This window comes from Drosophila mauritiana, chromosome 2R (genome assembly GCF_004382145.1).
Source record: "Drosophila mauritiana strain mau12 chromosome 2R, ASM438214v1, whole genome shotgun sequence".
Lineage (NCBI taxonomy): Eukaryota > Metazoa > Arthropoda > Insecta > Diptera > Drosophilidae > Drosophila > Drosophila mauritiana.
In genome coordinates, this window is record NC_046668.1 from 18,674,369 (window position 1) to 18,796,264 (window position 121,896).

Here is a 121,896-nt window from a genome sequence, read left to right on the forward strand (position 1 = left end):
ATGCCCAAAGGACGGATAGCTAATCGACATTTCATTTCATAGTCAGGGTTTAAAAAATTATAAGAAACTCGCCCATATGTAAAAACATCTTGTCTAGTTTCGCGAATGTGACAGTTACAATATTGGAAAACTTCTACGTTTCTGCACTTCTAAAGAAGAATTTGTTTGTGGCAAAATAAAATAAATAAGTGTGCCAGCTATCTGGACCAGGACTTTCACTTAGCCAACTGCCCAACTTCCATTGCCTTTCATTTTCTGACAGTCATGCTTATTTATGGTCCCGCATCTTGAGGAGGATCCCATTCAATGTGACTAGATTTTTAAGCCGTGGCAATTTATGGGCCGACTGTGTGCCGATTAGCCAAATATCGAGATTAGGCCTAAATCAGCATCGACAGCCAATCCAATTTCGTGGGCCACGCGAAAAGGCTTATGGACTTGCTAAATATTTCGCTGGCGGTTCGTTGACTTTTCCGGGCAGTGGGCCAAAATGTAAGGAAAACAGAAATTGAAATAACACCAAAGATAACTGCGTAGCTGCCAAAAAAGTGTGAAAACCGCAGCAGCAAACTGACAAAATGACTCTGCGACCGACGAACTATCACGACCGACTGTTTTGGCCCAGTCTGGTCTGCTATGTGGTTGTTGCGGTCGGTGTGGCAACAAAGGCGCATGTGGCAATTGATTTATTCAAATGAAATCACAACAAGAAAAGCAATCCCAGGGAGGTGTGGTCAGGTAACTTATGCACTTAGGCCAAAACAAACATTAGGCCGGCTAGCCGCACAACTTGTTCAGTATATTGTATTGGGGTTTCCCAGAAGAAAAGTTTAGCTTATATTGCCGAGACTCATTTGAGTGGGATTATTTGGTCATGCATGGGGTTTTTCTTACAAAAGAATATAAATTGTTTTATTAATTTGTTGTTTTTTCTTTCAGACCAGTTGAATTAAATTAATTCTTACCATAATTTCATTAATATTATAAGTTGCCCCGAACAACAATCAGCTAAAATCACTTAATTTTAATTAAACAGCATTTTTATTTAAATATATTTTATTTTATTTTAAAACAAATATTTGTATAACACTTAATACTATTATCTAGGCTTTTAATTTTCACGCACTTTATTGCAATCCACTCCAGCCCGCCAGCAGTTCGTTCCATCCCCTGGCGTCCACCTGCTCATCTATCCAGCTGCGGAAGACAGCCACGTTGGTGTACACTCCTGGAAAGTTGGGATTTGCGCAGCCCAGGCCCCAGGAAACGATGCCGTATAGCCGGGCCGGTCCTTCCTCCGCTGGGTAACCCACCAGTGGTCCGCCGGAGTCGCCCTGGCAACTATCCCGACCTGGACGCGCGGCACAGATCATCCGCCGGGTTATGGGCAAAACCTGGCTATAGGCACGCCGGCACTGATTCGATTCCACCAGATCCACGTCTACGAAACGGAGTTGCGGAGACACTGCAACCTCACCGCTAACTGCACTCTCCTCGGCCTGGAAACCCCAACCGCTGACCAGGAGACGGGTGTCCGCGGTGGGCGGGTCCGCTAATGCGGCCAGTGGCACTGGCTGCAGGTGCTCGGTGAAATTGAGCCGGCCATTCAAGATGAGCAACGCCAGGTCGTTGTCGTGGCTCTGGGGATTATAGTCGCCGTGGGCGATGACTCGCCGCAGGCTGAGCACATGGCCCCCACTCTCATGCTCGCTGGATCCCACTCGCACTGTGTAATCTGCACTGCTCCAGGGATCCTCGAAGCAATGGGCCGCTGTCAGCACGGTGTCGGTGCCAATGATGGCTCCACCGCATATGTGCCGGCCGTGCAACTGGACGGATACTTGATAGGGAAATTCTTGAATGGTGGTCACCTCGCCGCCCACAATCCGCCCATCGCCGGGAGTGGGCGTGGCTCCGGCATATGCCACGAGTGCCATTAGCCACCATAAAAGTCCCGTTGAGTACATGGCACCGTCTGACTGAATGAATGGCACTTCCGCGTCTTGGCTTTATATCACCGGCAGTGGGTCGCAACTTATCGGCTTGTCAACAGACTGTGTGATTAAATGTGTTTGCCATTCGCCAATTTGGGTAATATTCACCTACCTTATCTCTACTTCCTATTTGATTATTCACCGAGGTGTTATATACGCGCTATCTGACTTTGACCCAATAACCTTGGCATTTGTTGATGTAGCGAAATGTGACTGGCAAATGGGGCTTTTTCTTGTGTATTTTACATATATAATGCTTGTACGATATATTTATTGATAAAGAAGATTTTTAAAAGATAAAATAACACATATTAGCACTGAAAATGTAGCCCTAAATAACATCAGAGAAAAAGATAAAAGTGACTTCTTGTAACAATTTGTATTTCACACACTCTGTGGATTAAAGTTAGTTTCGGCAGGGGAAAACGAAACCCAATTAGATTGCCTGCATAATGTTCAATTACACAGGTCTCCACATATAGTCCTTGGAAGGAGGCACACAAATCCTTCGTTTTGGCCTGGATAAGGAGTCATATTTCACAGCTGCCCGGCCAAGGGAGGGGGAGTGGAAAAGTTGATTCAGATTCAATGAATATGTTAACAACTTGGGCAGCCAGGCCAGATCCCAGGCGAGACATGTGTATCCGCATTATTTGCATAGAGTCAGTCAGTCTACTATTTCATTATGAGATAAAACAACCTGCTGCTGGACTTGCTGCAACTTATTAGTTTAGACAAAAATGAATTGCATAAATATTCTGAGGACCATTCTCAGCTTCGGAGATAGTGCAGAGGACGAGATACATTTTACACAATCAGATGAGGAGGGGCCAGGAAAGTCAAAGTGTCAGTGCGGGTAGGCACTAATTGTTTCATTTTGCCTGCCCGGCAGTAAACAATGGCAGAAGCCACAAATATATGCTTATTCCAGTGCACATACACATGTAGTTTACATTTTAACAAAATTCAATTTGCTGCTGCTGACACACGGTGGAGTGGGACTTTCTGCTGCTGCACATGCTAATTGCCTGTCCAGCAATTAATTAAACATGGCAGGAGTTAATAAAATGCAGGGCAAAGGATTCGTATGTATTTCTTGCTTTATACATAATTCAGACGATTTAACAAGTAAGTTGAATAATTGTCCTGCATGTAACGCTGAACTTTTTGCGGCTGCATTTTTTTTCCGCTACTATATAAAGTTAAACAAAAAACGAACTATTGGAAATGGAATGTTAAGTGGTTATATGTTAACTATTAACACTGTTATTCATTATAAGTTAGATAATGAGTAGTGAACTTTATTCTGGGTTTTTGTCATAACTGGTTGAGCAATATTGTGTTTTTCGATTTTTTCGTTTGTGATGCTTTAATATAAACATCCAATTAATATAACTACGAACATAGATTGGAAACAACTATAATAAAGTAAAAATACGTGTTTCCCTATCTTAAGAGCACACATTTTATAGGTATCGTTTTATAGGTTTTATATGGGTTAACATTTTATTTAGCTTGTGCACAAGCTTTGCGATTTGTAACTTTTTCATACATCCAAATGATGTATAAGTAATCTTACCTCGATTGCGGCTGGTCTTTGTTCTTCCGTGGCATTTTATTGTCGAAATTGTTCGAGTTAATTGCTTGTAATTGAGAATTCTCTCAGAAAATTCGTCACATAACTCTCGTCAGGGCATAAATCTCGTGATGTGGAGGGGGATGGCTGAGGTGGGGTTAATTGCAGGGTAAAGAACATCAACTACCCACAAAAAACGCAAAAGGCGATGCGGGTATGGGGCAAGAAAAAACAAGGAAAACGCTTTGCCGCAAACTCCTTGCTTCCTCCTCGCACATAAATTATGCAGTCAATTTTTTTGACTTTATTATAAAATGCGTGTTTATTATGCCATAAAAGCGAGAGCGAAGCGTGGGTCCCGAAAAAGTGTTGAAAAGTGTGGTAAAGTGTCAGTATTAAGCGCGAAATTAATTACAAACGCTTACTTGAGTTAAATATTTGAACGAAGCCTTAGCACGACAGCAGCGCAAAGAAAAGTAGCCCGGAGCCAAGTCAAGTAGTGAATTCGACCGGACAGGGCTCTTTTTACTTTAGCCAAGAGCTGCCGGTAAGACGAGCCACTTTATCAGCCGAAACTCCGCTCCACTCCACACCACTTCAGTTTACTTCGTCCGTCTTCCAAAATATACTACACGGATATTTTTCCCGCTTTTTTCGACCCCATTTTCTGGGCTCATTCGTTCCTCTTTCTTTTTTTTTTTGATTCTCCCTTAAGCGCAAGTTGAACATTTCATTTGTCATCCTTTTTGCTGGCGCTACTGCTTCAGCTTTTACCTGGCTTCCTCTGCTTTTCAGTGCGACATCATCTCTCTTCCTCCCACGCATATGTTGCGCCAAAGTTTTTGACTGATTGCCGGGGACAGCAGCAGCAGCAGCAGCCGTAGCAACAGCAACAACAGCAGCAGCAACATCGAAGAAATTCTAAAAAATGTATGCCAACGGCAGCGTCGGTGGCATTGCTAACGGTAAAGTGTTGCAAATAGCTTTTTTGCGTTTTTGAATAATTTATAAGAGGTGTTTACTCATGAAACCAAGTGACTAAGTGTGCCCAGAGTCGCTTGTGAGGCGAAAGTGTGGCTGTCGGTCAGCACTGATGGCCTGGCAAATGAAACACGATAATTTACTTAGGTGCAATGCGGTTGTTCGCAAGCGACAACTTGAGTAATTGCTGCGAACGATTTGACTGGGCGTCGTTGAAAGGGAAAGGAAAGAAAGCTTTTACCAACAATCCGCATAACTTATTCATACAATCTGCTGCAAAGTCCTCCAAATAACCACCTACGTACGACAGCCATTTGCTAATTGTGCTCATTATCTGCTAAATGTGCGCAAATTTATGTGACGCACGCAGTTGCCTCACCAACTGATTTGATTACCCGTACGTGTAGCGGAAAGTGCAAGGCCAAAACCAGGTGGAGGTGCCAGCCAAAATTGAGACGGTCTACCTGAACCCACAGAAAAAAATAAAATTCAAAAAACAGGAGCAAGGTAAAACTCATAAAACATGTAAAATGCCAGGAAAAAAATTCCGCTCCCTCTTATATTTTCCCTGCTGAAGGAGCTCATTAAAAATTCCTAGAGCGTTCTATTAAATGTTCATGTTTTGCATAAAAGTAATGTTGCCCAAAAAATAAAGTCGACTGGCTACAATGAGATGAGCTCCATTTGTTGTGGAGTATGGGTATTTTACACACCATACAGTTCCGAGTATGTTCTGTGGCTTGTAAATTCAATTGATTTGGTAATGAGGAAGAATTTAATTAACCCATCTCATGGCATCAAATTCCACGGAGCTGTAAAGTGCGTAAATACTTCGAATAAATACTTATTTCTAAATTTTGGTTATTGCTAGCTTTAGGACCATTGTATACTTTGGAAGATAGTCACATATGTTTCGTCGGTCCAATCAAACCAATAATTTGTCAGCAGGAACAACAGCAATGACAAAGATAAACTGCAATATAAACATATAAATCAAATCACAAAAGCCACAAAAATAGCCAAAATCGTTGGGAGGCGAGGTATTTCGAGTAACTCAACGACTAAGCAGGAAATGCCATTGAAAAACACGTAATCACATAGAACACACACATTCCGGCTATTGGGGGAGAAATCATAGAATTTCATTTCAATGGTTATCATATTTGTGAAGTTTTTTTCTATTTGGGTTCGTAGAGGGTCGAACGGTGGTCAGCGCATACAAATGCAAAACGGAAATGACATGAGGGATAAATCAGGAAATTGCTAAACATCAAATAAAGCTGATACAGCTATGTAAGTATATTGATGTAGGGAATCGTGTCGTATCGAATCGAATTGAATCGCTTGGCTTCATGTTCGCAGGACAAACGTCAACGGCGATGTCAACAATTCAAAATCATTGCAGTGATGACGATGCAAACAGCTGTGCTGTGCAACGAAAAATTCAATTTTGCAATATGACATCCGGCGGCTGGCAGACCACCAGCTCGTCAGCTCGCCAGCACCACACGGCGTATACTTAACGCAGCAACGCTTCAGTCAACAGGGCCGGTAGCGATTGACATGCCCTCCATTCGCCATTGTTCGCCGGCTTTTTAACTGCTAATGTTACGGCTGCTGCCGACTGCTTACGGCTGCTGCCTGCTGGTAACTGGATCTTGAATCCTGCCTCCCGGTTCCTGCATCCTGGTCATCTGCAACGCTGCAGTTTTCTGTCAAACAAGAACTGTGCATGCTTTGCGGCCAGGGCACTGCGCTGTAGTAGTTCGAGCTTGTGGCGTTAGAGTCAACAGCGAAGCTTTTGGCCCTGGCCAGTTTTGACCAGGAGCAATTTGAAATTTGATAACGCAGATGAATGAAATACCACGTTCCGGGACGGATTTCTATTGTCCTTGCTATGAACTCGCGAGCTGCAACCACATTTAGCGGTAAGTTAGGTGGACTGTATGTCCTTATATCGTTTTGAAATTATGTTAATTCCTTTTTCAAAATGTTCTCAGAACATTATATGAATTTATTAAAGTAATCTCTTGCACCCTGCGTAGATCATTTGTCACAGGAACGGGTTGCAAAACCCAAACGTGGCGCTCTTTACTCGCTTTTTATTTAGTCGCCACCTTCAAGAGCGAACAACTCTCGTTGCAGCAGAAAAATCAGTAAATGGCACTCGAGTTGTGGCGCTTTGGAAACTTCAAGTGAGGCACGGCACAAATTGTTAGGTATCCTAGGCCCCCGCCTGCCGCCCTCTCTCTCGCTCTCTCCCACAGCGCGTTGTCAGGCTGCGGCTGGGGAGGGAGGGAGACGACGGGTGGGTGGAGGGGAAGTGGAAAATTGTGCGAGTAAGCAGCGCAAATTTAATTACACTTAATTAAGTGCAAAAAATTCGTACAATGCTATTAAAATGTGCTTCAAAATGGCTTTGGTTTTATGTAGTCGTATATGTGTGCTATAGCAGTGTGCGTGTGTGTGTGTGCAAAGTAGTTTGCGAGTGCGGCTGTGTGAGTGAACGAGTGAAAATGTAGTTTGCATTTATTAGAACATTTTTGCGGAAGAGCCATAAAAATGCTTTGCTCTACATTAACTTCTTTTTTTTTTGGGCTGAAAACGATAAAGTTGTGGAAGCCCTAAAGAAACCAAGTACATTTAAATGCTTTTGAAAATGTACCACAGTGAATTAGGATATGTATTTAATGAACAAATAATGTTCATTCGTGTTATGAAAAACAACACATATTTATAATTCATTGGATTAAATAATTTTTGTATTACTTTAAATACTAAAAATGTTGTAAATTGTTTTTATACTCGCCACCTTTAAAACATTACCTTACTAAAATAAATATAGATTTTTCTTTCCTTTAACAAACTACTAATCTTATTTCCTCTTTTTGAGCAATTGTGGCGGAAAGTCCTTTCCTGTTTTGTAGTAAACGATGGTCTAGCACGCTGAATTACCTTTTCGAGGGCATTTAAATGGATAGCAGATAGCCCGAAACAATAAGAGGCATTAAAATTTTTATTGTTCTTTCCATGGCGGTGGCTTTATGACTTATTTCCCCCCCGACGCTGTTACACATAATTTCTGGCCGCTCCAAGAAAATATACATATATTTCTCTTATTTATGAGTGGCTGGCGCTGTCCGTTCGCCGTTGTTGTTGGTTATTTTGGGTTTAGCGCGTTGACAGCATGTGGCTGGAACGGCGGCTACTTAGCATCATCGCAGGATGCTGAATCCTTATTATCCTGCCACTTTCCAGTTGACGGTCTTATGCCTCCACCACAATCGTCTCGAGTTTTTCTGGGCTTGGACTGTTTTTGCTCTTGGCTCTTGGCTCTGACTGCTGTTGTTATAAGCCGCTTTTAGCCGCTGCTCTGACAATCCGCGTCTGCTGCTACTTATTTTGATTAAATTTACATAATTTTCTGTACCCCAATCAGCTCGTATTTTCCTTTTTTAGTTGCCTTGCTGTATTTATATCCGTTACTCGTGGAGTCGTCATAATATTGATTTGACAAAAACTATTTTTGAAAAATTTTTGGATAGTTTTTCAAATTCTTATTAATCGTGTAAATTTCTGTATATCCCAGAACGGGTTACGGGTGAGTAACGGGTATATTTGTTAAGCTGCAATTGGTCCTTTTTCGCTGACCCATTAATGCATTTCGCTCGCCAGTGATATTTGCTCAATCTTTATGTTAACTCGATTGCCAATATCGTGTGCAAATATTTCAACAGCTTTTCAGCACGAAAAAAGGGGACTTTGTTACTATTCGCAGTCAGTGCCACGCCTTCCAGCGCCCAACGCCCACCTAAAACCACTGACATACCGACAGACAAAAGCGCCAGTTGAGTGTATAATTTGCGCTTTGTCTGACTGTCAACACTTTTAACCCATTTTTGTTGGTTGTACATTTTGGCTATGCAGATGGATCGAGTACAGTGGAGATAAAGTGAATGAACTTTATCGCTCTGAAAATGGAAATAGAGTAAGTTCGAAATGTGTTGCCCACTTTTTAAGGATCACTATATCCTTGCAAATAGTTACTAGGGTAAATTAGCTTTTTCCTGAATTAATTTATAATTTATGAATAATATATATAATATAATCTTGAATATTTATTCTTTTTTTTAGTAACTAACGCACTTATTAATGCCTCACTGTAGCCAGTGCATCTGCGAGTACTTTTTTATTCATTTGCTCTTCAGACTAAGACTCCGTCCCACTCTTTCATCTTCCCCACTCTGTCTCCTACCGTTTTTTATCCATTCTATATCCATCTAGCACTTGAAGGCCCACAATTGCACTGCGTCGAGCATTAACAGTTTTTCCAGCAGTTCTGAGCTTTGCTTGGTCTGTTGGCTGTTGAAATAATATTTGCGATCATAATGGATTTTGGCAATTTGAATATTATTACACACGCACACATAGGGGATTACATAATACAGGGACTTTCGCAAGGGCAGGCAGTCAAATTTTTCGTTCAAAGTTAACAAACAATTTTCTTAAGTAGTCAACGCTCGGGGTAGTTTAGATTTTGCATACTCGCATGTGTATGCAGATGAGTTTGCAAGAGAACTTCATTTGCTGCTGGGGAAATTGATAAAAATTTGACTAGTACTCAAAGGCTGGGCGAAAATCCGCCCAATGACCGGGTTAATAATGAAGTGCGTTTTGCCAAAAGTTGAATTGCAAAAGGCGGGGCGGGGCAGTGAGCAGAAGAAGCAGCAAGATCACACAAAATAATAATGCCGATGGGCAAACAGTGTGTGGCATATTAGCTGGAGTTTGCCACAAACCCAACATGGCTCGCTTTGCCAACCAGCCAAACAACCAAACCGACAGACAACCAACAACCAACAGGCAACAACCAGCCGAGCAAATGCAAACATCGGTCGCATTATCATTGCCGGGCAAATGACGTACAGAGATTAAATATTTACCCGACTCTGTGTCCGGGCACAACATGCAACACTGGAGAACGAGTATCATCCGCCCCGTTGGCTGGTGTGCCGGCATTGCGCATACGACATGTAGCCCTTGCTCAAATATTAAAAAATAAGCAGCTAGCAGAGCGGACTCCTCCTGCCTTTGCGTTCCTTTCGACAGATCCAGCTCCATCTAAAGCACCAGCTCACTGCCAACTATGGCACATAATATTCAGTGCGTTTATACATCCATTTCCTGGCCCAAGGCTGCCGCACAGACAAACCAAGCGACCAAAAAGCCAACAAACACTGTTGACAGCAGCAAAAGTAATAAAACTTTAGGCGTTGACTGACTGCCTGAACTGAACTGAACTCAACTGACTGAATGAGTGATGGACTGGCGGAGTGACTGACTAACTGACTAAGGGACTGAGTCAATTTTTTCGGAGTCTCTGGCAGTGAAATTCCATTTGTGACCTTCAAAAGGTTGCACATAGATATTTGCATTGTCGTATTTATTCAGCCCTGGCAGCGAGTCAACACAGAAAAATATTAATGAGCTTCAAAAAGGAATCAAGGCTTCAATCCTTTACAGGAACAGGTTTGGTACACCAAATACCGCCAAGAAAACCCAATATATATATATATATATATATCACTAATGTCTTAAGTCCCAACTCGGAAATATTACAACTTTGTTTTAGCCCCTTCTCGACATTTTTCATTTCCAATATTTCGCTGTTGCGGCCGCGGAAATTGACAGGAATAAAGCAAAACTGTATGGGGAAAATTTGAAAATCCGCTTTTGTGTGGAAGGGGATTCCGTGGAAATGGACATGCTATGCATGCTGAAGCTCTGTCGCATTTATTACCAGCCACGCCCCCTGTCAATGTGCGGAGGCGGTGGTGGGGGAAGCTATACACATACTCCTACGAACATCCGACTGCCGTTTGTCGCTGCGTATTGGTACGTGCCGAATGGCAACTGGAAAACTTTTTTAATTTAAAAAAATTCTGTGTTCTTTCGCAGCTAGTCCAAACCAAGACGAAGGACGGAACTAACTGATTTTGGAGGGGAACGACGCATGCGTTGCATTTGATACGCGTCCAAAGTCTGGACCAAAAAAAAAAAAACAAAATAAAAAACATATATAAAACGGCAAAAGACAAAAAGGAAGCACCGAGCCCGGCGTTAAAAAATGCGTTTTGCCGCGAGCTGTAAAGTTAATTTACAAACGAAACATTCGAACCGGCTTTCGGGCCTGGGGGTGTCCATAGAATCGGGTCGTGTTCGAGCTCCATTCCTGGCTCGGCTCTGGCCTGGGCTGAGATCCTGAAATCCGGAGTCCGGGCATCCGGGCATCCGGATGGCAACCACAGCGGCGACGGCTGCGGCATAATAAATGCGAACATAACTCTGATTCTCCCAATGCTTAACGTCGCAGCCAGCCTTTATTGTATTTGACCTTCCCGCAGAGCGAGAGTGGGAAAAATGCGTGTGCAGCATAGTGTAGTCAGCTGAGGCAGCTGCCACCGGGCACAGTGGTTCCAATGCATATGAAAACTGTGAACAAACTTTTCGATACTTTCTGGATAATTGCTTAAAGGCGACAAAATACTATTACTGCATTTTATTTATATCATAGATTTAAAGTAAATTTATTTTTCTTTTTTAGGGACTTTCTCACTTAAAATTGTTAACTTCAACCAGTTACATATTATTATGAGAAATAGCAAAATAATACTTGATTCTACTTTATAAAACAAATCTTCATTTAAATAGGCACATAATATATATTTGCTTAAAGACATTCATAAAATTTAATTCAGTGCCGAAAATGTATGTTGTCCTATAAAATCTGATGCTCTCCAAGATAAAGACTGATGAAATGGGGACTCATAAATTTAAATAATACGGCCTAGTCTTTTACGAGGCAAGCTCCACTGTGGGAATCGCCGGCGAATGTTATTGAAAAGAGCTTCTCATATTTCAAAGGGACAATCACGCGTTTGACAGCCGCGAGCTGTCAATGCTGCGCTCGGCCATTCGCTCGACTACATACTATATATATATATCTCTGGCCGATCGGGCTGTTGGCCAGATACTGGGATGCTGGCATGCAGGACCTGCTGGCGCTTTTATTATTATAAGCCATGCTGTGCATATTATATTACCCCACAAAAACTGTTAGCACATGCTTCGGGCCATGCAGGCGGGATTGGAACGGAGATGGGGGAATTGGAGGGCAGGAGACCGGCGGAGTCTGGTCCAATTGTCACTTATAAATTGACATTTAAAATGTTTTGGTGCGACTGGAAAGTGGTTGCTGATAACCAAGCGTATAATCGAGGGATGGCACTTTGATGGGGGGCTGCAAATTAGAATGAGGAGGCTTCGATTGGTTATTGGACAAATATCGAACAGTGCGGTTTATCAAGGGGCAGTTAGAATGGGCTAATTATTTTAAATTGACCATCACGTAAATGAAGCTCATTAATCAGCCGCCCAATCTGACAGACCGCTGAGCAAACAAGCGATATTTGCGTCGTGTTTGTTTTTGGATTTAATATCATTAAACAATGAAAGTGCGTGTGTGTGGAACGTTTAAAAATCAAACAGGCCATGTGCGTGACTTTACCACTTCAATTATTTATAATTGCATAATGTTTACTCTGTTAAATGCAGTGCACCCTGGCTGCCGTTCTTAATTTTAATTGAAACTTTTAATTGCATTTATTTTCAACATAAAAAAGGGCCAACGCTCAGCCCTCAGCCCTCTCAACTTTTGGCCGCAACAACAAAAACTGCAAAAATAATGAAATCTTTCAATCTTTTCCACTTTGCATCTGTGTAGGGCAATTAAATGCATAACAAAGACTTATTGCAACATTGCAACATGTGTGTGTGTGCCTTTTTTTGTTTAAACAATGCCCATGCCATCAGCCATCAGAGCAGGCTCATGTCTTGGCCAGGCAGATAAACACTTTCTGTTGGCAATTTCGTTATGCAACAATTTGCCGGCCAAAGGAAAAGAAAATGCAGCATAATGAAACAATATTTACCTTCGTTAGCACTCAAAATAGTTTTCAATTTTCTTATGCTATGTATTTTGCCATTCCGCTTTCTGGCATTGCAATTTCGTAGCCAACGAACCGTGTGGCTGGTAAAACGTACAACTTAAACTTAAATTTTAACAAAATTTGCGCAGCAAGAGCAAAAAACCGATGCGAAATATGGCAGAACTATATGCAAATTATGCTGCAAGACGGGATCATTGGATGTTGAAAGCAGGGAGAAGGAGACACTTTGAGTGCGAGGGGCGGCCAGCCACTCAACTTGGCAGTCAAATTTTCTTAACAAGCTTTTGGCCTAATCAAATAGCAGCCCGCAAAACCCTTTTCCTTTTGCTTTTCTTTTTCCATGCTGCCCCGAAGACATCTTTGTCCTCCTAGAGACGCTTGACAGGCAATTGTCTTATGTGGTGGCATGCAAATTTTTTGTACCCCTAACCTGCCCCCTCTATGTAGTACATACATACATATCCTGTCCCTCTTGGTTGTCTGCGTGACTGCCAGCAAAATTGGGAGAAATTAAAACTATAAACTATCTTTTGCGGAGGGCCTTGTCGTGGGGTTATTGCCTTTATAATGGAGCCGAGCCGCCTATGCATATGCATAAATGGTAAGATACTTTCGCACAATCTTGGGCAAACATTTGTGTTTCGTGCTCGTGGGCTAGAGTTCATTGATGTGGCAGCTCTTTAAGTCCTTGAATTACTCGAAACTTTTTAAATTTTCAAGTTTTCTCGAAAGTTGTTAGCGTACTTTGAAGCTTATGAGCTTGAAAGGAAATTATTTGATGTACTTTGAAAAACTCTCTTTGGTTAGAATGCGTGAGTTGAATTGCAATCTATTTTAGTTTCCTAAAATACCAAGTAGTTAGGCTTGAAAGCGCCTAAGATATGTGTTGCAATACCTAGCCCCACCTTGAGCCCATCGAAAGTCGAAATTGGGAGTGAAAATGCCGCCCGAACAGCATAATTTTCAATATCACTCACTCCTGTTCAACAGCCACGCACAAAGGGCGAAAACTGTTCCGTTGAAAGTTTTTCACAGATCTACGTCGTCGACATCGTGAAAACTCCCCATATACACATTCCAAATTACGTATTGCTTGTAAAAGGCAAGAAGTTTTTCATAACTTTTCATAAGTTACGCTTATTTATACGAGACCACAATTTTGTACTTTGCATTTTCTTTATTTCTTTCCGCATTTGAGCTCGTCTCTCCTTTTGGCATTTCCATCATCCTTTCCCCCTTCGGTTTCACTGCTTTTTTTTTTCGGAGGAGGAAATTGAAACTTTGCTACTATTTTGCATAATTTTCTTATGCAGAGCAATCCGTAGAGAGGGAGTAGCCGGGGGTGCCGGGGGCAAGTCGGAGTGCATACAATTGAAGTTGAAGGGGGCAGGGAGAGCCGAAAAAGGACGAAGGCTGCGGAGAGACACAAGAAAGGATGATGTCGACGCCTTGCCAACAGGAAATGTCGCTGCGGTTGTGTGGCAAAGCCAACTAAATTTAGTATTTACTTACCACATCCTTTGCGGCTGCTCGTCCTTCTGCTTCTTCTTCTTCTTCTTTTGCCGCCTCATGTCCCTTCCCATGCCCCCGAGCATTTGCATATGTACAATAAGGACATTTATATCCATCGGATAGCTCAGTCAATCCTCGTCATTTCTGCAGTTCGCCTACGGATACTCGCACATTGGTCATTCACCTTGCCAAATTCCAGAGTCACTTAGCAGCAGGCTGTTGTTGGTAATTACTTTTGGCACTTGTCTGGCGCCTGTAAAACACTAGCAGACCACAAATGTGTCGCTGGCAGGGATTTGGGAATGCGAAAGTCCTGGGAAATGCACTCGCTGAGTGTCTGCCAAAAATGCACTCACGCAGATGAGTTACTGTCCCTTCTTTCGATCATTTGATGTTTTCCAGACCACCCTTCCTTCCATCCAACAAACGGAAGACAAATGTCGAAGGAAAAACCGGACGTGAATTAATTACAAGCTCAAGGCGCTAGAATCTGCTTACAAATCAGCGCTCATAAGTCAATATGCCAAATGCCAGAAATGCCAAAATATTCCCCACTCCCAACGATAAAGTATTTATGGAGTTGAGTCCACTAGCCCGAGCAACTACTACTCTAATACGAAACTAACGAATACGTAAGGAAAAACCAAGCCACCCGGCAACTGATGGGATATAGGATATTTCTCTCTGTGTGCTCTGGAATTAATTGAAAGGCTTTTTGTTTATTTTGGTTTGTTTTTGTTTGGCCTACGTTCGGCTTGGCTTGGTAGTGATAAATTAATGTGTCGATTGTATGTCGAGGATTAAAAGTATTCCGGTTGGGGGAACCTGTGTGGGATTTTTTTCATTGGGCTTGGACTCAGTTCTGCCGGATTATGCGCATGTTTACAAGGTTTTGGTTATTTATTATTTCTGGACATCTTGTTCTGTGGGCCAATCCAAGTTTTGGGTCTCTTTCGAATATCCAGTTTGTTCGGCTTGGCAGGTTTATTAGTTATGCAGTTCTGCGTTCGACTTTGCTGAATTATTAATAAATGCGCAGTGTGTGGGTAAGTCGGAAATTTATTCGAAAAAAATATGCTGCAATAACAAAAGGCCTAAAAATGTTCAAAAACAAATAGAATGATTTAAGAAGCATTCCGCCACATTTTCCACCAATCGCATTAGACCAAATACCCATCCAATCTGAAACTGTGTGTTTGGTGCGCTTGTTGGCTTGAAACAAATTAAATAATTGGCATGACAACAGCAATCGACATACAATACAATATATCGCTACGTAGATGTGTGTCTACGCCGTACATATCTAGACAAATTCGTATAGTTTAAGGGCGTGGCAGCCGGTAAAGTGAAGAGCAACCACCCACCACCACCCACCGCTCAAGGCACTCGAGTCATTGACAACAATTTCATTAGACGTGAAGCTTTGTGTCCATGTCCATGTCCTTGTCCCGGCCATTGTCATCAATGGAAATGTTGTCCTTGCCATTCCCACAGTATCTCCGCACTTCTCGACCTCCTGCCCCACCACGTCGCGCCATCTCATGGATGGGGCATTACAATCAAAACTACTTAACTTACCACGATTACATGTTATCGCAAATTAATTGTCCGACATTTCGTTTTACTAACAACATGCGTCAAAGTTGCTGGACAGTCGAGAGCTGAATGGCATTTGGCCTGATTCCACCTTGATTGAAATAATGACTCTAGATATCTAGTGGCTATCGATTGGATACAGTTCGCATGGGTTTAAAGATCTAAAAACGTGATGTTAAGATAATAGATAATGTTATTTCCTCCAGCTTGACCGTATCGTATTGCCAAACTGATAGTTGAGACTGAGTTTGTATCTCAACCCGAACTAATTAAAATCTTACGCTGTCGTGGAGCCGCAAGGAATGCCGCTCGCCTTTTTCCACCTTGTTTTTCGCTCTCGAGAGGGCCAACTTCTGGGCATGCAAAGTGTAAACCGCCTGGCTTAATGCATAATTACACACGAACGGTGTTCATTAAGTAAACGCGCCAAATGTTGTGGCGGCGGGCCAGGTGCGAGAATCACAAATAGCTGCCCTCCCTCGATGGAGGCCCATTTAAATGGGATATGGGAAATGGAAATGGGTGGTGGGCACACCTGTATCCTTGGAGTTCCGGCATCCTGCATCCTGCATTCTACTGCCGACATCCGACATCGTCGTCGTCAAGTGCGTTTGATTTGCCGCTCGAGTTAGTTTGCACATGCTGCACTTGTTTATAAGTTCTCTAATTAATTTTTAAGTGCCAGTGCTAACTGCCTGAAGGACACGACTGCAGCCAGAGTCCTTAGCCGCACATCCGTACGTATATGTCTGTGTGTACATATAAGCCCCTCGGAACTGTTGAGCTGCCAAGGTTTCCCTTCGGCAGTCAGCTGTGGCTAAATGCTTAAAAATTATGTACATGTGATTTGCTGGTCATAATGAAATTAGTCCTCTTTGTTCTACGAATTTTCCTGCCGAAGTTCAGTCAACGGTGAGTTGAGAGTGCACAACAGGACTAAAAAAGTTTAACTGGCTTTAATGGCGTTATTATCGTAAGTGAACAACTAGCACATTAAATCATTTATGAACAATTGCGATATTAAAGTTTCTGTTCCCAAAATTTTATTTCATATATTTAAATAGCAATTTGTATGTATTTTTGAAAGAAAAAGTTGGTATATGAATGCAATAAATAATATATAATAAGAGCAATCATTCAAACAATGTCAACTATTTTAGTGTTATACAGATAGATTCAACTAGCACCTAAAGTTATTCATGAATATTTGCGCTTTGTGTTAATTAATAAAATTTAGATTTTATCAAAAGGAGGACAAGGCAGAAACTGAGACAACAAAGCCGGAGTGAATCGGTGCCAGATGTGCCTGATGTGAGTGTCCTTGTTGCTGCGGCCGTGTTATCTAGATGTTGTGTTTGTTATTAAGAAATAATCTACTTGTAAAATCTTAATTAAAGTTATTATAAATATGTATGAACAAGACGAGCGGCGGGCGGAAGAGGGAGCAATGGCTCATGTGTACGCGAGTGTATATTTGCCGTATATTTGTTTGTCTGTCTCGCTGTCTGTTGTGTTTGTTTGCCTTCTTTCTCTTGGCCCGGCTATATGGCTATATGGCTGTATATATATGCCCTTGGCTCTACTTTCGACGTTAAATTGCGCAGCTGTTTGCTTTTCACTTTATATGTATGTACAATCCGCCTGAACCCCCATTTCGCGACCCACCATCGTATCGTTGGGAAAAAAGAAAAGCGCGTGGATGTGAGCAAGTGGCATCAAAAGTATTTGCGCTTTATTATGACAACTGACATTAGTTTGTTTGATATTTGTGTTGCTGCAGGAACAGATGGGGGACTCACCTCCCCGCCTCAGTCCGCCTTTCATGTGATAAGATTTAATTGAGTTGGCAAAAAAAAGAAGAAATACGAGTTTGGATCAGGGATCGGTGCTGCCTGCGGGAATTGTGGGAAAAGTCAAGTGTGCAGATTCCTCTTCAGTTTGTTTATTTTCCTTGCTCTCTCGCACACACTGGCACTCCTCTAACCACTCTCGGTTTTCAATAATCTCGATGAGTTCTTGTGCTTTTGAAGTCCCTAACCCCAAAGGATAATGCTCCACAACGAGTGCGGTATATGCGTGTTAATGCGACTTAATCAGCCCAAAATACACAACTAATCAACTGCAGTGGATCAGAATGCGAATGCGGATCAGAATCAGTTGAAACTAAGTCGCTGTCGCTTTGCATGCGAATTGAAAAAGTTTGCTGCGCACAAATTTTTAATGAAATCAATTAAAAAAGCTGTCAGCTGACTGTAAGTTTATATTAGGAAATGATAGAAAAAAACGTCGCGAGAAAGGCGAGAGTCCAACGCCAAGGAATATGCTTAAGTGTTGAGTTACGCTAAATGGATTTCCAACCGGAGTGGAGGATGCGGATGCGGATGCTGATGGAGATGGTGATGGCGATGGTGAAAATATGTAAACTACTCCCGGCTAAACTGTCATGGAAAAGGACTGCCGGGAAAAGGACTCTGACACAGGCCAAGGAAAACCCGAGAAATGCCATGAAATTCGATTAGCAACATGCCATTAAGAGTGAGGTGGCGAAGGATCCAGCTAGAGAGACAAGGACAGAGATAGAGCAGCAGTTAAGCATTTTAAAATTTATAAGATGCCAAAAAGTTGGACTGTAAGTTTTTGCTGAATTAATTAGGAAAGATGGTACGGCGAGGAAACAGCGCGCCAGGATTCGGGATACTAACAATAAGTGATTTATGGTAGCGACAGGAATGCGAGTTAATTTCCACGAATTAATAGACAGCGCCTAATGGGCCAAAGCCCACATATATACATATGTATTATGCGTATAATTCCCATATTTACCCATTTCTGTTAATGATTTCCACAAAATTAATTAAATGCTGCAACATCTTCTGCCATCTCTTGCCACTTGTGTCAAGAGTCAACGAGATGTGCCACACACAAGCGAAATAGGCAAACGCAAACATGTGAGCAACTGCCGCCTTTGATCTGCTCCCATTTAGCCAGTAATATTTACAAGTAATTGCTCTCTGTCAGCCAGCCAGGCATTTCAAATATGTTATTATCTAATGTCTACACATGTAAATAGGCAAAGTTTTCATTTATCGCTGGGGAGATTGGCAATGCGGGAATGGGGGAAACTCGCCAAATACTCGTAGTTGTAATTAAAGTTTTACACATCCAACTTTTCGGCAGCGGCAGCGTGTTTCGGCTTTAGATTGCCTCCACCTCGGCATCATCATCATCGCCATCGCCTCCCACTTTTGCAGCCCCGATGGCAATGCAAAGTTTTTTCCAAACATTTCTATAATAATGCGCCCATAGACTCCAACACACACAAGCTCTACTCACGCATCAGGATCGCTTTTCGGGAGGAAGGACGCACCGAAAAGTTTTCGCTTATCGCTGCGGCAAAATGTTAATATTTGCCGAAACGCTGGGTAAAAACTCACAAAACACTGCGCTGCGAGTCTATGTGTAAATATAAACCACATAAAATGGTAATTATAAAACTAAGAGAGAAATTGTCATGGAAAGCCCTCCGCTATCTGTAATAGATTTGCCAGCGTCGATGTGCAACGGGGCGTATGATTATTGTTGTAGTAATTGCGAAGCGAAATCTCGCTTTCTATTTGCCATTGTTCTAATGGTCTTTCATCTTTCCCACGAAAGTAGCGTTTTAGCATATTTTTGGGGCATTGACGTCGAATTCTGCAGCTTAATTTAATTGGACCAACCTGGCTGAGTGTCTCCGGGTACTTTTTTAAAGCCATCGCCCAGGGCTAAGCGTTTGTTTTTATGTTTAATTTTATATGCATGCATGTTTGAGGAGCATGAAAAGCAAGCAACCAAGTTCATTTTACATTTCAAAAGAGCCTTTTGTTATCCTGAACACACACACACACACAGACACACACATCCTAGCTTTTCTCCGCCTCTCTTCAGCGTTTGTTTTTATGCATTTCTTTATGCTTTTTAGCATTTCCATTTATTGTTGTTTTTAATATTCTTTTGTTGAGGATTAAGTATTTATTATCATACGCACCAAGTATTTCCGACAAAAACAAATAAATGTAATACCAACTCGGGGAGCGAGGCAGTTGCAAGATGGACGCATATGTGTGCGTGTGGGCAATAGTTTTTCCTGCACTTTAGCTGACTGGCATAAGTAGTACTCTCTCTCTCTCACTCTCTGGCTGTTTGTGTATGCGTATATGGCTGAGTGCTTGCTCTTCCACCCACCACGCCCACTTTTGGGGTTGGCAAGGCAACTGTCGTAAGCATTTTCTTGCTGCTCCCTCCGCTTGCAATTTTCCTTGTTGCCCGCTCTAAAATATGTTTTATTATCGTGTAACTGGCTTGTTGTATTTTTTACATTCGTATGTGTTTGCCTTTGTGAATTGCGGTTCTATTGCCTTGAATATGTTCGAGTGTGTGGGCTTCGGAGTCTGTTTGAGTGCGTGTGTTTTTGTACTTATGGCGAAGACGCTTAGGCATTCCACTCGAAAGCTGATTAGGTTTGCAAAATAAATTTTAATGATTGTTTCGCAGTAATAAGAAACACAGATTTTATAACTAAAATGAACCTGACACTAAAGACTGACTACTAGCTACTACTTTTAAGGCTTACAAAACTTATTGTTATTGCTTATGGCTTTTAATTAACTTTTGACTTTATTAAATTATTTGGTGTTTTTCTTACAAATCGGGAGGTTTTATTTTTTCCACTTTAATAATGCAATTTCGGTAACATGATAAAAGACTGGCGCCAGCCGATCGTCACTTAATTTGCATATGCGAATATTGCGTATACGCCCTGTCGTGCAGCTGGCGCTGATGGAGGCGATGCGCTGACGAACCTGCCGAGGGGTCAATGTATCGGAAAATTGCACGGAGTCAATGTAAAAAAAGGGAATAAAAAGGAATCTTGTCATAAAACATAAAAAACAGATACATTAAGGTCGAGTGCCATTGTTTCTGTTGGCCGCTGCTTATTTGTGCCCGACGGCGACCAAATAATTTTACAATACTGACACATTTTATGTTTATTAAATCAGTGCCACGGCCATGGACGCACTGGTCACCGGGTGGAGGAGCATTCGGGGCCGGCAGCAAAGGCCGTGGGCTTCAGGCTCCGGAGCGGACCCCAATTTGTGCATGCTTCATTTGATTAAACATTTATGCTCAATAGCCGATGCGATGAGGTTGTGCTGAGAGTGGTGCTGTGTGTATGAAATCATTCCATATGATTTACCCGACAGTTCATCGGTCAAGAGGGTGAGTGGGTGCAGTGCAGCGCATGTGTTACAGGCAAATCTAGTGACCCGAAAATTAATTGATTGGAAAATAATGTTTCGTGCATATATTGATTCATGTTCTTTCCCACATGCGACCAGAAAGCATATATATAGTCGGCCTTCGGTTGTCCACTCCTGATTTCTAATACATATTGTTTTTCGAACCGTGTCTGCAATTGTGCTGAGGTCAATGGGTCGGTGTGGGTCGGTTGTTGCTTTCAATTTGGTTTCCGGTCAGTCCACTTTAGTATTTATCTACTTTGGCTTTTTGCTCATCATTATGCTGCTTCTCCACGCCGGTTGGCTTGAGTGTGTTAGTAGATTTTATGCAAAATCCATATTCAATTTGGCAGCTGAACATCTGTGCAAATATCAAATATTGACTACAAATACGAGCTCTGGACTTTCCATGGCCATCCTCCTTTCTATTACGAATCTGAATCTGAGCCGGACTGATGGACGATTCGGACTGGTGCTGTTGCTTTTACATTAAATTGCAATTAAATGGGAACTTATTTGCACTTGGCAAGTGTGTGTTTTTTGTGTATTTCAAACACTCTCCAGTGATGATTATTAAAATTGAACTTGTGTGCTGCATAATTGCTGACTTTTGTAGTGTTTGCTAGAGCTTCAAGTTATGAAGTTGCTGGTATTCTGCATTATTATTAAGTATTCTAGTCCCAAAGGACCTGCATCAACATTTTTGGGGGTGTACAAGTCGAAAATACAAGCAAAGTAACTCAAAGTAATCAAAGTTTTTGAATGTAATGTTAACACTTTCGTGTTACTTACCAGACGAAAGCTTTCTGTTACTGTTAACTGGAAGCTGTGCTGCTCTTTGCTGGCTGAAAAAGTCTCTCTTAAGCTGTAAAGTTGCGAGGCTGAGAACGGTTTAAAAATGCAAGATACAAATTGTACGGAAAAATGATTTAGGATTAATTTGGTCAAAAGAAATGCTTTGGTAACAATTTTCAGTTTCCATCAAAATATATTTTATAAATTATTATGATAAAGGAGCATCATATGTAACAAATATTTAACACAATCAGAAAAGATAACCATTTTTGGCAAGATCTGGTAAAATGGTAACATGACTATAGTATTCCGCAGTTAGATAGGAATATGTGTGTCCAATTGACACACGTGTGCGATGACCAGCAGACATGACCTTAATTTGGATTTATGGCGCCCATTGTTTTTCCCGAGTCACAATTGTGATTCAAGAAAATCATCCGGCCAGCTTAATGCGATATGTTTATTAGGTGGGTGGACATGTGGCATCATGGCCGTTTGGGGGCCTTGGCCCAATAGTCCTGCCACATGGCGCACGGCAAATGGCTAGCCAAACTCAATTTTGCTCACAGGGAATGAAGGGATTTTAATTTATAATTAAGTTAAGTTGCCAATAGGCGGACGCAGAGTGGCACTCGCCATTCGTGGAACAAAGCCCCGGCTCATAATTGAAACCATGTCGAGTGAAAAGGGGTAAAAGGTTCAAGTGGCATCCACGAGAAAAGGCCGCCAATAAAGTAATTAGGCGCTTAGTGTCCGAAAAATTTGCTACATCAAAGGGCGGGGCCATCTCCATCTCCATCTCTAATGCCCTAAACCTCTATTCGCCCCCCCACAAAATTGTGACATTTCAGTCGCTTTTGTGACAACTTTTTGTGGGGGGCGAAACATTTTTGATGGCCCCCTCGTCTGCGCAGGATGCCATGGATTTTTCGTCAGCTTAATATTCAATTATTGCGAGCTAACCTTCAAAGTTGATTCTCATATTTGCGCCTTAAAGTTGTTTTTCGCGATTTTAATTGATTTCCTTCCTGATGCCAGGCTCTCATTCTTTATTCACACCTCCTCCATATCGACTTCCACTTATTCGATATAATTTGGGGATCTAACAAGGCACAAACTCGTTGTTTATTCCCCATCAAGCGATACCCGAACAAAAAGATCAAAGATAAATTTCCAATTTTTTTACTTTCTTTCATTCTTTTTTTTGCTGTGGTGTGTAAGCGTGTGTTTCGTGCCTCATCAAACGCTTCAGAAATTTACTGACAAAATGCCACCGTCAGTTTTTCGGGAAAGCGATGCGAAGATGGAGTCATATGAAAAGCTTTTGCCATTATACTGCGCTCATTGTTGCTTTGTGGCTGTTGTTATTATTGTTGACTCTACTGTTATTGTAACGCCGCATAGACGGCACTTTCGCCATGTTTTCCCCATCATCTTGGCGCTCCTGGCCGCCTTCCATCGCTAGAATTTTCCTCTTTTCCCCATTTTCTTTTTTGGCTCTCGTTTCTGCGCTGACAGCTTTTGTTGGGCCGCAGCAAACACTTCAGCGCTCACAATGCGACCAGCAAATGAACGTGCAGCGGGATCCGATATAAAAAAAAGAGGACATATATATGTATGTATATCCTTGACTCTACGCTGGCCACTCAATAGCGACCACTTGACAACTTTTGCCCGACAACGGAGCGGGATCAATGGCAACAGCAATCGTCGTACCGCCAAAGACTGACTTTCTGACCGACTGACTGAGTGACTGAGTGATGCCGCCTGCAATTAATTTTTGCCCGGCCAGAATGATGACAATTATTTTTTCTGGCTGTATTATTTGCTTTGAAGTTCGGCTCAAAGGAACCGGCCACTAATTAGTTGCGACAATTCGAGCCCCAATAAATATGCTACGCTTGCTTTGATTTCCCTGAAATGCGGCATTTTTTCGGGGATTATGTGAATCAAGACTTTTTGACGAATCGACGATTGCCACTGAAAATAATTAAAAATAAAAAATACACTGTAATATGTCATATTTAGGAAATGTAGACTCTACTATTAAAATTGGGAACCAAAAAATATCTAAAATAATATCTATAATTCTTAATAATAAGGAAGACATTTTTTTAATGGGCACACTCTAATTTGCATTCCACATAATGATATCATTCTCCAGACACAGACATTTGTTTTTTATCTCTTAGCTAATTAGTTTTATATATTTATGAATTTGGCCAAGTAATTTGTCATGGAGTGTTCGTATGCCTTAAAGTCTCGATCTCGTTGCGACTGGAATTGCATAGTCCAGCGAGCAATTTGTTTTGCCCGCCATCGATTGTCCGGCACTTCTGGGTCCTTAGTCCTTTGTACTTAGTCCTTATGGACGAGACTGTTGGAGATGCCAAGGACCTTCTGCAACGAAATATAAATTCCTGCCCACTCAAGCGTACACATTTAATGTAATTTCATAAAAAGCCATTTTTTGTTGCCTGCTAGATATATGTGCGTATATATATGTAGATATATATATAAGAGCATATATATAGGTTCGTCAGAGTATGTATTGTTTATCAGTGTCCGTCCAGTTGCCGCGTCAGGACCCGAATTTGTGTTTGAATTTATGACAGTTGCTTTGGCTCGGACGCCCAACACCTCGACAGTTGAACTGGAAAAGTGTCGCCAGTTCGACGACGCTGGGCAATGAGACAATCCGTGGAAGGAGTACACTTTAAAGCAGTACATCGGCATATCGCCTTGAATTTTCCACAATTTCTAACATCTTCCTTCGACGCCTCATGGGTGTGTCGCCCCTTGTGTTTTTTTTTCTGGCACTTTGTTGCTGATAAGACTGTGACTTTTGCTTGGCTAGTTTTTTAAGTTAGTCGTGTTGCCGAGCATATTGTTTTTTCCAGCTTTTTATGGCGCTCGAACCCACTCGCAGCACAAACAGTCACATAAAATTTCTGACACTTTGGCTTTGTCTCAGCACAGTTATCAGAGATTGTCTTGGCCGGGTTGGTTGTTTCAGTTCTGCCATAACTATTCGCCCAAAGGCAACGGTAAGCCGGAGCTTAAAAGATGCTTCCTATACTCAAAGATTTAAACTGTGAAGCATTTCGAGGTAACAACGAAATCCAGTAATCTAAAATCACTTTAAAAAAATGTGCCATAGGCTACGACTGTCGTCTTAATCAAACTGAAAAATGACTTTTAAAGTGGTTTCAAATCACCAGAAATGTCGCAGAATATTAAATTCCCTTGCATCGGATTTTTTTTTAACATATTTTTTGTATATGCCACTTCCTCGCCACGCACAGTCACATATTTATGGTTTCAGCTTAAATTACTCGCATTATCTACGCACTTTGGCATCAAATCTACTTGTGTGTATCCATGGAAATATTCCGACGCACAAATGTCAGGCGAATTTCTGGGATTGGGTCTATTGACCCCAGACGACAAATTGCAAGGAAACCGTGAAATAAGTTGGAAACATATGGAGGAACCGGACTAACTTTGTGTCTTATTAATATATGAATGGCCACAGTCGGAACTCGTTCGAATGAACACGCTGTGGCAATGCCACAGAGTGGTTCCATATGACGGGAGTTCCCTGTGGACCAAAGCCCCAAGACTTCGACCCGGAGAGATTTATTAGTTGGGCGTTAATCCCTGGCGGCCTAATACATCATTTCAATTTGTTGCAAGTCGTGTTTATCTGTTGTAGTTTCGGGCTGGGATGCGAGTGTGGATGCGGGCTTCAGTTGTGGGAGAAACTTTGCGCCCGCCCTGGAAACTATTTCACTTATTTACTTTCATAACTTGCAAATTGTCAACTTATTGCTGGCTTCGGGCTAAGATACAGGAACCGAGAGACAAGATGCGAAACAACTGACGGAGAAATTCCTCTTAAAGTGGTGGAAAAGTTTATTTTCTCCCTGCTCAGCGGGTAAGTGGCTTATTATGGCGCCCCCACCGAAATACTTTCCCTGCAACATGATTGCCTTTACTCTCTTTGTGTGTGTATATAATTTAATTACCTAAAAAGTCCCCAACAATGGCTGTGATTTATTCGGTTACTTGTGTGAAGTCTGAATGGGAATATGTGGCCGGAACTGTATGAGCCAAAATAAAAAAAATATAAATTTAAGCGAAACAATGACATAGCTATTAAATATTAAATCTGGATTAAGCTAATTAACCCTCCTTAATAAAAAATATAATTCAAATTGCTTGTTCTGGCTTCTCTCCGAAGGACGAACTCCTTTAACAAGGACTTCATTTTAAAGACCAATTCCATAAATTAAAAATTCAATTCCTATAATTTTCTATGTGTAAAATGTATGACTAACCAAGTTGGGTGGACTATACTTACCACTTTTTGTTTGACAAGATGAAAGTCCTTGCGCTCAATGTCCTTTAATCAAGTCAATTAGTGTAGCAATGTAATAATAACTGTTGTTCAACTGCCGCAAAATACAAATGAGACCACAAAACCGACGTTGATGTCTGTGGGTTGGGGGCAAATTTGCATTTGCTGTTGTCGGGGAGTTGGGGCCAAGTATTTGCATATTATTTGGCTCTGTCCTCTCGAAAGTCCGAGCCACACGTGTCGTATCCTCCGATCTGCTGTGCTCTTTGGCCCCGTTTCCCCCGAAATCCCATGGTTCCGTGGCTTTGGCTCCTTTCCTGTATTACTTTTTCGGCATTTCGGTTGCTCTTGTTTTCGCTTTTAATTTCCTCCGCCGTGTGCTGCTTATGACTGCCAAAAACCAGCGAGGTAACGAAAGATACTGCTAACTGGAACTGAGGGGGTGGTTGTGGGTTAGTTGGGGTGGCTATGGGTGGCTAGGGGTGCTTTTTTGGTGTCCTTGTGGGTGGCTGGGCGAACACTTTCGATCTCTGTCTGTGGCAGTTGTATGATTAATGTGTTTACACAGGCCACGAGCTTTGCGGTCTGTGTTGATTCGAAAGGGTTAAAAGGCGTAAACAAACCATAGGGTCCCGCCCCCTACTCACACATGCACATGTCAATGTACATGTGTATGTAAATGTTGTGTTATTTATTTATTTATTATGCCATCCGTTGCTGAAATTGACTCCACAAAAGAAGTCAAACGATGCGTTGTAAAAATGTTTTGCTGTCTTACTTATTTCCTGCTGGCTTTTATCAACATTTTAATTAGCCAAAAAGGAAAAGAAAAACAAATTCCATGCGCTTTCTCCTCGCTTTCACCGCACTTTACTCAACCGACTGGCTAACCTATACATATACAAACATACATACGTGTTGGTGTGTCCTCGCCATTTGACTTCATTTCGGTGGCAAGGTTGTGTCGCATAATCTGCTGGCGCTGTGTGCTAAGTGGCTCGGATTGAAATTTACGATGGCTCCCCGCAAAAATAGTAATACAAACAAATGTCTGCGAAATGGCGAAAAAGGTGAGAGGTCAGGGTATCGTGAAAGGGAAAATGTATTGAAACTAGCATACCTTTTGGCACTGGTGACTTTAAATGGCGCTTTTATTATTTTTTATTCGATGGAAAAACAAGTTACTCACTCAGTTAGTAAGTAAGTGAAACACCTTTATATAATTCAAAATGTTTAGAAGCTACGATTAGTTCAGGCGTTGATTTGACGTGCCTGGCTTAATACTCTCGCATAGTTTTACTTACCTTTCCGTTTTTCGAAAAAGGTTTAATTATTCAAGAGCCCATGGTAGGTTGGATTGGCTCTCGGTCCCTTTCCTGGCAGGTGCCAATATTAAATAGTTTAAATGAGCAGCCACCAGGTGGGGATCCCCCCAAAAAGGGGAGGGGGCATTGTGGCTGGTGGGCTCGGCGGACGGAGGACAAGGCTGACTTTATGGCCGTGTGATAAGCAGGCAAAGACCCTTTTTGATTTGGTTTTGGATTTGCGGTTGCCGTTGGAGCAGCTCCATTTGCCTTCAGCTCGTTAGTTATGCACAGAGCAGGGACGGAGGGGGGGCTGAACTGGGACCTGAGGTTTATTTAAAAGGCCAGTGCCACATGTTTGAGGTTTCGTTTCTGTGGGGTAGTGTGTGCGTGTGTGGGTGTGGGTGTGTGTGTGCTGCTTGGTTTTAATATGACACCTTGGCCGATGGTAATTTATCACCTCTGCGCCGGGGACATATGCTCCCCGAACGGCACTGGTTGTGCTTTTAAAACACTGAGGGGACTAATCCCCAGAACTGACGGAAATGTGGGTCCAACTGATGCTGGCCTACAGATAATTAGAGCCCGAGCCCAGAGAAGATTTATGCATGCGTGTAAACGGCTTAAAGTGCCACATAAAATAATGCCAAAAGAAATAGTCAACAAAAAAATAGGTGGCAGGCAAATTAAATGCAAACAGGTTAAGCGTCTAATTAAATCAGAGGAAACCAAAGGAAGGCTCAGCAATGTCACAGATTTGACATAACCCATCAATCTGAGCCCGAGGTCTTGACCCATTTGTTAATTAAGTTTAGCCAACTGGATGTGTCAGAATGGCCACACCTTCATCAAACGGCCAAAGCTGACATATTAAAATTAAAAAGGCTTTGTGGTTAAAGCTGCTCTAATCTATTATTCTGCCAGGCTGGATGGGAAACATTTGATTTCTACTCGTGCAATTGCATTTAAAATATTTGTGCATGCATATTTACCCAACACTCGAGGAAAAACAACAGAAATTCAAGTGCTCTGCAAGCAGATTTTCTCTTTTTGAGTTTTCTTTTCCGTTTTGCCCAAATCTCGAACCAAATCAATGCAAATTCTAATGGCACTCATGTGGCTTCGAGTTTTGGCGGTGGATGCTGCACTACAATCGTGGGGATTTCGGTAGCAAGTTCCTGGCATTATCGGAAATCTGTTAACAGGAAAGCACCGCAACGCATCGCATCGCATGTATCTGGTCGAAATTATAAACGAATTTGTAGCTATACTACTTGCGGGGGGAATCGGAATCCCTCCAGCTACTGGATTCACTTGATATGCGCGGCATGTAGGAAGTTGCTTTGCCGGCTTTTGGTTTTTGTCATCATCATCATCGTCGTCGTCGAGAGATCAAAGGGCCCTGACAAGAGGCTCGCAGGCCCGAAAACCTATTTGCCACGTCTGCTCTAATGAGCCATAAAAATGTTGCCTAAACGGTTGCGACTTTGGCAACTTCTAAGCGCATTGCTAAGGTGACAATGCTGCTGGAATTATGCGGAGAACCAGAGGAGGTGGCTCTTGGCACTGTCATAGCTACCGTCTCAGATATCAACTCTAGACATAGCGAACGGAATATATTCAAAAACTTCAGTTGGTGAATTCAATTCAACTTTGCTTTTTATGCCACACTGCGTTGCAGGAAATTTTTGGGGCTGTACCTTTCTGCAACGTGAATGTTGTAAGTCAAGAATTGGATAAAGTATTTGAGCATACTCCTCTGGTGAGCTTACAAAGCCTTTTGGAAACAATAAGCCCTTGGAGCATAGACTTTAAAACCCACTTTTTGAAGAACTTCTTTGAAGAGAGGGTAACTAAATGGTCGACTGCCTGCTTGCGCCGCCCAGCTTTTTTGCTTTATCCAAGTTTGCTTTGCCAAACTTTTGTTATCGACTGTCGCAGCAGCGGCAGTGGAAATAAAAAAGAAATATTATAAAGTAAAACATTATGTTAATACAACACTTTGTTTTGCTGTACTCCGTATCTTTGCACCCCGCCACCGCACCGCACAAACTCGAATAAGTTTTTGGCATATTCGACTGGCGGACTGGCGACTCGGTGGCGTCAGGGCGACAATAAATCAAAGTTTATAATATTAATTTTAAATTCAAAATACGCGGTGAATAACTTTAAGGTCCTGCTGCCGCCGAAGCTTGGCAAATTAAACAACAAACTTTTGCCAACTTTTTCCCGGACGAAATACTAAAAAACGTAACCCCAGCAACTGTTTTATTATTAACTTAATTTGCTGGTGTGCCACAAAGCGGCCAACTTATTCGCAGAAAATATGAAAACAAAATAAATAAAATCAAATAGCTGTTATAAAAAAAAAATGGCAGAGCGGGCGAAACTTGTTTGCTCTCAAGTCGGAAAATTTTTATTAGCCGCCCCCAAAGTTTGCCAGAGCCACTAAAAAATAAAAAAAATTAAACCGGGAAAAAAACCGAACCAAAAGAATCAATCCCTACGGCCAAGTCAGGAATTCTGAGTATTTTATTTATCAACTCACGCAGCAAGGAAACCAAAAAAAAAAAAGAAGCAAACGCAAAAGGCGGGTTGGCAAAGGGAAACGGAAAACTGCAACCTGAACAATTTTCAGAGTTTCAATTCAACTTATGAAACAGCTCGCGGCCATATCGATTTCACGCTTGACGCTAAGAAAATTAACTTTGCCGGAGCGCAGAACTCCTCGAAAAACCAACAGCTGTAGGGGTAGTAGATACTTCGATGCGTATGACACCGGGCAGTGTGAGAAGGGCGGAAAACCGGGGGAAAACTGGGAAAACTCAGCGCGGTGTGTGGGCGGCCGGCTCGGCCCCAGAAGTCACTGCGATTCCTAAGCCCTGCACGTACTGCGGGTCCAAATATTGTAAGTGATTTGGTAAAGTTCTCCTCCCGCCCAACAAAAAAAAAGAAAAGTAAAAAGAAACCGAGCTCACACACGGCAAGGTGTACGCTGTACACAACGTGCTTGTAATGTCGATTCAGTGCGCCTAATTTGCTACACTCAGGACCGAAAAAAGGGCTCAGAGGTCGGAGGTCGGTCGGTGGGAGGTGCATGGGCAATTTTCATAATTCACTCGGCCTCCAGTCAGACTTTGAACTTCACTTGAAAACTGGTCATTAGCCATACGCATTCCCAGCACTTTTCAAATGTCATTTGCCGCATTGTGAGCCGCGCCACGCCTCGTTTTTGTGGCCCCAACTTCATTAGTCGCATGGCATGGGTCACAGGTCACAGGTCGCCCAGAGAGATAGAGATGGAGCGTGATGGAAGGGGTGGGCGGTAGGAGGGGCTGTGCAATTACTGCAAAAGTTTCGGCAAACAACTTTCTGACTTTGCGCGTAAAATTCAATGAAAATGCCATTATTTGAGCCAGCTTTTTCGGCTTTTCGCCGGACGGACGGACAACAATGAGCTACAAGCGTGGACCACAACGGATTGTCGCCAGAGGTGGACATCAAATGTGCGAATAATGTTTAGGGGAGCACGGAGCCAAATTCAGCGGGACAGCATTATCGCTGTGTTTCCGATTTTCCAAATGGGGGCGTGAGTGTAATGGCAACCGATTGCAGCGGCAGGATTGGTCGCCAGAACGACGCGGTCGCTGAAATATAGAGTTCTGCATCATTTCATTTCCAAATTTCAGATTGAGCTTTAAGTTTCGAATACAGAAGAAGTTTGTAAAATGTTTTGTAAACATTTTGTAATTAAAAACTTGGCAAATATGTCAACCCATTTTGCTTAAACACTGTAGCTATAATTAAAACAAATTTGAAATTATTAAAATGGTTATTTATATCATTCATATAAGTAATATATGTTTATAAGAAACAGCAGAATATTATATTACTGTTTGATACCTTAACTATTAGCCTTGTTAAATCTTGGGTCATCAGGCGGTGTCACATCCCCCTGATTTGTAAAACTCATTTCGATGATTTGAAATTAGCTTAAAAACCACATTTATATACCGGAGCTAACACTTTTTCCTACCTGCTGCAGTTGCAACGTCTCTGTTTCTTTTCTCTTGCAGCTGCAGCACTCAGTGAGTTAGGAGCTCCATTTGGAAAAGGAACCATATCAAGTGCCTGAAAAGGATGTGTCAAAGAAGCAAATTGTATTATATGAAAATTGGGAAAAACCAAATGAACAGCAGCAACAGAAAGATTGAGCTTTAAGTTTCGAATACAGAAGAAGTTTGTAAAATGTTTTGTAAACATTTTGTAATTAAAAACTTGGCAAATATGTCAACCCATTTTGCTTAAACACTGTAGCTATAATTAAAACAAATTTGAAATTATTAAAATGGTTATTTATATCATTCATATAAGTAATATATGTTTATAAGAAACAGCAGAATATTATATTACTGTTTGATACCTTAACTATTAGCCTTGTTAAATCTTGGGTCATCAGGCGGTGTCACATCCCCCTGATTTGTAAAACTCATTTCGATGATGCCGTGCAGATGGGATCTTAATTCGCCAATCTCAGTTGTCCATTCGCATTTTCGGCCAATTACATTTGGCCACTTCTTTGTTGCAACAGCAAGGGCGCTGCAGGGGCACAAAGCCAAACATGTGGCGATAAGGGGGCGAAAGCCGAACCGTAGGCCACCGATTGTGTCCCATTGCTATCAGCTGGAAAATTATACGAAAGTGGCAGGAGAATGGCGTTTGGTTATCGGTGTCGTTGCAGTGGTTTCTGGATAAGTATTCGCCACGTGGCGCGGATGAAAATGAAACCCATAGTCAGTGCAGTTAATTTATCTTAATTAGCTGCTGTCTGCACTAAATTACTGCAATTAACTGGGGCCACTCGATTACTTTTGTTAGCCGGGTCGCAGACTAAACGAGTTAATTGCATTTGCTGTCTGTCGCCAGCTTATTAAAATCAAATCGATATCTTACGTGGCTGTCAAACTTCCAGATAACTTAATTAAAAGTGCCACTGCACTACACCCCAAAACAAAGCTGCGAAGTTGAGAAAAATGCGAGCGGGTCTGGAGGATTTATTCGCTTGGCACACATCAGGTCACAGCGAGCACCGGAAATGACGACTGAGAATGACTGAGAAGATACTGAGATACTGAGATACAAATTCCATGTTTGGCCTTAGCTGTGTTGCAGCAGTCAGCATGTGGCTTGGCTCTCATTAATTCCATACAGCCAAGACCCCTGGCGTGCATTCGTGCTTCAAAAGTCGCATAAATCACAGGCGAAACTAGGGCCATAATTTAAAGAGTTCAGCCCCGGAGTTTCCCGAAGCCACATCGAACTGCATGTGGGTATGTTGGGTGGGCCCAAATGAAATGGAGCACGTAGATCGACTTTTGCACCACAGTTCTTCAATATTTTATGCAATTTACTGCACGAATGCAATCAAAAACAATTTTCGCAGCTTAAAAACCACATTTATATACCGGAGCCAACACTTTTTCCTACCTGCTGCAGTTGCAACGTCTCTGTTTCTTTTCTCTTCCAGCTGCAGCACTCAGTGAGTTAGGAGGTCCATTTGGAAAAGGAACCATATCAAGTGCCTGAAAAGGATGGGTCAAAGAAGCAAATTGTATTATATGAAAATTGGGAAAAACCAAATGAACAGCAGCAACAGAAAGATTGCATTGAGAAGGACTCGAAGCGCACTGAATTATGGAAAGGGTTTTCCAATCGTTTCACATGAAACTAATTTCTTAAAGTTTGTTCTTAAAGTTGCTTGTTTTAAATCATAACATAATTTGGACAATCATGATAATTGCGTTTAAAATCGGATAGAGAACTCTAAATGCCAAAGATCCTGTTTTAATTTCTCACTCCTGTTTCGCACTTGGTGTATATATCTGGCCACGTGCGATTTCCATGCGTATTGCTGTGTCTGTTTTTCCTGCTAAACATTGTCAACACAGATTTGCATGGGTTTTCCTCGGTGGGGTGGCCAAAGGGGCAAGGGGGCGTGGCCAGGACGGGCCTGGACGGGCTATCAAGCGAGCAATGCGAGCACCACGTTGACAGTGTTATTAGTTGGAGTCTGTCCGAGTGCGCTGAAAGGGATTTGGCTCTGCCCAATTTTTGTGTGCTTTCTTTTGCGGCTGCATTAAATATTCATGCTGGCCAAATACGGTTCTGTTTTTGTGTTTTTTGTTTTTTCGTTTTTCCTGTGTGCTTTATCAAAACATAATAAACAAATTTGCATGCTGGGCGACAATGTTTTTTATTACTGCCGCTACACGCCGTCGGTTTTGCTCTTGCCTTGCTCGCCGAACTTTTTGATTAAATGTACAAATGGACACATTTCTGCTGTCGGCGGTTATTTCCCGAATTTAAAGTTGCATTTCATGCTTGAGTGCAGGCGCTTTCTACGACAGTTGTTGCTAACCACACTGAAATTACATTTTACGGAGCGAGGCACGGAGTCAAGAAAGTTAATTTGTGAGCAGAGAAAACAGTGTCTCACCATTTCAATTCATCATCAGTGGAAGTTAAATTTGCGGTTTTAGAAGGCAGAACTCATGTTTTGTTGCGAATGCAATTAAAATTGCTGAAAGATCAGTTCTATTGAAATGATTGAATATTTCATCTAATACACCCCTTTCATTAGACAGCTGAGATCGCAGTGTACACATACATACATGTTTAGACAACCGCTTATTGTTGTCTCCGCTTGTTTCACACTCGCAATAATCATACGCCCTGTTGTCCGCCTGAGCCATTCGCCATTCCCCTGCTTATGTGAGCTTTTCAATTTGTTTTTGTTTTCTGCTTCGCATACATACAGTGTCCCATATAAATGGCAAGTTTAGCCGGAGCTGCCAAAGCCATTTGAGCTAAATTTTATATATCTTGCCATTGTAACGGTTATCGCAAGCGCTGGCGGAGCGGGAGACTTTCCCCTTTTTCCTTGCCACTTTCATCAGCAGCAGCAGAAGGACTTTTCTAGCTGCTCTAGATGCTGACTACTACAGTTGGCCTCAATAACAACACTTGTCGTAATATCATTTTTATGCTCAGGGTGGGGTCGCTCTGGGGCCAAATCGTTTTTATGACACGCACCAGGCGCTGGCTGAACCGGAGCTACATATGTACGTATATATATAATACATGTATATGGCTGATGCTGACGCCGGGAACTCTCGGTGTGTGAGAGATAAAGAATTGATTTTATAGCGTCAAACATGCGATTATGAGGAACAGGGTAAGGGTGAAGGGCATGGGACGCGGGTCAAAGGGTGCCACCTAGAATGAGCGGGTGTCAGGGCAATAAAAACTTCGCACAGCTCTTTCACTCGCCCCTCGATGCCGTCCTGCTCCCGAAAAACTATTCCAATCTAGCATCTAGCATTCGGCTTTAGTGCTGAGCCATGGAAAAATATATTATTAATAACCGAACGCACGCACACACACACAAACAAGCCAACATAAACACTTTGCGCACTTTTGTCACTGCTGCCTTTTCCGGGCGGCAATAAAATTATATTTATGACAAGTGGACTGGTGGAGTGGCAGTGGTAGTGGCTGCTGGGTCGGCTGCTGAGATGAGCAATAGATGGTGGGACCGTTTTACATAAATCAAGCAAATGGAGAGGCTCCGTGGGGCTGTGACTAATTACCAGCCGTCGCCCGCCCACCCACTGCAACCCACTCTTGTCCTGGAGGAGTTGGCAAAGCCAATTAAAAGTTATGCCTGGCTTGCACCTGAATTACAATTCGGAAATTATAGAAAAACACGGCACACAGGCAGTGCCAGTTCTCTGCAGAACACTTTATTAAAATAAGTCGCAATATTTCGATTTTCTAGGATCAGAGGTTTACCTGGATACAAATGAATAGATTTTGGGTAAGGTTTAAAGTGACTTCTGATTGCTAGCATAAGCTTTAGACTGAGCTACTTACTAAACCTCTGCATGCATATTCACCGACTTAAAGTCCTGTTCAAGTGCTTCTAGCATGCATCGCCATCCAGCTCAAATTTTCGCTTATCTATATGAAACTTTAATTATAATCGCGCGAAACTCGCGAAGGGACCTGGGGATATTTGACCGAGCAGCGACAGCTGCCCGCGGGTGAGACGAGCGACAAATGACAGATTAGCGCAAATATTTATTTTAATGTGAGGATGCGATGGCCATCAGCCGGAGCTTGGTGTCAGGGGACTTAGGACGCAGGATTCAGGAGCCAGGAACCAGGAACCAGGGCTATTATGCTTAAGCTGCGCACTTGAATACCCCGGGAAATCGACTCTGTGTGTGTGTAGTAGGCAGAGAGAGAGCGAGCTGGGGATAAACACGGCCCTTATTGCCCATTAAACGCAAAGTCATAATGAGCGTCGGTGGCGGAAATGGGTTAAAACAACTATTACTATGTGGAACGTGGTGTTTCGAGCTTGTTGTTTGCCCGTAGTTTATGCAATAAAAATATACGTGGTTGGAAACTGCGTTTATCAGTGGTGCGGATGACTCTTCATATTGATAGTTTTTACTCTATACAGCGAAAAAGTAATAACCGATGGAGGGCATGAATAAAAGAGTGGCTTGCAAGGGCCCACTTCCAGCCAATCTCCTGCTTATTAATAGCGTTTCACAATCAGAGGTCTTCATTTATTAGCCGCATTAATGAAAAGGCTCCACTCGAAACTAATTATAGCACACCAGCCAAGGCGACTGCACCTCGGATGGCAAAGTGGACAGGCATAATAAATGACATATTTACATGTTAATATGAAAGCAGCCGCAAGGTTCGCCGGACGAAATGGCCGACTTAATTATCGGATCAGCATCTTGGCTGCTGTGTGAGTGTCTATGTGGGCCGCCGAGCAAAGGAACTTATCAAGGCTTAATTTTCCGAGGATGCTGGGGATGCTGGGGATGGTTGTCCAAATCTCGGCAGCAAAAGTTAAGTAGCCAAGGCAAACAGAAACTGCTTACGAAACAAAAAGTCAAGCACGCAGATGAAAGCGGAAGTCCCACTCCGACTATGACTTTGTCTTTGGAATCTCCGAGTCCTGTGTTGCTTTTCCTGCTGTTGGTGTTGCTTTGTGTATAATTTTTGGCAAAACTTTTCGCCTAAGTCACTTTCCTTCGCCATGCAGGAGGAATCGAGCCCGGGAATTAATTATACATGCAGGTCACGTAAATATGATTGTCATGCCAGCAGCCAGCCGGCTGGAACGATGGGCAAATCGCTGGGAACGAAGTCAGATTGAGATTGACCAGGACGACAAGTTGGTTGCCATTGCCTTGGCATCGGACCGATCTTGATAAACTTAAGGACTTAAGCGGCTTGCATGCTCTGCTTACGGCTTTGCCTTCTGCAGTAAGCGGTGATTGTAGCCGAGTCCAAAAACTTTCCTGCCAAATCCCCCGAAAACTAAAAGTATTTAGCTAATAAATTATACAAAAATTGAAACAAATTCCTTAAGCATTTTGAGTGGCTGAGTGGCGGTGTGAGTGCTTGTGGGTGGTCAAGGCTGTCCGAGATGGCTCTCAAATTAATATTTAATTGTTTCAGCCCCACCATAGGCATCTCCATGTGCGTGTATTTGTGCAAGTATGCAGGAAATGAAGGACTTTCCCTGCCATGCAGGCAAATTACAAGGCTCCAATGGGAGCATAGGGATTTTGGTCGGAAATTGCAACAACTGCAGCCGTTATTAGAACAGAGCTGGCTAAGGGCCTAGGGTAACAACCGACACGCTACCGACAACAGCAACTGCAATTAGTGCAGCCTGCATGCAACAAATGCAACATTCCCAATGAGCGCCGGAGAAGAGATATTTTTGAAGCAAACCAAGTGCTGCGTTAGTTTGAAGTTTTCCAGAAAACTTTAAGTTTTCAAAGGCCTAGTAAAGATACTAAGCTCTTTTAGAATGAAGAAAAAATGAGGGCACACATTAAATTTCCTTAATATACTAACTGCGTAAGACACCAGCACATCACAAACCAAACGTATTCCAATTACATTTCATTCTAATAGACATTAAAAAAAGTATCATTATGTTTGCCACTTTTTGAGCAAATTTTAATTTCCTGCTAAACAAACAAGCAAACAAACGGCAAACGGGACTGGAACTGGGGGAAACTCAGGCAGAAACTTTTCGTGTGAGTGACTTAACTGGCGCCAAACGTGGGACCAAGGAATGGGAACCGCAGCGAACGACGCCCAAGGAATTCAAATAAAGTTCATGTCCTTGTCAGGGGGCGAAAAGGTGGTGAAGGGCAGGAGGCGGGGTTGAGTAGCAGTCACGTTATAATTGATAGACAGTTGCAGGACGTGTGCGAGTTGACAGGCTTTCCACCTCCCTGCTTACGGACTTTTTTATGCTTTATTTTTATAAACTTAGTCCGGAGCGGGTGGGTCGTCGAGCTGACTGCTTTGTTAATATCTACGCAAACACAAATGAGCGTGCGTAAAAAATTCAATTATGGCCCCTTGGGCAGAGGGAGCGGCATTCAGCAGTCAAAAGGCAGGCCGAGGAATTAAATAAACTCGCAGGTAAGCGTGCCACATAAAAAGGCAGGGGAGTTCACAATGACAGTTATGCGGTATCCTGTGGCAAATGCTCCGCATTAAGCACAGCCAGGACACACTTGATGTGTGCCTCGCCACCCAAGAGGGGTGATCTCGTATTTTTCCATCAAACCACTGCCGCCTCAACAGCTAACCGAGCCATACTTGCGGTCTGGGTCCTGGTCCTTTAAGGACATCTGCACTTTATTTGTTTAATTAATGCCGCCTTGTAAATTGCAAAGTGCGAGAGCGAGTTGTCTGTTTGTTATAGGCAAATAGACACTTGACATAAACACAGCTGAGCTGCAAACTTGATTAAATGTTGCGGGGACGGCTGCTAGCCTGCTGGCTGTCAAAATGCGTGCAACCAAAGGACTTCTGCGCTGTCCTGACCGGAATGACAGTTGCTCCTTGACGTTGACTCAACCACTCGCTGTCAGCTGGCAAACAAGTGGAAAGGTGCAAAGATGGCAGGTGCAGCGTGATTAGGCTGCGGTTGTTTGGCCCAGGATCTTAATTAGAAGTGCGAGTACTCGCGGGACAGCCAGTTGGCAAGGCAATCTGCAATCTGAATGCTTTACTACGCCCACCGCAACCTACATAACTTCTGAAAAACTTTACTTAAACGCAATTATGCAGTTATATGCAGTTGCCTTGGTACTTCCTTCCCGCAGTTATTTAATGGCAATGAAGTCGGCATTTTATTTAGCCCGTTTAACTATATTTCAGCGTTTTGCATTAAAACGATTTCAGTACCACTGAAATCTGCACACTCACTGCGGAAAGTAGGCAGCCTGAGCCCCATTCTGCCGTCTTATGGTTCGTCTTAATGGGTAATTACACAGCAGAGCAGCCGTTAAATGAGCCGGCTTCATGTGTGTGGAATGGAGTGTGTCTCAAATTGCACTTAACTCGAACCTGAAAGCAACTTTGGGTTGAAGGAGTGACAAGTGGCAGTACAAAGTGCAGACAGGTTAGTCGAGTTGGCAGTTTGTTTTAAATAATATTTGTTTATAATCCCCAGCCCAGCCACCTTTGCTCGGCAGAAACTCATTTAAGTTGTAGATTACCGTAGACAGCATGTCCCTCAGATCTTGTTTGTGTCCTGACTTGACTGTGTGCAGCCATGAATTAGGTAGTTATGCTTATTTTTGATGAAATTAGTTTGGCTAGATTGCGATTCGGCAATTGAAACGATTACTTATGCATGATAAGGCGACCCCAAATGAAAGGCATACACTTCGGAGCTCCATGGCTCAATGTGCATTGTTCATTTCGCTTGCTTTGCGAAATTAATGGCCAGTCAAATGTGGGTTAACCGCCTGGCATACAACCAACCGAACAAGCACTTTGTATACAATATACAATATATACATACAAAACTGGCAGTGTTCAGTCTCAAAAATGCTTTGAGTGGAAAATATAATTACCCCAGCTTGCGTCCATCCTCTTTGTTCTTATTCTATTTGCCAACTGATAAATGAAATTTGAAATATGCCCATTATGTTGGCACTAATTTCTTTACAGCCCTAGCAATTATCTTTTTTAATATTCCGGCAAATGTCGTCCACTCCGGCTCCTCAGTTCTGTCCTCCTCCTGCCTCCAAATCTACTTAATAAATTTCGTTAGAAAATAAAAATGTGCAACTTGAGCTTCTTTTATTTTTGGGGGGCAGGGGAGCAGCTTCGTGGAGGAAGCTCTGACAGCACCTGTGCCAAATAGACGCCTTCGGCGGTGGGGGACGGCAAGTTGGTCAAACAAAGTTGGTCGCCAAGGGGCATTCGTAATGTTTACAGCTACGACTGCTCCACATCTCTGACTTCCCCATCCCCCCAAAGCATGACACTTTATTAGCGTCCTGACAACCTGAGCAACAATAAATAACATTCTGTGCGCGCCATTTTGTTTCATTGTTTGTAAGGTATCTTTCCGTTGCGTGTGTGTGTGTTTGTGCTGACCTTTGTTTAAGACAAAAAAAAAGGAAAATATATAATGTCTACGCAGTAAATGTAGGCGAAGTTTCGGCGAATCTGCAGATGGTAATATGATCACGTTCTCTGCACAAATCTTATGTAAAATGTAGGTGAAGTTTCGGTACTGGGTAATCAGAGGGGATATTGTATCGGCGTGTTCGATTGCCTAGTATGGTCACAAAATACAATAACAAGTGGCTTATTTATTATAATATTAATTTTGCCACAAGCTGTGTTTTTGTGTCGGATATCAAGTGAGTAAGTCAGGTTCCAGGCCTTTCGCCCATCTCTAATTTGGTTTTGAAGTGGCGCACATGTGAAAGAGACACACTTTTCCGTTTTTCAAATTTGCAGCGTGGCCACAAAACTGTGGTCTCCGGCTAAGCTTGAATCAGATGCAAAGCCGGGCCAATATGACATTTCAATTTTCATCAACAACAGGCCAGCAGTAGCACGATAGGCGGGGACGAGGGGAAGACACCTGCAGCAGCCAACGGGAAACAGACAATGACAACGACGCACTTCTAATACAATACAAACGCAATAATATCGGATTTCCGTTTCCGCATCCGTTACGCAGCTGAGTTTACAGTTGCCAGCTTCCAGTTGCGTGTCCTGGCTGAGGGAAATCCAAGGGATTTTTCAGCGTCCTCCGACCATTCGATACAATTTGTTATTGGGTAGCTGGAAGCTGGTAGCAATGGAAAAACAATTTAGAGTTCCTCTCTTTCTGGCTTGGCACTTTTAAGCACGCCGAAGCAATAAAAACTTGTTGGGTACTCGCACGAACGTATGAAATAGTGTGAAAGGATTTCATGAAGTTGCCATGCAACACGGGCGCACAGAGCCCGGAAAATTCTGTGTGTGTGTGTGCGGAAAATGTGGAAGCGGGGCAAGTCGGGGAAAATCGGGGGCTCGACACCGTCTTGCAATTGAATGCGTGTTGACAATGACGACAATCTGCACAAAGTTCAGGCGACAGCAAAGCTGGTAGCAGGATATTTGCAGGGCACAGCGCAATAAATCGCGCCTTGATGTCTAACCTGAGGCAATAATGGATATTGATTGGAAAGTTTGATTGATTTTCTTGGCTTCCCAGCGGAGTTGCAACGAACCTGGCCATCGATTTCAATGCCAAACGTTAAATCTGTGCTTGTGGCTGTTGACCGATATGCATACCGCGGCTTTGAACTAATAATGATCCAAAACGTACTGCAAACCCATTCAATTACAAATAACCGTGATAGTAACAACGCCGAGTGTCCTGAAACCGAAACCAAACCGAAACCGAATGAGTGGCCCAAAATGCCGCAATATACAAAATGTTTTTTTAAACGTTTTGCATGGCGACCATCTGAGTGTGTGTGTGTGCTGGTGTGTGTTTGTTTGGGTGGCATGGAGGATTTATTTAACAAAATATTCGCGTGTGTGTGCTGTGCGGATTGGAACGGATCGGAAAACAAGAGATTTAATTTCATTTGGGTTTTAAAATGGCAACGATTTCCATATGCCGCAATTGTGCACTGTGTATTTGTTTTTTTTTTTGGGGGGCAGGTCTCGGGAAATGATAGTCGTCGGTGGCAACGTGGCGTATGCGCGATGTGGCTGGGGGAAAAACTTTTACTTTTGTCATTGGTTTACGGCCTGCTTTTAGGCGCCCGAATGAACTTTATGATCAGTTAGTTTAGTTTTATTGTTAATAAATTTTGTTTATTTTCAATGAACCATTCCAAAGCCAAGCACATCAAATATTTTTTGGCGAAAACAACAATAGAAACTGTCTCAGCGAACTTTTTGCCACCCGATTTTTATGGCATTAATTTGTTTAATGTACAACTTTTGCCAGCCGAAACTGTTTTAATATTCAAATAGAAGAAATGGTTTGGCGTAGCTGGGGAAATTGGAATGGCACTCAACTTTTGCCCTATCAGTTGCTCAATTTCACAAGCGGCCAAACACACACACACACTTGCTGGATAAAACAGACATTTCCCCAGAAGATTTGCTCGGTTTCCATGCGTTAAATCAGCATATAATCCCAAAGTATTTCCAATTTTATACTCCCCCACACACGCGCTTGCGTGTGCACCCCAAGTCATGTCAAACAAACTTAAAAACACACAAAGAAAGGCACTCAATGGCGCCCACCCTTAGAAAACACATACAGATATGCTGACAATTTGCAAGTTCTTTAAGGTATGCGCCAAACTTGAAGCCACTCCCCCTGGTACCCTTGGAGCCTCCGAAGACCCTAGATCCCTGAAAACCCTCGCTTTTTCTTCGGGGGCGTAGAGCTCGAGTTGAAAGGCAACTAAGGCGCTCACACTCGCTTTCGAATCCGGGTATCTTGGTATCTGCGTATCTGCTTATGCCTCGTCAATCTAAGCCCCAGAATCTTGTCGCTGTCATGTTGTATAAATTAAATGTGTTTATATTAAACGTAGGAGTACAAAAAATAAAAACAAAAAAACCCGAGATGGAGACAGATTTTTGATATAAAAAAAGAAATATCAGTTGCCTTCTCTTTCCATTTCCATTTCGTTCTCGTGTTGTTTTGATTTTACCCCCTAATATATTATAATAGGCATTGAAAGTTGGTCTCCTCGACGTTGCTGGCAAGGTTGGGGGTTATCTCTGATAAATATTGACGTGTGGGGACTGTTTTTGTTTCACACAGAGCCTGGACATGGTGCAAAGGAGCTGGGCGGGCCACGTTGACACGCAATCAGTTGAGATCAGTTAGCATTTCTGTGGGGATTGGCATCGGGGATTGGCTGTCATGTTTGGTTTATGCTGACAGTCGAGTGACGTGCACTGCGGTGGCGACTTCTGATTGTGTTATTAGATATGATATATTTATGACGAATTCCAAAGCTTTAAAGCGCTTCGCAGATGAGAACTTAAAGTTTCCCAGAAAAGCAGAAAATTTTAAAGCCAGTGGCATGCAACATCTGCTTGTAAAATATCTCCAGATAATTCCACTGCTCTTTTCATATTTACCTGCTGGTTTTTTCTTTTCTTCCCGGCCTGGCTTTATTTGTTGTCGGCTTTAATGTTGCTGCTCCCAAAGATTACACTTGCAGCGTTGTTGATAAAAGTAATAATATAAATGATAATGACGTTGCGCAAAGAATTATTTAATTTCACCCGGATAGTATGCTTTTGAGGTCAGGTCTGTAAATAAGCCTTCGATATTTTCGAGTCCCTTATCTGCATGGTGTATGGGATTTTTGCTTGTTACGAGATGAAGCATTTCAAGCGTAACTTTTCGCTTTCATTCCTTTTTTTTCGGTTTTGCTGATCTGCTTTGTTGTTGTGCATATGTAATTTCTGCTGTCCGGGACAGTAATCCATTGCAGAGATAATTAATTACTTAACAGCCAGCCGGCAACGTGGTATAGTGGCTGCCACCGAGCAAGCACACTTAATATCGTGTATACGCACTGTGCGCCCAGTTCGGAGGTTGGCACATGCTGCTGCTAAGCGCACACAGTCTCGAGGAATGCAATATTAACCCAAACTGAAACTGGTATTGGGAAGTCATAGGAAAGCGTAATAACGCCAGAACTTCTTTGAAAAGGTATAAAATTCCGTATTAATTGGAAAGGGAATACGATTCTTCGAACTCTCGTCTCATTAGGGAATGTCGACGAAACAATAACCTCGAGCTCAATCGGGGGGCAATGCCAGCCAACCCATGTGACTGTTAGCGAACCAAGCGAAATTGAAATGGAAATATCATGCGAATGTAAATGTGTGTGTGTGGGGCGAGTAAAAATTTGAATTTAATTTCTGGCGTTTGAAGTACAGGCGAGACAGATGAAAAGTGACCGCAAAATGTCGGCTGCATTCAGCGGAACGGAAGGTTCCGACCAAATACCGCTTCCGCCTGTCCGTCCGTGCTCCCAATCCGTGTTCGCATTTGTATCTGTGCCCGTGTCCTGCATCCAGCATCCTGCGTCCCTTGTGTTTGTTTGCCTGGTGGTGGTGGTGGGTCGCTGATGCCGTCACCGAAGCCAGCGGATGACCATGAGTTTGAAACTGTGACTCGCAGCATTTTGCGGCACGCATTTTGGGTTCAGGATTCCACTAAACTGGCTGGGGTCACATGCATATTTAATGCCGGCAATTTTTGGCCATCGCTGCCCGGGTATTAGCAGCATATTTCGTCAAGTTTTTGGGTCGCTTCCAGCAGCATCTGCTGCTCCGGCCCGGACACATATGCAATTGGAGCAGTCCAGACTTGGCACCAATCACCGCGCACACAAAAATAAGAACATAGATAATATTCTCGTACACTTGTACATACGGTCGGATACTAGATGCGAAAAGTTTCTTTGCTGGTCGCTCGGCGAGATTTGCGCTAAAACCACTTTGCGGTGACGCCAAAACTTCTAGCCAAGTTAAAAACTATTGTCATTCTCTTAAGTGGTCACATTTAACACTTGCGGCGCTGACTCCAACATTTTGGGTGGAATCACATACGGGCGCGCAGCTTCGCGGGAATGGGTCGTGGCCAAAAGCAATGAGTTATGGACCATGGGTTGCATTCTGCGCGCTGGCCAGATAAATGAGCGCATTCCATCCCATGTCCGTTACTTGCTTGTTTTGCCGCTGCTGCCACGGAGCGTATGCGCAATATTCCAAGCAAATTTGGCCAGCAAAGTTTTTTGCAATATTTGAGGGTAGAAACTTGTCTTGTTGGTCACTCGTTCGAAGCTGACCACTTGAACTTAAACAATAAACTAAGTCCCTGGGGTTCTGCGAGCTCTAGCTAGTCTCGATAAAAGTCTTTTGATTCTTTGATCGTATTTAAAAATTTCTCATCAATGGATTCTAATTTGTGAATTCGTATCAAATGAAAGTAAAATGAATAATAGTTTAATAGAGAAGAATATCATTAGTCAGCTTATAAAGAATTTTATTTCTTGGATCTTAATGTAAGCTTTAATTGTATGATGTTTTTAATAGGAATTTAGTTTTGAATCCTTCAAGTTCCTATCTGTAAACAACCTCCTTAGGCTCTTCCACATTAAATAAATTTGCATTTGCATAACATTTTAGCTAATTGCCATTGCAGGATTGAATTCAATTTACTTTTTGGTCAACTAGCAGCATAAGCAAATATCTTTGCGCCCAGTTGACTTGAGTCCTAATATCTTCTGTGGTATCAGCTCAAATATTAGCATAAGATTGCTAAAAATCTCATTTCACGCTCAAATGGAATATTGCCGAGAATCAAACAGAAGTGGCAAAAGAAAGGCTTGATCGCCGGAATTCAAAATCGAATGGGAAATGCTCTGCTCGCTTGACTGGCATCTTCACCGCACTCAGTTAATTATTTCATGAGCCAATCAACTGCTTTATTAAGTTCATTTTGTATCGCAGGCCGGCTTGGCAGGCGGCAGGCAGCAGGCGTTTATGTTCAGGATAATCCACTCACACTCACACACATCCCCTCGCCAGGACATCTTGGCCATGCATAGATGATTGTGCCGTCAGCGGGCAAAAGTGGCCAGGAAGTGCAAGTGCCAACGGAAACTTTTAATTGTTTCTGCTGTTGCCTTTGCGCTTCCGTTTCTTGCAGCACGTCCAAGAACAAAAAGCCAACGACGCAAGAAAAACATTAAGCCGTACGCTGGCGAAAAAAGGCGATGGGGAAGCCATCCCTTTCCGCACATTGTTGCCTGCGGTTATTTGGCTACTTCTTTTGGCCAGCCAAGCAGCAAGCCCGCGCATGTCGTTCCGGCTTTCTTAACTTTTGCCGTGCTAGGAGTTGCTCGGAGTCCGGGTCCGGGTCCGGGTCCATTGTCAACCGGGCTCTTAACCGGATCCGGCGGCGGCGATGGCGGCGGGATAGGGAGCGGCAACGAGGGACGAACGCTTTACGAGGTTATTAAAAATCTCATTATCATTGTCGTTGCGGCGTAAATTTTAATTGTCCGTTAAAATTGTCCCTATTTTTTTTGTTGCACGGTTTCTGCAGTCTCCCCGCATTTGCCAGCGAAATCAATTTAAAGTTGTTTGACCAACTTGATTAGACTGAAATGAATTTGCTTAATAACTGCTGCGCTGCCTCGAAGTTTTCCTTCTTGACAAATGGCACACATTGGATACTACAGAGCCTGAGTGCCCGTTCGCTCCCAGTGGCATTTTGCATGCTAAACTGTGCATAATGCAAATTGCTCATACACACCTTCCAGCGTCCTCCGTCCTCAGCCATCTATCCGACAGGTATCGAGCTATGGGATTTCCCGGGCTTGGCACCACAGCGCAGCTTAGCTCCGCTACGGATAGCCGGCCGAACGTGTCATAACACACAAGCTGGGGGCTCACAGGGAGAGCCAGAGCTGCTGGCTTCGGGCTGCAGGATCCTGTTTTCGGAGTCCTGACTCCACACCGCACTCCATCACAACAAAGTGACACGACGTGTGCATAAGAAAGCAGGCGAGAGTGTGGCCCATAACAGCAACAGTACCTTGCCCAAGTTGGCTCAGTTTTCCCTTTAGAATTTCACCGACTTAACGCATTGAACACCGATGGACTCTGCGTGTCACTTAAAAAGCATTAAGATGATTTGTAGATTTTGTTTAACCCTTTAACTTATTGACAGTTTATAGCCAAATTAAATTATAAAGTAAAAAACTAGTTTAAATATACTTATAGACTGCTTTAATGACTCAGCAGATTATTAGTGTTGGGTTTTGTAAATGTACTGCCTAAGTAGCATTTCCAAACGGAATTAATGATCTGAAATCCTTTCCTGCTCCTGCCCAAAATTATGCCACCCATCTAATTAAAGAGTCCTTCAAACCAGCTGCAGAAACAAACTCGGCCCATCAGCCGAGAAGCCGCCAGGGTCATTAGTCAATTTTCATGCAGGCAACAAAAGCAAACTGTTCTGGCTGCCCAAAAAGTCACGCAGCTTGGCCTTTTGAACTGATTTACTTGGCCCAGACAAGTCAGGGGAAAAGGACATAGACAGCGACATGGACATGGACAGGGACAGCGGCTGGGAGAAGAGTTGGTCGCGGCAGGCACTTGAGCACAAAATAATCCTTAATTACACATTGGAAGCACGTAAATGTAATTTTTTGTACACTGGCCCATTGTGTCCTGGGAAAAGGCGGCTCTAAAGCATAAGAAAAATTATGTTAAGACACGCTTTGGCGATTGGATCCAGCGGAGCAGAGTGGAGGGGACTTGGAGGGCTGATTGGCCGACTTCTGTGCCTAAGCCCGCCATAAATGATTGTGTCTGCCAGTTCGGTGATTGCGAGGGACAATGGGCTTGTGCTGGCTAATTTGTACGCATTTTGTAGGCTTTTCGTATATCCTTGGGGAGTCCAAGGAGCGGCAAGGGTTTTCGCCAGGGCCTTTTTCTTACTTCGGGTATTTATTGCCTAGGTAATGGCTGCATGTGTTCAATTCAATTGCCAATCAGTCTTGCAACTGGATTAGCTGCTCTTAAACTTTTCGCGGCCCTTAAGCGTTCATAGCATTCAAGCTAAGTGGTAAAGTTTTAAACCCTGCCATATTTGCTCAGCTGCCTCTATATTTTTTTTTCCACCTGCCGTGGGCATTTTTTCGCATCCGACAATTATGTTGCGTGATAACTATTTTTTGTGCCGCCAAGCGGTCCTTAAATGAGAGCCAGGACCTCGGATGTGGCACTGTGTTTTTAAGCCGGCTGTTTGCTTTGTAAATTAACTTTAACAGAAGTGTATGCCAAATAAAACAATGAAGTTCCGCCTGCTTGCCCTTATATCCTTCACCGTCCCTCCAGTTGCCCCTCCCCCCATCCTTCCTTCCTTCCTTCCGATTTCAATGCGAAAATCAATATATGTGCACATATAGGGGAATTGCATATTCAAAGCATACAGATTGGGGAATGGTAAAATATGAGTTATGGCACCCGTTTGGCCCGTTTGCAGGGGGCGTGTCCAGAGCTATGCGATTTTCCTTCGAAAATTGAATTTCAAATGAGTCGTAACATATAGAAATCGCAATACAGCCAGCCTGGTCCATCGGCAATTATATGCCCGGCATTTCTCTCGGGCCTTTTCAGGTTTTTGTGCGGAATTAATTACTTATAAAAAATGCATGGCAATGAAACCCGCATGCAAACAAAGCTCACGTAGTGAAAACATATTGGAACGGATCGCAAAACAAGCAGATAAAAAATTAGCCACCGCATACAAAGAATTTACAATTGTCTGCGGATTGTATTCCAACTTGCAGGTGGTGCCGGAAATATAGGCAGGTGGGATCTGAATCGTAATCATAATCGGGATCAGGGGAAAGGGTTGGTGAGGGGGTAGGGATAGTGGCAGGTGCAGCAGTTGGGGGAATTGGCATTATTGTTGCTCTATTTGTTTAACGCAATTGGCCAATCGAGCGCTTCAATGGCCGGCGCTTAACATACCCCAAGGGCGTTTTGGGGGGGTGGTTGTAAGCCCCAGTGGAGCCCCACATCCTGCCCACTGCACCCTTTTTTCCCACCGCCCCTGTGTCGCCTGTTGTCATTGAGCATAATACCGTTATCTTTCTGTGACAGCAGCGATGTCGCAGCAGGGGACGCTCGCACTCACGCACACAAGCACACACGGCTGTATGGGTTAAAGCCAGCAAGGATGCCAACGGTCAAGCATATTAAGCGGGCCCCAAAAAGTAGGCAACGATTTTTGCGCTGCAGCTGTGGAATTTTTATACCCTCCTGCGGATATTTAAGGTTATTTCAAGTGAGCTATAGCACAAGGAAAATAACTAATAGTATGACCAAACTCAAAACATATTACTTGCACATTTTAGCTTTAATGTATAGTTAAACAGGAATTTTGATTTGTCAACAGGGTATCTAAACGTATAGTTGCAATGCGCACCGTTCATTGTAGTTACGTTTTGGTTGCTGGCGAACCGGAAATTGTTAGTCAAATCGAGTTAACGTAGCTTTAGAGGTCAGGCAATTGTGATGCTAATGGCCATAATCTAGACATTTCACTTGCTTATCGAGCCGTGTGGCCAACCAACCGATCTAAGCTCATTGGCCCGTTTTGCCGTGGCAACCGTTTAACTACCATCCAGTATCAATATAAAAGCCATTTAACTTATGCTCTCCTGCTTGCCTACTCCAAACCCAACAGAATCCAAACCAACTCAACCCAACCGGTGCTCCACAGAATGCTGTGCCCAATTTATTTCGACCGCACCACACCGCGTTTATTTCAACGCTTATTAGGTTTAAATTTATTTTCAATTTGGTCTGTCATTAAATAATAATTTACGAGCATTGTGACAGAGCTACAGCGCAAAAGCAACAGAAACACCAAAAAGCGGCAACAATGACAATGGAACCGACCATTTCCTTGGGCGGCTGCACTCGCTCGGCAGACATTCGGTTTCAATTGCTTTACGTTCAATTTAAAGCCATTTGCTTTGTTGACCTGAACTCGGGATCCGAGTCGTCGGGATCCAGGACCCTTGGAATCCTCGCCCCAGCTCGTTGCTGTTGTGGTTGTTGTTGTTGTGTCTGTGGGTAGAGCGATTGTTGCTATATCCATTGTTGCTGGATCTTTGGCTATACGTACTGCTTATCGACATCTCCGGCTGCTGGCAGCATTTATTTGTCTTCGCCAATTGAATTTACGCGCCTGGCGTGTAGACAATCCCAATTGTGTACCCCAGATGGCAGATAGAAGTGCTCTCCAGCACCCCAAACTTGTTTGATTATTTTAAAGCTTTAAAATTATAGGCGAAGGATTTTTTCGCGCTTGTTGCCAAATTAAAAACGAATTTGTTTTAGATTAATTGCGCGTAAAGTTGCAAACAACATCGAATGAGGTGGAGTCCTAGAGGTCCTTGTCCTCCTCCGCCGCGAAACAAGCGCGCAAATTTGTTCGTTTTAAATGCGTCCCTGGCTTTCAGCATCAAATGGTATTATTTATTATTTTACCAAGCATTGCGCCCTAGCCTAGTGTTGTTTTAAGGCTTACTCCACTGACGGCTCCCATCCACTTCTATTTCTGTTTGTTGTCTTTTGTTTTATGTTGCGGAAAATAATCGCAAATTTTTTCCCTTATATAATGTTAATAGTTATCTCGACGCGGCCCCGCTTCTGTGGTATCTTCTCCACCCAATTTTATTTTTTCCCTTCTTGCTGCTATTTTTTGGGCGGGCTTTGCGCTTCAATTGTCCTAGACTGAGGTCCTGCCTTGGTTTATTTGTAATTTATGTAACTATTTCAGTTAATCGAGCGTAATTGATTTTATTTTGAGCTTTATTATGGCGTTTGGCGGTTGGCATTTTTCTCGCTTTTATTTCGCCGGCTTTGATGCGAGTTTAACTGAAGTTTTTCGGCAGCGGACAGAGGACCATTTGTAGTTGATTCACGATACGAGCATTTGACATCGGTTTGGCTTTGATGATTTGCCCGGCGCATTAAAGCAATTGCTGGCTGAATTATGGCATTATAGTGCTCCCTCGGCCGGGAACTCCTCCATCTCCGGTTGGCTTCATTTCATAAATCGCCTGCCCAACTGATACTTTGCCCTTTTGAACATGCACATGACTTCATATACCCGCAGGGCCATAAATATTTCAGGCTGCACTAAACAGAAAACAGTGCAAAGTAAGTTCCTAAAATTATTGCAAAAGTTAACTGCTGTTTACTAACTAGTTACTTTATTTCACATTTTTACACAAATATTATGTTTAGTGCATGCTTATAGGTAGTTCTTGAATATTTTTTGCAGTGCAGAATGCCACAGCACTCCTTCCAAACGGCCACGTCCCCTGTCAATAGAAAGTGCTGGACGCACTTACTGGCCCCCAGGCTGCTTAAATGAAAAGCAACTTGTGGCACTTTCCCCACTCTCAGCTGACCACCATGGCCCCAACCGATCCGACCAATATCCTTGCTATGCGCAACAGCGTGAACAGTCGAAACAGAATTTGGCATTAGCCCCGTCCAGGTGTCCGGTGGTCCAGAGTCCTGCGTCCAGCGACCTGCGTCCCGGTGTTCTGGTGTCCAGGTGGCAAGTACTCGCCATGGATGTTGCGCCATATTAGCGCCGCGTGTCTGGTAATTTATGAAGCGACGGCGTTGGCCACAGCAGGCTGCCAAGGACTCGGGCCGTGCTGTAAATATCTTTAAAAGGCGCTGTTAAAACAAATTACTGTCTGGTTGCGTGTGCCGTGTACCTGTGGGGCTTGGCCACCCACTTGCGACCACCCACCACCTTTTGCTTGTGCCTCCTCTTTTCGTGGCAAAGTTATTAAGCGAATTTCTCGCAGACAAGGAGGCATGAAAATTCCCGCGGGAATTTTCAACACTCCCCAAACTCCGCTGTTGTGTGGATTTTCCGTATTGTTTTTCTTTAAGGGGTTCGGGGTTTATCTTTCCTTTTTTTCTTTTGCATGCGTGACAAGAGAAAGCGGAGAAAGTAAGCAAAGCTGCGAGGGGTTGAAAGGCCAAACAGACAGCTACTTGACAGTGTTGTCAATTTCATTTTAAAGTTGCCCCATATGCAGCCATATTTCCCAACTGAGATTTTCCGCCATCATTTTCGACGTGGATTTTTTGAAACCCAGTCGGGTGAGGCATTCTGAATGCGGTTTGATTATGTTCGACGCATAGATGAAGTGGCCCTTTAAGCTTCCGGGGGATGGAAGTCTATTAATAGGAAGGACAGGAACTTGAACTTGAGTCGCTGTCGAGAGAAGTAACTCCTCCGCCTTCAGACTCAATAAATTTAATGCAAATTACGAATTTGTGCCAAAAATTAAGTTAAATTATGCCAGGAGACGCACAAACCCACACAATAAAGAATACCGCAGAATGCGCAGAGGCAACGCCCAGATAACTCCCGCAAAGACAAAGCCTGGAAAAGCCAAGGGAAACGGCAATTTTTTGTTGTTCGCTCAAATTGAAAATGAAAAGTCAGAACTTGAAAATGATAATCAACGTCAACAAATTCTCGAAACGTCGTGTAGAAGTAGGATGGCACGGCGGCAGTATGTATAATGATCTAATAAATTTCATTACCGCAACAAAGACGGGGGCTAGAGCTGGCTTTTTATCTATTAGAGGACCATGTTGGGGGCGTTCATTTTGCGTTTTGGAGTCCAGGTAGGAAAGTTGGGCGCCCCAACTGCGCTGCTGCTCACTTGAGAATCAAATTGGCGGCAGCCCCACCCTCGGGAAATGGGAAAAACCAACGAGAAAAGGAAAATGGAAGTCGCGTTTGCTCACTTCAAACTTGGGAAATTCGCTACTCGGAACTCTGTCATCGAGCCACGAACTTTGTGGACTTGCCAATACCCGTTGTCGTCCTTTGCGTGCTCCTCCTGCATATGTCAGCAGTTTTCCATTTCATTTTTTGGCAAAGGATTCGATGGTCCTTGCCTCCGTCGCCAGCTCCGCCTCCTCTCTTCAACTTCCTGCAAATGTTTTGTATTCATTTTCGTTATTTGGTTTATTGCGGAAATTTGTAAATTTGCTAAAGGGGTTTTGTTGTCAGTGAAGTGGCTCAGGTAAAAATGGAATATTGATATTGTTATGGGTGGAGAGTGAGTGAGTGCTGTCTGCTGTTGGCACTACGGGATATTCAATTGAGATTTCCAGAAGCATTCAAATTTGTTGTGGTGATTGAAGGAAGCAGCGTAGCGACGGTAAATTGCGTCCGATTTGTAAATATTTTATGGTGCCTGTGTGCGCTGCGAGATTTTCCAACGATCCGCTAGATAAATCAACTTTCTTGATTTTCACATCCAGCCGTAAATTTACTTCCGGTTCAAGTTAAGGCCCCTAATTAACCGACAAAACCGAACAAATAATCACTTCCTACCCTTGGCAGTAACTTAGAAAATCCCCCGACTATTTAGAAAATTTGTTGTACCCCGGGACCATTAGATGAAGTTCATAAATACATGGCCAGAAATTTGGGGGAAGGCCTAAAGGCAATTACGTATATCCAGCTGAAAGAGGCCAGCCTTTGGGGTGGGCTCTCCAGCAGGCCATAAATAATGCCACTTAATTGTTTTACAAAGCATAATTTTATCCTTTCGCAAATCCAGTGTTTTACAAACGTTTTCCAAAAAAAAAAATAAAAGGGGAGCAAGGAGTGGTGGAATAAATGTATGGCGTGGAATGGCGCCTTTTCTTTTGCCGCGCCAGCTTAAATATGAATTAATGGCCAATAAAGATAATCTTTTACACATTCGCGTACGCAACGCATTAAAAGTTAAATTTATGTAGCACACACAGTCTCACTTTCTCCCATTTTACTTTGAGAAACGGCTAGCTTTTGCCAAAAAATAGATATAAACATAAAGTTTATACTTTCGAATATATATATATATATATGTTTAAGCCTTCACCACATCACCTTCTGTTCAAGTCGAGTGATTATGCCGTCTGGCCAATAACTTTTGCCCTTTCTTTCCTGCATCATTTGCTGCATACTCAATGTTATTGCGCATACGCAATGTTGTACGTAACGAAAAAAAAGAGACGAAAAAAGCCAGAAACCAAAGCCGCTCATTAATATTTCATGTTCGAATGCGAATTATTCAAAACAATGCGGGGAACCCAAATGAACGCGATGAGCATAGCAAAAATCTCAAACCCAGCCCGAAGCCATCGGGATTTTTGGAGTACTCAGAGGGATGTTTTGGTATCATCCGTATACCCGTGTCCCCCACGTATAACCCAACCCAACCGAAGCCACCCACTCACTTTGTGGGTCAGCAGAGATGACTTGGAATTGGACCTCGACCGTGGCTGTATCAATATTTGTGTTAATCTGTCATTTTTCGTCGTTTATGAATATTTGAGCTGGCCAGGAGGAGGTCATGAAATTTTCATGTGACTTGCGGATAGGTCTTTTCGAGTGTTTGCGGAAATGTGATGATTATTGGTTGAGCAAATAGAAAGACGGAAATGTCTATATTTTATTTGCACAACCTGCGGGCGGCAATTCGTTTGGGAAAATATCAAATGACCGTGGCCATTTATTAATTTTCGTTGGGCCGATGCTGTCACTGTTTGAAATTCTTGTGGAGCCACCGCACTTACTTATGACAATTTGCCTATCTCAATTTCCTTTCCCCAGATATCAAGGCATCTAAAAGCCTAGTGCCACATTAAAATATTTTGCACATTCATTTTCCGCTGGCTGTCTCTCTTGACCAGACAAAAAGTCGTAAGCGGCCAACGCAAAAATAGAACATGAAAAATTGTCTTAAAAGGGCCAACGAGAAACTAGTTGTTCCCCCTATAAAGCGCCAACGAAATATTTATTTTATTTGGCAAATGGAGTGTGCAGAGTGGTCTGTCTCAGATTATTTAGTTTGTTTTTTGGGTTGGGCCGCAATGAAAAGGGTTAAGCAGGAGTATAAACAAAGGCAAGAAGGCAACAATTTGCATATTTTTAATATTTTTCTTCAAGCTGGAGAAGGAATATAGCCGAATAAATTTATGTTCATGCGTAGGAAACACTTAAGTAAATTACATTCAACGTTGGCTATTCAGAGATTTTTGTATTCATACAAACGGAATGGAAGGTAAGATTTTGAAATACAAAATATAACTTCTAATGGGGAGTTTTTAAGCTTAATTTGGCAGTATATATTTATTCGCACATTACTCTTTTAAAAACTACTAAAAATTACCTCAATTGCTACGTTCGCTTATAAAAAATCACATAGCAAGACGACGCGTTTCACGCTCGATTATGGTCAGCATTTAAATTTGGTTGAAATAATATTTAATCAGAGGAAAAACATCGTTACCATGCAATCATATGCACGTGAAATTAAACCATTTAAATCGTTATATGCTGATATTTGCAGCCTAATAAATCTCGCAGAGATGAATGCATAAACGGGCAATATGCAAAATTGATTTCGCAACAATTAAAAAGCGCATCATCAACAATCCAGAACACTTAAATATTTAACCATTTTTTTCGGCCACTTCTTTTTCAGTGAGTGAGAGCCAACTGTCGCCAGTGGAATTGTCATGGTAGTTTCGTTTCCATTCACTGCCACTTTTTGTGGGCAATAAACAAAAATTATTATGCTCAAATAAGCGTAAATGCATGCAAAGTGGGTATCAAAGGGGTAACCGTGGAAAAAGGGCGGAAAAGTTGCGGAAAATGGGTGAAAAAGGGCTTGCATTGTTGCCAAAAAGTGTTTGAGTGACGATGATGAAAAATGCAGCAAGGCAGCGACGTCAGCGCCGCATATTATGGGTAAAATGAAATGAAACGGAAGTTGCGAGCACTGAACACGTTTTATTGGCCCAAACCCCCACACACACACTCCCTGTTGATTTGACAACAAATCTGAAAAAAGGGAGGAATGGAAAACCTCGTCATTCGTATAAAAACGGTTGCAATGAATTTTTATAACCGCCAAACGGCGAGCAGGCAAATGAAATCAATCGAATCGAATGCAGTCAACAGTGCCGCAATTGAAATGGAAAATGTTATAAATCGAACGAGGTGTGGTGGGAAAACCCCAACTTGGCTAGGTTATACGTCTCCCCCATCCTCTTCCAACCAACCAGTGCCCATGCTCTCTGACGCCAATCGTTTAGCGCCTTTTGTCTGCGATTTTTATTATTGTGCAAACTTTTTCACCCACCCTCGCGATGTTTTTAGGTCTTGTCAACACTGAAAACTCAGCTCGCCGCGCTCTCTAATTGAAAAATGCTGATTAATGACGAGCATTCCGCTTTAAGTATAGTGTTGTGGCCATTTCGCTGGGATCCTTAACCCAGAAGCAGCTCCGTCAATCATCAATCACAAATTATGTCTGGCCACGTCACAACTTGTAATTTCATTAGTGTTAGTTAGCCGATACTCCATGTCGGCAGGGCCTTCTAATTCAATTTATCAATTCATTACTGAGTGTCGCCGCTCGCCTGCGTCGCCGGCAATCAAGTAGATTTTTTAATGGCAACTTAATGCATAATCATTAAGCCGGCCAGCTGTGTTTGCAAAATACATACTATATATTTCTTGATATAAATGTGCGCCGCAGAGCTGTAATAATTTTTATGCCTACTCCCCAGTCGGTTGCCACTGCGGCTGGACAAAAATGGTCGAGTCGTATATTTCTGTGTATTGCTACTCCGGCCATATTCAAAGTCACATAATTTTCCAATCAATTAGCTTTTGTATTGACTTTTGCCGGCAGCAACAGCAAAAGCCTGGCCAACGAACCCCCAAAAAACTCAATTTGTGTTTCGGGCCCGAAAACATGCCGCATGTCGCATGTGCTATCGGAAATTCCTGATTTTCGAGCAACCCATTGACAGGGAGCACAAGGATGCAGGAGCACAACCACATTTGACCGGTGAACCCAGCTTGGATGCCTTGACTCTCGACCTTTTGGCCAGCCCTTTTCCATTTGAATACACCCCGGGGTCAGAGAGATGCTGAGACAGAGGGGGGGAATCGAAACGTTTTCGGGACATCACTAAGCCAACTGAAACACAAGTCAATAGAGGGACAGAGTCCCCCTAATTAATACTACTTGCCCAATTAATTAATACAGGTGAGCTTTAAGCCAAACATGACATGTGAAACCAACGGTTTGGAATTCGCATATAAATACCTGGCTATAATTGGCCCTCAGTTCGGTATTCTCGACCACCAAGACGTGGAATTTATGGCCAAACCCCGTGACATTTGAGCCCGCATCCTTCGTCATCGACGTGGGGGAAAAATGGGATGTCGAGCACAAGTGGGCGTGGCACTGGCATTGCCATTTTAAAGCCGACTTTAACTAGCTTTAACGAGCTCCATCCGCCATCCACGTTTCCCCTTCGGCGGCAAAAGCGAATGCGAACCCAAGCCTCAAGCGTATTGAGTGTCATCGCAGCGAGCCAAATTGCAGAGCGATCGGTTGACAAAGCTGCAAAAGTCGCTCCAAGGACTCAGCTTGGACACCTCGAAAAACGGAACGGGGTGCCGTGGGTGGGTCATCCGACCCAGTGAGTCCCCTCGGATCCGAATCAAGGTCCACACCCCCTGCCACCAGCTTAATTAACCAGCCGGGGCATTTACGTGTTTGCTGCTATTCTTTTGTGTGTGCGTGCGTTTGTTCCTTGGCTCGTAGTTTAGTTTACCGCAATTACAGCAATTAACACTAAGCAATTAAAGGCAACAACAATGCAAATTACGTGCAACATGCAAGCGCTCAGCGAACCAACAGCAAGCAGTATAGGAAAAAAATTTGGATTGGTATGTGATGGAATATAGAGATGCCCTGTAAATAGCGCGCTATTATTTCAAGGATTTTATATATTGGTATATTGAGTTTCATTTTAATTATAAATATAATTTTATTAATTTGCTTATTATTTTGTCTTGAAATATGAACTTTAAGTTTTTCCTTTTATTTTTATTATTTTAGAGTTCACACTGTCGATGCTCATTCAAACAGCTTTTCCAGGGTATCAGAGCAAATAAACAGAGTGAAATGTTTGGCTACATCGGAGAGGCAGCCTCCGGCGTTGGCGGAAATAGTTGTATGTAGTTTTAAATTTGCGCCCGCGGAGACAGACAGTGGGGCAGTGAAAAGTGGAAGTGGATGGCGGGACAGCAGCTGGCCGGGAGTGGGAACCCAAGGCAGGTGGACGGAACCGAGAGCTGGGCTCCGTTGAGGTGTGCTGGTTGGGATTTGCCCGGCGGATGGCGAATGGCGGATGGCGGATGGGTCGAGGACATGGCGCTGCATTAAATGAAGACCACAAATGCAGCGCAGCGCTCTAATTAAGTTAAACCCAGACACTGGCAAACAGATGCCACACACTCGTGCATGGCTGTGTGTGTACGTGATGGTGGCTCAATAATTAACTAACTGGCAATATGCAGCGGGGCCAAAATATAAGGCCAAGAGCCACCCATCCACTTGCAACAGCTGGAAAGAGGTGTTCTCGCAGACTCGACTTTGTTTACTGACAAGGACTTCAAATGGCATTGCACTTGAACTGCTTCTGCATATTTTTATTCCGAATTCCCAGATTGCAGATTGTTTGCATCTCTCTGTGCGCCTGCAATTTGCTGCTGCCCAGCAAGCAAATTGAATTAAATTTAAACAATTTCATTTTACTTCTGGAGTGTCCGAGAGCAAGTTGTTCGAGCCAAACTTGAGCAGAGACAACATAGTCATGTGCCAGTCGGTGCTGCCGTTGGTAATTTTAATTGCCAGCCCGCCCAATTCAGTTCGGTCTTCAAGTCCCAAAGTGGCAGACAGATATTTTTGCACCAGCTATGCGAAAAATTCCCCAAATAATTCCTGGATACAGACAACAAGCAAACCGAAATGTATATATGCCTCGATACACATTATTGCAAAATTAAAATTAGTAAATAAAGAAATCAAATATTGATTACAGGTGAACAATGAAAATAACTTTTGTCTATCTGTTTTTAATATCCCTTCGTTTTATAATGCATCTCAAACTGGGTTCCAAATATTTATGTTTTATGTTTTATATTTTATATTTATATTTTTTTCTTAGTGTGCACGCGAAGTTAACGAGCTAAAAATATTCAAGAATCCGAATAAATATGAACAAAAGTTGACCGTTTGTTTTGGCTTCAATTGGAAAATGTATTCAGCTTATTTTATATATTGCAAATATTTGGAATCTATTCAGAGTTGTTCCCAGTACCATCTGCATAATACCCGTGTATTAGTGGATTTTGCGCCATAAAAAGCCGTCGAAACGTGTGCGGGCATAAAAAAAGAACGTTGCCACAATATGACAATCCATTGAATGACCATGGATCTGCCTCATATCACAAACAATAAACAGCCACAAACGCCAGCAACAATGGCACATAAAATTGCTAAAAAAAAGAAGGAAAAACTAAAACAATGCCATGAGGGGAAAGCAGTCGGAAAATGGAAAAGAGTTGGCCAAAAAATATAAATCGCCTGCCAGCTAAGCAAAATGTCACAGCCATAAATATCATAAAAAATATATTATCAAGCAACCATGATTTCGCAATCGTTTGGAGGCAGGGTATACGCAATATAAATATGTGTGTACAGTGCTTCCGAATAAGAATTTTTCGGTTTATACCCAAATACGGAACAAGTGTATGTGTAAAGTGTTGGCTTAAAATTGTGTGTTAACAGGCACTCGAAAAAACTGCAGGCGGGCGAGAAGAAAATATTTTAATACGAGCAATAAAATTAGAACAAAATACGCACTAAAGCTAAATTGAAAAGAAAATCGTTATGGCTGACACAAACTGAAGGCCATAACCAAATAAAGTCAAAACAGTGAAGGGATGGATTTTCGGGGCGCTGCGAGGGAAAAGCAAAACCAAAAACGATTCGAGCGCGTTAAGCAAAACGCGTTTTAGTGGCGCACACATACATATGTAATCAGCACGGCGGGAAAACTCTGCGAAAAACACATTTTATATGCTTGTTGTTGGCTTGCTAACTTTGGAACAATTTTCCTATTTTTTATGCGAGATTTTCGCCCGCTGCTCCATGTTCTCTTACTTTTTAAAATATTTTTTTTCATGCGAGTTAGGGGAAAATAAAAGTGGCAGCGCAGAAAACTTCTTGGGTTTCCAATAATTTGTTGTAGCGAACTTGTTTTGCATGGATGTGTGAGTGGGTTGGGGGTGTTGGCAGTATTCTTGTTACCCGCTTTACATATATCAAACAGCGGCAAAAACGAGGCGGGCTAGGAAAACTCTAACAATACAACGGGATAAAAAGGAAAAATCCTAAGCAGTTTCCCAACAGAAGCAGCAGCAACAGCAGTTTGTAAAATATATTTTTATTGCTATTGCGGACACACACGCTCCACACTATAGCACGCTACACACACACAGTTAGCAACAACAGGACCAACAGGACGACTCCTTTGGCTGGTCGACGTTTTGCCACTGACTTCTTCTCGCTATTAAAGCGCTGGCAAAAACCAACAACAAGAACTGCGGAAATAGCGAAGCTGTAGCATGCTTTTTGTCATATTTCACTGGCCGGGGCAAGAAGTAGCTAAAGCACAGGCAAAGCAAAAGCAGCAGCAGCAGGATCAGGACACGCATGTTGCGTACGAGGATGCGAGCACTTCATAAAAAACACTTTCATTACAACTCCAAAGGCAACAAGCGTGGCACAGTGGGTAGAATAATAAATAATTTCACTAAATATCAGTGCATTAAATGAAAAAATTAAATTGATCAGAAAGAAATAATTAATCAAAATGAAATTGCATGTTATTAACCACGATATAATGAACTTAAATGTATAAATTATATATGTTGAAAATAGTTTCTTAAGTATTTGTCATCATATCCAAGATTTTGACCATTGTTTACGGAAATTATTCCATAGTGCGTCATCTGTTTGTGTTCGGTTCCGGCAGGACTACTTACTACTTCAGCTGGCATTATTTCATGTGCGAAAGTCGCTGCGTGTTGTGTTTGCTATTAAAAATGTCAGCCACCGTGTGTGTGTGAGTGTGCTTGAGTGTGTTGGCCTGCAGCTGTAAAATGGACACTCACACGCACACACACATGTGTGTGTGTGTGAACACGCTTTTAACACCGAAATGAACTTGTACGCCATGTTTATGAGCTGATAAAAAACAGTTGACCAACATTTGTGGAAGTGGAAATTGACTTTAACGGTGAAGGGAAGTAAATTAAGAATCTTTTTGGGGCGATATGTGCGGAAAGCAGTGAAAGCAGTATAATTTCTTAGTTTCCAGTGGGGACTTCCCCAAAGGACACTCACCTACATCTGCCAGATTTGGCCTATTTACACTGGCCAGTTAACATTGCCTTACAGAGCCATAAAAAGCTCAACGAGGCGTCTGAAAATTTGGCACACTTTTGACCTCACTTTGGATTTCTCTTAAAGAAGAGAGCAATGCTGTCGAAAAGAGCGAGTTCTGCTGATTACAGTGTTCTGTGCGACCGCTAAACAAATAGTTAGTTATTTATTTAGTAAGTAAGTATACCTATTTAATATAAACTAATCTTGTAAAGTTGAAGTTGAGTTCATTTTATTCGATTTCGTCTGCAGAAGATTTAATATAGAATTTTGATTGATGGATGGAGTTCTTATCAACAGGTGGGTATTTGATTGATAACTGAAAGCTGCAGCAGAATGATTGATAGTTAGAAGACTAAAGAGAACCCCAGCAGTATTTTTGGCTTATCAAAAAACAGTTCTCTTAAAAATTGTACACAGATATATGATATAAATTAAAGGAAAATCTTTTTTTAGATTAAAAATTATACTCATTCACTATTTTTTACATATATTAACTTTAACTTAAACACACATTCCTAATCCGCATACTTAGAAACCGAAGTAAAATTTAGTACAGCCAACAGCTGATTTTTAGCACAAGCTGCGCCAGAGAGAAACACGAGAGAAGCCAAATTGGACGAGAGAGAAGACCAGAGAAATGCCGCAGGCTAATTTGAAATGTAAACAAGATTAACCGCTGCCATAATCCAACTGCAGTGATCTAGTATACTATTAAATTGCTCTCTAGATGGATATGAATATGCCGTAAGTCAACAAACTGAAAATGTTTCATTATTTATCAATTTTATTCTGGCCTATGTCCCGAAAAGTAACGGGAACTCCCCCGAAAGTGTGCTATAAAATCGAGAGCACCGCTAACAGAGCCCTGTTAGCGTGCAGCATCCACCACTTCGTGCCACATCTTCGGCCGCTGGAAGTCTCTCGATTCTGCTCTCGGTGGCGCTTCTCTCGGTACCGCCTATTGGGTGGCCGGGAGCGTTTTTTGGCGCTCGGCTTTTGCCGACCCACTCGGCCAGCATCCGTGCCGAGTGGATGTATGCCGCTCGAGCTTCAGCTGCTCGGCTCCAGCGTGTGTACCATAAAAATCCGTTCAGTGAGAGTTTGCGATCCCGCGGGTACGGTCGGAACTAACGGGACTTGAACGGCGTGTCGCGAGCAGAGTGCGAAAGGAATTGCATTCCGGCCATTGGAGCAAAATCATCCGAAACGTGCATCCAAAAATCAACGATTCTGCTGATTCCCAACAGCATTCCAGCATTGGGGATATGTGTTCAAAGTAGATAGTGAAGCCCATAAGTACAATGTGCTTGTCCTAGAAGCTGGATAAGGCCAAACTGAAAAAAGTGGAAAGTGTGTTTAAAGTCGCGGCCATCGAGCTACAAACAACGCAACTTGTTCGCAATGTAAGCAGTTGGCCAATGTTGTTTCTATACTTTCTTACTTGTGTTGTCGACAAGCAATTTGTTGTCACGACGTTGAATTCGCGAATCAACGTTTTCCCATTTAAGAGATCTGACTCTGATCTGACTGCAGTGCCCCCCACTTTGCTTTCAATGAAAATCATTTCCACGGAACGCCGAGCCATTGAAAAGCGCACGAAGCGCGCGTCGTTCTCGTTTTGGATTATTTTGCTAGTTTAGTGGGTGTGCGGCTATATCTCGGTCTATATAGTGTGTGTGATTGTGTGTGTATTTGTGTGTGTGTTTTGTGGAGAAGCCGGCAGATAAAACGGTTTCTCCGCTCAACTGCTCGTTATATCGCCTTTTTTCGGATTTCTTTCATTCGCCTGCTAAAATAGTTTTTTGTTGCTCCAAACGAGCTGCCCGTACAAATTGCACGAAAATTGTTATTGTTGAGCATTTTAGTTATTTATATGGTTAGTTTCATCTTTTTTTTTCTTTCTCCTGGCTTTTCCCGATGCATGTGCTGACATTTCTCGTGATGTAGTGGCCCTGCAAATGCCATCATATTTCATGGCACTCGCACATAAGTGCAAAATTGCTGGCCTTTGACGGCCATTAAGGCCCAGTGAAATGCTATCCATAAACTAATAGATAAATATGCCCCACCCGCACCCCTGCCCACGACACCCAAGTACACATGCGTTTGTTTAAATTGCTAAATTGCTGAAGTGTGCGTGTAATGAAATTACACAGATGAATGCCACTTCAAAGCAAACTGTTGAGATCTGTGATGGTGGCGAAATTGAATTTGCACGATAAGCTGCAGGGAAAAACATTGATGGACACTGCGGCTGATTAAGATAAGAGCTACGAAGCAAAAGCTCGTCATTTGTTTCGACGGAGGTGTGAATTTCTACTTGAGATTTGCTAGCAAACTCACTGCCATAATCAGATCAAAGCAATAAAATTCAATTAGACCACATTTGTACAAGTATGATGGATAAACCAATTATTTAAATTAAAACCATTCAATTATTTTTGATGTTCAAAATCATAGAATTCTGCAGTCATCATGCCTCAATTTACAGTCAAAACAAATATAAATTTAATTTGACTAGGCTTCGAAATTATTTGGGTTTAAAATAAATAGGCACATTTCTAATTGGCCAAATGGAACATAATAAAATTGCATAAATTCCCAAAAACCTACATATGCTAGAATTCCACAAAAGACCATTGTTTCCATTTGGAACCCGATACCCGCTGTTCTGGTTCCTAATCAAACTCATTTAGTTGCTGTGCCGAACATTAATTTCGAATTCTGACACCAATGCGACAGACTGGGACGCAAACTGAGTAGAACAATGGCCATGCGATTTGGCGACAAAAGCCATCTATAAACGACACACGATGCAACATAAACAAAATAATTGGGGACACCGAAAACAAAGTGCATCAATTCGGAATGGAAATGCGAGCAGAAGTGAATTTTAATATGCAATTAATGCTGTGGACAGCTGGAGACCGAGTGTTTATTTGCATATCAAAACGCTTTCCAAGATTGCTGTGTGGTTGTGCGGGCTGCCTCGTTTGGGTGTGCGGGTCTGTGGGTGTGGCTCTGAGTGTGGGAGTGCCCTGACAAGGACATTCGTTTCCCTCTGCGAGAAGGAGTGTCCTGATGCCTGGTTAATGCTGGCACGCACACATGCTCACAGGCTCACGGGCTCAACCAAGTATGCAGCACAATTAGCAGCCCGAGGATGGGAAACAGCTGCTCGGGGGGAAAACGGATGATGTTGATGATGGCGCCAAGTGTTGAACGCTCTGATTGCTGCCCAGTCCTCACTCACACACACACACACGCGTATATAGATGTGGGCTAGCCATTAGAATTTTTAGTATTCATAAAATTGCACTTGAACCCTTGCGAAACGAGGCAGCCAGGCATGGCTTTTTATAGGCTCACTTAGCGCACATAAACCGCGAAAAAAGTGGCAGGGCCAGGTAGTATATGGGAGTATCCTGCTCAAGGGCTCTCCTGGCGCCCACACACACACACTCACACGTGCTCTTATAGATGCCATAATAATATTGTAACTCTGCACTTCAAATTGCATTTTAATGCAAACACACTTCATTACATTACAAAATAAAGGGGGCGAGGGCGAGCGCAAACTTGCATGCCGGAAATGGAAAAACGTCGACACACTTTGCTGCAGCTGCAGCCGGAAAACTCACCGGCACTCACACACACACTCATATACATCCCCACACAGACGCACACAAACATGCTGGCTTGGCAAGTTTGTAAATTGAAGTGCATGTCGATCGTAGGTGGATGCCTCAATGGCGAAACTGGCACAATGCTCCCTTGCCCTCACACACTCACGCCCAAACTAACGAACACTACTGGCTCACAGGCACACGGCCATCGAGGTTACGTATACGCAGCGTGTACTCCCGGGGAAAAACCCTTCACCTTCGGCGCTCAGTTTGCATTAGCTAATGTGACTCACATTTTATTGGGAACGCTTTTTATTGGCTGCACACACAAGTTTTTGTCCTTGCATAACCCATTCACTAAACTGATTTGGCAAAAGTTTGGCAAGGACCTGGCTAAATGGATTTTGAGTGGCTCATATTTAATTTCGGGGTCGAATGTGTGCCAAAACATTAAAGCTACTCTCGATGCGCAATGTACATTTAATAAACCTCACTTCGGCATTTGTTCCAGTTGGTATGAATAAAAGCTTTCAATTCTCGATTCAATTAAATTAAATTGATCGCAAATCAAAACTTCATCTCGTATGTTTGGATATTTTTAGATTCGATTTTCATTTAAGCCCTCCATTTTGGGTTTCCGTTATGGAAATAATTTTACTCCTCTTCGGTTCGTGCTATGTTGACTAACGATTTACAAATATTTTCACTTTATCGGAATGGAAATCCATTTGCAGGCCGGGCCAGCATTGTAAATAAATTTAGACAGATTTATTAAAGCCGCTTTAAAAAAACATGATTAAGTGGGCACTCCGCCGCTTGTCAGTTGCGGTTGTGAGGTTACAGCACTCAAAATAGTTTTATTTACTTTATATTCAGGTCGGCAGCCAAATAAATATGAACTTTAGGGCGTAGGCCGTTAACTGAGAGCTGAAATAAAATTAGTGCACCCGGCTAAAAGCATTTGGCCCCCCGTAATACTGGCGATAAAAATCCAGCAAGAGCAAGTCAATATATCATAAAAGCACGTCGCATCGAAGCCTCGATTTTGCGGCTAAATCTATAGCGATTTTACAGAGAAAACAAAATCGGAAATAGTATAACAAGTATTATTTGGTTCGGGATATATATATATGACTTTTCAATAGTATTTATTTTGATTTAAATAGAATATAGAATAAGTATTCACATTTTTTTTTGGGGTTGATGCAACATTTTTGTTATATTTTTAGGGGTGAGAGAGAGGTTTTTCTGCTAGTGTGTGCGGTTACTGTGATATCTGAGCCAGTCTGTGTGTAGTCTAGAGAGAGAAAGAGAAATTTGCACTCGTTAGCTCTTCAGCGGGAAGCGACTTCTTCTACTGCCGGGCACAGCCATCATCGTCATATTGAACTTTGATGCTGGCACGTTTCCCTGGCTTTTTGTCGGCATCCCCTGCCGGCTTTTGCCCCTCTTAAGGATCTACACGCGCGCCCGGGTTCTTTGGCACATGTTTCTTCTGTATACTACCATCCTATCCATTGCCATTCCTCAAGGAGTCGCAAGGAGCGTCCTTTGCCAGTTGGTCGTCGGTCGTGTGTTGTTAGTCATTGTATATGGGGCACATAAATTATAACAAATATGTACGCAGGCGGCATTCGAAATGATTTCTCACTGTTTCACGCGCTCTCGGCTGCGAGTTATAAATAATCTTTAATTAAAAGAGCCTCGCAGCGGAAGACAGAAATATGTTTTAAAATATTGAGGTGTACGTGCTGTCGTGCGGTTGACAAAATGGCTAAATGCGTTGTGATTTGTAGCTGTCGCGCCAAGACATCTCCGAGCACGGATACATTTAATTGCTTAATTGGTCCAAAGTTACAACTGCGCTGCATTCGATTGTGTAATTCGATTTGAGTTCGCAGCGTGAGTTAACAATGGCAACGATATAAATAACGTCCATTTGCAATTGCCATAAATATTACTACAAACAAATTAAGCCAATAAAATTTGTAAAAATCACATAAATTACATTTGCATGTTTGTGTTTTTCGGAGAGTGCAAGTGTGTTGGCTGCGTGAAAGTGCAATGAATTTGCTTACAAATTTGCCAAACCGAAAATAAAGGCAATTAAATAAATTTCAGCCAGAGCAACGGCATCGAAAAACTGTAATTACCCAAAAACGTAATGGAATGGAATTGTATTTCATTTTGTTTTTATGTTGTTTTTTATTTGGTTTGCCTTTGTTTTGCCTTATTTATTGACATGTCAACAAATTCAGCTGACTCTGCCAATTCACCTATCGCTGTCTCTCTCTCTTCAACTGCCGACTATCTCTCTCTCTCTGTCTGTCTCACTCTTTACAGCGTTTGCGAATTAATTTAAATCGAAATCAAGCAAAAATAAATCGCGCGAAAGAACTACATACGAAAAATGCTCGCGCTGCAAAGTGTGAAAGGCATCTGAGCCGGAAAGTAGGCAACACGTGTGCAGGAGCACCAGGACACCCCGCATTCACGGCCCCCTGAAACCCCCTCATCCTCGTCCTCCCCTTACCAAACACACTCTCCGCAGGATCGAGGGCTGGGTCACCACCATGAGCAGGACCTCCAGCCTCTCGCTCTCCCTGCCGCTCTGCCTGCTCGTCCTGTCCGCGCTAAATGGCCCAGCGGCGGCGGCATCTCGCGTCCGCGTCAGCTCCTCGACCACCATGACCAGGAACATCGAGGAGGAGAACGGTGAGTGCCAATACATATATATATAATATACCATATATACTATATAAAAGGAAGTGGAACATGCATTTATCAATAATCAGTTACAAGGCGACAAAAAAATACATATAATAGGAGATTTAAATTTGTTACTCTGATTGTTGCTTCCTTCCATAAACAAACAAGTCAAATCGAAATAGACATTTGTCGAAAATAAATATTTAAAATTAATCATAAATCCGATATGAAATGTAGTAATAAATCTGCAGAGCCGCGCCAATAAATATTTTAAAAAATCTTCTTTTAAAGATTAAAAGTGTGCTGCCCATAAATACGTTTCGTTATTGTTAGAACATAAATAAGCGTTGAACTGTAGCACAATAATTACCGAAATAAAATCTAATAATGAATGCATTAATTTCGCGTATTAATAAAATGGTTTTAAATATACACCTTTCTTAAAATAAAATCCAATCGGTATTTCCCCAAAAACAATTATGGCTTTATTGCAAGTGAATGATTTGATAGTAAATGTAATTTCGCATTGAAACTGCAGTAATAAAACTATTTTAATTAAGCCAAAATTATATGAACAATTTGCGACGTCGATATCGAACTGATAATGTGTCTTTTCCCTTTGAATTCGAAAGTTAATTTAAAATGAAAAGTTTGCTTTCCATTAGGCGTGTCTGTGTGAGTGCGTGCGTGTGTTCATTGGTGTGTGAGTGCGTGCTCATGTGTGGGTGGGCCTGACGCAACTTTTATTCAATCAACATAAAGTTTATTGTGTGTAAAGAAAATTGCGTTTGCGTTTGCCTTTGTGGGCTGACAAAGCGAGTCTTTTGTCGCTGCATTATTGAGTAAATGAAATTTTCGGTTTTATGCGAGCAAATTATGCCAAATTGTTATGGATTTGAAATTGATTTCAAAGCGTGGCCGCAAAAATCCTTCTAAACGGAGTGCTTAGCAGCCGTTTTCACGGGGTACAGAAAATTCCCGCTCTTGGCCAGCACTTGCGTTGGCAAATAATAAAATGTGGCTAATAAATAAGACCGTGGCAGTGGCTCCACTTCGGGTGCTAAACGAGTGTCGGTGAAAGCCACAAAAATGCGAAGCAAACTTGGAAAACTTTTCGGCCATCGAAAAGTTTGGGGCATAGATTGTACATTAGCATTGGGCCAAGTTCACAGGCCTGTCAGCGGCAAGAAAGAGTGACCAGGTCCTGGAAATAGTTATCTATGACTCGGTTCTGTTTCCATCTCAATTAACCCACAAAATAAGTGGGAGCCGTGCCCCAAATCATGCATACGCCATGTGGGCCCTGCCATATATTGGCCAACCAATTCCCTGGCCAAGTCAAAGTCAAAGTCCAAGTCAAACAAACTGGCACTGCAGCGGTTTAACGCCCGGGGTCTGGGTGCATATTGTTCCACTTGCCTGCTCGGCCTTTTGATGCCAAAGTTTCCAACAGACGCAAATTGCTGGTTCGGGTCTTCATAAATTCAGATTTTATATGTTTTCAATTGAATTTCGTTGTTGCGCCAGCCAGCCAGCTAGCCAGCCAGTCAGTCAGCCAGCTAGCTGAAACTTTCCACTTTGGCATTTTAATGTTTTCCAAGTTAACTTTGCCACACGCCACCACTTCCTCTGGACTACAAACATACGTAGTTCCGGCCGCTTGCCGCTCTAAGCTGGCTGGGAAAAGTATTTATCGCATTTCTATGAAAACAACCTACTCAACATTTTGGCCAAAAACTTGGGAATTATGTTTGGCTTGCCGCTCCGATTTGCCGCTGTTGTTTTCGGTTTTTGGGCAAAAGTTTGCCAGTTGTTGCCGCAGCGCAGCTCTATAAATGCTTATTTAGAAGCGTATCTGATGAGTTAAGTTTCGGCCCAAGCACTGCCAACTTCGATTCAGATGTCTATATCTGAGCCGGAGCTTGCTAACTTTTCGAAAGGATTTAACGCCAGATTTACAAGATTTTCATGCAAGTACAAGCCGAGTTCGTCTCTATTGAGTAACTACGGACAACTTTACTGCTTTACTAACTTCTTTTTTGAATCCAGTTATTATAAGCCTAGAAAGTATGTATCAAATTATTTAACACTTATGTTTTATGTTTGTTAAATCCCATATGTTCTATATATAGTTTTTTATACTATTTACTTTATGTAAGATGTTTACTTATTTAATTTTTATTTATTATCATATCACTTTTATTTTATATGTTTATTTATTCCTTCGTTTTCTTGCAGCCCTACTTTTACTTTTAGCTGGTAAGTTGTTGAACACTTAATTTATTTTCAAACCCCCTCAATTATGCACCCTTAAAGTTATACAAATATTATTGGTCTTTAAGCTGGGACAGCCCAAACAATTTGCCCATCAGATTGACTGGGTATAAACGGGAGGGGCGGTGGCAACAGCTGCTGCCACGCCCACAACATGAATACAAACACGAACCACCAGAGTTAAAGGCATCAAAGCAGCTAAAAAAATCAGCTTTTGTAAGGCGAGCCGGCCATGGGAAAAGTCAAGATTTCGGAATGGATAGCAATGGGGTCGAGCGGCGTAAGCCGAGGGAAAAGCAGAAAACCAGAAAACACCGAAAGTAGAAAAAATACCAAAACAACTTTCAGCTGGTCAGGGTCCTTCGTCCTGCATCCTTCACAACGTGTGCGTGTAGTTGACCGAAAAAACTTTCCCTCGAAACTTCGCCCGAGAGACTGAAAATTCCAGTGCAGCAGGAAGCGAGCTGACAGCGCGATGAATGACAAGCAGCGCCAGTTCAGTTCGGTTCAGCTCAGTTTGTCAAGAGTTTTCTTTCACTTCTCGATGCCAGCTTTTTTGCCTTCCCGTTTTTGGCGATTGGCTGTGAAGTCCTGGCCAAGAAGTCGTGGCCGCTGGGCGAGTGGCCTACTCTACCACTAGTCCGTGGAAGTGTTTCTTCGGCGGCTTCAAAGGAAAAGCGACTGTCGAAAGATCTCTTCATCCCCTCCCCCAGCCATTTGTTGTGATTTTCGGTCTCTGTGTTGTCAGGTTTTCCTTTGCCGCCTAGCTGCCCGCCTTTTGTTTGCCCGGAAAACTCTGCCTGTTTGCCTTTGGCCACACATAAATGCGTGGCCATACTTCATTCATTTCATGGCTTGGCAAGGACATTTATCATCTGCCCCTCGAGTGCGTCACAAAAAGGCAGTGGCGCTGCCCCTTCGGCCCCCTCTTGTTGATACTTCCATATTGGCGGGGCAGCAGCAAAGCAAACACCAAAAAAAAATTGCGCAAATTTCACCCAAAATGTTAAATAGAATTCATTTTGCTTACTTTCAGCTACTTCCCCCTGACTTCGACCGCATTTCCCTTGGCCGTTATTCATGCCACTTTTTATGCCCTCTTATCGCTCGTGTTATTTTTGTATATGAATTTCTGCGGTTACATTGAATAGCAAGGAGCCGGAGCCGTCGAGCAATTGCCGGGGTGAAAAAGTGGAAAATTTTAAGCCTACTTGAAATTTATTTGCACTCATTATGCCTGACAGTTCGCAGATATCAAGGCGGTGTGAAAAGACCGAGATAAATTTATTTCGGGGCCCGACCAGCAAGCCATTAAAGAGTTTGCACTCCTTGTTTGGCTTAGGGTTTAAGCCCACAAAACGGGGGATCAGACTGTGAGCCTCCAAAGCTACATCTATTTTCAATAGAATCCGACCGGCAGCGCCAGACCGACTGACTCACTAATGAACAAATAAAGCTTAGCGGGCCAAGGAAATAAAACCCAACCACATTAATAAATCAAACCGAATACAGAGCCGAACAGAACAGAGTAGAAATAATGCAAATGCCTAGCGACAGACGATACGAGTAGAAATGACAAAACAGTTTGCCCCACGAATCTCCATGTGTGACTTAAGAGATTTCCACGCAAATTCCACTGGATGCAGAAAGCATTCTATGTACTGAACAGTTTCCCAGCCAGATGAGTTCCCATGTGCTCTTGGTCCACACCTATTCCTTCCTGCAGCTGCTTTTGCTGCCAAGTTATGTCCACACTCTCCCTGAAAATCAACATAAAAAATCAGACAACTCCGTTGGCCCAGTCCAGTTGGCGAGTTTATTGTCGGCAACTGGCAACTATTATGCCATGCTAATCGGCTTAGACCGATTCCGGACCAGGTCTGTGGGAAAGCCAAGGGCTCAAGCAAACAAGCTCTTCCAGCCGCCGAAAGATGTTGCCATGTGCCGGCCAGCCTGATTGTTCATTTGCCACACGCACTATAGAAAAAGATAACAGGAACACGGAAAATAATTAGGGATAAGAAATTTACAAGTTCCAAGTATAATCTTAAGTATGCAAATGATATAAGTTGTTAGATTGATTAATATTTTAAGGATAGAAGATGAAGGTAATATGTCTGTACCTGAGTTTAAGGATCTCCAACTATATATATATTTTTTCCAGTGCAATAAGAATAGCAGAAGCTGTTACTTAGGCTCGCAATACCTGCGAGCTTTGTCTTTGTGTGTGTTTCGTCCTCCGAAATTTGCGGCCTGCCCTCATTTGGCTGACAGCTTAAGACGGCAGCCATCGCAGATGGAACCCCAAATTGTAGCCCTCTCCCTGGTGGCAGGAAAAAATCGCTTTGCCTGTGCGGTCTGCTGATGTTTGGGGCGTGTGTTTGGGGGGCTTTCGTTAGCATTCCGTGTGGAATTTGATACTTGATTATTTGTTGCTGGCCTCAAGCGTGCATAATATATCAAAGTGGCGTCAACGTCAACTGGAGATGTTTGGCCCGGACCAGTCCCTCCATTTCGATCCCTTTGCTCGACATGTGTAGACATCCTGTGTTGGCAGTCGGCCTGGAATCTTGTTTTTAGTTACAGTTTAGTGTTGGCCGCATAATAAATAAATAATAAATAAACAGTTGACTCAGTCGCAAGCTCTCCTTTACCTTCAAGTGGTTTTGCCCACGGGCAGAGCTGTCAGCTCCTTCGTGCATGTCCTGTCTCGTTTCGTATGCTAAAGAGCCTGGCACTTTTGCTTTAAGCCCCCGCCCCCAAAAACCCAAATCAGGACTTGCTCATGAAAGAATTCTCCGAAAAATGCCAAAGTTTTTCATTAATCTTTGGCAGTTGTTGTCGCTGCTGAGGATTTGCATACTTAACTTATCGCTGACTTTATAAACAGGCCCATTTAAAAGCGCTTTTTATGCCAGCAGACAGCAACAGTTGTACAAACTGACCAAAGTATTTTAATAACTTTTAAGAATGCGAAAATATTATTTTAATTTAGTGGCTAAAGATTGAGTACAAGCAGCGACTAACAACCTATTGTTTCTTAAGAATAAATGAACTCAATCTTTCCTGTATCGAAAAGAATTGTACTTGCATTTAAAGCTTAAAAATACTTTCAGTAACAGTACTAAACTTGGGAAAGTTATATAACAGCCACATTACTCTTCATTGATTTTCTTTGTAATCCCAGTGCACTTACAGCAGGGATCTAAAGAAATTCCAGACAATTAGTGCTTGAAAATCCCATTCCTGGGCTGCACTAATCATAAAGCTCGTGTCCTGTGCGTTTGCCTGGTCCACACAGCTATAGACAAAGGACACGGACAAGGAGCGGAGGGTGGGGGTGACAGGAAATAGGCAGAGGAATAGGCCTCATGCTGGGGGCGATCCTAAAGGGCTTAAGGCACCAAAGCCACGTGATGCCATGACAAAGTTCCGCAAATGGCAACTGTAACTTGCAGTTGCACATGTCATGCCTAAAGGACTAAAGCCCTGGGCACAGCCACCCAAGTGGACACATACTCGCACATTCATAACAATTTGTCGGCCAAGAATGTAGCCAAAAATCTCGTACGCTATCGCAATTGTTATACAACGTTTGGGGTCATTTGCATACAAAACCTAAATTAAAATTTGACCGAGCTGAATGGAGTCGAGCGGCTGCATATCCTTTTGATGGGGCATCAGAAGCAGGCTAGCCACATATACATACACATACGTATGCCATGTTCTTGCAGTGCAATCTCGCATCCTGCCATCCTGGAATAATGCATCTATCCTGCATCCCAGCTCCCCTGGCCAGTGGATTATTAGATTCAGCAATCTGACCGACAGTTGTTGCACTTTTCTAATTAGACGAGCTAGCAGCAGGCGAGAAGTGGTGAGGAGGGAGGAGTGCGCCAGTCATAACAAAAGTTAATTAAACATGTAATTGTTGGCCAGAGCAGCAGGCAAAGATTTGCTTTGCGAGTGAGCAGATTGGATTTTCCGGGATCGAATGTGCAAAATGTTAACGCCGCTTCGCCGCTACAGGGTATTTCATAGTTTTGGCAACGTAACCCGAACATTTGAGGTTTTTGGCCGCTGGCTAACTGCTGGAAATTTGATTAAGTTGCGTCGAGTGCCGAGTTTTCAATGGCCATTGTGTTTTGCGGGTTCAGGGGAGCAGTGCGAATTAAAACTGAAAGCTGGAAAACTGGAAAACTGGGCAAAGACTTGAGCTAATGGCTGCTACTAGCTACGCGGCGGCTGCTCGACAGCACAATAAAAATTTTACAATTCAATTTCGCTTTTATTTCTCAGATATTATGCCCTGAAGCTGCCGCGAGTCCACCCACTTCATATGCTCTCTTTATTTTATTGCTTCAAATTGTTTGTTGCCATTTCGCATTTGTGCCGCCCGGCTGCGCAGAAACATTTAACTTTGTGCAACATGACGATGAGGGCAAAAAATCCGGCAGGAGTGCGGTGGAAAATGAAAACATAGCGTAGCAGCAACTAAAACCAACTATACTTAAAAAACTGAAACTAAAACAGCGCGGCGACAGCAAAAAAAAAAAAAGTTGTCAACCCTCTTCGCTGGGCTGGTGTAGAAGTGGGCGGATGTGGCCCAAAAGTGGGCGTGGCGCACAGCTACAGTTTCTGTTCACTTTGAGCCGCAGCCGAAGTAAAGTCAAGTTACGCGTGGAACTCACTGGGCCAAGGGACACGGCCAAGTAGCTCGGTGCACAGGACATTCTAGAGTGAGCACAGAAAAAATATAAGATGTATATATACATATATATATGTATATGTATAGGAAGGATAGAGAACTACGAGTTGAGTAAAGAGTGGAGAACACCAAAAGCACATTTCAGCTTGAACTCCCACTGAGACCGGGCGAAATGAAATTGCCAACGTGAAAGTGTAGAAAAATGCAGGCAGCGGGAAATGGGATTGAGGTCCTGGCGGGAGTTGGCCCCAAGGATACCAGGCCAACAACAGACCGCTCCTGTCGTGCGTCTGAAACCAGTTAAACTGCAAAGTAAACGGACAAAATGTTAAATCAAAGCCAAACAAAAGAGGCGTAACGGGCCAGCAACAAGGTGCCGCTGAAAAGGAGTTTAGACAGGTGGCAGCAACTTAGGTGCCATGCCTCATTCCCCACTCCGCATTCACCGGGTGGCAGGGAGAAAGTTTTGCGTGCACTTTGATAAGTTGAGTGCGAGACGTGGATGCAACGTGCTTCAGCTACATTTTATCCAATAAATAGATAAGAAATAGCAAAGCTTGAAAGCTATATTGGTATAGTTACTTTTACGCAATTTTCAAATTGGTTTAATTGATTGAAACTTTAGCAAAATTATCAAAATACAATGCTGAGCTGTAGACCATATTTAACTTTGCTATTAATTATTAAAATAAATCCTTCGAAATATACAAGCAAGTGTCATATTTGTTATGACCCCAATTTAATGATCTGTGCACCGAATGAAAAATCTTTAAAAATTTCATTGAATTTATGCATGTATAGAGTATCGAAATATATATACATATGTGGCAAACGGCATGGCATCCGCCATATGAATTTTTAAGCGAGGTATTAAGGCTGGCTGTGGCATTATTAATGCGGCTTCATTATGAAATTGTGCAACAAATGATAAATCGATTAAGCGAATATTTGCCGGCACTAAAAGTGTGTATTTTTACAAATGTAGCCGTGGGTTTTTTGTTCCGGTTTCATTCGAGTGGCCGGTTGGTAAAGGTTGGGTCCGGGTATTCCAGTCCAGCCCAGCCATATGCATTTTTTTGTGCGTCATCCATTTTAATATTTCAACAAAACCAGAAATGACGCTGTAAAACCGACGCGGTTATATGTCAAATATTCCCCCCTCCGAATGCATATGCATATGAATCCATCGTAGTATGGTTCAGTTTTTAAATTTTGCATGTAAATTTCATTGCATACACATGAACATTTGTTTTGCTTGCTGCCCCAGAAGAGCAGCGAACTGGGAGCGGCTGCTGTCTGCTGCATTTTAATAAATTTATGATTTTATTTTACAATTTTTTCCCACTGCCCAGCCCACCAAATATGTGTCATTCCATTCGCCTGACAATTTCCCGTATACAAAAAATAATAAAAATAGGGACAAATAGATGGGCGACCAGCAGAAATCGTGAACAACAAAAAATAAGAGAAAGGTCCATAAATAACGAAGCATTTTACTTTGTATTTGCTGGATGAGATTTATAAATGCGTTTTTGTTTGCCATCGTCGTTGTTTCGCTAAATCGCGTAGAAATTTCAACGCGATGTGCGGGCCACATTTCATTGAACGAAATGAAAAAATAATTGAAATATTTGCCAATCAGCAGAGCGAATATCGGCAGAGGGCACAGATAAGGCGATGAGGAGCATTTCGCAGGAATTCCCAATTGCTGTCTGCGGCACGTTAATAAGCTCTTTGTTGACACGCACACAAACAAGCAGTGAGCAGGACTCGAGTCCTTGGATTCCACGTGAGCGTATGTGTCGCTTTATGTGTGTACACGCGTGTTGGTCGAACGCGGGTGGTTGGTTGGGCGGCGGGGGGTGTGAGGTTTGATGTAAGGACCTTGTATTATCTGCGCCCACATTCTGCTGGCCCTTTCAGGCTGTCATCTGTGGCATGGCATGGCATGGGTCCTGGCGGGCTGTCGATTATCGAGTCGAGATTATTAACCTGTCAGTTTAGCGCTTTGTCTTCCCATTGCCGTTGCCAAGTTGGTCCTTTTGGCCTGGCAAACATTGACAGCTGCACGGCATTAATGTAAAATACTCGCTTTATTGGGTACAACAGTTTTGCCATTTATTAGGGCTCCCAGCTCTGTGTAAAGCACCATATTGATGATAAAATGTTTAGGTATAGCAAAGATTTTTGTATATACATAAAATATTTACTCCCTTAAACAGAGGAAATTAAAACAGCCCATGGTATGTACAAATAATTGTTACTTTTGTAGCATCCAAACTCCCGTTGAGGGAATACTTTTTAAAGCATTTCCTTTATTAGGAATTTGTTAAAATGTTGTATCCCGCATTTTTTTCCCCCGCCTGCTCATTTTAATCGCGTTCGCAAAAAGCGTGTTGTGAAACCTCGACATCGCCACTAGCCCATAACAGTAACAGTTACGATTGCCGTAACTACGGCAGCAGTTGCAGCCATAGAAGTGGCAGTTGCAGGGGCGCAGCTCGTACATGGGTACATTGTAGCCAGGACATGGCGATGGCGATTGCAATTGCAATTCCCGCACGAGTGCGGCTGCTTTTAAATTTTAATTAACTCACAGCAAGAGAGAGAGAGAGAGCGGCGGCAAAAACAAATCCGAAGGCCCGTTTGCCGCGATGGCAAAGTCGTGCAGAAAAAGTTATTATTTATTTCATGTTATTTCGTGCTGTTTCAACGCGCCATAAACGACCGACCAGTCCGGTACGAACGACAACGGCTGAGGCCACTGACTTGGCCAAAAAAGCAGGGCTGGCTGGTGGATGCTGGATGGTAGATGGACTGCAACTAGGCTGCTTGCCCATTGCCATGTTCATTTATTTATGAGCATTTTACACAGCCAGTGCACACATGCACATCACACTCAAACACTGGCACACACAACCACACACACACAGAGGCTTTGAGAAAACTCGTCTGGAAATTATGTAAATTTTTCAGTTATTTTTCGTAAATTCTTGCTGCCGGACCGGGCAATGGTTTGGTTTAGGTTCCATCTCGTTGCCCATGTCCACCCGCCTTCATCCTGATCCTTTCCCATTGTCGTGGCGGGGGTCAAAAGTTCAACTGCTGTTTCGTAGGTGGCCCTTGTCAACGCAGCTTTTGTGTCTCTGCCTAGAATATATAACCCATTTTTGGCTTTTCACGACAACGGACCAGGCCGGGCATTCAGGCGGCAGCAACAACAAATTGTCGTCGTCCTGCGGTCAGAGCCTCATGCAAAATGTTGTGCCATCCACATCCTGGTGGGCCAGGACCCACATTGTTGTTCAGGCAAGCGAATCCCGACAAGAGTTGACTCAAATTGCATTCGGTGTCCGGTCTTCAACGGCACAGGACCTGCAAAAAACCATATCATACATATTTGCAGCACTCAGCAGCAGGATCAGCTCAAGTTGAGTTTTATGGGTAGCTAAATTTAGTTAGTGTTTTCATAACCATATGTGCCTTTGAAGTATGAGCCGCCAATGTGCTTGAAAAAAGCGAAAATTGATTGAACGCCCGCCGTTTGTAATGTGATTCAAATGAAGGCGGAAACAGATGAGACTTATCTAGAATATATTTTCCTATTTCAGGCTTTAACCTTTAACCAACACAAACCCATGTCAAAGCGCCCACGCAACCCCGACGTTATCCATTTAATTTGCTTGACTTATTGTCGGGCGATCAAAAATAAATTTCGTTAAATCGAAATTAGACGCACAAAGCCCATAAATCTTCGCTGCCCGACCCGCGTCCATTATCAGTACTTAAACAGAAGGGCATGGCCGGAGTTTGTAAGGAGCTAATCAGGCGAATGCAATCTACACACACACACACACACACATGTGGAAATACCACTGTGTGGGTTTTGGCACACAGACACACCGCCACGAATTATTCATTTTAAATTGCAAAATTGTCTGTGGCCAAATCGGTTTTCATATGCTCTCGCCCCCTTGCATTTATTGCTATTGTTTTTAGAATTTCATTTTTTTTTCTGTTGGCCAATAATAATAACAAAAGCAGTAGTCGTTTATGGCCGTTTATGTGACTTTATTTACGGTCCTGCTGTCTGCCGCTTTCGGTTTTATAATCTCTGCTTTTTGTGGCATTTTTAATTTGATATTTATCAATTTGGGTTTCATCTTCTCTTTGTGACTATTATATTTCGGCTACCAAATAAGTATGCTCGACTGTCTGATGTTTTTCAATGCCAATCCCATTAATCTTTTGGCCTGCTGAAGTGTCTAAGAATGCGTCAAGTGTTCCTTGGGCCATCAAAAGAAAGTTTGAAGAAATGCGACGACGTTGAGATGTCCTCTTAAAAACTGTACTTTAAATACCCGAAATTCTTATATTAAAGAAATTGTTAAACTTCGCTTTCCGTTTCCACATCTTAAAACGCAATCAGGCACTCGTTCATTGTTTGGCACTAGTTTCGCCCCCAAATGTCATTCAGATTAAATTTGGCGTGAAAGTAGCATTTTAAAATTGTACAAAATACTTAAGACGCAGTGGGAGAATGGGAAGTGGGTGGATTCTGTGTGAGCTCGCGCATAACAACGGGAAAGGCACTCCGGAGCTCCTCGAGCTGTTGTGGCTGACATTAAAAGCAAAAGGCGCGAGTGAAGCAACAGTCAGGCGCAGGACGTGTCATGTAAGGTCCTTCCGTGGGGTATACGCGTATGTGTGCACACCCACATGGATGTTTATGAGAGGCAGCACGTGACGGGCGGAGGAAAAGGGGCTCAGAGGAGCTCAGCACTGGGGCTCAATGGCGGGTTTTCCATTCCGGCTCTTCTTTGTAGCGCACGCACTTTCCCTTAAACAATTGTTTTCGCCAGTCGCCTTTGTCTGAGCCGCTTTTACCCAGCACTTTTCCCACACGGCCGTTTCGAGCTCAAAAGAAGGTCTCAGTTGGCCCATTTTGTACCTTCGACGTTTGTTTGGCCCAGCGAATCTGTTGTTTGCCCTTCACTAACTGGTTCTTTCCGTCTCGGCCGGATGTCTGGTTAAATCAATGCTAAGGATTTAAAAGCGTTTCGGTTCTCTGGAAAAATACTTACGGAGTTAGCCAGGCCTAATTAATGCGCTTTTACCTAATGATCGATCCGCTTTTCTCAGACAAAATCATCGTAATGGTCGTCAAAGCTGATTTAGTTCAAATGCTGGCGAAATAAATCCGATCCGATCCGATAGCGAAAATCTTTCGGGCGGTACACATCAAAGCAGTTGCCTAGTCAACCAGCCAGCCGCAGAAAAATGGAATCGTTCCACCCCGTTCCCTTCAATAACCACGGAGTTTTTCCGTTTTCCATCTGTTGCTGCCGTTGTCCTGACTTCCAGATGCAAATGCCTTTTCGGGGATAAAGAAATCCCCAACAAATGTGGGGCTACTTTATGTCTGATTGTCGGGCTGTGTGTTTGTGTGCTTGCGGGTTTATTTGTCTGCTTTGTGGATTTATTTTTGGCGAAAAATAAGATGAAAATATTATGTCACGGCAGCCACCTTTTCCGATAACCATATTTACAAAGGCGTGTCGGCGCGTCGTTTGGCTCTTTTAAAACAGGCTGGCACGCAGACAATGCAAAGTATACTCGTTTATACATGAAATATAGGGTCATATTTTGGCCAGCCATCAGCATTATTTATGCCGCCCACCGCCTACGTGCATTGTTTGGCTAATAAAGCAAAACGAAAACAAGTGAAAACTCCGGGCAAGGGAAATTTTCTGGCCATAAAGCTGCTCTATACGGGCCACACCCACCGGGTGTGGGGCGCTCGCAATTGATATAGGTCCGCCAATCAATAGCTGTTCGTTCGCAGAAACGCCTTTTCACACCTAAACGAACAAGCACACACACACACGCACACAACACCCACATGACCACAACAACAGCTGCAATAGCAAGCCATGTTAGTTGGTGTAGGACTACAACTATAGAATGTCTGCAATTTTGTTCGAGTGTATACGGGTAAATACGCGAATTTGAAAAGGCAATGGAATACAATTTGTTTTCCTGTGCAGGCAAACCGAATTGCTTAATCATAGGCCACATAGTGCTGAAATGACTTCTAGCCAAACTAAAAGTCCTATTTGCTCCTCTCTGAAAGCCAAAATGTGGTGCTGTTGAAAAACGCGTGTTGCGATACGCATACTAATGAACGTCGCGGACCGGAAGTGCGTGCCTATACGCGTGTGTGTGTGTGGGTGACTGAGCACTGACGACATTAGCGCCATTTTGTCGTAATTAATGTGCGCCATATTAGTTGCTATTTGGCCATTTTTCACACACACACAAGCATTGGCACTCACAAAACAGTTTTGTGGGAGAAAACTTTTGCAATTTTAGTTGAAGAATTTCGCACAGCTGCCTGTTTCCGGTGGTCGGAGTAAACTGTGTGTGTGTGTGAGTGAAAGAGGGCCTCACAAATGGCTAAGCTATCTGTGTGTGTGTCGACATTCATCTTCCTGCAAAAGGGGCCACGCACACATGCTCACAACATTTTGAGACGAGTTTTTATTGCTGGCATAATTAGCCGAGTTGGAGCTGGAGGCGCCTGGCCAAAAGTCAGAGGCATACAGCAACGAAAAGCCTCCAGACTGTGGTCGGCTGAATGGAATTTCGACCAGAGGTTGCGACCAGAGGTTGCTGTCCTTGAAACGTGTATCTAATTCCCAATATTAGATTGGTCGACGGCAGACTTGGACACACATAAAAGATGCGAAATGATATAAGAGACTTTTTGTTGAGTGGTGGCACAGAAATTCCTTTCGTTGAAAGTAGTTTTCGACTGAATAGTTCATAAGGAGGAATATCTCTCAAAATAGCTTCAATGTCTATAAATAAAATGTATACTAAAGTGAAAATGGGAATATTATATTGATATATCGCATATATTAGGATGTAAGTTCTGTGAACGCAAAGTTAACGAGTTTTCTGCTTAAAGTTCATGTAACTTATACATAACCGACCTAAAATTTAAAGTTTTGGGATCCAGCTCGTGAATCAGAGCTGTGTATATCGTTCAGTTTGTTTGTCTGGCTCGGCCTTTCACAAGGTTAGTTAGCCGGCTGTTGGAGCCCTCTGGCCGCTTTCTCCCTTCTCCGTCGGCTGCGTATATTTAAATGATATGCTGCTAATGCGTCTGTTTATGCTTTATGTTGATGTTGATGCTGCCGAGTCTGCGGCTGTTTCTGTGTGCACGGGCCTATCCTATTTGACTTTATGCAGTATTTATTTGTGGCGCACACACGCACGCACACACACAAAACACACGCATACAGCAATAGCACACGGCATCCATCACTTGCACCAACGCCACAGTGTTTATGTTTGAGCAAATACATGAGCAGCAGGGCGAGCAATACCAACATGGGTCACATGTGCGTGGTGCGCATTTAATTTCTATGGCCGGAAGTTGACTAGACAGTTGACTGCCTCCTGTGTCTGCCACATACATATGTATATGCGCGTATGTACATGTGTAGTATTTGTGTAAGCTGCTTTTTTTCCGTTCCATTTTTCCATCTCTGAGCTGGGTTTTGGCCTGGATTCTACTGTTCAGTTCAGTTTATCAATATTTGCTAAAGGGATTTAGGGGTCGTAGTGGAATACAAGCGGTGAGCTCAGCTAATTGCCACCGAACTCGTATTGGATTTGCATTTTTTTGTTTAATTCTTTAAGCTGGCCATTAGATTTTTCTCCTGGTTTTTTTCTCGATTTATAGCCACATTTACTGCCGCCATTACTGAAATATGCTGCATCAAAAAATTGGTGACTTTGCCCCACTTCACGCCATAAATCAACGGGCCAAAAGGGAAAACTACTTAAAGCGCCATTACAACAAATTTAAAGCAATTTGAAACTTAGGCCAGCCGCACACGCCCCCGCACCCCTCTCCTGGACGTCATCATTTGGTTTCGAAAGTTGTGCCAAATAAAAAGGCCAACTCAGAGTGGAGAAATCCGAAAAAGCGAGGACTGGCCGGACGGGCAAAAAGAAAACAAATGTTTTGGACACTTTATTATGCGCATTATTCACTGCTACAATGTTTTATCCTTTTTTTTTTGTCCAACCAGAGAGCGGGACTGTTGCTCCCGTTGTGCTGGCGATTTCTAGTCCATTAACTTGACCCAAAGGTCCACTCAACGGGAAGCGCTTTAAGAAATCATTCCGTATAAATGTCAAACCGGGCCCAGGAGGCTTGGGCCCACTCAAAGTTGTTAGGCCAGCATTAGCAAAGTATTATGACTTGATGGGGCCCAATCCTTTTGTAGCAAGTCATTTGTGCAGCTGAAGGGCTTTTGGGTCGCAAAATGCAAGCGTAACCCGGTTTCCAGCTGAACAAACCGCCGAGGTCTAGGCCTATCATGTGTAAAATTAGCTTATTCCGTTGGATAACCATAACCATAACCGCCTGTGTCCTGCCCTCCATCCACCAGCTACTTACCAAGGTTCCAGCGACTTACTTTGGTCCCAGCCGTTGGGCACAGAAATAGATTGCTCCTGCCTCGGCTGTGTTGCATAATTCTCGGTGCGCTTAATGCAATTTTTATGTAGCCTGTGCATTAAGTCATAGTCAGGAGCCCGACGAGGAGGACACATTTCTTTTGCCTGTTGGCGCATTAAATTTATATGGGAATTGCTCTGCCTGCCATATGGGACGCCGGGTAAAAAAAATATGGATAAAGGGGAAAAGCCCACAAACTTTACCTCGACCACAGCTCCTACCCATTTTGACTTGCTGCCAAGCATAAATTTTACAAAACTCAACAAATAACCCTGGGGCGGCGGCAGGGATAAGTGGGATGATGGTGAGGGGTTGGAATATGGAAAGGAGCCGGTAGCGAAAATCCTGGACATTGCCAGGTTTTCCTTTCCGATGCCATAGCCATGCCTTTGCTAAATTTATTTTGTGGGCGTGCAGTTTTCAATTTGGCAGCAGCCCGGACCCAAAAGAATACGCAGAATGCCTGCCAAAGGCGTGTGTTCAGCAAAATCAATAAAAACACATTTAAAACCGCACCACGACACTAACAGGACACAAAAAACATGGGTCCTGCCCAATGCTTTTTGTGTCGAGTCAGCGGAAAAAGAAACCGCCGTCCGGTTGAGTCCGGTACAATGCTAATTCGGAGTGCGCCAAATCAACACGATTTCCCCAAAAAGGGAACGATGGTGGCTGGTGGAGAGGAGGTCTGGGCTTTCGCTTTTCCCTCGAACAAATTACTGCCTGTGGGTGAATGTTAGTTCCATCAGGCTTTTTGCACCACTCCACCACTCGCTGTGTTTGTCTAACACGATTGCATTAGGCCTTCCATCGACTTCCTGCCTTTTCCCCCGCACAACGTGGCGTATACGCATTGTCGCTACTTGAGTGGGTGCATATGCACTTAACTTTGGCGCTGAGCCACCCACTTTCGATTTACGTGCCTCGCTTTAAAAGTTGTTTGACCCATTTAGGGACAAGGCATTTTAAATGCACTTTATTCGTACGAGTTTGCTGCGACTCCCTGGCACACAAATAATAAAAGCATTCTGCATTCTATATGCGCAGCAGCAGGGGGCTTGCCAGGTATTTATGTTTGCAATTTAAATGTTTTTCCCCGCTCCCCCGGCTAGCTTTTCATTTGTGCTCATTGACATACTGAAGTATCTGCAGATGCGACGACTCTTCCTTGTTCTTCCTGAAAAACTCTCACTCTCTAGCATAAATACTTTCGTTTGTCTACGCCGGATGCGAATGCGGATGCAGATCCAGATGCAGATGCAGATGCGGATGTGTTGCATAGTTTCGAGTGCCATTCAATGGAGTATGCTGAACCACTTCACTTATTTATGCATTCGTGCGCACTTTTTCTCTGCCGCCTCTGACGTTGTAGTGCATTTTAATTCCGTTTGCATATGACAGGTAGTGCTCGGCCATGCCATATCATCCAAAGCCCATGGAATTCAGTGAGACTTTTATTCATTTGCCTGACGCTGCTTAAATATGCACGAATTCGAAAGCTCAGGACTCACCTGGGCCACCCCGCCAACCAGCCAACCCACCACCCATCTACCGATGTTGGCTGCATGCGAAATTCATCGAATTCATAAAATGGATTTATGAAGAGCGCTCTCGATTCGCTTCGACTCTGTCTGGCGTAGGGCGAAAATTCAAGAGATGCCAAAAACAAACTCGAGTGGATACATTAAGGCCTTGCAAATTTTGTGTAAGCATTCGAGCTGTTTTTCCCAGCATTTTCACATTGCAAACACTAAACGTCTGCCAGTGATGGAGAACTCAAACGGTGCCAGCTGCAAGTATTATAGATTCACGAGATTCATGAGACCCTGTTGTGGACAATCGAATATCGACTGGGTCAGAAAAGGTCATTCATCTTTTGATTTATTTAACGCATGCACACACGGCAAGCATATGAATATAATATTACCCAGTTGGATTACTCATTTAAGGAGTGGCAGTGAAAGGGAAAGTTTACTTACTGAATTGTGAGAGTGAATTGTGATTATTAATGCAGGATTTTGCACCTTAAATAAAGGCCAGATTTTATGAGGATTTTTATTTCAATGCCGAAGTTAAACATTCATCGTTATGATTCTTTAATATACATAGTAGATAAAAAGGTTCAAGAGCATTGAAATGTAAGCGCGCGGAGGACCATGACTTTTATAACCTTTTTACAATCTAAGAACCCATCTGGTCAATTATCCATATCGGGGCCCCTTGTTAGCCCCAATAAAAATGATACAAATTAATGAAACATAAGTCAAAACCAGCGACGCACAGACATAAAATGCCAATCAAAAGCCTATCTGCGAAACGAAACCAGACAGTCGGGCTGGCACAAAAATATCTGTAGGTCCTGGATGTGTTTTGTAGACCCCAAAAATGGCCAGGACATTGGCCAGGCCCACTCGAAAAGGCGTCGCAACGTTGCACAGTCAATTTGCGTTCGAGATTTATAACAGTCACAATGCGCCGTTCTATGGAAACAGTTGACTCGGCACCCGTCCGCCTCCATTTGGGCCGGCACCCATTTTCAGGACTCGACGTGTCCTTGAAGCGGGCGCCCATCGAATCATCAACTGGGCCGCTGGTCTCGCTTCGCCATAAATATTTTTTGCTCGATCAAGTGTACTAATTTAATGTGTTGCCATGGCTATATATGCTATATACCTAAATATGTGTGTGTGTGTGTATGCAAGCGAATCGATGAGTCGACTGACTTGACTAAGGCCCAAACCCCTCTCAGTCCCCCTCTCCCCATGACGCTATCAACGCTGGCAGGACATTCAAAACAAGATTTATGACAGGCGTGCGCTTGCTGGAAGATGGGAAGACGCCAAGTGGGTGGTGGTCCAGTGGGTGAAGTTGGAGTGGCAGACGGGCAACAATAAAATGAAATCAACGTTACGAAACAAGAGAAATGACAACGTTGCTAAATGGGCTTATCTGAGCAGCAAGCGGGTTGGAACGAGATGGCTCCTCGGACCGTGCAAAGTTTTTCGATTGTCTGCCGAGCTCAACTTGGAGAATTTTTCGGTTGAAAATTTGATTAATGTTTCGCTCCTGTGACTGACGGCTATTAACAAGGAAGGGATATCCAAGCACCAGCCCCAGCGACTGGGACCAGGCCAGAGATCATGGGGCTTGAGTGGGTAGTGTGTGTAGCAGGTCATGATTTGCCGGCTGAGATTTATCATTTTGGGATCCTATTAAAATTCGAGCAGAGCAACAAGCCATCGGGGTCACTTAAAAGTCGATGATGAGTGTTTGTGGCATTACGGCGGATAAATGTATTTTGGATTACATTGGGGAAATCGCAAGTGCACATTTTAATATTTATGTAGCGTGTTTTGCTATCTTGAAGTCTGTACAGTGTCGGTCATAACTATTACTATATATAAAACAGTAAAGCACGTGAACTTATTACAGCCGGGTACCTTATCCTTACGATCCTTTGAGTGCGTTAAATTAAAGCTTCTTTGAATATCCTTTTCTTTGTATTCCGCTCTTATGCAACATCCTTGCATGCTGGATGGTGTGGGCGGGGCAGGGGCAGGTGCAGTTCAAAGCAATTTCAGCGCTGAAACAAAAACCCGATTCTCCCAGAGCTCTTTTCCCGTGTTAATTATGTGTCCCGTGCAAGTTTCGCGGAGCATTTGTCTTTATTATGGGCTGAGCTACAGCCAGGGCCTGGGCCTCGGGAAAAGATGCCGGCTGACTACCTGGCAGCAAGGACATCTGTCGCAGCTCCTTGCCAGCCCGAGCCTGTCGCCTTTATTATCATTGTTATGCCCCGGTGCCGCTGCCGCTGTTGCCATTGTTTTTCCGCGCTGACATTCGGGGCGGTATCATATACAATGGCAAAGGGGGCAGCGGAATGACGGGCGGAGGAGCATAAGCTAGGTGAGCTCAGTGGAATGGAGAGGCAACAATACATCATGTATGCAAAATGATGTATGCATGTAAATGACGACGCCGACGACGACGACTACTGCTACTACGACGCACAAGTGTTGCGAATTAGGCCAAGGAGAAGCATTAATAAACGCATTTAGTGGGCGCTGGCGTACGCGTCGTATGCGCAATGCCGAAGAAAACGGCAACATAGTCATGGGCCAGGCAATGGAGGTGAAGAGTAAGCTTAGATAATCGCAGGCGCACGAAACGCAAGAACAAGAACAAGAAGCAGATGATGATGATGATATAGACGACACATGCAGGCTTATAATTTGCACGTGGCAGTTTCCTCATCCTTCTGCCTTATTTTTCCCACTCTGTGTGTGTGTGTGTGCTTATTGTGTCACTGAGCTTGACATACTTTCCACTTAGGCAGTCCCCACTTTTATTTTTCCCCCTGCAAGTTTATCATTTGCAGCCTTAGTTATGCATAGTGTTCCACACACACACACAAGCACACACTATCCATGGCCAAGTCATCATTGTCGTCTCTCAAGTTGCTTGCTCAGTTTTCTCCAGCGACTTGAGTCCGGAATATTGCTGAGGCGACATTAGTCGTAATATGTCAGCCTGTTACTTTTACCCGCCTAGTTTTAAGTCTGCTATCCCTGAAGGATAGAGTGAAAGGGGCGGAGAAAGTACTAAGGGATGTGGAAAAGTCGGGCGATGCGGTCTCATGTGTTTGCCCACATTTCACTGCATATCTTAAGGCGCAATGCAAGCAGTTCATTGCTGCCAGGCGGCATCTTTTTTCAAGCTCCTCCAGGATGCTTTCCACTGCCGCAGGTCCATTATAATTAACGCTATTCCCCCCGCCGCACAGAGTCCTGCCACCTCCCATTCAGCCACGCATAATTAACGTATAAATTACTTATAGTGTGACGTTAATAATCCGGGCGTTAATAGATTTTTCCTCTGTTTTTCCGGCCCATTTCCATTTGTTTATTCTGGCTAACGCACACGCAGGCGGCCAGCTGTGGCTAAAACGGAACTTCCCCCCTCTTGACAAGGCCTAAATTATCGATAATCAATGAATTTGGCCTTTTATTGTGTTTTCCCAGTGGCAGTCAGTTTGTGTGCGTGGTAAAATAATTGTTTATCGAAATAATGGAAGCATTAATTTCCGCTTTATTGCATTTGGCTTTCTATATATGCTGGTACCTGGGACTATATGTTATGCCAACCCAGGCCAGCACTACTTAAGTGAAGGGATAATTAAATATACAAGGACCTCCAGTTCGGTGCCCCTTCGAGCTCTTTATTAAAACCCAGATCCCACATACGCACACGCATGGGAACTCATTAAAAATCCTCACTCAAAAGTCGTGTTGCTGCCCTGTCAAACATTTTGTAAGCAATTTAAGTGCAAAATCATGCGACAAACTATAAACCAAAAAGCCGCAGACCCTTCTTCTTCGCCCCCCAAAACTCTATAGAGTGGGCGTGTCCAACGACTAATGAGACCCAGAATAGGGCAGTTCTGCCCCCCTCTTTGTCGCCCAGGCATTGTCGTTCAGCCGTAAGGCATTTGAAAAGCAAACAAATAGACATTAAAAAAGGCAAAACCAACAGCAATAATCAGCTGAAGGTCTGGCATTTCCCCACTTTTCCTGGGTATTCTCACTATTTGTGAACTGAACTGAACCCCCCGACAAATGGCACAAAATTGTAGAGGTTGACGTTTAATTTGCCACTTTTATTAACAGCGCTCATATTAGGGACTCATTTATCAGGTCTGCTGTCGTGGTTGCTGTTGTTATTCTTGTTGGACCAACAAAAAACAAAATGATGAAGGGGAGTGGGATCGAGATGGGGATGCTGGGGATTATACCCTCCACCAACAGACATGACACAGTGTAACAGTTGTGGGAATTATTTAATTTAGACACTGCGCCCAGACCTTCTGCAATGCTCTTGGAAATAGGAGGTGGAACGGCACAGTGGAATGTTTTGTGAACATTTTTAATGAAAATTCTACACATAGTTGAAGGCAATTTGGGGCTATAGCGCAATTTACTACTTCCAAATGGGCTGCGTGCTAAGTGTTCCTTGTGTATTTCGAAATGTTAGCTGACTGACCACTTTGGCAAATTGTGTACCTTACTTTTTCAAGCCAATCTTGTGCACTGACAACCCATCGAAATGCCAAGTGTTTGACCAAGTTGTACCGCTTTTGCAGCCATTGTACGAGGAATCCCAGAACTGGGAGCTCCCATTTAACTGGCAAGTTGTTTTTGCACTCTCATGATGCCACTGCTGCAGACAAGGACTAGGATGCTGAGCTCCAGCAGGAGGAGCAACGGAAATAGGAGCAGGAACAGGAACAGGCACAGGCTCGCTCCTGCACAGAACAACTCCTAAGCTATTGCTTTGAGCCCGAGCCGGGCCAAATTAATGACAATGACTCTGAGCGCTGGGACAGTGGAATCATGGGATGTGGAATGGGATGTCGGCATCCATGTAGCCACTGATTGTTTGGAGGTTTCACCCCACCCCCAACCCAACCCAACCCAACTGCTGTTGCTTTTCTACTTTTTCAGTGTTTGTCTGCATTTGCACTGACACATGACAGAGCGTTTCATTTGTTGTGCGCACAGTCGACCATGACGCGGAGGAAGTGGGCTTCGATGCCTGGCCAGGATTAGCGGACGAGGGGTCGGCATTGCATGGCAGAAACCGAATGCTTCAAGGGGCAGTTATGAAGTGTCGGCCCCACCTATTCCATAGTTAATTAAGAGAGAAGTGGGCCAGCCCAGTCACTTAGCTACCTATTAGCTGCTGCGAACGATTTGGCCAAGACACGCGCGCAGCTTAAACGTGGTTAACGCTTCATTTATGGGTATCGCAGCCTAACCAATGTAATTGGCCATCCGCTCACGTTTGGATCCGGTATCCACGAACACACATTCGTCATCGTTGTGCAGAGAGGATGGCTAATTTGCCGACTGGTGTGCATAAATGGTTAGTGGTTGCCGGTGATGCAACGAGCCGCTAATGCCAATGTGCATGCCAATTTGGCTGTGGCTGCTGCTAATCAGCATTAAGCTGCGGCACATGTCGCAAACACAACCGACAATGTGCAAACGTGTAGGCTGCGCGCTCCTTATGCGAATTAAAATATTGAAATTAAAAAACTTCACCCCCCTTGCTGAAAACGCGAAACGAATCGGTTCAATGGCCAAATATTTGCTGCTCACCAACAGACGCATCATCAAAATGTTTTTCTTGCCATATTTATGGCTGTGCAATGTAACAAACACATCATAAATGGGGCACAACACATACTTAATGAAATATTTATGTGGCTGCCGTGTGCGCGTGTGTGTGTGTATGCGCGTATGTGTGTGTTCAGCAAGCACATATTTGCCATACATTACGCACACATTACGGTCTGCTGTATTTGTGTTTATTTTACTCAGAGGCATGGATATGAATTTTTTTGTCCCTCGTTGGGCGCCAAAAAGAAGAAACAAAAGATGCTTGGAAAAAAAAACGTACGGCACACTGTGCTGCGCACTTTGAGGCCAGAGGCTACTGCTCTCTACGGTTTCATATTTTTTAATATATTAGCTAGGAAAATATTATATTATATAGAGGGGAAGATTCATGCGCAACGACTGCCTTCAAATGGGCATGTAAATTTTATTTGTTTTTTACGAGCGCATAAATCAAAGAAAATTGTTTTTTACAAAAAGTATATGTGCGTTGCCCCTTTCAATGGCCGGACATTTTATATATTTTATGCGGTCGGCGACCCTTTTCTGCAGACATTTTGACAGAAAGGAGAAACTCAAATCCCGGAAAATACACGGAAAATCTATCCCGAAGCTTCATCAATCCGAAGCCGCTCAGCTTTGTATGCATTGAATCCACCTACGATCAACTGCAGTCGATGGATATCCAATCAATAGTCGACTATAAAATAAACGCCTTAAGGGGATTCCCATTTGAGACCCTACACGCATCTGACATTTTCTTCTGCGTGGCCTCGTTTTGATTTTTCCTTCTTGTTTTTCCAAAAATTGATTTCATTAATTTCTAATGCTATCTGAAAATATACAAGAAACAACACCCGCGGCTCGTTTACACAATGGGTGAGGAGGAGCGCTGGGGAAACATCAATGGAGAGTAAAAAATACAAAGGAGATGGCCATATATATTTGTTCACAGAAATGGGGGAGAAACGGCAAAAAAAAAATGATGTACTCAACAAATTATGTGAAAACGAAAGAGCAAAAATTGTATTAAATAAAAAAAGGAAAAATGAAAGATTAAACATAATTTAGTGAGCAACACATCAGCGACACTCATTAATTTGATTTGATTTTAAATTAAGATAAAAACGGCCTTATATTCCCAAAAAAAAAAAGAAATATACAAAATAAAAACCAGTTAAAAAATGAATAATACCAACATAGCCAAGATTTCATTTGCAAATTCCGGGCGCAGCAATTTCGGAAAAGAATTCATTTTGGGGTTTTCACAAATTTCTTTGTGCCTCTTCACACAACCAAATTAATTTAATGCTGTACTTTGCTTGGTTTTTTCATAAAGATACTGCATATCCTTGAAGGCAATTTCCATTTGTTCTCTGCAACGTTTTCATTATGTAATTATTTCCACTTGCTCACGTCGGTACGTTGAATTACTTATTTTTATCAGATTCACCTTTTTTCGGAGAGAGCAAAGAAGGAAAACTAAAACTAAACCTTGGCTAAGCATTTGCCGAGTCAGCAACGCATTACCCGATCCCACTTTCAGATAAAAGTGAAACCAGCTACACGTAAACGGTCATGGCCTCATCCAAAAACACACACACACAAACGTAGGAACAGAAACGAAAAGCTCACACACACTCGCACACAATCACTCTAATACACGCAACGTGTTGGCACCCCTTTCTTATGCAACAATTTTCGAACGTTAGCCGAAATCACAGACTCTCACAAAGAGCCGGCATAATGGCTCCGCCGGATTGGGATAGAATGGTGTCCGGGTAGGTGAACCTGAACTCCGTGGACCCGCATAAAAGGCTCTCGAAATGCAGGCGGCCCTTTTAAGTATCTATAAAATGAAAATGTTTATAGAAAAAGTGCTCAAGTGACTTGATTTGTGCATTAAAGATATGTGTATAGGCTCCACCACCTGACACGGAGTATTTTCTCGGTCATAAAATGCAAGAGATATCACTAAGCCCGGTGCCACGTGCTTGTATCTCGCAGATACTTATGCTCTGTGGCTGGGATAATGTGAATGCGAAAAGGGTAGACCAGCACACACACACACACACACACACACACACACACACAATGGCCACTAAAATTCGGCCGTTAAGAATCTTTTAAGGGGCAGCGGGACAGGAAGTGAAAGTTTTCGGTAGTCAGTCAGTCTGTTACCGAGCCATTTACTGCATTTTTATGTGACCAGGGTCGGATTGGGCCAGGCATATGTATGTAGATAGGGCCTGGTCATTGATGGGTTATGTAAGAGCCTGTTGTGCGGCCAAGTCCCTTCAATATACTTTATATATGGAATGTAAAATGAAGGGAACTCTTTTGACTTAAATCGATTCTATGCCAATAAATAAAGTGAAAAACATTCCTTTTATGGATTCCAGTCAGTTTGCTTAATTTATGTCTAAATTTTAATTCAAAGTAATATCAAACCAAAGAATATTAAATAAAATACTCGAAAGCAAGATAATTCATTAAATTTGCAACTTGATAAATTCCTTTACAATTACATTTGTACAATTATGTAAACAATGTCTTACATCACAGTATTAAAAACCTAACGATCTTTGAACCGTTTTACTTGCCTATTAAGGCGACAGTTCTTTCCGTAATGCCATGGCTTTCCACTTGTGTTAATGGGATAAAAATTAAATTTAATATAAAATTCATTTGCCGAAATCAAGGAGAACCGAAACGATTGCTTGTTACATTTCTCGGACTGGCCGAGCACTTTCAATAATTGCCACTTTGGCGCACATTAAAGTCAACTTATGCCGAGAATTGACTGCTGCAACAGCCGAGGCCTATGCTGCCCCCCTGATGGCTTTTTCTGCCCCGATTTTGCCCCACCTAGAACGCATAATCATTATCGTTACAGTTTATTGCACATTAAAACTGCGCCTCCCCCGTCGCTCCGCTTGCCTTTATGCCACTTTCTCTGGGCCAAACACTTGGCATTACATAAAGCAAATGGCCATAAAACGGAGCAGAGAACATGGTTAAAAGGAGAGAAGAACAAGTCGAAGGAGCGGACGAGAAACACAGACTTGACCGACTCGTAATTGTCACCCTCAGCGCCTTTTGTTGAAATTTACACATGAATAGTTGCCGGACCTCCTGCCAGTTGGGAATTTAATTTAATTGTGACTGAAATTTGCTTCCATCCTGAGCACTCTCTCACTCCATCCCACTCGATGTGCTTCAATTGTATCTGAAGATTTTATTTGATTTTTATTTAATTTTTAAGTACTGCTCCCAATGGTGCAATTAACAAATGGGCTGCAGAATGATTTGCAGTTAGCCAAGTTTACGGCTAACCGAAAACCCTTTGGTGAAGTCAAAGGAATATATACAAACGAAACCAAAGCAAACCCCAAATCCAATAAAACGGGGTTAAAGCTGTCACGCTTATTTTATTTGATAGCCCCATGATTTTAGCAAATTATGCAAATGTTTGCACTTATTTGAAACAACATTTTTGTTACTCATATTGAGTCGCACTCGTTCTGCTCACTTCTCCCCCCTCTCCAGCAAATATTGACAAGAGTTTTTTATTTAAATTTGGCTGCCAATTTCTTGGCAGGAGTTTCCGGCAATGTCACATCGCTGCCCCAAGCCCCCCAATCCACTCCTCAGCCCCTCCAACTGCCACGTTCTGTGCATATTTTTGCCAAATCAGCAAATGTTGCCGTTGTCAACTGAGTTTTCTCCCGCCATGTCTCGATCCGCATATTCCACCTTTTTTCCCCAGTTCCAGTTTTTTTTTTTTTAGCCGTCTTCTCTTCCGTCGTCAGTGGAGCCGAGCGGAGCAAATGCCACTAATATGAAAGCAAATTTGCATAATAATTTTTGCCAGATTCTTTTGCTAGCTGGCTGCCGTCATATTTAAGTTGAAATTCCTCTAGTTTGACATTGGAATATTCGCATTTTCTCTTTAATGTTGTTATTTCTGTTGCGGTAAAACTACTTTGCCACTACTTATTAAATTAATTGAATTTAATGGTATTTAATAGGAAAATTAATTAAAATGCTTTATTTATTATGGCCTATTAAATGGGTTTTTATTGCCTATTCTCCAACAAACAGGAATTTCTTCCTTTTTTTTGTGAAATTCAGTATGTGGCGGGCGTTTTAAATGTCAACTGTCGGCAAAAAGCGAACTTTTTCTTCGCTTTACTGTGCGTTTGTAATTTAAGAATTTTTGTAAATTACAAAAAAAACTTCTCTTTAAAATTTCATACAATAACATTATTTGCAGAAAAAAATTCGATTCAATTAAATCATTCAATACTTTGCTTAAATGAAACACTCCTCTGCTGAGATCGTTGTTATTTTTTAATTGGGAGAAAAAAGCCAACTTTAACTTGGAGTATTGAAAACAAATGACAATCCAACCGACTGATGTTAAAGTTCATTTATTTGCACACCTTACGCCTGTTTGCTCTTGGGGCCATAAAAATAATTGGCAATAAATGCGCTAAGAGGCAAAACAAAATGCCAATTGCCAGATACCAAGAAGCCAGCCAGTTCCGGAGAAAAGGAAACCGGAAAGGAATAAGAAATCAACACATTGCTTTTAATTAATGGAAGCTGCCGAGCGAGCACCCACATACGCAGAGGCAGTCACCGCTGGGTTTTTACGACTTTCCGTCTGGCATCTGGGCAAAGGCATCAAAACGGGCGGGAAAATGGTGGAAATGGGTGGAAAAGTCACCGTGTCGCTTGTCAGTTTCAAGTGCGTTGAGTTATAATTTTATGTGCAATTAATTTGCCACACTATAGGTACATGCGTTTAATGTGATTGCTCGCGTGTACGTGAATCAGTAAATTAGGCAACTTTATTTTTTGCCTGCTCAATATTGGAGGGCTACTAAAAATTGTTTAGCCAAAACCATTTTAATGGTCGCCGTGTTGTGGCCATTAATGTTGATGGCATTTTTATAGTTTCGGGCGATGCGAGAGAAAAGTTTTACTAAACAAAATGAAAGTAGAGCAACTTTCCTGCAACTAGGTTGCAATTCATTCGAACACTTTGCATTATTCAAGCCCGGGGTCCGAAAACAAATCGAAAACAAGTGGACAAACGTGGCCAAAATGGCAAATTGCGACGCAGAGAGCCACGCACAGTATTTTGGCCATTTGTACGATTGATTTTTGCTGGCTGGCAGCGAAGGGGGCGAAGTGGAAGCTGCGTTTGGTTTTAGCGAAATCTCTAATTAGCTAATTGCTTTAATTAAATGTTTTGCCAATGCTCGCATTCCGTTTAACTCAGCACAGGGGTAATGCAAATTCTGAGAGCTGCCACCGCAACGTTCTGGGTGCGCGTCTGTGTGTTTGGACCACGTCATCATCGTTGCCATCATTGGCATTGTTATTATTGCGGTTGCCCTCGTTCTTCGGCGCTGGTTTGCTCACAGCTCCCTCCGTAATGGCAAATCGAACATATTTGCATATGAAATGAGCGAAAAATCGAAACATGGCGGCAGCCAGACCCGGACCATGTCGTATCCCTGCGGAAAGAACTGGGGAGCCCGGCGATTTCCGGCTTAGACGGCATCACATTTTAAACGACTCTGCATGGGTACGACCTCATACCCACTCACACCCCCAGCTGGATCGAAAGTCAGGCAGCAAAAACCATTTATAATCATTATAAATTATGCATTGCATTATCGCTGCCCCAACCGTCATGACTCGCTCAGCTTGGCTTTTAGCCAGCTGATTAGCAACTAATTCCGCTGCGACCACGCTGCGTATGAGCAATGTGCGCCGCCTGCAGTTGACTGAATTTTGATTTGGGTTCACAATTAAATCATCTCTTGCGGTCAATGCATGGGGGTATAACTGTTATAACTTTGTTGGGACCACGCGAAATTGCTGAGCCTACGAAATGCAAATGAGTTAACAAGTGAATTTAAATGAGATACAAACAACGGCGGAATTCCGTGACGAGGGACCGAGCGGCATTGGTCGCAAAACTCGTGGGCAGACAAAAAGGGCTAACAAAGTTTGGCGAAAGAAAATGCTTTAGAAATTTCATAGAACAGTGAAATTAGACAGGCTCTGGCCCAATCTTATAAAATTTAAATTAAAATCAGACCGAAATACGTTGGTACAACGGAATCCGGTTGTTTCGCAGGCCGGATCTGAAATAAGCTTGAGCTGGCGGAGAGTCCCGAAATTAATGTCAACTTCAAACAGTAATCTCTCGCTTTCTCGTCCCGCGCTTTAAACAAAGGCGGCGAAATATGAGCGAACAAAGCAACTGGGAATAATGAAAAGGCAAACGAATCTTAAGTGCAGGCCAGAAATAACACAAATAAATGCCGAGCAAAAGGGAAATTGTTAAGAGCAAGGACTCGGAAAATAAGCCAAGCTAAAGGACATAACTCAAAAAATGGCTGCAAAAGTAACGCACACACACACAAGGAAAAAAAAAAGCAGCAAAATAATGGAAGGCGGCAAAATGAGGAAGAACAATCCCGTCTTGAAAGCCGGGCGAAATTAGCATAAAAAAAGGATTTGCTCGCTAATTTCACTTTAATGTGAGAAGACGAAGGAAGAAAAAGGCGCAGGACAGCGATGAAGACGTCGCGCCCATTACGTCACTTTTATCTCGCAATACCCCCTCATCCCACCATTTTGGCCCAGTCTCCTCGCCTTTATTTATAGCATTATTAGTTGGGCCACGCGAAAGATCGCAGCGTGCGGCCCGCAACTTGGCTTTTTGGGGGGTCTGGCCCAATAACAAAGTGCTAATGCCCTCGGCTAATTATACATCATTTGTTAGCCAGTTTTTTTACATTTTTGCAGCCTGCAGCTCGGGCTGATTCTTTCCGTTTCCGTCTGATACACAGCAAAAACACAGTCTTACCAATCAAAAAATTAGCTCATTAAATTGGGCTTAATTTTTTCAAAATATATGAAGAATCAAAAAAGTACTGACAGGGCCCAAAAAAAAGGGCAATATAAAATCTTATAGATTAAAAACAGTAATCACTTAGCATATTTAAACACTCTTTTTAGTGATACTACCGCTGCATCGAAATTTTTTCCAGTATCCTTTTGCCAGTGACACCACCTAATCGCTCAAATTTTTTGCAGGACCTCCCGTGCTATCTGAGTCCATAATGGGAACGGTCGGCCGGCTGCCCTGCAACGTCACCCCGCCCATTTACGAGGATCGAGTGGCGCTGGTCATCTGGTACAAAGTTGGCCTGAAGACTCCCATTTACAGGTGAGTGCCGAGCGCTTTTCAATCAATTCCGCACCCGAATGCAGCTGTTAGGTAGACCCGGGATTCAAAGGAGGCCGACAAGTTTGAGTGACACGGTTCTTCTTTTTTTTTTAGAGGCGCTCTTAAATCTTTAAGCCGCCGTGTCAAATGCAGAACCACAGGCCGCAGCCCCACCTGACCGCAAACATTTCAACCACACACACTCAGACAGACACGTTGGCACGCACGGGTCCATAAATAAACAAAATTGATTACCGCAGACAACTTTTGACGCACTCAACCCGCTCGCCACTCAGCCAACAGAGCGGCCGGCAACAACAACGGGACAAACAAACACGGCCGACAGACAGATGAGGCGGGAAATTGGATCGGAAAAGCGGAAGCGGGGGCGTGGCGGTCGGAAAACGGAGACCTGCACATGTCAGTTGCCGTATTTGCGGGCAATTTTCATTCTGATTTAATGGCGGCTAATTAGACATCTTTTTTTTTGCCTGTGTGTGTGTGTGTGTCTGTTTTGGGGAGTTCGTCCATCAGGCTGCAGGCCTGAAATTAGCATAACTAGGAAATTATACACAGAGGGCGGCTGGCGGATGGCGAACACTCTAAGCCACTGCCAGGCATCCAAAAATCGAGAGAAACTTTCTCGACAATCCCAGCTCGCTGTGCTCCAAGGTTACATTCGGCAGGAAAACTTTTTCAATTATTCATGTCTGACATAATGTCGCAGTGGTTGGTCCTCAGCATTCTAGTTTGGAGTATCTAGTATCTTGTATCTCGCAGCTATACACGACTACATCAAAGGAGTGAAACTTTAATTGGATTTATCCGAGTTCGCCGCATGTGAGACAGCCAGTGCGCCAGAGCCCTGGTGATTAGCTGATTGCCAGGCAGCCAGTTGGCCAGGCCATTGACATGCGGCCAAAACTAATTGAACTTCGGGCACTTCAAGGACTTGCAAATGACTCGAGCGAAAGTAGTAATTAGCGTTGCATAACGACCGCAGGAGAAAGGGCACCGGCTAGCCGAGCGAGCTCAACTCTTGTTTGTAATTAAAAAGCACTCAGCAAGTAAATTAATCATAAAAAGAAAGCGAGTAGCCAGTGCAAGGACCACGCCCAATGGTGAAAATTAAATTTTCGTCCAGCTCACCGGAATTCCGGAATCCCGTTCGTTGTTTTTCACTGGCCAGCTGACATGTGATGCCTGGGCGTCATGTTTTCCACCAGAACCTCATTATCCGGTCCACTTTCGGTTCGTTCAAGTGTGCCATATGTTGCGAGCAAATCAAAATTTAAATGCCATAAAACACAGGCTAGCAGTTTGAGAGGAAGATTGACTCATGCGCAAAACAAATTTATGGCGCAATTGTGAAAGGAAAGATTTGTACTTTTTTTGCGCAAACAAACGATGGGTTTAGATCTAATTTAGGTGCCATTGGCTGAGCTGGAACTTAATCGCCAACTGAGTTTGAAACTCGAAAGCCTTTGGGCCGGGGCATAAATGTTTAATTCATAAATTGTGGCATATCACTAGGCTGAAAACTTGGCTCCCTCGGGCGAGGATTACTTGGGATCTCAATTAAAAACGCCTTCGTTCGGTTAGAGGGACGATAAAATAGAATATTACGCTGAAACGTGCATAATTAACTATGTGTTCCCAGCTCTCGGACTAAAAATGCCGAGAGGAAAGCTTTAAACCCAATTAACTTCGCCACTTGGCTAAATGTTGACCTAAATCAGGCGCCACCCACTTTCGAAACTTTTAAAACCCAACTCGGGCGAATGCTCGCGGCTGTGGAGGCAGTACACAGACACTTTAAGACCATTGATTGACCACCAAAATGAGCTCGTTACCCCGAGTATCGGCTGAGCGAAATAATCAATAATCGGGAATTTCAAGCGAAAACAATAAATTACAGGGAAGTGGGCGGGTGTGTATTATTAATTCATTACAGAACCCAATTACGCTGTTGGCGATAAAAAAAAGAAAAAACAACTTTCATCATGGCATGAGAATGTAATGGGAGTAAGGGCGACTTTTGTTTTCCATTCGCTCGGTCTGATACACAGCAATTCTTTTAATTTTCCCACTCCGACACTGAGAGAATTATAAAGGACAATGCACTTTAAAGCGGTTCTTATGACAAAAGTATTGATAAAATATTTAAAACCCCAATTATCCTGCAAATACCACAGCCTTTACTTAGAGACTTCTTTTCACGTTTACGTTCTGAATATTTACTTGACTTTGGATGTATTTTTTCCAGTGCACGTCTTGATTTTTGTCTGTTTTCCCATTTCAGTGTGGACACACGCGACTCGAACTTCGCCCAGGGAACGCACTGGTCGGATGAGACCTACCGGGAGCGGCTCTCCTTCCACGTGGAAGGACGTGCCGGCACGCTGACCATCAAGTCAACCACGGAGGACGACACGGGCGAGTATCGCTGCCGCGTCGACTTCCAGAAGAGTCCGACTCGCAACTCCAAAGTGAATTTAACTGTCATAAGTAAGTATTGAGCCACTCGCCCGTCTCCCTGTCTTCCTGTCTTCCCGTCTGTTTGCCCACACTGTGCGGGGTAGCATAATTGAGCAGCTAATTTGTGCAACGATATATCCTTGGTCCGGGTCCTGGTACTGCCTCGGCTTCCATTCTCTGGCCCGGCCAGCCACGGCACTCAGCTCTTGGACAAACACATTAGTTACAGAATAAGACGCCAACTATATGTTCGGGTTGCCAAGTTTTCCCTTCTTTTTAGCTACTGCCACCCCTTGTGGCACTCTGCACTTGGCAAACAGATTTTAAAGTGCCAACTTGGCGAGAAGTTTAAACGTGGCTGGTTAAAGCTGCTCAAGGAAAAAAGGGAAGGCCACCGAGTGCAGGGTGCAATTTCAGAATTGAATTCCTTGCCTTTTAAATGGATTTTAGATCGAAATTGGGCAAGGGTATGCGATGGCAGTGTGGGCACCTTGACTCGATCAGCACAGTTTCTTAAAAATATCAAGTAAATATTATTTTTCAGCCAAACAAAAATACATTTACATTTTTTTTTTCGCATATACTAAACATAATTTTGATTGTAGTAATAAAAGGGTAGGCTTAACTATAGTTTTTGCAGTATAGTTTATCCCGAACCTGCAGTTTCAATTTGGGGCTTGTTTTTTTCCAAGGGGAATGGGGATGCAGGGATACCTGTGCATTGAGGCGGCCACAGCTTGCAATTTACCATTAAAATTTATATGCGTTTCCAAAGGCGTTTAGCTGAAATATATGGCCGGCAGAGTTGGCCTGGCCGAATATTGTTGGTAAATAGTTGCTGCCGACGTAGCTGCTGTTAGATGAAGCGCAAAGGGCTAAAAGGGGCGTTATGGGCGGTAGGGGCGTGGCCGTGTTTTACAAACTTCTTGAGCATGTTGAACATGCTCAGTCTGTTTGTGTGTGTGCGTGTGTTTGTCTGTGACATGTGAAGCGTAAAACCATGGCAGGATTTAGAACTTTGTACGTTGGTTGGGAAATTGCAAAAAGGGAAAAAGGAACCGAGGATAAAACTTTAAAGAAGATATTAGATTAAAAGTTGCCCCAGTCCGGGGTGGACAGTTTGGACAACTTGCCGCTGCTGCTAATGCTCGAAAGGGGTAGGAAATTCCCAGGACTTGATCAGGCCAAGCAAATTTGCCAGCAAAGCGATGATAATGGGGTTGCTGCCCGGCTCAAAATAGTTGGCCAAGTTGGCTCACCCACATAACCAAAAATAATAAGGATACCGCTTGGCTGGCAAGAGCAGTGCAGAGCAGTCAAAACAATGAATGCACAAAAAAGGCTGAATGGGTAAATCCCAAGAAAATGGAAACAAAAAATTAAAGCTCCGCAGGGAAAACAGAGGAAATTCCTCGCTCAACTTTGACTGCACCTGTTCGAACTTCTTTCCTTTTATTTTCCACTTTGCTAAGTGGCAACAGCATAAGTAGTCCTTTTAAAGCTGTGACAGTCAAGCCTTTAAGGAGCTTGCTGGCCAAATAGGTGAGTTGACAGCCCAAGGAGGCTTTCACAGTCGATATGCATATCGCACGGTGGCGATGTTGTGTAAGGGCACTTGACCGTATGCAAGCCGCAATACTGAAGAGTCCTGTCTACTTTCTTCGTTTCAGTTCCGCCCGAGTCGGTGATTATATTGGACAGCAAGGGTGTGACCATCGAGGATCACACGCTGGGTCCTTACAACGAGGGCTCTGGGATAAACATCACGTGCGTGGCCATCGGCGGTAAGTCCTTCCCAGTTTTCATATCATATATGTACGATGGGTGTGTGTTTGTGTGTGCAAAAGTGTTGACGCTGCAACGCTTGTGTCTGACAATTAAAAGTGATGAGCGTGAAAATGCAGGCGAAAGATTTTCACATTTTATTTAATTTCCACCCGCCTGTCGACTGCACGGACACGAACTCGAACTCAAACAAGGGCTGGAGCTGGAAAACCAAGTGCAGACAATCGAGGAGCTCGGGAGCTCACACAATGCCCACACAAATTGCATTGAGAGCGCTTGAGAATTGCTAAAAGCCAAACAAGACAACAAATGAAACAGCGAAAGGCACTTGTACACACACACACACACACGCAGCCCACACACCCACAAACACCGATTCATATAGACCACACAGCACATATACCCAGTGAAAGACACTCATCCACTCCTTGCACTTGTGAGCACATAAACAAACAGAAGACCGGCTAAAATGCTGCCAGCTAAACGCAGAGACAACTCCAAGTCTAAGCCGCATGGCAAACATATCAGTTGCACACAACCACATCCACACGCACACGTTACCCACAAGCCCGATAATTCTTTTCCTTGCCCGGGATTCTTGTAAAAACTCCCCAATTCCTTCACCTTCCACAGGCCGCCCACAGCCGAGGGTTACCTGGCTGCACGGAAACACCGTCTACAAGAACGCCAGTGTGGGCCAACCCCTGTCCGAGCGACGGGTGGGCAATACCCTGTCCTTGGCGCGACTGGAGCGCAGGAATCTTCACATGCAGCTAACGTGCCGGGCGGAGAACAATAATTTGACAACGCCAATTATCAGCAGCGTCGTCCTCGACATGAACCGTGAGTACTGCCTGGCCCCCGGGAGTCCTTGAGTCCCCATTCCCCATTCCCCATTCGATTTCGGTCCGGGCCTAACTAATTAAATTCTATCGCCTCCAACAGTGCGTCCTTTGATTGTGAAGCTGCAGGGGGAGAATCGAGCCCTGTCGGCGGGGAATTCTTATCAGCTCAGCTGCGTTGTCATCGGAGCACGTCCAGCGCCGACGATTACCTGGTGGAAGGGCAGTACCCCCATGAAGAATACTCACGAGATTGTAAGTGGAAACGCAAGGCAGCCGGACAAAGTTCGACTAGCAAGAGGTCCTGTAGATGTTTTCTTGAAAATAACTCGGCTAAAATATCAGTGGAACTTGTCAAACTCTACTGATTGAATTTCTTTGTATGTTTATAATCGAAATTAAATTGATAAGTTGTTTAAGGCATATATTTATTTAAACATTTTAACATTTAACAATATTAGACTTCATTTAAGCTATTAAAATTGCTCAAAAAGGACTAGGTATAAGTAAGAATATGTATATTGTTTTGAGCTGGTCGGAATCACCCGACTGCTACCCTGGACAAAATGTTTATAAACATGCAAATTTCAAATGCCTGTCATCCTTGTTAATGGCTGCCCCAGAGTACACTTTCCATTCCCCACCGAGACAGTGCCGTACACATGCTTTGTGGTAATTGAAGTTGCTCGAACGGCAGTCACGTAGCAAGGACCTCAATTAAAAGTCACCCCCTATCCATATGGCAGGACGTGCCAACCCTTTCCGAGTCCTTTGTCTTGGCCAACTGCTCAGCCGTTAACTAATTGTCCCGATCTCTCGCCCACTTCTTGTTATTTAGGCTACACCGGACGGAAATCTGACTACCTCGGTGCTGACATTCACGCCCACCATCGATGACCGCGGCAAGTTCCTCTCGTGCCGCGCGGAGCAGAGCATGATACCCGAGTCCGGAATGGAGGACGGCTGGAAATTGGACATATATCGTGAGTTTTGCTTAATATTTAATTCGAAGTGCCAAAGTTTTTAATGAAACCGAAAGCATAAAGTCGGCAAGCGGCTTTAAAGTCCCTGTACTCAACTCCCTCCATACCTTCTGCATTATATATATATATATATATATATATATGTATATATAGTGGTCCATATTTTTCTTCGATTCTCCTCAGCTGCGCAAGTTTTGGCAAATTAATTTCCAGCGGCCGCCGGTGAAACTTTTCCACAAAAACTTGCGAAACTTTTTAACCCGCCACAAGCACCGCAACGCCGCCTGCAAAGTCATCTTTACGCTTTTACAGTTTTCGACCTGTTTGCACAAAATTTAAATGGCAAAGCCACCGCCGCCGCCCCCTTCCTGACTCCAAAAATCGAGGACGAGTTCCGCTTCCTGTTTGCCTTGGGAGTGCGGTTTTGTTGCTTACCTTTTAACTTTTCCACTTTTTTGCTGCTCAGCCAGCCCCGCCCGACCAAACTCGATTCGATTGAAATATCTGGTTCATACTCCGCGAAACGAATCCTTCGGCGCGAAGGGGGCACTGTTTGCTCAATTTGATAGATTGCTTAATAAGCTTAATTGATTCGCATTCGCGCACCAATTTCGAATTAATCAAGTTAAAATGTTGCTCAGTTACCCCCCAAATGCCTCCCCTACCCACCCAAACCCACCAGCCGAACACCATTTTGAAGGCCTAATTGCCGAGTTGGCCAACGGAAAAAGTATAATCATAAACAAACAAGCTGGCACGGAAAAAATCGGAGAGCGAGTTGAGTGGAAGTAGGGGAAGCTGAACATTTGAGCAACTTAAATTGGCTAATTTGTGCGGCTTACGCAGTAATTACATCTTTCGGCCCTGTGCTTCCGGAATTTTATTTGCCTGCCAGGTTTATTACTCGTCTGGCCAGGCGATTTAAAGTAATTAGCTACTCCCGATGTCATGGCAGCAAAATCTGTTTTTCCTCATAGCCAAGCACAATGACTTCTATCCAATTTTCACGTTCTTTTCATTCGCAGACATACCGGTGGTGAGCCTGGAGCTGGGAACCAATTCGCTGAACTCTACTCTGCGCGAGGGAATCGATGTCTTCTTCGAGTGCAACATCAAATCGAATCCTTGGATATACGAAGTTAGCTGGCGGCACAATGTAAGTGACAGACAGATGCCATTTTACACGCCTACCCCACAAATTTCGAAAGTAAATTGAACGCCCCACTGCCTTTGCCAACTCGCGGCTAATTTAATACGACTTGGGGCACTTTTGAGACCAGGAAAGCGCAAGCCTCTTAACAGCCACATGCATATATATCAGCAGCGGTATTATTATTATTATTTTCATTATATACCGTACATATATTAGCCTTTGGCGGCTGATCGAATACCCTAAACTCCGGCCGAAATGGAACGCATAATTGTTGCATATTTTAGGGCGGCTGCCAAGGGGCGAAAAATTGGAATGTACTCAACGCGCACACATAGAAAGTGAGCACACAATTTATTATTGAATTACTGGGCTGTGAGCGCACTTAACAATTTATGCAGACCGGGCCTAATTTATGCAGCAGCCAGCGGGCCTTCAATCAGCAGTCCCGCCCTCCGGCCTGCGGGGCGTATGCGCAATGTAACGCAACATAAAAGTGTTATTAGCTTTGAGAAATTAAATTTATTTCAATTTAGCAGTTATCGGTAAATTGAATTCAATTCAATAAATTATTGCGCCACACACGATGGGGTGGAATTTGGTATTCGATATATTCCATTTTCAATTTACCTTTCACTTTTCACTTTTTGCTTTCAATTTCAGGGCAAGATTCTAACCAACAATCCAGCCGAAGGCATCGCCGTCTCCAACCAGAGTCTGGTGCTCCAAAATGCCAGCCGGGCGAGAAGTGGCATCTACACCTGTGTGGGCAGCAATCGGGAGGGCGACGGCGAGAGCAATCCCGTCCAGCTGGACATACGATGTGAGTATGGGTGTCCTTCGTCCTTGGACTTAGCTGCAGTGTGTTAATTTACATAACAGCTTAATTAAAACGAAGTGGATCTTTCGATTGCAATTTGTAACTAACACGTTACACAATGCAATTACAGCAGGACGAGTATCCGTCTGTCTGTCTGTCCGTCAGTCTCTGATTGCGACTTATCCTGCCAGAGACAAATTGAATTTTTCCCGTAAATCAGACAAATAAATCAATTAAGCAGCAACAATGCAGCCACAAACGAGGCGACAATGCTGGCATTTTCTTTAAATATTTAATTGTGGAAAATCCAGGAGTCCTCGCCGTCCAGTGAAATGCTCCCATCGAGCGAGTATCAAGCTCAAGTTGGGCCAATGTTTTTCTTTAATTATGCAGATAGCCATGCAATTGAAACCGATGCCCTGCGCTTTGTCTCCTTGCAGTTGCTCCTGTTTGCCGACCTCGCCAGCGGCTCTCCTACAGCTCGGGCAGGCATGAGACCGTCAAGGTGGCCTGCGAAATTGATGCCAATCCCTCGGAGGCCACCTACGTTTGGAAATTCAATGCAACCCAGGGCGAAACAGTTGACATACCGGCTTCGCAAGTGGCCGTGGATCGGGGCCGGAGTATAGCCCATTACACGCCCATGACGGAGAATGTAAGTTCACCACATCAGACCCATTCCCCTGTCCAAGTCCATGCTCAATCCCATGGCCATGCCCATTCCCATACCCATACCCATTTCGAATCCTGCTGCCCCTTCTGGAGGCCATATAAATCAGTCCGTGGCACGCCCTTGAGGGCCAGCACATAATTTTCCAAACGAGTTGCGGTTTTGAATTTTCAATTAAGGTTGAAAAGGTGTGTTGCCAACGGCGTTGCCATCGCCGCAGTGCATGCATAAATTAAGCCAACGAAATGCATTGTCACTCAACCCGACCCCCAATCCCTGCCACCCACCTGGCCCAATTGCCTCCGTATCCTTTCGCCACCCACACTCGTTCTGATGCCCGTGTTTGCGATTTCTTCTTTGCATTGCCAGGACTACGGTACGCTGCTCTGCTGGGCCACCAACGAAATTGGCGATCAAAGTGAACCCTGCGTATACACAATATTCCCAGCAGGTGAGTAGCAATCGGGGAAGGGATGTGGGCGGGTGATTCACCTGTATGCCGGGCTATGTGCCTTGGTGCCTCGCGTGCCGACAGCTTGGACTCTATCTATTTCGGGCCTTCGAGGGCTTTATAGGTTTATTCAAATAGGGTAACTTGTTACTTTTTTTATTATTATTTAATATCAAATTTAATTATTTAATTTTGTATATTTAATAGAAAATAATAGGGAAATATATAATTGGTATAATTGTCATCTACACGGTATCTGCACCGCCATCATCAAAATTTCTAGCCGTGGGATAGAGTTTTGCTTTCAGCGGTTTTTGTTTATGTTTTGTTTTGGGTTTTGCCAAGTCCCGCTGTGCTGATTTGTCGATGACTTTGGCACTTTGGCGCTTCGCTTTTTCTGGCTGCTGGATTAGGCAAACTTGCGCTGCGAGTTAGCTTATTGATTTTGAAGAGTATGCGCATGCAAAAGCCGTAGACAAATGCTTGGGGTCCCGGCAATTTGTTGCTTGATCTGCCACTAAGCCGGAATAATAAATACCTCGTTCTCCGTCTGCTCGCTTGCAGGCGAACCGGATCCGTTGCTAAACTGCACGGTGCTCAACCAGACATCGACGGGCTTCCAAATCGAATGCATCGAGGGCTTCAATGGCGGCCTGCAGCAGGACTTTATAATGGAGGTTTACATGAACGGAACGACACGACATCCCAAAATTTCAAAATCAAAGTGAGTACGGCTCGAGTGCCGGAACTGTAGGCAAAAAGAAAAAAAACAGAAAGGGGCAAAATACCAGAAAAAGAGGCGGAATGGACACGGAGCAATCAGAATCACACGCCGTGTGACTTCTGCATTACAACAAGCCCAACGAGCCGTGGCATCGAACAGAACGCATGGCCATGGTTACGTTTGGATCCATGGATCTATGGCGATGTGAACATCCTGCAGCTGCAGCTGCTCCTTCGGCGAAACCCATTTGTCCTGCTCTTTGCTCTGCCACTGGCACTGGCCTTTTTTGCGGTTTCCTCGTTCTTGATTTGGACATTCAAATATCGATTCAACTTCGTTGCAGGCGACCGTACTTTGAGGTAAGCGGACTGGTGCCCGGCATGGGCTACAATGTCTTCCTCATCGCCAACAACAGCAAGGGCCGTAGCAACGCCACCATTTTGCAGGTCTACACGCTGAAGGATCCGGAGAAGCAGACGGGTGAGTTTAATCACACGGGACTCACCCTGCGAGTCTTCCAGTTTCGAGAACCAAATCCCACCTACACATATGAGGCTCGAGTGATGCGGGCTGTCCTGCCATTCTCTTCTCCTTCCTGTGCGTTTGCAATTTCATGCATGTCCTGGTCCGAGTCCTTGCCCACTGCCTATAAATTAATTGGCAAGGGCCTGTGCACTTACAGCTGTTTCATTTGTCTTTTAGTTCTGCCTTCAGTTTTGCTAACATGGTTTCTCTTCCTTATGCCTTATTTCAAACTGCACGCTTTATTTTAGTTAAAATAACATTCACTAAGTCCTTCCAAGGACTTAGGCCTGCCTATCCCAAATCAAAAGCGACAGCGACCACGACCAGCGACTGCGTTTGCGATGAGGATGAGTTCCTAAATCTGGGCAAGGGAATTAGCCACGACGAGGGCACAGACGCTGACCAGCAAGAAGGTAGCGGTGGACTATCCTTTTCTATAATTTTCTATTAACTATGCTTTTTATTGTTTAATTTGTACTACTGCCTTGTTTGCTTATTATTATTTGCTTTAATATTAATTCAATGTTATTATTTAAATAAGAATTTTAATTTGATTTATGATTTGTTGTTGTACGAGTATGTAGCTTTAGTTGCTATTCATGTGTTTAATATTAAATATTTATTTGTGTTTGTTTCCCCCTTAGCCGTTTGAAATAATATGTTAGTTATATATTTGCTGTAATTAATTTCCACTTAAACATTTTTTGTTTTATAGCACCATTAATTCACTTTAACAACTTCACCCCACCAAGTCCGCAAAAAAAAAGCTGCACAAATAAATCCGGATGCCAAATGGTTTTATTTTCCTGTTCCCTTTTTTATGTTGGGTCACTAAAAATTCTCGACATGCCGACACGGACTGAGACCAAAATTAGCAAGCCAGGGGGTTGGCGGTGGCGGTGGCAAGCGGGTCGGATTACAACTCGCAGATATGCACAAATACACAAATACACGTACACATGCACCCACACACATGCAGCTCATTAGGGCGGCACTAAATTCAAGGCACGTGCGACACAAACTGCCACCGACAACAGCAACAACAATAGCAGCCAAAGGACGAAGACTGGACCAAGAACGGAACGTAGTTAGCAGCTCATAAAACAATGCAGTGTCGCTGGAAGAAAGAAGGAGAAAAGGTGGTGCACAGAGAAAAATCCATGGCACATAAAATCAATTTCAAATGCGTATGATGCAGTAAAAGACATTCAGTCTAGCTTCGAGGCACTTCATTAGTGTTTTCATGAAATAAAATACATCACATTAGGTACAACTTGTTTCAAGGAGCTACGACTGGCCTCCGTTTTTTGTCTGTGTACTTAAGGCAATATGTAAATGGAGAAGCACTTGCTTATCCACCAATCTCTGGTCTTCTTCCGGTTTCCCCTTTTTTACTTTCCCTCATTCTCTCGCAGACCTCTCGTTGGCCTATGCCCCCGTCATCGAGGACATCCGGCCATTCCTCGGCATTCTGGCCGGCATCGTGGGCAGCATTTTCCTGGTGGCCCTCATCATTGTGATTGTGGTGCGTGTGCGCGGCTCTTCGGGGCGCGATCGCAATAATTACTCGCATCCGGGAAGCGGCGTCGGCGGCGTGGGCGGCACCACCGGCAACGGCAGTGGGATGGGCGGCGGTGGCGGCGGAGTGGGCGGCACCACGGCCAACGGGAATGGCAGTCTGGGGCTGCTGGCGAGCAACAACAATGGCAGCCTCGTCATCGGCACCCTGGGCCACAATGGCGGGCAATCAGTGCAGGATATGCACCGCATCGGCCGGGAGACGTGCCATGTGACGAGCAGTCTGGACAGCATCGACAAGAATCCGGACATCATACCGCAAGGTGGGTTGGGTGAGTTTCCACAGGTGGCTTCGATTATAACGGTCGCCGAGCTAACCCTGAATGCCCACGGGGCTGAATCCCTTTTTATTTTGCAGACGGACACGACCTGGACGATGAGTGGACGACAAAGGGACATGGTCGCACTTACGCCACGGCGGCGATGGCCGAGCAGAATGCCGTGATAACCTCCGGCACCTATGATCACCTGATGCCCACGTACGCCGTGGTCGACAAGAAGACAGCACCGCCTCCCGGCCACGGCCAGTACATCCAGTATAATACACTCATTCCCGTTAGCAAAATGGGCGCTTATGCCAATCAACAGCAGCAGCTCCAGCAGCAGCCGCAACAGAAGGTAAGTTATGGACACCCTAATCCACTTCCACTGGCGGGCACAACACCTTTAACAATATGCCGGAGATACCGCCATCGGAGCCTTAATTTATGACCCATGGACGGCTGACCAGGTGGTGGTTGTTTCACTTGGTAACTGCCATCCACATATTTCTGGTTAAGTGGTTTTTATAGCCAGCAGCTTAGTTTGTTGCCTTTGCCTCTTGATAATCACAGGGAAGTTGCTTTAAGAAAGCTCTTATTCAGAATTACGGCTATTAAAAAGTATATAACTATTTTGGAATTGGAAGGAATTTGGCTAGAGTCAATTTAACAGCATCTAATTAATCTACAATAATATTAGAAGCAAATGGATCAATATTAAACATTAAGATACACATAACTTGAACAAAAAGTTAATGGGTCTGAAAAGAAAACTATTTAAAACTAGCTCCCAACTACCACACTCTGTCATTGAGGAGCTACAAAAATATAGCAAACTTACAAAAAACGAAAAGTTTCCTCTCAAAAACTCCTGAAGGTCGCCAGTGAAAAATAAGCGAAACAACAATGGCTCTGATGGGAATAGAACAGCATCATCTGCAGTTGTTCGAGAAGCGAAGAAACCAACATAATTTGAAAATCATTTAAGTAGAAATTTCTCTGTGCTAGCCACGCCCCTTTCCGAAGGAGTAGGAGCCAGTAAGCGATAGCTGAAGCTCCGGGAGCAGCCGCAGCAGCTGCAGCAATATAAATTTTCCATTTGCGAATTTAATAAAAATAAGTTGCAGGCGGACCCAGCGCCATTCGAGACTGCGGAGCAGCAACCGCTAAGGAGCCAAAGGATGTGCGCATCCTGTTTCCAACCCCGCCGCTCCTTCGCCAGCAACCTCGAAATGCAATAAACGGCCAAGTGTGTGCCTCGCTGCTGGTCCTGGTTCTGGTTCTGGTTGGGAAATGACTGCTAAGGGCAGGGCCAGCAACGGCAGACACATTACAAACAGGCGCCGGAAGTGGGCGGTGTCTGGCCTAAACAAACAGACCAACAGCAGACATAAAGCAGTCAGAAGCGAACCGTGAATTCTGTTTGATGTGTATTAGCTTTAACATGCTCAGGTTATTAACAACACCATATGTTCGTGTCACTTAATATCCACTGCTTTATATTCTCTGGCAAAGATTTGACAATGCCACATATTTTTATATCACTTCTCCTTGTTTGTTTAATTCTTTAAAGTTTCCAGCAGCTTTGTGGTTTGTTTTGTATAGAACGGCGGTTATGGTTGTGACAATGATAAAGGTGGTGTATCAAATATAATTTGACTGAGTGCCACAATTAATTTCATGGGAGAAAATAGTTTTAGGCAATTTGGAATTCTTTGAGAATGTTCCAGCTTACATAGATCAAAACTTGTTACCACTAGTAATTCTTCGATATCGAAAGATATACTTATTTAATATATTTGCTTTCTTTTACCTTCTCTCCCTCAGACTGAGCTCAGCTATAGCGAACTAAGCGCTCCTCTCGTCAGCGGCCCGGTGGGCGTTCAGCGGATGGCCCCCTACTGCAGCGCGACCTTGGGACGTCCGGGAAGGCAGGCAGAACTTAAGCGGGCGGAGCCGAACATCTACTCGCAGGTAAATGTGATGATGGACGACGAGATTCTGGCCGACTTGCAGGCGGCCACAGCATCCGGCAGAAGCTATGTGGCTGGAGCCGTGGTCGACAATGTGGGCGGAGCGCCCAATCTCTACGTTCAAGGCTATGCGACGCGTGTTTAGCATTGAATCGAATAGTTTATTATAATTTCGTTATTTCCATAGATAGTTTTTTGGTTGTTCAAAATAAATTTAATTTATTCCACTCATTAACTGTATGATTTGTGCAGAGTTCTAGTTTAATTACATTCTATATTTGTGGGGAGCCACAAAAATAAATTATCATCCAGACCCGATAAAAAGCTGACCAAATCAATGAATCGACGTCAAAAAAAAAATACTCCGAGCCGGCATGGAAAATATTTATCTTCCATCGAGAAGCAATTTTGGATATTACACATACGCACCGTAGTACAAACACACGAATGAAGACCAAAAACAGGGAATTCTGAGATCTCAGTTTGTGTAAAGCGGACAGATGTAGAGTAATGACAAAGACATACCCTCGATGAAAGCGCATAAAATATTTGATGGAATTTACCCAGAAAATTGAGTACCTGGGATTCTGGGCACAGATTTGCAAAGAACTTGCCTGTGAAACGTAAATACATAAACTTGACAGATTTGACAGTGGGAAAGAAAATTTTTCGAATTTGTCTGGCAATGGCAGACAAGTTGTGTTCCGATTATGTGGAACACTCGCATCGGGACTTTTGCTCAGTCGAGACTACTTCTCTTTGTTTATCCAGCCAGCTCTCATTCCACTCAATTATTGAAAAGACTTGAGTTATGACCAAGTGTAGGTGAATAGATATAGATTCAGGCTGGACAGATAGCAAATGCACTAGAACAGCCATTGTGTTGTAAGAGAACTCGTTCGTTGGGAATACAAACCAAAACAACGATTAATGCAACCACATGAGCACAGTTCTGGCATCCATTTCACAAAATGACATTGTTTGGGCTTATTGTCATTTATCGAAAAGTTTTACACGACATGCTCTTGGCTCTCGAGTGCCTTTCCTATGCAATCCAAAAGAAGGTCCTTTGTTATCCAGCTAATAGTTGTGTTTTTTTTTTTTCAAAATATTTGTAGTTGGATTTCCTTCTGTCGCATAAGCAAAAACAAGAAAACCTTTAACCAGCATTATTAAATATAACATTATCTTTTGTTGCCGCACTTAATTGCATATTTTGAAGTCTATGCCAGCACATACACTCCAATTTGAATGGAGCTAAAAATTAATTCATTAAAATCCCGTTGTTCCCATTAAGAGAACAACGTCAGCATGCCCCGCCCAGGCGTACACGTTAATTACGGAAATAAGCATATAAACATGCGTCGCATACTCGCGCCCACAAAGCCAGCTCGCAGAAACACGACCCACCGATGGGCCAATTATTGTAGTAGCTCACCACATAGCCAGCCCCTTGTATGCCACGGCAACCATGTTGGCTAAATAAACGCCTGCCGCGATGTTAACTATCAGTAACATGGCGAGGGGAAGGTGGGGGGCGGTGGAACCGCAGAGTCCGCGATGCCTGCAATATGCGTGGGAAACCGCGTATACATATTAACATACAGGCCACTGGCACAGTTTTCAGATTTACTATACCAAACCATGCCATTAAATTGCGGAAAATAATTAATATTATCTTTCAGTACTATGCAATCAATTTGTTTAAATTTATAACATATTAAAGTTTGATATCAGTAACTTTGTACTTTGCATTTCATGCTTAGACGTTTGAAAAGGTTTGGGAAATAAGGATAGAACTCTTTAATTTGGGCCCAACGAATAGCTACTGCTAATTAGTTGGCACCCAACGTGGAACCCAAATACGTGGACCTAAAGTAACGCGGTCTCTAAATTAGTTATGTTTAGGTGCAACATTATCATTTACTCTCCCCATCGATCAATTACTTTTGTTTCAACCCCCAAACTCGTGACTAACTCGCAGCATATAAATCATCACATGACTAAAACCTCATTACCTACTCCTCTACCTAACCGCCGCAGATCGATCTGGCACATCACCCCATGCCCATGTACTCAACGAGCCCGATGTTTGGCACGAACAGCACCATCACCGGAGTCACCATGTCGCATCCATCACAATTGGCCACCTTCTCGCCGACGCCGCCGCCGCCCATCTTCACCCACAGCATGGTGACCACTGGCGATGGGCTCCTGCAGCCGGTGACGTGCATGGGCCTGGTGGCAACATCTTCGGCAGGGGCATCGGTTCCTGGACCTGTTCCACTGCCCCCACAGCAGCAGCAACAGCAGCAGCTGACAGCGGCCAATGGCGGAAACGGAAGCATCGTCGGCATGGGCATGAGCCTTTATAGCAGCGATGTGGTAAGTGTCAGTTTGATGTACTTCCCCAATTCCTGGACGCTCCTGCTGCTCCTTGTTGATAGCGAACCGGTCGTCAAGGCAACTCTCTCGCCTAATGTCCAAAACGTTGAAAGCATCAATATGCAAAGTGGATTTTCGGGCAAGGATTTTTGGCAGTGCTTCTGGCACGGAGGGGTTGGGGGAAACGGCAGCAGGAAACATTTATCTTCGCCCCCGAACCACCCGCACCTCGGGGCCATCTTTTGTGCCCAATTTTGTTTTCGTTTTTCCTTTATAAATGGTAGCCGCTGGGGCGGAAAATGGGTTTTTGCGGTCGGACCGATAACTGCTGAAGTGATTGCAACCGCCGAAAGGGTATTCAAATGTAGGAAATTAAGACTGGAAACGGTTCGAGTTCAGATATTTAACGCCTAAGTAGAACACGATTGAACAACTTCATTTTGGGACCTAAGAGCTCCCCGTTTTTGTTCGGTTCCCATCACAATTTCCCCTACATTACGCGCCTTTCAATCGATTAGCCCACCCAGTGCGTCATCGATCAACAGATGACTCACAGTCTCCCCATCTCAGTGACAGTGCAATTTTCTGGCAATCCATAACCTTTGATCCCTCAACAGACAACTTTAAACTCAGCTTGAGGGAGACAGAGTGAGATAGATAGAATTTTGCCGGCATTTTCAATGGGTTCAAGGGGGTAAATGACCCCTGAATGTGTTGCAGGATAATAAAAAAAGTTAGCCGCTCGCTGTCCCGCTCCCGCCGCCAGTGTCCGCCATTCATTGTCTCTGTCCGTTGCTTTATAAATACCCCATTATGTATACTCCCAACGCAGCAGCGCAGCAGTGCGTTCGTCCTGGTCCTTCTCCTCGATTTCGCTGCTAGTGGACCAGGCCAACAGGCTTTGGCCATTGCATTGTCCCTGCTGATGTTCGTTCCACAAAAAGAATTACGTTTTTACAACAATATCATGCCAAAAGGACACTGCGGTGTGGCAACTTTTGACTCTAATGATTGCAATTATTATGACCCAAATAAGAAGAAGAGCACCGGGACATGGAGAGAATGGGCAAAAAAAACGGGACCAGAACAACATCATCATCAAAAGCAGCAGCGGCAGCAGCAGCAGCGACCGAATTCACAATGTTTTATTCCTCTGCTGCCTTCTCGGCCATTTTTTGTGCTGCCTTTTCTTGAGCTGCTCCTTTCGTTTGTCACTGATGTGGCCCTTGTTTTTCCCGCATTGGGCTCCCAAAGGCGGCCCAAACCAAAACACTTTGGGCCGTGTTGGCCCAGGGGAGTTGGCCAAAACACAGAAAATGGCAGCGAGACTTGTTGGTTTCGCCTTTTTGTGTTTGTCTTGGTTTTGGCAAAACCAAATATTACGCATACGCAGCGTTTTTGCTGGTACAATTTGCTGGCCAGGGTGGCGGGAAACTTGAATTTGTAATAGCTGTGAGTACTCAAATAATGTGCGGCTCATTAATTTTAAAGCAGCGCTCTTTAGGACTTCTTGCGCCCGAGCTGTCTCCTGGTATTTCCTTAGCTAAATACGCTTTTTGTCATTGTTGTTTTGTGTCTCATTGCGACCCCATTCTTCTATTTACCATTTCAGGGCAAGCCACAGCTGCTAAAGACCGTGCCAGAGGAGGTGCACCATCAACTGAACGGGGAGGATATCCTGATCGCCCAGGATCGCAATCTCGGATCGGGAACTCGCTTCTGACGCTAAGCTCTAGGTCGGGAGGAGCAACTAATCTAAAGTCAGAGCCAAACAGGGAATGCAAATCAAAAGAGAGAACTATGAGAAACTACAGAAAAATCGGGGAATAATTGGTAAACAAATTGACTATAAGTTGTATGTGATGAGCCAGCAAAAAGCCACAATTGAGTTGATTTTAAAGCAGAGGTAGCTGCCTTAGCTAGCACTCTTTTACGAAAGCAAAGGACATTATGCGTGGATACCAAATGGATGATGGCATACCCTGTAAAAAGATAACAATAAACTGTGCATGTAAATTGTTCGAGGCAAACGTGAAGCTCAGCAAGAAAAATCCATTAGGCCTAAGATGACGTGTACATTACGGAATACAATTAACACTTATAGCTCTAATTGAAACTAACATTACATCTGGATAAAAAAAAAACACTGAATTGTTAATATATTTTTAAACAACAGCTTTAAGCGCCAAAAGAGAAACATAAACTTTTAGCTAAGTAAACGAATTCATAATTGTTGTTGACCTTAGTTTGAGTAACCTAGCTCCCATTACCATTTAGCTTGTAACTTAGGCGTAACTAAGGCATTTACAACAACATCTAAATCAAATTCATCTAGCTTTAAGCTCCGACTTAGCATAGTTCAAATTGTAATAAAAAGATCATAAAGAATTTAAAGAAACACTAACCCTAAGGTAACCAAATAATGAACGATTAATAAGCGACTTAAATTAGCAAATCCAGTTTGCATTTTATACGTAACAAACTACGAGAATAAAAATCCCGAACAGGCTTGCAACGAAGCAACCAAATCCCTGGGAAAGTAAAATTCTAGTCTAAGGAGAAATGAATAAAATAATAAAATTAAAAGGCTAAGCAACTGCATGTAAAATATTTAATTGAGTATTAGGCTAAAGTTAATAAATTAAATTTAATAAAATGTATGAAAACAGAAATCGTACGAGTACTGATGATGGCAATGGGAAGTGGCTGCAATTACACCAGGTGTCCGATCTCGTCAGCGCTCCATTTCAATTCAAGTTAATTCATTAAACTTCAATGGCAATAGAAGGTCGTAAATGCAGGTCAGAATACATGTAGGGATCGCTGACCCCGTGCCCTCTCGATTTCACCTTTTTGGGCACTAACTGGAGCAAACAGGATGCTGCAGCAAGTTGATGTTTTCAAACACGAGGGCGTGGCAGCGAGGGGCGGCGTGTCCTGTGTGCTCGGCACTGCCTTGTAGCCAACGGTAAATATTGACAGGCCGCGTGAGCAAACAAAGGGACAAGCGGAAGTCAAGCCGAGCGACACAACCGCAGAGGAACAATAACAAAAGCGCCTGACAATCTGCATTGAGTACAGCAGCAGCCGCAAAGGCAACAGCAACAGAAGTAGCAGCAGCAACATCAACTAGTTGAAGCAGCAACATGGCCGATACAGCTCTCAAAAATTGTCGGGCCATGTAAATTTTGTATGCGAAAGCACTTAACACCGTTTTCGCTTAAGCAACGCAAACACCCGGGAAATAGTGGCGGCCCAGGAAACTGAGTTAGATGACAGTCACCGGCGTTTATGAGCCGGTAAGCAGGCCTGCCTACATGAAAAGCAAATTATGCAAATTTCCACCGCATCGCCGCCGCCGTCGATGACTTGTAAATTTTGCGGTTGTTCCGGGATACCTGTTTAGATTGCAAGATATGCCGGGCAAAGGCACACAAGCGCGCAACGCAACGCATATGTACAGATCAAATATTTGAACCTCAAGACGCCGGAGCTGGCCCGAAATTGAAGAGGACCACATGTCAGGCCGCAAAGCCACAGAAGGGGGTCAAACGGTGACCAACGCGTCCGTTAAGCCGCCAGATTGAAAACAATTAATCAAAATGCGGCACATAAATTATAAATTAAACGCCTGCTTATGTTCATTTTCGGAGCTGAGGTGGGCCATTTCGACCAGTAGAAGCTCTCATCCGTTGAAGGCCATCAATCAGGCTATGGCAATAAAACCGGCAAATCGAATGGCTGGAAATCATACTTCCGTTGGCAGAAAAATGGCGCTCAATTGTTTCCTAAATCATAAATAAATATTAAAAATCAATTTGAATGCGATTTTGCTACCTCTGCAGCACAAAAAGATGAAATACGGCCGCAGTCATAAAATAAATAAATAAATTTAGAGGCAGACAACAAAACACTCACACCACTGTCGTTGACCTTTTTCGTAAGCGAAAACGGGAACACAAGCGAATTCAATAGCAAGAAACTATTATCGATACGTATAAAACTCATTTTATTGATATTTTGCGAATGTTTTGGCTAAATCCATCAGTTATTCACTTCTTTCCGGGCAAAATATTCATTTTTAGTCGAACTACCATAGTTTCGGTTGTTTTTCCATTTCCCTTTGATTTTTATTACCTAAATTAAAAGTTTTGACACAAAGAGTTTTTTTATAGCCATTTTGCGACTCCGCGATGATGGATGATGGATCGTTTCGTCACAAAAGAATTCATGTATTTATGCGACATTTGCTTTTAATTGATTGTTCGAAATGACAAACGACTTTTCGTCTGCAACTCGCTTGATTTATGCCCCGCCGAGCTAATAAAACTTTACAGCGAGTTGTGCGAAATTAAACGAAAATGCCCCGCAATTAAGCGAGTTCCTTTTTTCCCCCGCGACAAACTTAAGCCGCCATTAATGCAGAGTTGCACTGTGTTGTCTGTCTGTCACTGCAGTGGCCTGATTTATAAGCCAACACTTACAACGCAGCCGACAAGGATTCGCATCCGGATGGGCACCAGGACGAGGGCGAGGATGAGGACGAGAACGAGCAGTGGACGCTTGCTGACCACAGAAACATTTTCTTACCACTGATTTATTTACATTTAAGCAATTTCGTCGCCATCGTTGTGAAGTTTCCAGACGGAAATTCGCAGCATTGCATCCGGAAATTGGCAACAAAAATGAAGGGGTGCATTGTCCTGACCCCCTCTTGGTCCTTCCCCCCTGGCCCACATGCCTACCCGGCCCCATTTACCATTTACCATACGCGAGGGCCAGAGAAGATTAATGCCGGCGCTTTTATTGTTCGGTCAGTCGCGTGACCATTTCGTTCAATTTATATCGTAAATAAAAGTGACGAAGAAAATAAGGAAAATTGAAGCCGATGCAAATAAACTGCATGGAAGGTAAAGTTTCAAGTGAACACCTTTTGTTGAAGCAGCGAGTTACTACGATTGATGACGGAAACTCAATGCGACATACGCATTGATTTGTTGGCCAAACAAATTTCCAAGCACGCTGAAAAGCAGCCACTAATCCTTGGCCTATAATGCATAACAAATGTGGGCAAATTTTGGGCCAACGAGTGGCGACACCTTTGGCACAAAAGCCATGGGCAAAATGTGGGGCAAAGGAAGAAGCACAACGCATTTGAAGGTTAAATAAATTGCGGGATCCAAACATATGCCCCAGGACCATAAATATTTGGGCTACGGAAGTGGGCAAACAAAGAAGGGTTTATGGCAGCCCGATGCGGCAGTAACAAATGCGTGTATCCATTTACATAGAAAGTACCTGGCGTCGCACATTTCCTGCTTTACACCGGATCCAGCCAGCCGGATTCCCGCCTCCGGTTAATATGGCGGCGTCAAAACAACATTAAACACGAACCCGGGTAACCGTGAACCAGCCACCGGAAGTGTGTATATAAAATAACCCACGCCCTCACACACAAACACTCTCTCACACACGCTCGCCCTTCTCGAACACGGTGCGTATACGCAATAAACATAAAATTTTTGAAATAGGGGGAAGTTTCATTCCTATCCCGTAGCTCTGATTTCCCTTTTGGACGTTCACCTCTCATTCTGTACGCGATGAGTCCCCCAGAGGTTGCAAATTATTTTTTTAGTACTTTATTCAATGCGCATTAGGCGCGCACCCAGTCTGTTTTTCCTCTCTCTCATTTTTTTTGGCCTTGCAAATTTTGGTCGTAAAATGGGTGAAAAGGTGCGTGAGCTTGGGCTTTTCTGGGTCCCCGCCAAACTACCAACTAATGTGGGCAGCAGGCACTTAATTTATGTTGAATTTTTTACAGCCCAAAGTGTCTGCAATGATTATGGAAGCAGTTTGCCTGCGATTTGTCAGGCGGCACGTGCCGGAAAAGCTAAGCCAAATGAAATGCTTAAGTTTGAAAGGGTAACTCTTTGGTGGAGAATTGGGCTCAGTTGTTGACTTGTGAATGGGGCTGGCATAGTAAATACAAAAATATTACCGAAATATATTAATAGCATTTTAAATTTGCAGTCAAACGGCGCATTCCATGACATAATTAGATCTGTCGAATAGATTGGCAATTAGTATTCATTATTGTTTATTTAAGTTTTTGAAATACTTTGTCAACTAATTAAAATATTGAATGCCCAAGCCCAAAACCCTTCATTTTCCGATGGCCCGAGTGATAAAATGACAAAGTTTTGACCACAAAGAGGTGGCTTTTTACGTGTGGGCCGATGGACAGCGAATAAGTGGCTAATTGGCAGAGTGGAAAATGCTTTTTTTTGTGCATTTTCATCATGGTGATTGAATGTTTTGAACGGCAGCCAATCGTTGATAGTCGATCCTAAATGAAATGCAAATTGCTTCCTTTTTTTTTCTTGCCCAGTGTGCAAACTAATAAACATAACATTTATGAATTTTATCGAATTTGCCGTTTGTGCACGCTTGAAATTCGGTTTATTAAAAAGGGCTTCATAGATAATTAATAAATTGCGCATCATTTGCAAATTGCAACCGGCTGGATCATGCATGGCCAGATAGAAAAGACATTTTATATTGCTGACCAGTTGGCAGACCGCAGCGGTTGAGTTGGTAATTCAAAATGATTTCATTGACATTCATATAATTGCATTTAAATTTTAGTTTTAATATATATTTAATTATGTTGCGTTGGTCTTTTAAAGGCAGCCAACCAGTGTGAAACTCGCCAGGCAAAAAGCAATGCTTAATTTATGCAAAACTTTCGTTGCTGAAGTGTCGAAATTACAGCGTGTTTTTATTGTCTATAATTAAGCGATGTGAAAATATTTTCGCAATTATGAGAGAAGAAAAACAGATATTCCATCGCCCTTCTTGGTTAGAAAGTGAAATTCGTGCTTTTGGCCAAATTACAGAGCCAAAAAGTTTCACAGCTGGGCGTGGCGACCTCTAATTGGTTTTTGATTTCGTCTTGGCGAGAATGCCGAACCGAAAAATGTTGGCGACATTTGCAGCGCCGACAACTAAATTGCTTCGGCAGTCTTCCTTCCACATGCCTACAATTTGTGGCAAAGTTTTCTAGGCAAATAACAAAATTAACCCGAAAGTGGAGCCAGTGGAGTGTTAACTCCACTCGCATCTTTCCAGCGTAAGTGTGCTTTGTAAACTTGACTACGCTAATATGTCACTTTGTCGTGGGCAAAAGTTAACATCCCCATCCACAAATTCTCGCCCATCGCACCTGCCCATGCACTTTGGTCCTTTTACCTGAGTTTTTAGCCAGCTGCCTGGATAAGTGTGTGTGAAACCAGCATCCTTGCGAGGAAAGGAGCAGGAAGGCAGACACGCTGCGGTTCTTGCCCTGTCCCCACCCCCTTGCACATACACACACACACGATTCCACATTAAATTTGCAGGAACACAAATTGTCGCTTACCCGAAAAGTCTGCATCCACAGGTAAAAAGTGGCACCTCTAAAAGCTTCAGCTCAAAGACAACAAATAAATTGAATTGAATCCAGACGAGACGCGATGCGACGACACGAACTGAAATGAAATTTCAAGAAATTGTGAGGAATGGGCTTCGCTATGAAGGCATGCTCCTTAATGGAAGGAAATGTTGCCAAATTAAGGCGAAAGCTATTGGAGTGTTGGCCTAAACCAGCTTCAATTTTGAGATTATCAGCCGTTGTCTTCAAGTTTATACATATTACTATGAATATTTGTATACACATTTTAAATACTATGTTATTTGATCCGAGAATCCTATTAGATGTATACATTTTCCATTTTACTTGGTTATTGTAGATATTTGAAAACGCTTTCGTTTTTTACACCAATTAATATGAGTTTATTAAACAATCAAGCAGCAATGATATTGAATATTCAATATGGAAAATCTTTATTATTTCATCCTGCATCCTTGATTCTTTAATATGCATTAAATTAAATTGCCAAGCAATCGCTTTTAGTGGCAAGTAGATACTGTCTAAAATCACAAACATCCTTGCACACTCACACACACACACATATGGCCTGAATGAATTTGCAGGCAGCTCCCTTAGGTGTGCAATAGTTTTTGGCCAATCAAGTGCAGCTGAAAACTCAGGGCCTGGCTAAATCACTTTTCTAGCCTTTAAAATGCAAGCAGCGGTTTGTTTATTTATTTTACATGCTTTTCACACCCACATACATACACACACTCGCACACTTCTGGCACCTTTTTGATTATAATTTACGACTAAATGTTGTTGCCGGTGGGTGGGAGTGGG

At 43.3% G+C, this 121,896-nt stretch overlaps 2 protein-coding genes across 4 annotated transcripts; one reads left to right on the forward strand and one right to left on the reverse strand.

The window, feature by feature from the left end:
- Positions 1 to 1,127: 1,127 nt before the first annotated feature.
- On the reverse strand, positions 1,128 to 1,967 carry LOC117136463 (trypsin alpha). Its single transcript, XM_033297390.1, has one exon. The coding sequence runs from the start codon at positions 1,965 to 1,967 to the stop codon at positions 1,128 to 1,130; it is 840 nt and encodes a 279-aa protein (XP_033153281.1).
- Positions 1,968 to 61,867: 59,900 nt separating this feature from the next.
- On the forward strand, positions 61,868 to 116,265 carry LOC117137676. 3 transcript variants are annotated; one of them, XM_033299237.1, is made up of 20 exons: positions 61,868 to 62,144; positions 66,711 to 67,082; positions 96,889 to 97,021; positions 99,324 to 99,529; positions 101,170 to 101,283; positions 101,918 to 102,127; positions 102,230 to 102,381; positions 102,965 to 103,109; positions 104,135 to 104,265; positions 104,923 to 105,082; positions 105,520 to 105,734; positions 106,119 to 106,200; positions 106,765 to 106,924; positions 107,268 to 107,404; positions 107,698 to 107,862; positions 108,865 to 109,290; positions 109,386 to 109,645; positions 111,115 to 111,399; positions 113,304 to 113,645; positions 115,258 to 116,265. In XM_033299237.1, exons 2-20 carry the CDS (start codon positions 66,941 to 66,943, stop codon positions 115,366 to 115,368), a joined length of 3,576 nt encoding a protein of 1,191 aa, XP_033155128.1. In that variant the 5' UTR covers positions 61,868 to 62,144; positions 66,711 to 66,940; the 3' UTR covers positions 115,369 to 116,265. The 3 variants fall into 3 exon arrangements, with proteins under 3 accessions (XP_033155128.1, XP_033155126.1, XP_033155127.1); XM_033299235.1 differs by lacking the exon at positions 107,698 to 107,862 and having other exon boundaries at positions 108,865 to 109,299; positions 111,115 to 111,261; XM_033299236.1 differs by lacking the exon at positions 107,698 to 107,862 and having other exon boundaries at positions 111,115 to 111,261.
- The last annotated feature ends 5,631 nt before the right edge of the window (positions 116,266 to 121,896 follow it).

Bases quoted from the DNA above. Each gene is read 5' to 3' on its own strand.
- LOC117137676 (XM_033299237.1), top strand. From the start codon at position 66,941: ATGAGCAGGACCTCCAGCCTCTCGCTCTCCCTGCCGCTCTGCCTGCTC. The intron at 101,284-101,917 runs GTAAGTCCTTCC...CACCTTCCACAG, and splicing joins CACGTGCGTGGCCATCGGCG to GCCGCCCACAGCCGAGGGTT. The intron at 104,266-104,922 runs GTAAGTGACAGA...TTTCAATTTCAG, and splicing joins AAGTTAGCTGGCGGCACAAT to GGCAAGATTCTAACCAACAA.
- LOC117136463 (XM_033297390.1), bottom strand. From the start codon at position 1,967: ATGTACTCAACGGGACTTTTATGGTGGCTAATGGCACTCGTGGCATAT.